Source organism: Argiope bruennichi, chromosome 10 (assembly GCF_947563725.1).
Source record: "Argiope bruennichi chromosome 10, qqArgBrue1.1, whole genome shotgun sequence".
NCBI lineage: Eukaryota > Metazoa > Arthropoda > Arachnida > Araneae > Araneidae > Argiope > Argiope bruennichi.
In genome coordinates, this window is record NC_079160.1 from 112149006 (window position 1) to 112266150 (window position 117145).

Below are 117145 nucleotides of genomic sequence, written 5' to 3' on the forward strand. Positions count from 1 at the left end.
AGTGAAATTTTAAATAAATATACTTCACATTAATAATTAAAAAATCAAATTAAGTTAACCACAAGCTTAATGAGTATATTTATAAGAAACCAATAGTGAACCATTCAGAATAATATCCAGCTTAAAGAGGAATATGGGCGCCAAAAACGGCTACTCAATGATATTATTTTAATAATATTATTAATAATAGCAACGACATTATTTAATAATATCAACGATTTTATTACTTGTTATAACTTAGACGATAATTTTTTTAGAGTTTATAAAATAGTTTGGCATCCTTTTTTTTTTAAATATTCTTTTTCATATTTTTTTACACGATGAAAAAAAAACATATTATTTTACAGTAGTAGCGATTTTATAATATATTGTTATAGCTAAAATAATGTTTTTTATAGTTTAAATAATCGTTTGAAATCGTTTTCAAAATTCATTTAATTATTCACTTTTACGAACATATTTAAGCGAACAAAACATATTTAATGTAATTAAACAATAAATATTTATTGAATTTTTAACGAATGAAAATGCCATACATATTGAAACTCGCTCAGTTTAATGCCCAGTTCAGTAATGACGCCCTAACCCTATTAACTGAATATCTTAATGTAAAATATGCAAATTGCAGAAAAAACGGCCTTGAAGAAGTTGAAAATGCGGTCCATAATCGTCATAAGAGAGCAAGTGTTACAAGAGGGGAAATTCGATTAATTCGTGGCCTTGATCTGGATGATCAGCAAAAATAACAGATCAGAAAAGCAGAGATAAATAAGGATAAGTAGGGAAAAGTGTAATTAATCATTTAGAATAAGTTCGAATGCCACCAGCAGCCCCCCCCCCAAAAAAAAGCGGATGCCTCGAATTTCGTATGCAAATTAAAAGTTGAAAGAACAAATTTTTTAAAAGCATTTGAATCGCTATGAAAGAGAAAGAGATACATTTCTGACTCGAATTTCAACCGGAGTGTATTACAAATCTTGAGCTAAAGGAATCCAGGTCGTAATTGCTAAAAAAAGTGAAAATGTAACATTAAAATCAGTCTCGATTATCTGCAAGAATTATTACTATTACTTTCTTGGAATTCATAAGGTATTTAGTTTTTCGACTTTTTTTTTACGAACAGTCAAAATCGGAATGGGAACCGAAAGTGAAAATGTTCGACTAAAATAAAAGACACTGTTATTTGCTACAAAAAACTTTCATTACTATTTTCTTGGGATTCCCTGGGTATTTTGTTCGTCGAATTTCTTTTCGAACAATCCAGATTGGAATGGTTACCAAAGTGAATGTCCACTAAGCAAAAAGCTAATGTTCAATGTCACCAAATGTGAACGTTATTAACAGTGAATACCCAATGTCCAACTAAAATCAGACTCGATTATCTATTGCAAAATCTATGGTTGCGATTCAAAATAAAAAGAGCACAATTTTAGAATTTGCCTTGGGCGCTCTTTTATGTAATCACACATTAATTACACCGACCCACTCTGAGGCACACGGATAAATCGGAATGACCGTACTGCCACGACAACATTCATGGGAACTAAAGTTGAGCCCTAAAGGCCTTCACCGCAACCCTTCCCGTGGGAAGCACGTCCCGTCATTGGTAGGGGATATTCCACCCCACACCATTTCTGTACCCACCCAGGTGGCGAAAATCAACCATGGTGATTCTTGATTACTTATTTGTGTGAACGTGCTTTCTCAACTTGAAATTTCAAAACTATTTACAAAAACAAACTGAATGTGGAAAGTGACTTGAGGTTGAAGCCGTTCCATCAAGATATTGTTTTACTCCAGAAGTTTTATTCGGTTATTGACTATCTTTAGGGAATCACGCAATGTGGAAAATCCTATTCAGCTTTTTAATTTTGAATCCTAAACGTGTGTTTAAAAAAAAAATTAAATATTGTGACGACTAACTAATAAAAAAATAATTTTTTGGTTAATATACACTACATTTTAAATCTCTCTATAGTAAGCTTTATTGATTACTAACATAAAAAATATTCTGTACGTATATGTGTATACTCTACAGAGCCTACCATTTGATCCTATCTATTCTCAATTATATATATATATATATACCAACCTTGGTACTCTAAATGAACTAGTCTGGCCTATGAAGTGCCAAGACTCACAAATTTATTTTTTATATTAGTAGAGATAGAGATAGAGAAGTTTCCAACCGGTTTGACTTTAACTTCTTCGTTTAAAATTTTAAGAATGATTGGATTAAAACAATTTATTTTATCACTTTGTACATCCAAGCTTGAAATATCATTAAAAAAATAGCAGTATATCTTTCATTTTCCTCTCATGCTTTGGATTTACGTAAGCATAGTTATCAAACTGAACTTTTTAATATATTAATAATAATAATTTAAAAAAACTAGCTGCCTTTAGACTACCAGCTTGTTCACCCAGATTATTGACTTTTTAAACTTAAAACGATTATTATGGAAAGTATTTTTTTTTTTTTTTTCATTTCACCTTTTTATTAGATACGATTAAAAATATGAATTTAGTTGAATCAGTCTACATGAAATTACCACGTGCGCAAATTAAAAAGTGCATATATGCAACAAAATAAAAGCGAAGGGAAAATCCAACCTTGGAATTAATGATTAGCAAAAGAATAAGACTGAATCTTTTGAGGATGAATATGAATTCCATAGCAAGATTAAAAATATTGTAAGACAGTATATGAAATTAAATTTAAAAAATTTATTTAAAAAAAGATATATATTCTACAGAAATTAAACTGATACGGAAATTACTGATATAAAAAGAAAAAAATATATAATAGTTTCGAGAGAAGTAAACATTAATTTTAATAGGCAAATCGTAGTGATTACCTATCTGGCGTACCCCTGGGGCACCTCGAAACAAGGATGAGATTCTTTCGGCATGGTGGTTGGATCTCGCCACCCTGGTGAGTACACGAAAAAGTGGGGTCTGGTTCCTCCCATCGATGACGGGGCATACTTCCTTTCGGAAGGGTTGTACCGTGGCTGGGGATGGCCCTTAGTACTCAATCACAGTTCCTTCCAATGTTGCTGTTGCGGTGGCGCTGTCATTCAGTATTATTTATCAGTGTGCTTTCGTGTGAGTCGGTGATATGACTTACCTATTTGGCGTTCTTAAAGATCTTCTTCTCTGTCATCGGTTCTTTCCCATCTTCTTTCTTCTAACTGAATGAAATTTTCGGCTTTACGGCGAATCCTCTCCCAAGAATTTCTGATATATTTTTCAGCTGCATTAAGAGAAATTTTGAATGAAATGCAGCTGTAAAAGTATTCATTGAAGTAGTCAAGAAATCATGCTTTATTTTTTACATCTGACTATTGCCATTCCACAATAAGTAATAACAGCGATTTCTGTGCCACGTACATTACGCTTTATATGTTTACATATATATAGATATTAAAATGATTCATCGGTGTATATATTTCACTATCAATTCATTCAGATAGCTGAATTCTTTATTTTTTTTTACAACACTGCGAGTTTTATCATCCATGAAAATTCTTATGTTCGTTTTTGAGTAAGAGACAAAAATGTGGACGTAAAATGCAACGATATTTTACAAATTCTATTGTTTCAAGGTATCTGAACCATGTCGAAGCTATCAAAAAGTTAAGAAAGCGAGAAATAAATCAGAACTTCTGTTTTCCTGGTTTAAGATTTTGTAAAAGATCTAAAGTTGGAAATGGAACAGAATGGAGTTGAGTCACGGATACGTAATACACGTAAAGTGACGCCTCATAAATTAAAATTCGAAATATATTACGAGACAACTAGTTTGCTTCCGGAATTGAATACAAACTAACCGTTATTTTTTAGCTAGTTTTTCTTCCGCGCTAAAATTCTAATTCTTATCATTAAATATTAACTTTTTGGAGGGTTTTTTTAATCATTATTTTTTCTTACTACTACTATTACAAACTATCATAATCACCAAAAAGTTCAATCACTAGGTTTTGATAAATTTCCATTTCAAGCATACATCCTTGAATTCGAAAATTATATATTTTTCTTAGAATTATGTATTTGTCCGTCTGTGAACACAATAACTCGAAAATACTTTCAACTAATCGGAGGGAATTTTGTATTTGGTCTTTAAACTAAATCCACCGATTTCTTTTGAATTTTAAGCTAATTCCATTCAGAACAAGTGTGTCTATTTGACTTCCGATTATAAGTTGACACGATAACAACAAAACAAAGAGAGATGAAATTTGGACACAGGTTTAACCCTCCAGCTGCATATCCCGCGATTTCGGCGGGTTGGCATTTAGTCTATATTCTGTTGCATCCCGCGTTTTTCGCAGTTTAGAGTGTTTATTTTACGATTCAAGATTTTTATAATATAATATTATATTATTATCATGTAATATATAGTATCAGTTCGCTTTCTTTAACCCTTTCTAGGGCCTTGGAAAGTATGCTTCCCACCAAATTTATCAATCTTTGTATGAAATTATGTAGGTTGGCATAAGTTCTGACAAATTTTTTTAGAACGACAGAAACTTAGATGCTTCAGTTCTTTATCTCACACAAAATGATGTGTTTTGATTTGTTACTTCATTATTAATTAACCAAATTAATTAATTAATCAAATTAAATTCATCTAATAATCTAAATAAATCCCTTTTCTTATTCGAATTTCAAGTCTAAAAATATTTTAACATAGTATGACTAGAAAAAATTGGCCCTTTAAAGGGTTAAAAAGTATTTGAATTTATTTGCAAACATCACTTCTAAAATAGTGATTTTAAAGAATTATGCAGCCAGAGGCTTAATATCGATGAAATTTGTCAGATTTAGAAACAAATTCATCCAAAGGTTGACCTTCTGTTGGTCTGTAAATTTTTTTAGTAAATGTTATATTAAAAAAAACTTCAATGTATGAAATGTGACGTATGTGTAGTATGTGATTTTATGACTATAATTATAATTCTGAATCAAATTTTAATTTCGGCAGCGTAAAAAGAAAACATGTTAACTACAAAATGTAAGATGATGAAATTTAGTACACAGTTTTATAATCTAAATTATAATCTTAACAAATTTTGGATTTAAATGCAACGGGTTAACGGATCTGAACATTTGCAAGTCTGTCAAGGCGATAACTCAAAAACGCAACGATACAGATAAATGTAATTTGGTATGCGATCTTGCTATTAAAATTGTTATTCTCTCTCAGATCGATTGAAAAAAAAAGCCATACCGAATGCATATTTGGCTTTCCTTACGAATTACTATGTTTTTTATACCACAATGCACAAAACGTTCATATTGTAACATTCCCCGTTTCCCAGTACTGATAAGCCATTGTGTTGTACTGATTCATAGTGTCGTCGCTGTTGCTTACTAAACTCCTCGAGATAGCCAGAGGGTAGATCTTTTCACCTGGGTGGTCTCGCATCTGTTCCTTAGCGATTACAGTGAAAGACCACATGTGGGAATTTCTCGTCCAAGAGATATTGATAGTACCTTCAAAGAGAAAGGGGTGTCCAAACATCTGGATGCTAGATGTTTCTCTTTGTGAAAGGACCTTCCCACTACCCACTGAGAGAGTATATAGCTGAACCCCGATTGGAAGGAGAGCTCCAATGACCAATGTAAATTAAGAGGCGGAGACGGTTGCCGAAATAAAGCGCGGAGATTTTTTTTTTAGAGAGGAGAGAAGAAACGAATTGCAGGAACTGTTGGACTACGCCCACAAGTTCGGAGTCTGAGAAACTACCCCTGGAATGGTCGTGTTGACGAGATGAAGAACTGAGTTTCAAGAAAAACCTTCGATTTTGACTGTTGTATCTCCTACTACAGGTGTAAATAACTATTTATTTAACCAAGATTAGAACAAGTTGTTCTTTGTATATATAGGGCTGTAAAATAAAGAATTGTCTGCAAATTCTGATTCGTTATTTGATCAGTCTAGATCAGGACACTACAATATGCTTGATTCTGAAAATAAAATTCTGAAGACTATTTTCATTCATGGCTTTGCGAGGGTCTGCAATTCATGCTGGAAGAGTGCGGATAGTACATTTCTAAAAGAGTACGTGGAGAAGTTTCGGGAAGACCACTTACGCTTGTTTCAACTTAAACAATTCATCAAAAATTTGAACTCAATGTTTCAGCACAGTGTGAAATATGAGATGTCAATTGCAATCAGCGGGTTCAGTGTCAGTGTGTATAATCGAACGGGCAACTGCATGTTAGAATACTATTGCAATTAACGCTTGTCGGTTGGCGACAATGTTACAATAAGGCATTGTAACAATAACGAAATATGGATCAAACGATGAGCAAGATATTAAAAAAAAGAATTTTGGCAAATCCTGATAAACGTTGCAATATATTTTCAGGGTACCGTTAAATATTTATTGCAATTTAATTCTAACTTTCATGTTATATAAGGAATACAAAAGAAAAGTATTGTGTTCATCGAAAACTTTTTGATGATTTCGTCAACATTTAGAACGAATCTCAGCATTTAACATGTCCATGAGAGTTAAAAACAGATTTTTGGAATTGAATTCTGTCTGTTCTCATCAGAGAACACTGTAATCCATTTTTTAAAAATCTCTTTTTGGATAGAGGGAAGAAATTAGGCATATAGATTTTTACACCAGACTATAAAACTTTCAACGAAATTCATTCGTTCAGCCTGCCTGGCTGTCCTGTAAAACCGGACACAATAATTGCAAAATGTAAAGAGTTAAATAAAGAAAAAAATTCGTACACAAATATAATATCTTCAGAGTAGATCCGAATTAAATTTTAAACCAAATCTGCTAATGGGTTGACCACATGTTAGTCTGTACCTTTTCACTAATTACTTTTATCATTAGTAAAATGTTGCCCAAGAAGCTGTTGTACACAGAGTCCAATGTGTGGAGATGCTTCATCTTCCATAAAGATAATTGAATCAAGACATTGGCACTGTTGCATTTGGGTTACAGCAAAATTTTCGAGCATGTTTTGGTATCTGCTGCTCCTTTGCGTAATTTCTAAAGTCGACGAAACTCTCGAAGTGCAGCTGCAGCATTTCTTTTGTTTTCATAAAACAACTTCACAAGCAAAGCGCGAAGTTATCGCTGATAAGAATGACATTTCCCCAGCTTTATCCCTTTTTACGCTCAGAACAGTAGTAGCAAACCAAAGGTTTGCGCAAATTTTTGTGCTTACAATGCAAAATTGTAGTTACAATGACAGTTTCAATTTCTTCACTTTTTTTTTTTTTTTTTTTTTTTTTCATTTTAACTATAGAAACTAGAAAGGAAAAACTCCATGCCACATGTCTTTTTTTGTGATTATTTGCATTTTTTAGCATGTTTTCTGTTGTACAGCGCCATCTATCGGTGTTTCCGGATTTTTTTTTCGCATTATCCGTTTCCCCATGTATTGAATAGTATTTCTGGAGCCTTTACACTGAGTAGTTCGCTATATAGAGATCTCAGATTAGGGGTGTTTTAATTTTGATTACCTTGTATATATATATATATATATAATGGAAAAATGTATTCAGTAATTTCACGACGGTGCAATGGCAAAATATTCGAAAAACATTTGAAACCTGATTAGAGGAGTATTTATAGGTAGAGCGTTATAATATATAAGAAAAATGAAAAATATAAAAGAACACGTTGCTTAATTTTCGATTTATCACTTCACCACCTTCCACTAGTTGATATATCAGTTCCATTTCTTATATCATCAAAATCTCTATAAGATAAATGTTTAACACGTTTTTTGTTTGTTTGTTTGTTTGTTTTTTACGTATTTGTAGGAAACTAAAATCACCACTGCCACAATTACTATAACCTTCTAAATTATTGTTACAGTTATTCATACTTAGCACAAGATAAATTATTTTGTAATTATGTAGAAAGATAATAACGTATAAAATCGATTGCTGCACACTCAGCACGAATGATGCTAATATATAAAGCAAACTAGCACGACGTATGAACGAGCCTGAATCGTTACTATGCATTTTGGCTCCACTAACACATCACGAGTGCAGCTCATTTTTCTGCGCGAATGGGATAATAGCTTCAATCAGTTGAGAGTATTTGGTGCAAGTATCGTTAACAACCGACAGATCTTTTACACCTACCGAACTAAATCCTAGCTATGATGTGTTTTACTATTGTTTAAAAATTTAATGTTGTTACAAATCTGTGGTGTTGCTTCCCAGCACGGTTAGTTCAACCACTGGAAAGAACGTTTTAAGATCAACTCTGTTGATTGTTGATCGGATGTCCGATCAATGATTTCAAGGCTTGGTGGCCATTTGGCGATTTGGCGACAAAATAGTTAATACTAAAATCTTCAAGAATTTTAGTGATACAGCCAATAGAAGCAGAGATATGCTTGATTGTTTCAAAATTTTCTCTGCCCTGCTTCGGGAACTATAAAAGGCCAGTAATCCAAGCCGAAGACAGTCGTTTATAGGGTCATCGAGAGGTTTAGAGCTGTACAGAGGAACAGTTGGATCATTCCAGCGAAGCGCAAGCGGAGTGGTGCTCAAGCGATTGCTGAATTAAGCTGTGTGCCGAATCCTGAAGTTTATTATAAAAGCAACATTACGTCGTGTGAAGAGTTGCCAGTAGTGTAGTAGTGAATCGGCAGTTCGAGGTGAAAGTGAGGAGACAGTGGAGAATTGCAGACGTTTGGAGAAATCCTAGAGAGTAGCTACGTAGATTCTTTCCTCCTGCTGAGTTCTGTTTGGCCTCTTTATGTACAATCATTGTTGTTAGCTACCTATTACTACTTGCAGGCTGCTGTTTGTACTAAATGTGCTGCTGTCTATTGCGTGTGTACGTCTCGGCTGTGTATTCGTGTCTCCGCGTTAATAAAAGTCGTCGTTTGTTACCGAGGCCTGTTGACTGTGTTACACCATACACCCACTATAAGCGAACCCGTTAACATTACGGACTTAGTGGAGGAAATTCTGAAACAATGTATTGAAAGTAAAACAGATTATATCAAATGCCTTTCATTACTGCTCGATTATTCTTTGTTGTTTTTTGATCCCAAACTCTTCTTCTTTTTTTTTCCCTGAGGTGCCTCAATGTGAACATGTCAGATTTTTGGAAACCTCGTTGTGATATTTTTGATTGCTCGTTCTGAAGGATTAAAATGAATATAAGAGAGGAGTGTTGCTTTAAAAAAATAAAGAACTCTGATTTATGCATGCATGAGGATTTAATTGAATATTTATATTTTTGTTGTCGACAAAATACATTCTATCTCTCTTTCTTTCACGCTTTTCTTTCCTGGTTTATTTATTTTTCTAATTTTAGCCATTATTTCTTTGATTTTTCTTTCAATTAGAAAGAAAAATCTGTTTTAATTGAACATTAAACTTCCAGCTTTTAACATCAAAATAAAAAAAATGCACGTGGAAAAAAGCTTAACTTTTTTTTTTTATTTGAGAGAAAAGGCCAACTTAATGCATTTGCCGTGGACCAAATCAACTCGCTTGATAGTGCATCAGGTTATTTATTTATTTTCCTTCCTAATAGATGGCAGCAGAGGTCAGTTCGTTGCAACTGATGAAAATCTTGTGAAATAACCAAATGAGAAAAAAGTAAGGCGCTACAGAGATGTTAATAATCTGCTTAATATTTCACCATCACTGCTTCTGTAATACACGCATTCTAACAATGAAGTATTTCGATTAAGAAAATTGTTTGACTTCAAAATCCGTTTGAGTTCCTATGCCAGCGAACGTTTTTCTCACTTGAGTGAAAATGGGACATTATGAAAAAGTCGAAAATTTAGCTATACAGCACTTTAAATCTTCTGAGCCACCGAGTAAAATGTTTAGGAGCGAGTTGGAAAAGGTTTAACCAATTTTGAGTTTGTATGAATTAAGATCAGGAATTCAGCTCAGACCTTCTTAAATTAGTAAGGTTTGTGGGGAAGGTACCATTTAGCACAAGCGCATGGATATGCGTAGATCCCTTCATTTATATATTGAATGTCAGTTAATGACTGGATTAACCTTTACACTCCGATGGTGACTTGGGATGACGAATATTTTACGAGCGGTTATTACGTAACCAATATCAAAAAGTCACAAATACAAGTGATCAATACTTTTCAAAGAGGGTGTGATTCAAATCCTTGATACGATCTTACTGGTGATATTTCGATTACAGGTTTTGGATCAAGATAGAAAGTAACAATCGATACGATATCACTGAAATTTACCGGAGCGGTGACTTCGCTGGAAAGTAACAATCGATACGATCTGTCCAATGGAAGCTCTCGAACATAACAGAAAAGGAGAAATCTGTGAACGGATTGAAAAGTGAATGGACCGGTTATTGGAATCATCGTATCACTGAATTGCATATCACTGAAATTTATCGGAGCGGTGACTTCACTGGAAAGTGTGAAGTCGCCGCTCCACTTCATGAGAGAAACCGGTCTTACTGGTATTCGTATGTGTTGATGCATTGTTCCATACAAATCGTTCTTAATTGCTTGTGATTTGACTTTGCATATATTCCCTTTACTGCTGACGCCATCTATTGGTAGAATATAGAACTAAAGTAAACAATTTAAGGAAATGACATTTATATTTAATTCAAATTTTTCAGAAAATGGTTTACTCCAATACAAAAATTAAATAAATAGTTTTGAAAAAAATCACATTTAAGAAGTAAGCTGAAATAGATAAATTAATTCAATCACACGTTACTTAAATTAGTAAATTAAGAATTAATTACAATTAATAAATTTTATATTTAATATTAAATAATAATTTTAAATTAATAATATGATTGAAATAACAGATATTTGGAACAAATATTTAAAAATAACAATAGCAAAATTATTTGTTATTCAAAAAATCGTGGATTATGCATCTCTAATGGTGACTGTCCCTCACCATTTCAAAACGTTGCATCATTTTGACGTTTTATTTATTTATTTTTCAATTTTAATTGTTAAAAATGCCTACAGAATGGTAAAGAGATGTAGATTAATTTTCCCAAGAAGTTCGACTTAAAGCAATTACGTGTATTAATTTTTCAGAGCAATAAACATATCTTTGTATTAGGTGAATAATTATGCATCGATTTACTTCTCCGAATGGAAATGGTTAAAAGATTATCAGTCAGGAATACTTCCCCCCTGCCTCCAATAGAGGAGTATTAGAAGGAAAATTTTTCATTCCCATAAGTTCAGATTAAATGAAAACACTGTTGACGTCACGGCCAGATTATTAATTAGACAAAGTAGATCTCACTATTTAAACAATATTAGAAATCCTCGAATTCTTAAGATTCGTGTGCGTATCTCTTACAAAATCTTTAAATAAAATCAACTTTATATAAAAGTTGTCTATGGATGTTCGTAATGCTGTTTTGGCACTCGGTTTTATTCTGAGAATAATGAATACGAAAGTGAATAATAATTAGTTTTTACTACGCATGCCTGCCTTTTAACCCGAACAGAATCCGAAAATGTTTATAAATGTTCATATGGATAGCGTTGAGTTATTTCCTTCTTTTTTATTCAGGTTTTTTTTTTGTGTGTGTGTGTGTGTGTGTATTTAGCAATGCATTTTTTTCTCCTGTTTGCAGGTCATCTTTTGTTTCAATCTGATTTTATTGATTAATTTTATGTGTTCGTGAACGCTATGTAAGTATGACATCGCAAGTTTCACATTCAACTTACACTTTTTTATGCAAGACTGTAGCAAAGATTAATAAATTGTGGTCTGCTGATTCATAATATTCTCATTTAAATTACTGACAGTATTTTATTTCGATGTTATTTTTATTTTGTTCTAGTCGCCTTTGGTGATCAGCTGGTTCGCTAGGAATATTATTTATATTTGATTTCATTTAAATTACTTGAACATAATTTTATGGCCATGATTCCGTCACATTTTCAGGCTTTAAAGCTGTGTTATTTTAATTCTCTTGCATATGATCTGTTTATATCGTACATGGACTGTTCTAATCAAGACCAGTTCTATGATATCATAACGTTGTTAAAAGCACGAAAGTTCGATTCTACTATCTTCTAAATTCCGCGGTGATGCAATTTCACTTTTTTTATTCATCCTGTTAACTATGCAGATATTAAGCTGAATCCTTCTTTTTAGCATTAAACAATGAAAGAGAATCATGCTTTCATATATTTGATAAAACAATGAAAACTGCTTTAATTTTAGGGCTATAATGTAATGAAATATTGTTGGTTAAGTCAAAAATATTTTTTAAATACTGCCAAAATTTAGGGGAAAAATTTGTACGCCTATAAAATGGGTATCATTAAAAAGAAATTTCGACACTGCGTAAAATTTATATTTGCACAATAATATTTTTGTATGTTATCTTAGAAAAAAAAAAGCCAACATTCAGATTAATTTTTAATTAATTAAAATTTTTGGCCGAAACTATGATTTTAGCATTTTTTACGATTGAATTTTATCATTATTTAGAATTATTAATTTACTTTTATGTAATATTTCTGCAATATTTTTAGCATCTTAGCTTTTTGTATAAATTTATTCCTTTTACTGATATTTTAATAATAATTATGTTACTTCTCTGTGTTAGTGTTTGACAGAATTTATTATTTTATGAAATTCAGCTTTTTTTCTTCCAGGCCTGCGCCATGTCTGATTTCTTTCAGTTAGTGGATCACTATTTGTTTAAAATCTTTTACAAATAATTAGTTTTGATTGGAATGTTCGTGAACAATACGAGCACAGAAAATCCCATCGTAAGAGAATAAAGCTTTTAATGTTACAATGATGATGATGTCGTATCCGCGTTACCACGAAAAGGGGGTGCAGTAGCTTCTGAGGGTAAAGACCCCTGAGCACCCGAGGGCAGAAGTCTGACTTCTAGCTCACATGAAGATGAAACTCTCACATTCGCTTGCACAACCCCTTTTTACAGGGGGGCACATTCACACACCTCACAGATAGAACACAGATAAAGAACAATCATGCCCGAACCGGGATTCGAACCCGGGACGCACAGATCATGGGGAAGATGCGCTACCCCTATGCAAGGACGCCGCCTAATGTTACAATATATTTATATTTAAAATCTACAAACGATATATATATTTTTTTTTATTTCCTAAATACTCTGCCAATGTGAATGAGATTTTCCATTATAACTTTCGTTAATTAATATACGGCGATCATATTGTTAACAGGACAATAGACTGTCTAGGGAGGCATATCCCTAATTTAATTATGAAGGCTGTGGAATCGAACTTATTCAAATTAAAATCAAGTTTTTTTTTAATGAATTTTGGAACATTATTCAAATAACATTGCACATATTATTTGTAAGTTTTATAATATATTATTTTATAATTCTGACAAAATGTGTTGATTTATAATTTTTTTAATATAAGGTTCGATCCTCTTTTTAAATACCATTTAAATTGTTTTTTAAAGTTGTTTTTTTTCTTTTACTACTACTGTGTTCAAAATTACTTTTACATTTCAGTTGTGCACTTTTTTAAATGATTTACTGAAACCTACTTTTTATGAAGTCATCCACATTTAAACGTTTTCTTGCTTCAATCTGTCAAAATTTGCTGTTTAAAACTACTTATATAAAGATTAAATTAAAATCGATTAAAAAAAATATTTGATTTAGAAAGTTTGGAGAGTAAACAGAGCCGAAATCTAGTATATATAAACTTGCATTACCTAAAGGCCCTTAGAAGGTACAGTTCGGCATTTTGTAATATCATTCAATCCGAAACCAGAAGTAGTGATTTCCTCAACATTTTCTAGCACACTTTCTAGTAAAGGTGCAATCCCAGAGAACGGACGTACAATAATTGCGAAATATTAATCTTTTGTTTGAATTCATTCATTTTAGTGAATCTATCGTGTGATCCTTAGACAGTTTTTCGCCGATTAATCCCTAGCATGCGGTTAATAGTATCCTCTTAATGTAAACTAAAGAAGGAACAATATCACCTTTTAAAAATACTAATAAAAGTATTCAGTCAATGCTTATTATTATTTTAAGCATAACAATTTTAAAAAAAATACATATATAATTATTTTAGTTTCATACTGCACGATATTTTTATTTTTCAGTCACATTGATACAAATCTATACAGAGATTGCAAGCAAGAAATACAAAAAAAAAAAAAAAAAAAAAAAATTGTTTCAAATGTGAATTTTAAATTAATACTAATTTAAAATTTATGTTTGTCCATTTAAAATCGAAAAACACGAAACAATTTGTTTAAAGTCTATATAAATATCCAAGATGAATCGATTAACAACTAAAATGATCATATAAAAATAGTTAGCGTTTTACTTTTGTGGCTGAACAAATTGCCTCTTTTTTTGTCTTTTCTACCAAGTGAATTTGCATTCCCAAATTCCTACACAGTTTTCAACTGATACATACACCCATTCATCACTTTCGAAATTCAATTTTTATCTTTTTGCAATTTTTATTTATTATTCTGTTTCCCTCCTCTGACTTATTTTTGGAGCAATGCAATGCAAAGAAATCAAAAGTAACTTAATTTTTGATACTTCCAACATATTTTAAAGTATTGCTATAAAGAATTTTTCCAATTACTTTCTATTAGTCTTTATATATTTATTTTTTCCCCTTTTATAAAAGCTAAAATAATTTGGAAAGAGCGTTAACATTTAATTCATAATTATCTTAATCTTTTTGTGTCATTAACACAGAAAAAAAATGTAACACAAATGTCTGTCTAAAATTTATTTGAACATTAGCTTAATAATTAAAAAGGATAAAAAATTTAACCAAAGCAAATATGCATCAGGCATGAATTAAAATATAAAGCATTCCTACGATTACATCACAAGAATGTTGTGTTTGCGCATCATGTTTTTATAACCACACCAGAATTTCAGTGCGTTACTTTATAAACCAATGCTTTTTTGGGCTGAAAATAGTATAACTAACAAAGGTCTCACTACCATAGACGCTAATGGCAACTTTTTAAACATAGCGCTTCCCATAGACAGTAGCGCCACCAACTCCCCGCAAATGAACTAACCGGAATACGTCATCGCGGCGTCATAATCGCGCGAGAGAGGACGTCTGTCGCCATGACAACAATGTAAAAAGTTTTTGCAATTGCTATTTCCTAAATTTGTATCGTGTTTCAAATATTATGAAATTTAAGAGCAACCGTGATTTTTTTTTATGCATTGTTAATTTAGAATTACTATGTAGTCATCAATGTAAGGAGTCTTGCTGCTTTTTTTCAACAGATTGGAATATATTTCGTTATTTATTTTTAGATATCGACGGATTGAAATCTTAAGCTAGTTTTGCTCCTCATGCATCGATGTGATTTATCCATAAAAAAAACTAACATTTTTATTTCATTGAACATGTATTACGGAACAAGGGCCAAAAGTAATTTAAGTTTCCAGTCTATCAGACTCAAAATCTATTTCAGTCTCTTGAAAAAAGTAGGGGGGGGGTGGAAGACTCTTAGTTTTGAAAGAAATATAAATTATTTAAAGTCATGGCACGAGATTATTTGAAAGTAATGAAATATTTAAAGTTGTTTGAACAAGTAATTAATGGCAGAGAATATTTCAATTAATTTTTTGTATGTTACCTGTTCAACTGTCAAATTAAATTGTAGGCTTTAACAGGAAATCTTGCTATTCAAAAAGGAAAATAAAATTATTATCAAAAAATTCCAATCCTACATCCTTTCCTCACCATTTTGAGCTTCACTTTTTGTAGAGAACTAATAATTTAAAGCATGTGAAAACTTCATTTAAAAAGTATTAAGTTTATTTTAAATAAAATCATGTTTTTTAAAAATTAATTAATAGCCCTTTTGTAGACTATCAGTGGCATAACCCATACTGAATGAATCAGAGTAAGAAATGAGTATGTAATTCATGCCCATATTAGAACCCTGCAATATTAACAGAAAATATTTTGTACTGTTGCATATATAATCACAACATTCAGCATGAATTACAATGTACTTGACAAAAAATATTTAAGATTTAAAATAAGGGGGAGGGGATGACTGCCATAAAACTGAGTCTTCAAATGGGAAAATCTGGCGACTTCTGAAAAAAATAAATATGACACATCCAAAATTTTAATTTTTTCTTAATAATATCAAAATAAATAACTTAATAAATTATTTTAACAAATGAGTTACATAGAATATAACTGCAATTCTAAAGTATTTTCAACAAAATAGCATTATTCTAATAAATGAATACCCATAGTATTTTTATACAAAGCACACAGACGTTTGGCATTATTTTATAACTTTAAATGAGCACTTCTTGTATGTACTCATTTATTTATTTCTTGTATCTCAGAAACTGCTCTAACGATTTGGATCAAATTTTATATTTTGATAAGGTTTTGCTTTTTAAATTTATATATATAGGCGTCTCTCCTGAAAAAATGCGAATTGACACACACAAATGTAAGAATTGCAATAAATATGTTCAATTTCTACTTCAAAGTGTGGGCAGTACAGTATGGTGGTTAGAACTGTATTGTGGTCAGTTCAAGTCACACTTTTTGCTTTATTTTTTTACTTATGTATTTATATTTAATATTATTACTTTTTAAGTTTATCTATATAGATGTCTTCCTGAAGAGGGGGGGGGGAATGCAATTTGACATAAAACATTTTTTATAACTAATTACTGGAGCCTTCTATCTCCTGTCATGCTTATAGTGGCATCTTGGGCCCTATTTCATCATGGTAAAACTGAGTGTAAGTTGAAAATTATAAATAAGGATAGATAAACTGTCAAGTGAATACTGTAATGTAGCAGATTGTTTCAAATAACATGTTAAATTAAGTGCATTATGATTTTTTTTATTTAAAAGACCAGTTCATATGTAGGTAAGATTAAAAAATATTCATATGTAATTAGTATGTGATCTATTATCAGTACGTGATTCATATCTAAATATTTTCGCCAAAAGAAAAAAAAAAAAAAAAATCATGGGGGAGGGGGAGGAACTGTGGGGCAAAGCTTGTTCTCCCAGGTATTTTCTGTAATAATAGGAGCATTTCACAAAGAACCACAATGAAATACAGAGAGCCTTTTAGAAGAAAATAAAATCTTTATTTTCAATACTTCTGTACAAATACATTGCTTTTATTTATAGTTGACATCATGAGGGTTACCACAGGAAATACAAACATAAAATGCACTTCGTTATGAGCAGTACTGTTGCCCCCCTCTTTGCCTTCCCATGACAGGTCCTGTAAATAAATAGTACTCATCATTTATAAAACAAACTGATCCATGGTCTGAAGAGAGAAAAATCTTACAATCTGTACCAGGAAAACCAAATTAAAATACTGTTAACTTGAAACAAATAGAAATCCCATTCTCTCAAATAAATAAGTAAACTTTGGTTTAAAAAAATTAAATATTACTTTCATTCACAAAAGTTATATATCTCAATTAAAAACAGTATTTAAAAATATTTATATTTCAAATATTATTAAACATAGAATATTATCTTCTAATAAAATATTAATATTCATTTACAATGTTATTTTAGTTCATGATCATGCCAGTAAATAAAAATGGGCAGTTGAAAATAATCATTAAAAATTCATTCAGATATACAATATATAATTTAACTAAGAACTGTCAATGATTAATAAATTTTAAAGGGCTTTGGTTTTTAGCAATTGTTTTCCTCACTGCAAAATATCTTTTTAATTTATTTAAAGATTAAAGCTTTAATGATATCAGGAAAACTGTCTGAGGAAGATCTTTGTTCAACAGTGAAAGTTAAAAACAAGTGAATATTAATAAAATCACATGAAAAAATAGTATAATCTTTCTTGTAAATGGAATGATGAAGAAAGATCTCAGATTTATTCATTGTAAATTTACACCAGTCACTGACCTCAAGAACTGTTTCAACAACTGAGTGCAAGTCACACTTAGTCACAAACTTTTTACAGAAATTACATAAAGTACATTATTGGAGCTCAAACTTAGTAAAGCACTTGCTGAAATTTTGATTTAAATTTAAATATAAAAAATCAAGCTTATTCAATTAATTTAAATGAGCCAAAAATTGTACAAAAAATAAAGATAATAATTAATAGTTCCAAGAAATATAATACTTATAACAAAAAAAATCATTAAAAAATATACAAACTCATCAAACTGTACTTAAAGAATTTTGTATTTATTACAAAAATTCAAAAATCATTTTTTAACTTTAAAAATTAAACATATAAAAGATAGCCTCTGTTAATATACAGAAAGATGACAAAAATATAAAAACGTAAAATTATTATAAAAAATTATCATATCATGCATTAATTAATTTGACACAAATAAAAGAAAATTTAGAACATCAGTCACTAAAATGCTTGAACTAAAAGAGAATTAAAATTTATATACAATTAAAGTTTATTTAAAATCTCTCATTTTTTTTAACAATGCTCATTTTTAGAATTAACTACATTCTACAATATAAACAGGAATTGAAGTGAAAGGGCTTTAAAAGCAATGTAAAAATAGTAGAATTTAAAATTTGCAAACTTTAGCTTAGAAGATTATTTTAAAAATACAACATGTAACCAAATGAGCAATATATTGTAAGAGCTTGCAGTACATCAGCCCATGAAAAACCTTTAAAGTATTAATTCCTTAATGTGGAATCCCATGAAAACATCACTTCTCTTACAAAATATGAAAAAATAAATTCTTTCATCTGAACAAACATATGTCTGGAAATGCAGTCATCATAAGTACCATATTAGTGAAGGGAAGGGCCATCATGATGTTTAATAATCAGGCTTGAATATGTACAAGTGTGGGAAATTAGGAACAAAATTACAAAATATTTATCATCACATTTTCCCCAAAACAAAACCTTTATGCACACTGGTACACTGGACAGTTAACTTGATTATTATAAAATCAAGTATGGACATTCAAATGCACTTTCTCTGCCTCCTCCCCGATATGCAAAGAAAACTCTAGGAATGAGGTTTCGGACCCAGAGCTGCATTCAAGATTTCATTGAATGAAGATTCGAAGCATTCCTTTAACTCAGCATAACTCACAACCAGAACATTTTGCTCATCCCTGGCCATCAAACAGACCTTCTCCGAGGAGCCTGCATCCAGCTAAACAGAAACAATTAAGTTAATTTCAGAAGTAAAACACTATATGTAAATAACACTGTCTTTTCTCATAAGAATTTATAATTGACTTCTTGCTCACATTCATCAAATAGAATTAATGGCATCACATTCCTTTATTTCATAGTTCTTTGCTAAATTTTGCCAACTTCTCTTTTAGCAAAATGGGCACTAAAAAGTGATTTTTTTTAAGTGAAAGAGCAGTATATAGGGAAAGCTAATAAAAATTTTTCACTTAAAAAAATATTGTCTGTGCTTCTTGATAGAAATAAATCAGTCCACAATAATATAATTAAAATTAAATAAGCAATGTCACAACCTATTCTATATGCAAATGAAAAGTTTCAAATTAATTTAAAAAAAATTTGTGAATGAAAGAAATAAAAATGAACAAAAACCCGATTATCAACAGTTGTTAAATAGTTAGTGCAAAACAAATATTTTTTTAAAAATAGCTTTATTTACCTAGAAAGTATTAAATTACAAAAATTAAATACTTTGTAATACTTCTATGAATACTTAATTGCTTTGTATTGAACTGATATAATTTCTTGAATAAAAAAAAATCATTTCAGAATTATTTCCTATTATTATGCTCAATATTTAATTTAATGGTAAGCCAGTTTGGTTTTACTGTTTCACCCTTAAAAGAAATTACACCAAAATTTTATTTAATATTTAAACTTTAATTTTTAAAAAAGTCATTAAGATCCTAAAATGTACAAGTTGATTATTACATGAATGCAAATGCAATTAATTAGACAAGTAATTTAGTTGCACAACTGTTAAAAACAAAACAAAAAAAAAATAACAGAGAATGATTATATATGTTTATTAACTATTAACTTCTCTTTTGTACAGAAATCACTATTTATGTCTAAAAAAATGTATATCAGTATGTCAAGTAGCTGTACATAATATGAACTTCGTCAGAAGTTTTGGGCAAAATAGATATCAAAGCATCAGCGTTTCCTTTCTCAATATTATATTAGAAACTATGATAAACCAAAGCTTCAATAAAAAAGAAAATCAAGATTAAGAGCCACATCACTGATTAAAATGCAAACAAATATTTTTTTAATCAACTTATTATTAATCATTATAATTAAATACCTTGTTCAAGCATGCTACAACATGAGCAGTGTCTACCCATGGACGCCCATCTTCAGTAATCTGATGGAACAAATAGTCCCGAAATAATTTTAACAAATACCGATCACCAGTTTCAGCCCAAGATTGATCCATGTTGAATCTGCAATAAAAAGTTCCTCTCATTGAAAACACATTCAGATGCAGGCATATTATTTACAATACAAATATCCATAAAATCTCTCATATAACACAATATAAAAGTAGAAATATCAATTTATATATATCCTAAAACAAAAATTAAATGTTAAAATTATTTTTATAACTGAATGTACTTATTAAATATTATAAAACAACTAAAAGGGAGGGAAAGATGGAAAATTACAAATAAAAATATACTCTCTTCGATCATCGTATTGAAAGTTAGAAAACTTAAAACTTCCAGTCATGAACAATGAAAAACTTCTAGATTTTAAAATAATACTAAAAACACAAATAAATTTAAATTTGTTGTTTAATGCAGTATAGAAACATATATCTCTAACAGAAAATATTCATTTTCCCAAAAAAGAAAAAAAACTGAAATGTTTTTTATAGCTTTTGATATATTCAGTCAATTACCACAAAATTTAAAAAACGTGCAATTTCAATTAATGTGAGGAAGAAGCATGTATTATATAATCCTAATGTTCAAAAACATTTTTAAAAATAAAAGAAAGCACCAATAATTAAACACAGCAAAAGCACAGTTACTTTTTAAGAATAAACAACAAATTTATATGCTACAAGATAATAAATATAACATATTTAGACATAGGAAAAAAAATGACTCAGAAATATGAATTTTAAAAAAAGTTGCAGTCCAAATATCCAAGATTCCTTGTTACTTTTACTTTCTGTAAGCATAAAAGCAATAATATTTTTTAAGAACTTTTCAAAATGAGGAATAAAATGAATTACCATACATTGTTATTTATCTACAATTAAAAAAATATTAAAATAAAAATGCAAATATAAAAATAAGCATTGCAAAAAAAAAAAAAAAAAAAGAAGAAGAAGGAGGAAGAAAGAAAGAAAAAAGAAACAGCAATTTTAATCACCAGAAACACAAAATCAAATCGAAGGAAAATTTAGCAAGATTAAAAAACTTACTCTGCTCTTTCAGTTATGGTACCAAGCTTGACTAACAACCTAAATAACCTTCCATTCTGGACTTCCTAAAGGTTTTTAGTCACATTTTAGAACTTATAAATAAAAAACAGATATGATAAGAAAACTTATTAATTTGTAGCAGACTTTTTTTTTTCTTTCAATAATCATTTTTAAAAACACAAAGGCACTTATATTACCTTAGCTAGTTCATTCTCAATCACATCACTTCTCATCTGAGCAGCATCTAACTGGGTATAAAAACGAGCACCTATCATGGGCATAATATCATTGATGCTGCGAGGACGAGTTTGATTATGTAAAAGATACCTAAAATAGAAAAGATTCATTTCTTATATTTTTCATGAGATTACATACATTTATGATTTCACACGAATATCATAAATTTTAATTATTAACATTATTTTGAAACGAATTATATTCCCAAAATGAGCCAAATACAAATATATATATATATATAAGTGATTATACATAACATGATGTTGTACTGTAAAACCCCATCTTAAAGTTATAAAATAATAAATAATTTACTAACATTAATTTAAAAAATGAATGAAAATAGAGAGAAAAAATTAAAACGTTCACACACATTCATTAAAAAAAACCAGAAAGAAAATACTTATAAATCTAAATTTGTTACTTCTGGTTGATACTATTATATACCTGCAGTATAAAAAAAGAGAATTCTGATTAGTCTAAATTGTCTAACTAATTTAAATTGTCTTATCATTAATCCTCTGAGTCGCTGAATCAAATATTATAATTTTTCATGTTCAATTAGAAAGGAAATAATTTCTATTAACATTTCTTAAACATCAAATAATAAAGTGTTTTAGATATATGATTAATACAAAAGAATTAGTTCATTGTTTCAAAAAAACTTTTTTTTTAATCTTGAAAGCTATGTGAACAAAATAATTGGATATACTAAAAGGGCTAAATGACCAATGCAAGAAATCTCATTCAACCAAAATATTTTAAAAGAGAAAGATGGATGAGGCATGCAAAACAATGTAAAGAAAGATGTTAAACGAATAGGACTTGTAAAATATTTTTAAAATTTGGAAAGTTTCAAAATAAGTTTAAATGCATACATGGCTTGAAAAGAAATCACTTTTAAGATTGACTCCCATGAAGAACTTACAATTTTCTTGAAAAATTGTTAAACTGAAGAATTTCAGATGCAAATATTTACATTTGGATTAAAATGATAAAAGAATATATTCTTTTATTACACTCAGCATAGATACTTTAATATTGATTTCCTCAGACATTTCTTCAGACAAAGTTAAAAAGATAATTAATATTTGATTGATTCAACAATTCCAAAGAATTAAGAGAAATTACTTCAATAAGATCAACGCGTGAACAACATTCTACCTTGTGTACTACACAATAAAAATAAATAAATCTCCATAATAATTAAATAGGGTAGACAGGCTTTACAGATGTAAGAATCTTATAGTGCTATGGTTGAAACACAAATAAGCCAGGGAAGTCAAAGTTTTTCTCACTAAAAGGTTTATAAAATAGATTTTAAAGAGAGGGTGAGAGGAAGGTAGTTTTAAAACAGATTTTAAAGAGAGAGTGAGGTTATTTTGAAGGTAGGGAGACAAATGCTTACTGCAACAATTTTTGGATAAATGTTTATACTTTTAAATGTATTTGCAATGTCATGATCACAACTACTTTGTTATAGCTTAGCTATTCATAAATTCATAATATGCATTAAAAAAAAAAAGGGCATTCAACATTTTAGTTGATTTTGTTGCAAAAAATAAATAAACAAATAAAAAATAACAGGCTACTGCAATTTGCTCCAGATGTGGGGTAAGTTATAACAATGAGAAAAAAACATACTTAACATTATTTTTTTAAACATTCTTTTTAGAAATTACTATCACTTACCATCATAATAAATGATATATGATTTACAATAAAATAAAGATAAAATTGTTTAACCAATCAATACAGAAGGCAGTCTGTATAAGAATTGCAATGAACACAAGCAAATAGTAAACTGCTCCCTATTGTACACATTTTGTACCCACACTTTTCAAAATAAGTATTGAACCTATTTCTTTTCATCAGAATTGGGAAGTCGCTATTGGTAATGCCTTGGATTTAGATTTTTGGGATGCTCCTGGTTTGAAATATAATTTCACAGAACTCCTGTGCAAAGCAGATTTGGTGCATGCTCAATCTGTCGGATCTGCTTCTTTCTCCTCGATGTGACACAGGAGAGAAAACATGCCAACTAAAATGATAATACTGTTGACTGATCCATGTTCAAAATTACATAATCTATCTCATTGCCAGAGATACTGATGCATCTTCTCAAGCAAGAGAAAACCATGCCTCTTTATAATGTATGTTAGTTCAAAATTGTCTCCCTCATTTTTTTTCTTCCCCCTTTATTTTCTTTTATATTTTTTCCCTTTCACATAGCCTTCTCTCTCTCTCTTTTCCCCCCTTGCTTTCATTTCTAACAATGTAATCATTTTTTCCCCACTGCTTCACGATCCAGTGGTTAAATTACAATATAATTTTATTTTTTAAATTAGAGCTTTTGTTAGACTCTTGTAGTGGTGAATACTTAATAAAGAGATCTGATCTTTGAGGATGCATGATAATATTTAAATCTAATATGCAGAAAATCTACATATATGTATGAAACATATATGAATTAAAATATTGCAAGTTTTTGTCAATTAAAATTTGCACAGAGGTTATGTTATTATTTGTCCTACTGCATAGTTTCAGACATTTTTGTTGATTTATAAAAAAATATTTTAACTGAGAAAAAAAAACTAATGCAGTTTTTTAAAACTTAATATAAAAACAAAGTAAATAAGCAAAAACATTTTTTAACGTAATAAACTAACTTATCAATCAAAGTTTATAAAATATTTTTTTTTCTCCATTTATTGGTTAAAATGGAGCATATGTTCACAACTTTTAACTGACAGTTTCAACTGGACACTGATTGTGCTGACATAACATGTATAATAACAACAGGTGAAACATGAGAAAAAACCCACAATAATTAAACATGACAGCATTATCTGACACAACTACATAGACTTAAATGTTAAACTAATCTTCATACAATATGAACATTTTTATAAATTGAAATGTCACTAAAAGGAGAAAACCCTGTGATGTATTTAATGTATATGTAAAATTAGTAAAAAAAAAAAAAAAAAAAAAACTTACAATATTAAATTTCTGAGATCAGCAGAATAATTCCTAGAAACTAATTCAAGAGAACTAGTCATATTGCTTCTTTTAACAGCAGTGAGAGTATTACAAGCCAATGCTAGAACAATTTTTCCAAAAGCCATTAAATCTTCTTGCTACAAAATAAAAGAAATAGCATATAACCTTTCCAACAAGATGCACTGGAGTAGACAATACTTATAACACAAAATTTATTAGAATAGTACATACCTGAAAATGAGACATTACTTGTTTGGAATTGTGCTGATTTGGATCATACGTGAGAACATCAAATATGCCACAACAATTCAATCTCAACCTAAAATTATGTATCATTCTATAGTAAAAGTATTTTTGGAAAAAGGAATAAGATTTGGGAAAGGATATGTGATGAGAGCAAATTAAAGCAAATAAACAGAAAAATGGATAAGTAATCAATAGGGTATAAAATCAAATAGGTATACGATGGATATAAAAAAGTACTAATATAAAGATAATTAGAATGTGGACTGCCAAAGTAAACTGAATATTTCTAGTCTAGAAAGCAATTATATAAGTCATGATTTTAAGCATAGCTCAAGTAAACAAAACAGAACAAAAATGACTTGTGACTAAATTCGTAGTTAGTCTCTGAACTAGAAAATTCCAGTACAGACTTCCTTTCAAAAGCTCTTTAGAGAAATCGAAACAAATCTACTTTTGATACTACAATGTTTTGGCAAGTCACTCTATAGCATCAATATAATGACAATAATGCAGAGGTGGAGTACATTGCATTTGCCAAGCCGAATTTATGCCAAAATTATAAAACAACCACAAAAGTACTTACTAGCTCCACCTGATTTGCAAAGAAAAGTTCTTACTGTTAAAAATTGCTTTAGAAAAAAAGAATGCTGAATTTTTCATTTCTATGTTGGCTTTTTTCAGTTTATTAATTAATTTTCTATTTACGTATGGCAGCTTTGATTTTTATTTCTGTTCTTAGGAACCACTTACATTAAAACTTGCAAGCAAACATTTTCTCTGAGTTAAATTTAGTTCCACAAATAAAGTTTCATTGCAATTAACAAATAAAGTTTCTTGCGAATAATTCATAGCCAAAGATCTGTGTAAGACTTCCAACTATGAATAATCTCATGGTTGCCAGTCAATGTGCATATCAGGCCAAAAAGAAAACTTGTTTGCTTATTTATTTTTAAAATTAAAGCTCTAAAAACAACTACAATTAAGAAGGAAATGTTTTTGTTACATTTTTTGGAAATCAAATATAGCCTGAATTCTCAATAAAAATCTAATGCCAGTAAGTCTTTTAAATATAGATGCAGTTCAGGTTGAAAGTTATTACAAAAATTTATACTATACTATAAAAAATGAACATATAAACTCTTACCGAGATTTTCCAGTCACAAGAATTTTTGAAGGATCAAAGGCTCGGCATGCTAGTCCTGCGGCGTGTATTGTCCTGAGAACAGAGCTTAATTGAACAATATAGCCCCAAATTAAACTTTCTGGAAGCAGGCCAGCATGCTGTCGCAAACTGTTTAAGCCTAAACATTAAATATGGACAAATGAAAAGAAAAATTTTCATATAAAATTAGTTACTGATAAAGATTCAGAACAAGATATATATTTCAGTGCATAATTATATAACAAAGGGGGGGGGGGTCTTTTTTTTAAAACTAATATCCAACGAAACTAAATCTTAAAAACTGCTACAGATAAAAATTTTTATATAAGAGCTGTTTACGATTCATGTAGGATTTTTCTTCCTCTCTTTTTTTAATGTTGTAAAATAAATTTTTGATATGAAACTTAAAAGAACAATTTAAAAGATTCTGCTAGAAAATTGGTATAGGTACAAATTTATTTTATGAAAAATAAAAAATAAAATAATTTTAAAAAATCTTATCAGAAAACTAAATATGTATAAAAAAAATCTTTTTTGAGAAAACTTATAATAAGCAATTTATAACTAAAAAAATACTTCTTAACCTAAAATTAGCACATGCTTTATTACTGTTGCCTTTTTTAAATAAAAATAATCCCACTTTGTAATGTATTAAGTGTGTCTAGATGATTAAGAAGTAATTAAGGAAAAAATAAAACAATTATCATATTTTAAATGATTTTTTTTTTTTTTTTGCAAATATATGTCAGAAATTAAGATGAATGAGTTAATAAATCCATAATTTTTGCATCAGCAGCTTTGTAGACAGGGGGAAAGTGCAATCTGAAACTTCTGCACTTCTGAAAAAGACATTGTCTTGTCATGTACTTCACATTTCAATGATATTAAAGGTATTTTAATAATGATAACAACTAATGAATTAAAAATTCATCATGAAAGATAATGGCACACATAATAATTCTCTTCATTATTATAAGCAAGGAAATTTATAATGGTTGATTAGAATCTAAATACAGTTTCTGGTTTAATGAAGTGGAAAAATAGGCTAGAATGTGCAAAGGCTTATACACCCTACTCTATTCATACCATTAAAAGTACTTATTTTGTAACAAAATCTCATCTCTTAGTATAGTCAGGACTTTATAAATATTGTAGAAGAAAGTTACTCAGAGGTTTGCCAAATTATAAAAATGTTTGTTGTTTCAGTTTCCAGGCTGTCCAAAATTGCTATCATATATAACTAATTATACTACTTCTTCAGTATATCTTAATAATTAGAGGAGAGAAAGATAAAGCAGTGCACCAGTTTTCGGTGGCATGCCAGCTGTTGTTAAGCCATCAATATCGGGACAATATCCAGGCAAATAGCCATTCATTGCTGGCGAAGATGGCTGATTAAAATAGAGATTCATCAAAGTATCAGCTCCTGGGTGATAGTCATGGACGAATACCATAGCTGTAAAATAAAACCATTATCAACTAAACAAAGTATTGTAATATTTTTATATACATAATAAATTATATGCTATATAATATTTTATATAGCAAAAATATCAATTGTTCTATATCAATGAATGAAATATTGCTAAATTACCCAATTCAATTATTTAGAAATTTCAAGACAAAGTAAAAATCTCATACTTTTTCAAAAATTGATAGCAATATTTTAAATTTAAAAATAAGAATATCGTTTTAAATAGCAATAATGCTCGAACCAGTGCAGTCCTTCATGCTTAAAAATAATTTAAAACAAAATTTTCTTATCTCCTACACTATACCACTATTATAAAAATAAAAATAACAAATTTTATTTTGAATACATATAAAAAATATACGTTATGGATCACATATTTTTAAAATAAACAGAAAAAGTATCAAAGAAATAAGAAATAATGCACTACTTACAATTATCCCCAAATGCCTTAGTGGTGAAAACTTCTCTTAGATTAACCAAATTAGAATGTTGCAACTTCTTCCAGGTATCAATTACAGATATAAATTTCGTATTAGATATTCTGAAACCTAACAAAAAAAAAATCCATTGAAATTACTTTAATATAGCAAAAAAAAAAAAAGTCATATAAACCAATTATGTTCATAACCATAATATATATTAATCTACAAATATAATGACAAGAAAATCTTAGAGTTGTACACTCTGGATACCAGTCTGGAAAGAACCACAAAGAAAAAAAAAACATTTAAACAATTTCTTCATTTTTAAAAAATTGAGGTGAGAGGGAGAGCAGGTAAAAAAAAAAAAAAAAAAAAAAAAAATATTAATAAGTCACAGACAGCATTTACCCTTGATGAAACTTTGCTCATTTCAGATACGAATTATTGACTGGGTTCCTAGTAAGGTCATGATTCCCGATAATGAACAAGCTGTTGTGTTACTAAAGCAGATTCCAGTAATTTGTACTGCTGCTTCTATATAGAAACTTAAAAATATTTATAACTCATCACATCCATTCTTTAGAGCAATAATCATGAAATCTGGAAAATATTCATTCCATCACAGCTCCAAAATTTGAAATTTATTTACTTTCATATGGCAAAGATTTTTTTTTTTTTTTTTTATGAGAAGCACTTGGGTTTTAACGTGCCATAGTGATTTTATAGTTGCTCATATTTTTAACTGAATGTCTGATATCTTAATTTTATCATGTGACCTATTTTAATTCATTATCTCTAAACAAGCAGAAACCAGTGACAGAAGTCCCTTCATGTCTTTTTTAAATTCTTAAAAGTCATGGATTTTTATCAGTCCATACAAATCTCATTTTTTTTTTAAAACCCTCTTTGTAAACTTGTGTTTCATATTTATATATTAGGCATTTTTATTATTAGTGGTAATTCTTCAAGAATTATTTTCTTCTAACATAGTTCTTTCAATCCATATGTTTGGCTAGTATAATCATATTTGGCCCTCTCTCACTATTAAATCCAAAGAAATTATCCAATCTTGCATAACATATCTTTTCTAAAATGTACAAATGAAAATGCATCACTCTGCTTCAAGCAACAGTAGTAACACATTTATTTACGTATATTTATTTTCTTTGATTACTATAATTAATATTTATTTTCTGATATCAGAAAAAAAATACAATCAACAGCTTCTGCTATTGAAATAAATTTGGTATGCAGTTTGGAGAAAGAATGCAAATTAATTTTTCTCGATAGATTATGGTTAGATTTGTATTTAATTATTGCAATTAAATACATAAAAATTTTTTAAACAATTTCATTTTAAACCAGTCTCCAACCACACATACACTTCTTATTTTTTATTTGCAAATTAGTTAAAGTTTTAAGTATAAAATATCATTTTAATTTATATGCCATAGAAAATTTGGAATGAAGAAGCATTCACAATTCTGTATTTGCTGGAGAAGCAAAATTTGTTCCCACAATCTTTTAAATCATAAAAATATCTATAAAAAATTGCTGTACTTAAACCACAATTTTAAAAATATATTTCTATGTTCTAAAGGGAAGTTTCCATACATTCGTTCTGCATTTATCTGAACCCAAAGTGTTTTGTTTTCATGATCAGTTTTTTTAGATAATGAAAACTACATGAAAAATACTGAATGTGAAAAAACAGTTTTTCAGTTAAAGATAATCTATTTGTGAAATGTATGTTGCATATCAGAATTTGGAAGTAATTACTAAAATTTTTATCTGCCAAATAAAAAAATAAAAAATACCATGAATTCTTCTTAAGCAGTAATATACGCCAGTTTTTATATTGGCTGCTTTGTAAACAGAAGTGACATATCCAAAGGTTGAGGATTTCAGAGGGTTATCTCCAGGAGCAGGTTCAAGTGGACATAGCTTATGATAATTATCAACTTCATTTGGAAGATCTAAATAAACATGAATTACAAAAATTAATTTCTAAAAAATAACTAAAAAAAGAAAATTACGTAAATTTTTTTTTTCAATTAGTTACAAAATGAACATAAAAATATTACTTAGTACATTATAAAAAATTCAAGTATTTTCAAAACCCAAAATTTTTCCAAGAAATAAATTAAAAAAAATATTCATATATTATTTCCTTACAATTTAGCCATTTTCTGTTTGATTAGCAAGGAAAATTTCATTTACATAAAATTATAAAATCATAAAGAAAATATAATTAAAAAATAACTAAAAAAAGAAAATTACGTTAAAATTTTTTTTAATTAGTTACAAAATGAACATAAAAATATTACTTAGTACATTATAAAAAATTCAAGTATTTTCAAAACCCAAAATTTTTCCAAGAAATAAATTAAAAAAAATATTCATATATTATTTCCTTACAATTTAACCCTTTTCTGTTTGATTAGCAAGGAAAATTTCATTTACATAAAATTATAAAATCATAAAGAAAATATTTTAAATATAAAAAAAACTTTGAAAAAATCCCAAATTCATTCATTTTCTCCCTCCCTTAAGAGAAACTTTAATTTACAAAATTTTAAATATAAAAAAATTCTGCAATTTTAAAACAAACCGTTAAGCTATCTAATATTTATACTACTTGATAATAAATTCAGTCACATTATTTAAAACATTAACTAGATAAAAAAAATGTTATAAAACTATTTAAGTAATGAAAGATTAAAGAGAAAGCTGTTGACAAAATAAACTAAAAAAATTTATTAAAAAAAAAACTGTTACAAATTTTGGAACCCATGTATTTAAAAAATAAAAGGAAATTAACAGTAGTAACTCTATTAGTGTTATTAAAAGTAATAATTTAAAATGTTAAATTAATTTTAAAAAATACATTTAGCTTGACAATTACTGTTTTTGTTGTTTCAATATTATCAACTTAATATAAATTTTATTGCATTTTCTAAAAATTAAACATTTATTTGTATCTTATTTTTTTATACTCATATAATGAACTATATAGTGAAATGGCAAATAAGTTCATCAAGCGAATATTTTTATATTTTTTTAAGAGTTAACACTGCAAAAAATTTAATTTAGGAGTGATCAGCATTTAAAAACGTGTATAACAATCTTAAACAGGATTTAAAAGGAAAAAAATATACCAATTCAAAAGTTTATATACAAAATAACATATAAAATCCCTTGAAGAAAGATAGAAATATTATTAATCATAAATGTCTAAATCAAATACACTTACAAATCCATTAAGACTTTTTCAATGCCACAAAAATGAAGGACAAAATTTTTTGATACAGAGAGGCTGATTAAAGCATTAATCTAAAATAGTTAGAAACAAAGGTTCAAAGCAGAGCAAAGCCTCACAGATGTTTTGCAAAAGAAAAAATAAGGTTAATTGGCACACAAAGACAAAAAAAGAAGAAAAGGATCTGTCTTCAGATGAAACAAAAGTATATCGCCAAACCAAAACAAGACATGCCAAATAAAAGACCTGATTAAATTATAACTATGAAACCAAAAAAACCTGGATGTTGATCAGGATTGGCTTCAGCTAAAGTTAGGCTGTGTCTGTGCAAAATATCCTGAAAATCAAAGAAAATGAAATTAAAAGAACTCCTTTGCATTGAGAAGAGAGTTTTGTTTGAAAAAGCTTTGAGATTTTATGAATGTTACCATTCTAAGTTCATCAGGTAGGAAAAAAGAAGGGGCATTAGCTTTCAACGTCATATGCTCGATATAGGAAGGATTTCCTGGATACACACTCACATCAGGCAGAATTAGGGGAGATATTTCAGAAGGATTAGTATCTTCCTGAGAGTAAAAGTAAGTTGTTCCACCTACAGATTCCTGTAAATAAATTTTTCATAAATAATTTATGTACCAAAACTTTTCATAAAAGAACACATTAAATGATCCAGAAAGAAGAGAGTTACAAAATGAAAAATAACCAGTTTATAACAGATTTTTATCACAAGCTTTTCCACTGCACAAAATCTGTTATTTATAGATAAATTAAATGAAAGAATAAAAGCTTATCTTTTACATATATTCAGCATTCTCAAATCTATAAATAATATACAATTTTAAAAAACAACAACTAAAACTATAGTCAATTGCAATTATTTAGGCAACCAGTTAATTAGAACAATAATATAGAATGGAAACATGTCAATCAGGATCTTATTTGGTCCACCCATTAACTAGAAACACCATTTGTTTAAGCAAAACCTCAAAAAACATAATTTAAGTACTTAACAGATGGAACCCATTTGATAGGTTTTATAGTCGTTTTAAGCAAATAACATAAGAAAGATAAAACTCATGCTTTTGCTGTTTCTTGAGTGGTGTCAGTCTGTCATCAATGCATCATTACCATTAAAGAAACAAGGGTTAGTTACAATTAAGTAGTAGATATTTGTTTAATAATCTACTGTTATTACTATCTTGTTATATTTAGTTATTGTTACACTGCTTTGCACATGTAAGAATGAATGAACTCAATTTTTGCCAATTTTATTTAAAAATGTATAATACTTATTAAAATGGCCAGAAATGATTTCATATTCTCAAATAAAATTGCTATTATGTATAAAATTAAAAGGTCAGCTATTTAATGCAAGTCACTGTGCATCTCTTAATGAGGAAATCAACTGCGTGAGAAATAACATTACAGAGAGGACATACTCAAATAACCAAAAAAAAAGTATAGTGAAAAAGTATCTACAAATTTTTGCAATTAATAAAAGATGCATAAATATTTATGATTTTGAGATAAAGATGAAATCAAAGATTCCTAATAAACTAGAAAAGAATGATTTTAAAGAAAATGACTGGATGGTTCTTTAATTGAGAGTGAACACTAACACAAGATTTTTAGAAAGAGCACAGTAAAAAGGCACTGCAAAATTTGGTCCAGAATAATGATGAAATATAAAAATGTCTACTTTTTGAAAATGGCAGATGATAATCATAATTTTAAAAAAAAAGAGCTCTTAAGTATGAAAATGTTGTGGTTTATAAACACATTCAACTGTAGAAATATAAAAACAAAACTAGAGTATACACAGCACAGTACTTCTACAAACATTTTCATTTTGAATACCTCTTGCTGTCATATATCCCCCACTTCAACCATCTCACTGGCAAAAGAAATTTTTACTAGTAACAAAAACAGATTACTTTACAGAATTTAATTTGATTTGACACTCCATTTCATTTCATTATTTCCTTGTGTACAAAGTACAAAGAGATATTATTGCAATTGTCGAAAAATTAAAACTTGAGATTTTGACAAATCTTCACATATTACACCTCCCTGAATTTGAAAAACACATTGCCCACCATGTAAACCTGTCTGCTAATGTGCAACAATGATTACTCAATTACACTTATGGCTGAATGGGAGAAACTTAGTATAGTCTTGTATCAAATTTGTAGATTTTTGTAAAATTCTAAGCAAAATTCGTTCAAGAAATCTATATTTGGCTGCCTGAATATAAATTAAAATGACAACTGCAAAGCAAAAAGACAAGATGCATAAAATTAGGTATACAAATTTAGCATCAAAAGTATAGACACGAATACCTATCAAATTCAATACCAAAATCTATCAAGGTTTGACTTTTTGTTGCTTTGTACTTTCATAAACATATTAAGGCAATAACACAAAAAAGCAATGACTCAAATATTTGAAATTAGGTATGCGATTTTATGACTACAATTTTAGTTCTATGTCAAATTTAGGTTTTTAAATGGCTAGAAAAAAATATATCTTAAACACAAATTCTATGTCCAGGTTCTATTAACCACATGCCAGGGGCACATACTGACAATGTAGAGAAATTCATAACAATAATCTTTTTTATAATTTTAATTGTGCAACATTTAAAAATTGACAGATATCATTAAAACAATCCATATTATCAATATCAAGCATAAATAAAAAATGCTCATAAAATCATTCATTAAAATTCTGTGTTTATATATATTAATATAAATAAACATGGACATTTGATTAGAAATGTTGGCAATAAATCTGTAGATGATGTTTCTTTCAATACTTCTATTTCTTTCAATTAAATCAACTAAAAGATATTCTCATCTACACACATTCAAAAAAAAAAAAAAAAAATACTACAACAAATTTAATTTACAGATATAATTCTGATATGAGCTGAACTGTCATTTAGATAAAATGTTACCCCCAATGCTTTGAAGGGGGGAAAAATGATGGTGGAATTCATTTGAAAATACCTTAAAGCTTGTTTGACTATTGGCAATTCTATACAACAACTCACAGAAAAAAGATAACCAGTTCACACACCCAGAATCTTATCTGAAGTTACAATTGCCCTTTTACAAGTTAGGCCAATAAAGGACCCCCCCCCCCCTAAAGTCAAAAGTTAATGGTTGTGCATTGCAGTGAAAGAGTGGAGATACAAATATGCACAATATGGGTAAAAAACAAAACTACAATGAAATGAGTGTAAAAAAAGGTGTGCTTGATGGACTTGCATACTTTATAAGTAGGATATAGTTGTAAAGCTAAACTTTCCATCCTTTCAAACATAAATTCTTTATTTGATAAAATTAATTAAGTTTCAGCTGACTTTATATCTGTGCTTGAATACACAAATGCATTTTTCATTCTTTTATTCATTATTACTATTTTGCATTTTTGTCAATGCATACATAATGTTTAATCAGAAATGACCAATGTTTCCAATTGAATTTATCATAAAAAACAATAAATAATCTTTTCATTTGTTAATGAATCATATAATTAAACTAAATTAATAGGAGGTGAATTAAAAAAAAACTTGGATCAGTATTCAGTCTTACAATTTAGACAAAATGTCCTAATCTTAATTATCTTAAATGCAATTGATTGATACATTTTTTTACATAAACACTGCTAGTAAATGCTGGATAAAAATTGAGAATAATTTTAACCTGTATCAGTCCACTAGGAGGTAAGTACTGTTCATGCGATGGGCTGGGTGTTGAATAATCCTTGGGACCAGGGGAACAAGTTCTTTTACCCAGGAGGGGAGATTGTTGAGGTGAGCATCTTGACATCCGGCTGTTAACATCTATAAATTATAAAAGTCTAATTAATTTAATACAGCAACAAGGTTTTGAAAAGAGCATAAATGAATTAAATTGGCTCATAATTTGTTTTTTAAGTTATATGTTCAGTAAATTACAAAAATAAAAGTCATTTAGTGTATCCATAAGGTTGAAAGATTGCTGAAGTAGTTTATCATTTTCATTTTAGAATAGTTAAGGAATTCAAGCTTCACATAATAGCTGGCATTGCATGCTAACTGTGAAGAGTGAAAAATCCAACATTCGTAAAATAAAGAACAAAGAAAATTATATTGTTAAGACTACAAATTATATATATATATATAGATATAGATAGATAGATAAAAACAAATTAAATATATATACTTAATACAACTAAATATACATACTTAAATACAAATTAAGGCCACATAATAATTTTACATATCTATAGAAATTTATAGTTCTATATACATTAGCAGTGGCTTAAATGTAAAAGCTTACAACTAAACATTATGTATACTAAAATTTAAAAAAAAAATGGAAATATTTTAAATTTAAATATTCTATTAAGGAGTGTTCAGTACTGATCAAAATTTAAAAGAATGTGGACTTTTCATTTTAATTTTCTAAATGACATACTAATATAATTCAAGTAAGCTCGTAGAATAATCAGAGATCACACTCAGTTCTTTAAGCATCACTTAGAAAACATAAAACACATGCAGTGGCATTAACAAAGAACCATAACTATTTAACAAATGATAATCAATTGAAAATCTCACTAGGACAATAGTTTAAATCAATCAAGAATCAATAAAAGAAATAATTTCTATAAAAAGACATGGAAAATTAAAAGTGATGCAATGCACAAAAAAGACATTGACCAATTTGCAAAATCTTATTTGGAATAAATTATAGATTTTTACTGCCATTAAGAGATAAAGAAAAACAAATTGATATTAAATGAATAATGGGGGCAACAACTGTGAACAGAATTTTAACAATTGAAAGAACTATGCTATTTTTACACTTATTTATCAAAATAATGATAAGATTAAAATTATAAAAAATAGTAGCTATATCAGTTGGTTATTATAGTGCAACATGAATTTTTATGTTCTTAGCTTTCTAAAGGAATAAATTGTGTAGGCTGTTACTTCTTAAACAACAAAAAAAAAAAAAGAGGGGGGGGGCATGTTTTATCAATTTTTCAAAGTTAAAAAAAAGGGGGGGAATACAGTAATATAAACAGCGAGTGAAAAAATGGATGATACTGTTTGTCCGGAAAATGTGTACATTGAACATGCTTTGGTCAGTTATCTATAATAAATGACATTTTGGTGCAGACAATTGATATAAAATTCAAGCAAACAGGAATTCATAATTTCCAAGTATATAAAAAAAAATCTAAAGATTACTTTTCTTTAAAATTATGTTTGAGAACTCACAATACAAGAAATTCTGCAATCAGGTGAATTTTAAACTGTGGGGGAAGAGCACGAAAAGAATAGCAAGAAACTAAATTTTTTTTAACCCTTACATTAAGAAAAGTAAAGTTTTTCTTCTTCTTCTTCTTTTTTTTTCTTTCTTAAAGTAATATCAATATAGAGGTTGAGACATTGTCCCATATGACTCTTGGGGGGGGGGGGGGGAATCAATAAGGAAAACATATAACTAATGTAAGTAAAAGCATACCAGACACTTCCAAGATCAAACTATATTTTAGAATAGGCAGTGTTTTGTTATAGATCTTTTTACCACAAAGAACAATAATTAAGTTAGCCTTCTATTGCGAGATTTGTGGACAGTTAAAGGGAAAGGTGACTGGAATTATTTCTTTAAGCAAATAACTATTTTCAAAAAAGGGAATATATATATTCTTGCTACTCTGGTGTAGAAATGGTGTAAGGCTTGACTACCCCAAAGGATGAAGAGATGTGCCTCCTATGGTAATATGGGTTGTACCACAGCCAGCAATGAGTTTTACGATTGAACCATAGTTCCCATCTATGCTATCAAAACATTCTAATTATTCAATTTATTGAATGTCGATGAAAGGAATGGAGAAGCCACTGTATGGTTATATATCACAAGCATGAAAATTCTTAATTTACTTAACGATTAAATGCAAATATTTATAAATATAATAAAAATATACTGTACTCTGTGTATGTCAAACATTGTTTGATTTCACATAAAATATGAATGAAAATTTTAAGACATATGTATCATTGTAAAAGTTTTGAAAAATCAACAAACAATATATCAACACAAAACATAGTCATAATGATTAAGATTTTTAATAAACTATTATTTTTACCGAGACCAAAATGACCAAATGGAGTGCTGACTAACTGAGAGGGCTGTACAGAATACTGAGTGAAGGAAGGCGAGCTTAGACTATGAGTCATACGGCCCATTAGAGAATTGCCATATTGCCCCACATCTGAATTTACAGTCTAAAACAAAAGAAAATTCTTAATAAAGTAATCAGAGAAGAAATAATGGCAATAATTATGAAACAATTACAAATAGGAAAACTAGTGAAATTATTTTCTACAACTTCTAAACCATTTACAAAATACAAAATTCTCATATCACAAGGGAAAGCTTGCAATATTTTCTTTAAGTCAATATTTAATATTTGCAATGAATAAATAAAAGTATTTTTTTTTTTTAACACAACAGTAATAATTTCCTGAACATTTGCCTCTTAACAAACAAAATAAAGGTATTCAGAGGGACAACAAATCAACTTTTATTGTATTATTGAAAGTTGGAATTTTAGTGCAATATTCACAAATAATATGTCAGTTGTTGAAGTACCGAAGAATTTGAGAATTATATTTAAAAAATATTCTATAAATTTTTTTTAAAATATTCACAAATTAATATAAAATCACTTTTTTTTATTTGTAAATGTTATTAAAAATCCCAGATAAATAAGAATGTTATATTTATTTCCTCAAATCTTCCCTTCTGAACTTCAAAGTAATAATGAAGCTGCATAAAACTTTCTAACAATCAAAACATCTAATAGTGTATTTGTCTAAATAACATCTGCAATAAAACATCTAAAAGCTTAAGTAAATTTGTTTATAACAATATATCCATACGTCAATGAAAACAGAAATCTAGAAAAAGTCTCTGTTTAATAAAATGGATACAATGCAATGTACTATTATATACATTTTTTATCATTTACTTTGCATTCACAGCTATAGAATTTTTTTTTAAATTTATATTCACAAACCATGGTTCTTTTATCAATCAAAGATTTCTTTACAGTGATTTTTGAAGCAAAATAAAATGAAGATAAAATCTATTTTCTTTTTAACCTAGTTGTAAATAAATTTGCAGAAACAAGTTTGTAAATTATAACTAAAAATCTAAGCTAAAGTTTTATTGATGGCATAAATCAAATAATCACTATTTTGTGCATGAACAATTAATTGCTACTTAACAATTAAAACATTAAAGTTCTATAGTTATTAGCCTAAAAGATTTAAAAAATGCTACAGCTATTATGAACTATTACACTTCTCCATAATTCATTCAGTCTAAAAAAGATTTTAACAAAACACTTGCAATATTTTTTTTAAAAAAATCATTAAAATGTTAATAGGTGTTGCATATAAACGAATATTTCAAGAATATTTTTAAATTATATAAATAGATTCTTTATAGCAAACTAGAATAACTTTTTTAAAAAATGAAACATTGTAGTTTAAATATTTAAATTAAAGATAAAAAAATCATAATAGCTTATATATTTTTTAATTATTAATACATAAGTAATAGTTAAGAAGAATAGTTTAAATCTTGGTGAGTTTTTATATAATAGAAGATGTGGACTTAAAAAAAAGGAGGGAGGGTTACATTATAAATGCTTTTTAGTAAGATGTTGTATTAGGATAATATTAAACATCTTAAATGTTTCCATTATTCCTTATGGTTTATCTAATTATATGTATATAAGCTTAATATCAAAAATGTTGGCACACCTTTCCAGTTAGATCAACAGATAAAGAAGAAAGTACATTAGGTTCATTGCCGGCCATTGATGAATCAGAATAATAACTGCCGTCTTCAACCGCATTTTGCTGCATAGACTGTAAAAAACAACCAAAGTCAGTAAAAGAGCATTTTAGTTTTATTAAACATGTATTCATTTTATGTGTTCTAATGAATATAATGCGATAATATTTGTTCTTATTTCTAAAAAAATATTTTGCCATTAACTAACTCACAGGTAAAAAAAATGCCAAATCTCGGAAACATCTTCAACAAATTATTTATATAAATATTAAGAATAAAGAAACTGAGCCAATATTCAAGCTTCCATCGTGCTTTAAAGCACTTTAAATCCTTTAACTGAATTGATTAATAGAATTTTTTTTAAATTATTCAAGCTTCATGGCAACTGGGAAAAAAAAAAGAGAAAAATATCCTCAAATATTTTTATATACTTTTAATGATTTGTTCTATGAAAGCAAATTCATTCAAAAGACTAGATACTTTTGTATTAAACATGGGAATCTGCTTATAAAAATTAATATTTCAGTAAGTTTTTATAAAAAATAGTTTTTAAATGAAAATGCAGATTTATTGTAATAAAATTTATTAAAGAATTCCCATTCAAAGAATTTTCTTTTTCTAAAAGATAATTAGAGTGTTTTATAAAACAAATAGTTAAATTTTAATATTTTATAACAATATATATGATTTTATAAATTCAAAAGATTAAGTTATGGAATAAAATGAAACTTCATACATTCAAGTATGTCTGAAGTTTAGATTCAGGAGGCACAGTGGAAGCTGATGAAAATGCTTGAAACATATGATCCATTTCAGCATTGATTTAACTATATATATATAAAAAAAAACATTATTAAATTTGATAAAGTGTTAACAACACATTTTTAATTAATTCAAATCATAAATAATAAACATCTACCTGGCAGTTTGGAGCTTTCAGTTTCTTAAAATGCAGAGCTAATTAAATGGAGGACATCACTACCATATATACAAATTTCTAAAATGGAATAAAATGTGGAAAATTACAATATTTTTAATGCGAAATTCATTAATGCTGTAACACTATAACAGCTATTTATTGAAATATTAGCTGACAAAATTTCGTAAATTTTTTTAAAGTAATCTTTACTTGTCATTAATGCACCAATCAAAAAAACATTAACTGACTAACCAGATAATCTTTACTTGTCATGAAACATATCTAGAGTACTCAAAAATTATGCCCAAGTCATACATTATTTTTCATCTGATTTTCATTATTTGTAAGCATAAAATTACTGATTTAAAGTAAACAAGAGGATAGTTATCCCCTGCGGCCAAGATGGTCAGTCAACCACAGGAGTGTCATCAATAATCAGGATGAATTATAGTTCTTGAACTGTAAAGATAAAATATGTAAATAAATTTATCCACAGTTTTCAAAAATTCAGATTAGTTTAAAATGATGTGATTAAAAGTAAAATTATAAATACCTTTGAAATAAAAATAACTTCATTCTTTAATGTTTGTTAAGAGGTAACACAATTCTTAATGCCATCAATCTAAAAATATACATATATATCATTTCAAATTTTTCTTTTTTTTTTCAGATAAAACATAAAAATAAAATTTATAATATACATTTAAAAATTATATTTAAAAGAAGAAACCAAAGAACACAATCATGTCACTATGTCAAGGAAAGACAACCCTAAGAGTGTGAAAAATCAAGCAATTATTGAAAGGCTTAAAACAAACAATGCATAAGAAAATGAAGCACAAGCTTACTTTAATGTCATCTAGAGAACTTTTTCTTAAACATTCATTCTATTCTTTTCAATTTTATAAGCAAACGACCTTTAATATTTTTAATTATAACAGTGTATAAAAACATCGATAAACAGTTAAAGAAGTAATCATAATTTTTTTTTAATTCCATACATTAAAAAAATAGATTATGCTTAAAAGATCTACAGTAATTGGGTATAAAAACAGCAAGCAAACTATATATATATTGTTCTACAAATAATTTATTTCACAACATTCTTCAAATCTTCAACAAAACAATTGTGCGAAGCTGACATGATGATCGTTGCCATTTCAAGATTATTAATTGAAGTATGCTTACACATTGTTACGTAATTGAATAGTTATCATACTATATATTAATTCTTATTCTTTTTGTTTGAAATCAAGTTCAAAGTAAAGTACTTCTTATCAATAAATGAGAAAAAAATTATTTGGCTTGGTTTTTTTACTATTTATTTAGTTGATTTCTTGTAATAATTATTTTAAAAACCACAAATTTATCTGAAGTGATATTAGTTTGAAACAAAAAGAGCCTAATGCTAGAAAGGAAAGAACTATATTATAATATTATTTTTTATATTATTAGAGTCATAGATACAGAAATAAATCATGACTATCTTCCAAGTCACTACAAGAAAAAAAAATGGATATTTATCAGAAATATTTTAAAATCGAATATGGCAATAATTTTCTCTATTTGTTGTTTATTTTCGTCCGATGTGCATCCAAATTTGTTTTTGAAAGCACGTTGTTGAATTCAGAATTTTTGCAATCGTATTATATGTTAAAGTATATAAATACATTGTATAAATTTATATTTAATAAATAATTTTTTAAAAAGTGATCATGGACAAAATAAAAGTCAATAATCAAGTATGTTTCTCTGTTTCAGAAAATTTGCTATATGAATATATAAATATTTCCCTACGTTTTAAATTTTGTTTGGTTATAAAGTTACTGTTTGAAAACTTAGAATTTTACTTCTGAGATATCAATTCATTTATTTGTACTATCAATGTATTCATTTTATTTCTGATATTCATGATTATCATAAATGTTTGATATATATATATATATATAGTATAACCTCTTTGGACCCAAAATTATAATAACAATATAAATACTTTTTTATGGCTTTTATATACATATTACTAAACACAAATAATTATTGCTTTTTATGCTTGAGTTACATACTGTTGATCGGCATTTGGAATTTTTTTTTATTTTTCTATAAATATTGGCAAAGGCCCTACTACATCTTGTCACACTTCTGTTGTTAGTCGGTTCACTTTAAATCTGTACTTCATTGACACATATTTATTGTTTCCTCTTTTGTTTGTGATTTTATTTCATTTTTAATCTAAGAGACCAAAAGCAACTATCACGTCATATTCCAACAGTGACATATTTCTGGATCATTTTTCAGCTTTTCGTTTGCTGCTTAGATTTTTCTGCTCCGTTGCTGCTTATAAAATAAATTCAATTTTTTTTTCATTATGATACAAAATATTGCAATAAATACAAATATAAAATGCACTTTTTAATGAGAAAGAGAAAGCATATATATATGAGAGTATATTTTTGTATTTAAATTTTCTATCTGCCGCTTGTAGTGATCTCAGATATGAAGATCAATCATTTGTATTGGTCAAAATAATATGAAATGGATCTTGTAGGTCTAAATGCTATGAAATCTGCCAGCTTTAGTGATTAACAAATTTGCTTGTAGTAATCAGTTTCGATTGGCAGATGAGAAAGTGAGTATTAAGGTTACAGGAAAAAAAAGACAAAAATTTTTGTTCGCAGTGTTCTACCCTTCCATTCAGTAAGGTAATGGCTGTGACCAAAGAATAGTTTAGGAATGAACGAATGTCATAATGCATGGAAGAAAAATGCAGTTTTTTAAAAGAATATGATCAACTTCCCAGACTAAGTCAGCAGTAGGCTACGAATACATTGAAAAATTCCTGATTGTTTCTTAATTTATTGAGGAAAATGCAGAAATGATACTGAATTTGTACTTTCGAAGTATGACAAGTTGATGCATAAACAAAATGTGTGATGATTGGAGAGATTTATCAAAATGTTTTCAGTTTATGTATTATTTATTGAGTGTTAAATACTCACTGAAAGAGGAATTTATCAAAGTGAGAGAAAAGTATCGACATTCAAATGGATCATTGCTTGAAAAGAAATCTGAAGACATTAAGGTCATTCAAATGGCATGCTTGATTTTTTTTTTTTTTTTTTTTCTGATGAACATTATTCTTGTGAATAATTTATCAAATGAATGTTTGATAACTAAAAATAAAAAATGTTAATCTCAATAACTTTTGCATAAAAAGCTTAAAAAATTAAGTATGTATGACTTTTTTTTCAAATCTGTACATTTAATAAATTGTTTCTAATTAAAATAAATTGTGTGACTTTTTTTTTTCTACATTTTGAATGTACTAATCATTTGTATGTATCATCATATCTTTGACTTGGATTCAAAGTGATATTATAAGCAGTGTCTATTGTATATACATATTTGCAAACTTATAAATATTTCTAAAATATATTAAAGTTATATGAAAAGTTTTAAATGAGAAAGAATGGCAGATTATAATAAGAAGTGTAAGAAAATCTAATAATAAAATACTCAACACAAACATCTAATTAGATTCATTTTTTTTATACTCCATCATTATGTAATATAATGTAAATCTCATTTTTTGCGAGAAATAAATAAATGCTTTTTAAGTACAATAAATATGCAATTAAAGACTTGAAAATATTCCTAAAATAAATAAAAGTTATAGAAATACATTTAAAAAACTAATGGCCAATTATGATTTTAAAAATTTTGATTTTTACTATTGCTATTCTTTTACCTTGTTTAGAGTTGAGCACATAAATTGCTATAGTAATACTAATATAACACAGTTAAAATTTTATTGGTTCTAAATAACTTAATAATCTACAATGCCACAAATTTTACTGCTGTAAAATGTTTTATTATTTAAATGATTATGAGTATTAGTTTTTTTTTTTTTTTTTTCCAATCATGCAGTCTTAAAGCCATTTTGCAAAATTAGATAAAATCACTATTTGATGTATAAATAAATTCAATATTGTGCTGCCAACCATTGATATCTTTTTAAATTTACATATTTTAACTTTTTAAAAGTGAAAAGAAATAAAAACATTGAGCAATCACGATTTATGAAGTTGAAAACAGAAATCCATATTTATGAATCTGGGGACTGAAAAGTTAAAACTGAATATCAGACATGATATTCAAAATTTTCTGCAATAAACTTTATAGTAGATATATAATATAAATATAAAGTAATGCATTGTTTCAACTAAATAATTTTATAATGAAAAAATACTTTGGGACAAGTATTTTAATAATAAGGTATTTTCCCCCTCCATTAATTATCAGTGCTTAATCAATAATTCAAAAATTCTTTTTTTTTAAATATTGTATTAATATATATAGATTGGATTTAATATTTGTTTACTTTAAAAGAATATTACTTTCATGCTATTCTTTGCAAAAATCATATTCATTAAATTTATTACTGAATCATTGAAATTTATGCTTATTTATTTATTTTAGAAATTGTTGATATGTTAGCATTCTTTTTAAAAATAGCTGTATTTGTCTGTTTAGCTTTAAACTGATTCAAGCAAATCAAGAAAACTAAAATATCTGAATAACTAAATCGGTGTTTAAAAGCAATATTCATAATAAAGTTTTAAAAAAGGCATAATTAATAAATTAAAAGTCTCCATTAAGACTTTATGTACATTTTAATATGTGGATATTAATCAAGATCCATTAAAATTATATATTATCTGATAAATAAATTTGAAAATTTTATATGTATTAGTATTTTAAAATTAACATAAATTAGAGTGTCAAAATCATTCTTGTGACTGCTTTTAAAAAAAGTAATTAATATGTAAAATGTTTTCCAGGTGGTGTCAATGCGGAAGTTTGTCAAGCAAGCTAAAATTCATGCAATAAATAAATGTACAAAACAAATAAAGTTTTTAGAAAATCGAAAGTAAGTATTATTCATTTATTAAATATTGATCATTGTATTTGTTTATAACATAAATTTGCATGCAATATATGCTATAATTTTACAAAGAAAAATTATCTCAGATAAATTCATTATACTGCTTAAAATGACAGTTCAGTAACAATTTCCAAACATTGACATTAATTCCTTGATCTATTTCTAAAATTATTGCCTGCTCATGTTTGAAAAAAGAATATAATTTTTCTTCCCATTTCTGTTATATGTATTTAATTCAGAATTTTATATTTATTTTATGACTGAAATTAAAACTAAGAGAGGGAAATTCGAAATTATATAACTTCATATTAGCATAAATTGATTAGTTGTATAGTGTCTTAAATTTTTCCCAAATGATAAGTAAAAGAATCAAACTTGCAATATCATGCATTGAAAAATCAGCATTCCAAATGCTTTGTGTACTTTGTTATTCTAGCAAAGTAAGAAGCTGTATCATATTCATAGAATATTTTACAAACATGGTCTTATGACTCTAAATAGAGTTATATCAGCTTAAAGTTATATGAAGAAAATTTGTTGAAAATAATTTTGATATGAAGACTAAAATTTTTTATAATGTAGTAAATAAATTGATAGCATCTATAATTTTTTTACCATATTTAATTTTGTTTCTATTTGTTTGAATTTTTCAGATTTTATTTATAAGAAAAAATAAATGTAAAACTTCATTCATTCTAATAATGTGTTGATTTATGATCATCACTAAGATTTTTTTAATATTCATTTTTTTATTAAAAGTATTACTTGAAACTAAAGGTTATTTAAATATGTGACATTATATACCATATTGAAATCTATATTTGTATTAAATATTTATGTTTAAAGTCAGTTATTATATATCAAAACACAGAAATTAAAAATTTCCTCATACATTGAGAAGAAATTAAAATTGAGATATGATGAATTAATTTTGTGATATTATTATTTTTTTTATCCATTTTGATCCTTTAGTAATATAAAATATCTGAAAAAAATTTATAAGTAAGTCGGAACATCACAAGCAACTTTGGCCAAATAAATGCTTGAAATTCTGATATGTAAAGTTACCCAAAAGCGTAATTCAGACTATGTTGTAATCTGATCAAATTTACCATCATATTACTTGCTTTAAACAGTTTGCTGCCACTTATCCTTTTATAGCATCAGTTCATAAGGTGTTTTTTTTTTTTTTTTTTTTTTAAGAATAGCAAATACTGAAGGAAATAATTTGACAAAATCACCTCCATTCTTTAAAATTGTTAATTTATACAAAGATTGTCATACATTGTATAGATACTTAAAGCCAGTTTTGATTGACTTGTATAAAAACAACATTGAATATTTAATGAAATTTCATTTTGTCTTATTTATGCATCATAATAAATTAACTGTAATTTCTGTTTGTCATATTTTTAGAGGCAACGAAGAGCAAATAGCTAAAACAAAAAGAAAACTTCAAAGACTATTAGAAGAAGTTAATATTCTCAAAGTTAGTATTTCTGATTATTTAATTATTTTTTTTTTCTATGCTTATACATTTGTTTTTTAGGGACTTAATTTCTTGTATATTTTAATATCATATAACTCTGCCTTAACCAAAGACTGTTGCCTTTGTGTATTTTGTTATTAATAAGTATTGCATTATCTGAAAATTGTACAATAAATATTTACTCTTATAAGATGAATTTATTTCAAAAACTATTTTATTTTCAACTGTAGTAGAAAAAGTGAAGCTTTGTCATAATTTCACAGTAACTGAAATATACAATAATAAGTTAAACAAAGTTTGGTATTTTTTTTAAAGAAATGTCTTAATTTGGTGACAACTGCAGATGACCTAATGAAGTAAACCCTGAATGAATTGTTAAATGCATTATGTTAATTTTCAGCTATGAATACCTATATTTTCATTAATTGAACCAATAAATTAGCTTAAGAAATAATTCTTAGTTTTGCTTTAAAGTAAATTATTATAATTGTTCTCAACATTATTGTTTGTTTCACCATGAACTATAAAAAGTAATATACTTGAATGATCAAGAAACTTTACATCAGAATCACATTGACTTTTTCCTAATGTAATGAAATCCTTGAGCACTAAGTTTCATAACCTCTAACTGTTGCTATGACAAAAAAATTAAATAGCACAAATTTCAATCAACTTATAAATTCAAAATTCGCCATATTGAATTGTAAGGATATCAGTTTCCAAGAAGAGTTTACTATACATATTGTTTTAAGAAAATAAATTATTGTGTTACATTAAATCTGTTTCTATATTTTAAAAATTAATTTATTTATTTTTTAAACATTTTTTCTCATTTAGTTGGGAAAACGGTTGATTCAGTTAATTTTCAAATAATATTTTTTAAATTTCTTTCTCATTTCAGTAAAATCATATTATCTAAAAATATTTTTTATTCTGATGTAATAAAAGTAACTTAAAACAACTAAAAATCAGCTGTACTTTATATGTGTGAGAATATTTATAGTAGATACATATAATTTAATAAGTGATAAAATTTTGTTTCAAAATATCTGCTTTTCCATTATTAGTATTTTACAACAGAAAGACCAGATTTTTTTTTTATTTTTTACTTTTATTAATAAATTTTTGTTTTAAAATACTGATTAAAACCAAGTAATGAAATATTTATTTTATTGTTTCCATTTAGAAAATCAAGCCAGATTCAGTTAGTAAATTAGCATTGTCAAAAGCAAAAGACTGGAAAGCTGTTTTAGCAGAGGTAAGAATGTAATGAAGCTTAGCAATTCTCAATTCTGTATCTTCTTATTTGATAATTTCTTCTGTATTATATTTTAATACCTATTATTACATAGATATTTTTGCTTTTTTCTCAATATTTTTAAGCTGCCTTTTAAAATTATATCAGAGTACTCTGTAAAAGGTGTTTTAATGTCAGGAGTGTCAGAACTGATTTTTTTCAAACTTTTGATTAATTTAAAAAAATAAGTTGAATTTGGATACTTTTCCCTAATAACTTTTTAAAATATTATTGCACAAAATAAATTTCAAAATCTAAAATAATCGTCTTTTTAATTATGCTAATTTAATAGTCACACAAACTTTACCTAAATTCTAATATATACCTATTTTCCAACAAAATATTAATTACATTGTTACCTTGAAATTCAAATCATTTTCATTGTTTCAATAAATATTTAATCACATGGTTTTCTTACATAATTTAATGCTGATGAAGAATTCTGTTTAATATCTATGGTATTTATGAATGAATGAATGAATAAATGATGAATAAAAAGCTAAAACTCAGTGTCGTATAATTTAAAAGATTGATGAGCTAGATATAGCGCTGTGATGTTATGGGACTAGTCTCTATTAAAAAGGTTCATGTGCATAATAAGCAGAATGTAAATAAGAGAATTAAAATAACATGGCTTTAATGTCTGACTATTTGACAGAATCAAGAATATGGTTGTATCTTAATGATTTATGTATAATTATAATCAATTTTCTTGATGAATTAGTTAGTCACCATAGGCAATTAGTAATCTAATAAAAATGAAATGCTCAGTTAGTTTTTAGACCTTAGAATTCAAAATTACTGGGTTTTTTTTTTTTTTTTTTTTTTTTGCGAATTTCTCTTTTAAATACTGTAATATATATATATATATATATATCAAAATGAGATACAAAAACAATTTTGGATTCTAGAAGTTCAGACCAGTAAGTAATGGAGTTCTGATTTGATAACTACCCTAAGGCCACTAAATTAAAAGGGGCCACAGGAAGAACAATTTAAAAACTTTATTTACTTAGGTTACAAATAAATAAATCTATCAAGAATACACATTTTTTGAATTATTAAATATTAGGACATTGTTAGCAGGTTATCAAATGTAATTGGTCAGGTTCTTATGTTTCATTATGCTCACAAATCTATTACATATCTTATCCTAATGTTCATTATTCTAATAAACATCAGTATTTGTTTCAATAATATTGCATAAAATTCTGGATGCCAGACAATCTTTAATTATAATAAATAAATATAAATTTTCAAAGTTAAAATGTATGTTGAAATATAAAACTAAATTTGCCAGTTTATCAAAAAAAGAAGCCTCTTAATATGCACTTCTTAGGATTACATAGTATTTAAATCCACCTCTGATCAAAATGGTGAATGAATATGTATGTGTTGAACTAAAAACAGAAACATCTTTCTATAACAAAATCGTTTAGCTCGGTTGCTAATGCACCCAACATTGAGTTTATAAGATTGGACTGATATTTTTCTTCTTCAAAGAAAAAAATTTCAAAACAATAGCTAATACTTTTAACTTCTAATGGCTTAAATATCCTTTTAATTTTGCTCTTAAATATTATAAAGCATAAAAAAGATTTTATGAAATTAGTTAAATAGTTTATCATTTTCCAAATTAATAAATTTGTTGGGATGCATTTTGAATTAGGTTTACTATTTTTCAATAAAGAACTTGTCATATACTTTCAATTTAAGAATTTAACTCTTTTCAGTATAAGTCATTAAAGATTTTTTTACAAATAATTTTCTGATTCTGTTTATTGTTTGGAGTTTTATATTGTATATTACTTTTTAATTGGTTCAATTCTAGTTTAACAGCAACCAAAAAGTGCCAAGAAAAATTTTTGCCAAATTATAAAAATATACTCAATTGTATTGTAAATATATTCAAGTACAGAATATGAATATTATAAAAATATACTAAATTATAAAAGTTTTTGCCAAATTGGCAAACAATTTTCTTGGCACTTTTGGTTACAACCAACAAGTACTTTTTAATTTTGTTAATATGTTTTTAATGTTTATTCTGAAAAAAGTGTTGCTAAAAGTATTCAGATTCTCTTTATAAAAGTTTCCATATTTTTATTAGTTAATTCTTTACTGATTTAATTTTTTAAAAAAAATTAGAGCTGCTGAGAGGATTTTGTGCATTGTAATATTTTATGTAAAAATAATTTGTACCCTAAAGACATATAGGCATATTTATCAGTTGGCCAGGTTTATCAGTTAATTCTAAATATTAAAAAAGAGGCATGCAAGCTTTATAAAATTTTTGATCTGTGAACAGTATTGATTTGTGAAATTTTAATCTGTGAAAACATTAAAGAATATAAATACTTTTTTTTCCCCTAGAAAAACATACCACTAGAAGAGAGATGTTTTGCAATGTTAGCTAATCATCCACCAGTTCAAAAATGTGTGGAAAAATTTCACAATGATAATAGTGAGTTAATTCCTAAAATACCTGAACTTGTCAAACAATGGGAGGAAAAAAAATCTAAGCGCTCACAAATGTTAAAACAGAAACAAAAAGTCAAACAAAATGATGTCAAGAATCCAAATACTGTACCCATTGGAAATAAAAATAATTTTCACAAATCTAGCGAAATTCAAACTGAGTGTCAAAATTCTGAATCTTTGGAAAGTTTGCCAGATAGTTCAGATATTAAAAATTTTCAGAAAGATACATCACAACAAAATTTGAAAAACGAGAAAGCAGTCAGAAGGAAAGTGTCTTTGAATAATGCATCTGATAATTTAGTTTCTGTAAGTATTCCAAACTGTCGAGATGAAAAGAAATTACTAACAATTGATGATGCTGAAAGTGATGATGAATCAGATGCTTCTCTTTCTAATAGTTCAGACTTTTCTAATCATTTGAGCAATCAAGTTAAAGAAAAAACAAATAATGATAAATCCTACAAGCATTCAAAGAAGTCTGAAACAAGTGTTTTAGATCCTGAAACTAATTTAGCTCAGGAAAAAGTACTGCTTAAAAGTAATAGCAAAGAACCAATAATAAAATCAGATAAAGAAGGAAATTCAGAAAAAATGCAAGGCATAAGATCTAAATTATTAGAAATTTCAATGTCAAAAACAAAGGTGCAAAATAAACCAAGAAGCAAATCTTCAACTATTTTTCAGCAGTCTAATGCAGGAGAAAAAAGTGACGATGAAAGTTCAGTAGAGAAATACAAAATGGCAGATAAAAATGCTAATATCAGTAATACAAAGGCCAAGCCTTCACTTCCTATAAACCTAGAAGTAAAAAATAAAATAAAAGCCATAACAATGCTAGATCTGAATGAATTGCAAGATGTTGATGAAATTCCTATTGAGAAATCTGATAGTGATATTGAAGATGAAAATAGTGAAGATTCGGGAAAGCAAAAGAAAGATCCTTTTTTCCTACGTGATGGTGAACCAGTTTCTGAAAGTGATGAAGATGAGACTGTCGAAAGAGAAACTATGAGGAAGCGGGACTTTCCCTCTTTTAAAAAGAAACAATATGGTGCTTTTAATAAAAGAGAGCAAAGAGATCATTCATTTCCGAAAAGCAAATTCGAGAAGCATTCTATGAATGGAAGAAATTCAAGTTTCAGAGAAAATAGCTTTATGAAAAATAAAAAAGAATCAACTTTTAAAGGCAATAAAAGAAATTTCAAACAAACTTTTGATGACAATTCTGAATATAGACAAAATAAGAATTTTAAGTTTGCATCTAAAGATAAATTTAATAAAAGAAATGGTTTAAATAATTTTGCAAAGAATCATGAAGAAAAAACTTTCAGGTAATTAATATTTTTTTTTTAATTTTATGTATTAATATATATGACTCAGTTATTAAATTATCTTTTAATTTTTTTATATGAAATGTGTTAAATGCTTTATAAGTACCTGCTTAATAATGTAAATGTATACATATCATATATTTCAGGCTACTTTGTTTGACTATGTCAAAAATTTAAACAATTATTTACCTATTTATTCACAATGATTACTTCAATCTTTAAAGCATAAGGTGCCTAGTGGGTAGAGAATAAAAAGTAGCGTCCAAAACTAAGTTACTTAAAATCAGACATTTTTATTATGTTTTGTTATTGAACAGTTCTTTATGTTTCCTATATTCGTAATAGTTTTGTTTAAATAGAATAAATTTAAGCACCACTATAAAGTTTTCTGTATTTGATAGCACAGTAAAATAATAACTGTTCTGTCAAATATATTAATTTTAGAAGTGAAAATGGTATTTTTGATTCATTAGAATTACATTCAACCTTGTCTAAGTGACTGATAATTACTTTATATTTATCTGTGTATTAATTCATTTTAATAACCTCAATGTTCATTCAAATGATACTTCCCACATTTCAATATAAAAATATTAGCCCCTTAGAAAGCTTCAACAGTTATATTAAAAATTTTATAGTATTAATTTTCATGGCCATTAATTAGCCCTATTAAATGGAATTTTTTGCACTATTTTAAAACACTCAACTGTATTTGAATAATTGAACTATCCTGTGTAAATCCTTATTTATTTTTGTACAAGGAAACTTATTTAAACAAGAAAACATTAATATTCAGAGATGCACATTTTACTTCGTGATATCTTATATTTTAATTGTGGCAACCAATCTGTCCTCTGTTATTGATATTAGAAATTCTTTTACTGAGAAATCCATTCAATTTAAATGTATTTCTAGTTACAAACTTTTGACATTCACTGGAGAACAGCTGAATGATCTTATTAGTATGATCTTTGCTCTCTTTTGTCTTTCTATATTATAAATATTTTATATCTCATCTCTTTTGAGAGTGCTGTTATTCTTAGAAATTATTTTAATCACATTTTCACTACAACTGGCCTGCAATCTTATCTCCAGAACTCCCATATTCTATAAAAGATCCATTATTTTCATGACACTTTAAATTCCTGGAACACTAAATTTGTTGAAGATCAAACATCCTTGCATTAAAATAATATAGAGGTTTAAGAAGGAAGCTTGATATTCTTCTCACCTGATTACTATGAATTATAAATAAAGCCAGTAAATAATAAGTAAAATTTTGCTTACAAAGTAATAGTTTTATTTAAATAGCCATTATGTAAATCTATGAAGTAAATTAATTAGCCATTCAATTCTCTACTAAATCCATATACTGTTCTACATTGCCTGTTCTATTTTATTGTTTTATTCTGAAAATCTGGTTTGCTACTATCAACTCTATCTTGAGATGGATCATTTATTAAATGAGTGTGTTACAAAACTATTTCTAATCGAAAACTGAGTCTTTTAATTTTTTTCTTAGTCTGTTTAAAATCTAAATAAATATTATTATGAAAATTTCTGTCTAATTTATTATTTTGAAATTCTGAAAGAAAGTGCATAAAAATCGGTAAGTTTCATATTAATAATAGATGTTTTGCTATACTTGTTTTATTGACATCTATTATTATTAATTTCCTTAACACATTCGTTGCCGCTGGCGCGGCGCAGATAATATATAATTGTACCAAGCCATCTATATTATTAGATGACACCTTCTCTGCTGCAGTTAAAAGATAGCAAAGAAGGGATCATCTAATTAGACAGAAGGCCCGAATATCAGGCTTGAACCGTGGCAGTGAATGTGTTAAAAAATAATAGAATGAAGTTCAATAATATTATTTTCATGAGTTTGTGATTAGTAATTATTAAAGAAACTTTTTTTTTATTCCTTTTTTTTTTTTTTTTTTTATCCTGTGTTTGTCTCCACATCTTTCTACGTTATTAAATAATAATTTTTTTTAAGTCTGCAAATTTAATTTCTTTTATGACTTTATTAAAAGTAAAGCATTGTTATGGTTATTTCCAGTACATTAGTGTTGGATGTTTTTTTAAATAAAATTGCCTTAAATATTCTTGTATTGATAGATATTAGGTAGTGATGATTAGGTTAGTATTAGGTTGATTTTAGCATTTTCATGCAATAATTTTTTTTGTATGTGTATTTGTTGCTTGTTGCCATGCATTTAAATGAGTAAGATTTTTATATATTTTATTTTATTTATTATTCCCCCACCCATATTCAGCCAAAACCACAGCAGGGATTCAAAATGGAGTAGCCATTCTTCAAAGCCTAATTTGAGTAATTCTCCTCAGAAAAGTGAGTGATATTTTTAATTATATACAGATATATATAAAATTGTTATTATTAAAAATTCAACATAAGCCTTATTTAATAGCATTTTGCACATTTTTCTTCATTGAAAAATTATTGCTTCAATAAATATAAGAGTTGCAAAAATTAAAAGAGTAAACTTTCAGTTGTTTGGTATGATGGCATTTCTTTTTTCCATGTGCTTATTTTATAAATTTAAGGAATAAAGAAGATGAAATTTGAAAAAACAATGTATGAGAGAAAAAGTCTTAAATTTTACTCTTTAATTGGTAAGATCTCTAAGTTACTGTAAAATGTTAAGATTAAAACTTGTAAACACTTTCTCGATTGTAATACTGTTTAATAAAAGTTTCCCTTGTCTTATTATATGTGAAGGTATAAATAGATATTCAAAGCTTCAATATTAATCTGCCTTTTAGGTCTATTTTATTTCCACATTGTTAGCTTTTTCTTCGACTCCTTTTATTAGCTGTTCCAGATTTGCTTTGTAATCAATCTGAGCTTAATAAAACTTAGTTCTCAATGCTGTTCTATAAAACTAGATGGTTGGTATTGTTACATAATATTAAGCAAGATAGAATTTGCTTTAGACATTGTACAATTACTATTGGAGAAAATAATTATTCAGAATGTTGATTTTATATAATGTATTCAGTATTCATTTGTTTTTTTATTATTATTTTTCTTCTTCTTCTTGAAAAAAGGGAATAGCATAAATTTATATTATTTTAAAACTGCAAATCAAGAGAATAAAACATATTGTGAAGTATCTAACTCAGCCTCTGAAATTATAAGAAATTACATGGATCACCTCAAAATATTATATTTATAGGATTGTCATATTAATGTGGTGTCTTAATTTTTTTCACTCTGTTTATGCGAATGCTTAAGCCTTTGGCAATTATTATATGTGAATGTATTTTAAAAATTAAAAACATGATTTATACAAATATGTCACAATTTTGTACCATATTTATTGAAATCAATTGCATATTTTATTATACTATATTCGTATAATTCAGATTAAAGTATTTTTAATTATTTGCATTAGAATACAATTTTATTATGAATAACAGTTTTTATCATTGCAGATAAACCTGATGATAAGCCCTTACACCCCTCATGGGAAGCCAAAAGAAAATTAAAAGAAGCTGCAACTTTGAAATTTCAAGGAAAAAGAATGGTGTTTAATGATTAGATTTGTTATTTTGCATTAATTTTGTTAATGCATTTTGTTGTTTTAAAACACTGTTTACAATAAAGTTATTTTTTATATCATTTTAATGACAAAAAAAATCTTTATTTTGTTTTTGTTATTTATTAAATTATTTCTTTGTATATTTTTATGTTCACTACATTAGTAAGCAATATATTTCATTTTATTTTTATATTGATAATTATTTCAAATTTTATTCTTTGTATCATTAATACTTCTATGAAATGGGACTTTTATATTGATTCCCATAATCCTGATTATTGTTAAAAAGGAATGTTTAGCATCTGTTATTCAAGAGTTCATTAATATGTAAATATTTTTCCATGTCCTAGTTAATATATTAGTGAAATAAAGTAAGTAACTCACGAATTTTATTCAATAATGAAGCAAAACAATATATTTAAATGGAAATATCCTTTGAATAAAGTATTTTTATTAAGAATAAAATTATTTTTACTTATTATCAAAGAGTAATACAGGGTGTTTCATAAATGATGGGGGTAACTTTAAGGGGTGATAGTACACATCAAGACGAGTAATAGTAAATAGGAAACCAAGTGTCCCAAACGTCTTCCGAAGGAGATAGGCGCCATCAAAGTTTAGGGCCCTAAATTTCAAATGATGATAAAAAACGGAAAAATGGATCGATTCATTTACGGTTTTCGCTAAAATCATTCTTTAAATTAGTATTTTCTTTTAAAAAATTTTTAAAGACAAAGTTTAAAAAATACCGATAGAGGGCGCTCTAGACTTTGGAGTACCGAACAACTACTTTTTACCAGTATTTTTTTTAAAATTTTGTTAAATGTTTACTAAAGTTTAGACTTTAACTTAAATTTCGAGCGCAAAATTGAAACCATCGGGAGCGGTTAAGTGGCGCAAATTCAACCGCGTTCAGGGGGTTAAATTTTAAACGCTTGTATTTAATGAGCAAAATAATAAATGATGAAGCAAACTTTAATAGGTGATAGTAAAACACCAAAACAATCAACTTGCATTAGAAAATGCATGATTTGAATTCAAATGCAAACGTGTTAGAACATCTTCAAATTTTATCCATGCAAGCGTTATAGCTGCAAGTTTCTGGAAGAACATGAAATTGTGATATGGGGAAGAAGAAGAACGCATATGCAAATTGTTATTAAGATAAAAGCCACTGACCCGAGTGTGCAAGTGTAAATCACGGTAGAAACGTAACGAAAGATGTTGTCCTTCACTAATCAAGAAAAGGCTGATATGCACTTCATCTACGGAACTGCAAATGGGAATAGTGCAGAGGCGCGACGATTGTACGGAGAAAAGTTTCCCAACAGGCGGTTGCCCAATGATAAAACATTTGTGCGCTTGCACAGACTGTTGCGTGAGACAGGATCCTTTTTTTGGTGCACGTTCAAATGCAGGCTGTGCGAAGTCTAACAGAACGGTTGCTGTGGAAGAAAAAATTCTGGATATGGTGGCTGATCATCCAAATACAAGCACGCGAGCAGTGGCTAGTCAAATTGAAATATCACCCTCCATGACATGGCGAGTACTAAAGGATGAAAGAATGCATCCTTTTCAAGTCCAACGAGTCCAGGAACTGACTCAAAAGGATTTTCCTCATCGAATGGATTTTGCTCGCTGGTATCTGCTGAAGAACACCCTAAATCCCGATTTTGGTGCAACTGTGCTTTTTACAGATGAATGTACATTTACACGTGAGAGCGAACACCCACAATTCCCACCAATGGGCAGATGTAAATCCACATGCATATCAGCGACGATTTTCCATAAATGTTTGGGCAAGAATAATTGGTGACCATCTACTTGGACCTTATCTTCTGCCAGAACGCCTGGATGGAAAAAAATATCTTATCTTTCTGCAACAGTGTTGCTGCCAGAAATGATGACAGATGTTCCCCCTCGTATCCGGCGAGTAATGTAGTTCCAGCACCTCTGGCGCATAATGAGCTGGAGCACCAGCTCATTATGCGCCAGAGGTGCGAAATTATCTAAACGCAACCTTTCCAAATCAATGGATTGGGCGAGGTTGTCCTGTCCCTTGGCCAGCGCAATCGCCCGATCTTTCATACCTGGATTTCTTTTTGTGGGGGCACCTGAAGAGTATGAGACTCCTATCGAATCTGCAGAAGAACTCGTCACCAGACTTTCGGCCGCTGCAGGGGAGGTGCGCGATACTCCTGGCGTGTTTCAGAAGGTTCGTGAATCCCTTCGCCGTTGTACCGCATGCATCACCTCTAATGGTCAGTGTTTCGAACAGCTATTGTAATCATTTATAATTAAACTTTTTTTTATAACGTAAATGCTCTTTGTTTTCTTTTTTGTCTCTTAAAACGAAATCTTTCAGCGCCCTCTATCACCTTCGAGTTAAAATTACGACTATGGTTTCTTTGATGAATGTTGTTTGTTCTAGTGTTTTACTATCAACTATTAAAGTTTGCTTCATCATTTATTATTTTGCTCATTAGATACAAGCGTTTAAAATTTAACCCCCTGAACGCGGTTGAATTTGCGCCACTTAACCGCTCCCGATGGTTTCAATTTTGCGCTCGAAATTTAAGTTAAAGTCTAAGCTTTAGTAAACATTTAACAAAATAAAAAAAATACTGGTTAAAAGTAGTTGTTCGGTACTCCAAAGTCTAGAGCGCCCTCTATCGGCATTTTTTAAACTTTGTCTTTAAAAATCTTTTTAAAGAAAATACTAATTTAAAGAATGATTTTATCGAAAACCGTAAATGAATCGATCCATTTTTCCGTTTTTTATCATCATTTGAAATTTAGGGTCCTAAACTTTGATGGCGCCTATCTCCTTCGGAAGACGTTTGGGACACTTGGTTTCCTATTTACTATTACTCGTCTTGATGTGTACTATCACCCCTTAAAGTTACTCCCATCATTTATGAAACACCCTGTATAATAACAGACTTCATTGTTTGTATTTTTGTAATCTTAAAATCTTTGTACCAGATTCTCTTTGAGGCCAGAAACTTAGAATAAGAAATGGAACATGATTTGGATATCATATTGATGTTCATAATATCCCGAACAGTACTTTTCAAATTATCAGATGCATCTAGTATATATGTAAATTAATATAATATAGCTGAACATAAAAAAATAAACCTCATCACAATCAATTCACTACTTTTTTCCCTCTCATTTAGGCCCAAGAATTCCTCCATTCCTTGTAAGAAGAGTAAATAATAAAATTTTACTGAATAAAGTAATATTTGATATTTTTCCTGATTTTAATAGTATTTTTAATAATGTAAATAAAATAATTTTATGCTTAATATACATTAAATACTTAAATTTATAAAAATCTCATGAATTGAGATTTTTTAAAAATATATTATAAGTATTAAGTGTGCAGGTGAATTAAAGATCTCAAAAAGTTATTCATTCATGATCACTGACATGGCAAAATACAGACATTAACTAAAATAAACAATAGAGGAACATATAGAAAATGAATTTACTATTTCTATTCTCGATTTTGAGCTGAATAAAACAAATTGGAAATACAGACAATATTCCAACATATTAGGGAATTCAATGCACTGGAAAGTGAAATTTCAAAAACTTTATTTAAAAAGGTTGAATTAACAAAGTTCTACTGCCATAATAATTCTTCAAAGCAGTTTTAATGTGGAAATCATTTCCTGATTCATAGTATTCTTTTTCAGTGACACACTAATTTCAGGATTTAATAAAAGGAATGCTGCATTTTTTCTGTCCCACTATCTAATATCAGTAATAGATCAAAAGGTTTCTTTAATCAAAATTTAAAATGATATAAAAAATGTCAAATGCATTTCCCTTGTCAATAATCTGGTAGGATCAGTCTACTTCCAACCTCTTTTTCACAGGTCTTGCAATACAAAGGCATCATCAAATTATAGGATTCCTGTTGTTAAAGGTTTCCAGGATAGGATTATTTTCAGTCTTTCTGAATATAATATCAATGTTTTGAATGTTCAATAAATACTGACATTTCACTTGAAAAAAAAAAAAAAAAACTGACATTCTGGTCTAGGGGCAGAATCTGTCTTCCTCGTGATCTGGGTGTCCCGTGTTCGAATCCTGATTCGGGCATGATTGTTCTCTTCCCTGTGTTCTATCAATGAGGTGTGTGAAAGTGAGTGTGTAAGCGTAATCTTCCTATGAGCTAGGAGTCAGACTTGCCCTCGGGTGCTTTAATCCCCAAGCTACTGCACTAACTCAGCTTAAATCTTTGACTTCGTCATCTTGAGACTGAGGATATTTTAATGCTTAAATATAGCTCACTCAACTTTACTGCTTATCAATTTCTTTGAAAATTAAAATAAATAAAGATATGAGAAAATTTTTAGAATAAAAATTTGAAAAGAAAGAATTAACTTTTAGATAATTATAACATGTTAAGGTGTAAAGTTTTTGTTATACATTACTTTGATAAATGTTAGTAACTAAAGCAAATATTCACTTTTAATATATTTTTTAATATTTACTTTTTTTATATTGAAGTAAGAATTGTAACTGTATTGTGCAATGAATGCATATGGTTTTATGTCAAATTAATAAAGTTTTCTTTAATAATTTATTTTAGGAATATATATTATGATAAAAATTAATATAGGAAATGAAATTTATATTAAAAAATGTTTCGTAATCTCTCAAAATCTTCTTCATTCAATGAGTTTTATATCAGGAGAAATTAAATAGTTGCATATTTCTTTTATGCCAATTAAAGCAATTTAAGAATAATTCAAAATCGTATTTATTGAACTGTTCATGTATTTTTTAAAATCTTTCTTAAATTGCATTTCCAGTAAAAAATGGTAAACATCAATATATTTCTATACATCAAATTTCCATCAAATTTTTCTATATCTGAATATTTAAAGAAAATTTAGCAATTATTTCATTTTAAATCATCTGAAACAAAAATGTAATGGTTTATGCCAATAAAGAACAAATCCTTTATTAATAAAATTTTTACCTTAAAAAAACGTTTAAATTTCGTTTAGAATTTTTTATTTTCAAAAATTGCTATTATCAAACGAAATTGCGGTACTTACAATGAAGAAAAGAAAATTCTGAGAATTCTTTCTCTCCTAAAAGCAACATACTTTGTTAAAGCAACCCCGCTATTTATATTGTTGGAACAGATAACATTTGCTATTTGTTTACTGTATGGAAAATAAGAAAAGTAAAATGGATTTAATTGATCTGCAAAAAAATAAAAATATAGAAAAATCAGAAAAATATTAAAATGCATAGAAAAATAAAAAAAACAAATGTTCTGAAATTGAAACTACACTTGATCTTAATTTGAATAATTTCAACTTCACTTAAAGAATTAGTGTTGGGTTGTTTTGAAAGAAATTTATCCAATCGACTAAAGACTATTCTGGTAGAGAATACGAAAACATACAAGCATGTAAAAAAATAATTAAGATTTCATCTTGTTTTTAAGATTTTATGTCATTACTTTCCATAGAATAATTAAATTATCTGAAACTAATTAAGTGAGAGAAGATAAAAATATGCTGTTTTGAAATCATTCGCATCTAAATTCCATTGCAGCTTTAATCACAATTAAAATAAACTTTTAATCAATTTTCATTGTTTGTTGCTGGTTGAATAGAAAGTTGGAATTTTCGTGAAACGCCCTCTAAGTAAATATTTTATATATACACTCCCACGCTTTTCCTGGCCTTAGTTTAAATAGTTTAGCTTGTTGGATATTTTAAATTGAATAAGTTTCTTTGTAGTCTTAATTTAAAATACCCTACGAATATAAGTACATCGAACCTTAGCTAACCTAAAGCAATTTAGATTTTTTTTTGAAATTTATTAACTTTTATATTTTAATAAAGATTCAAAACTGGGAAATTTCTTAGATTCTTAAATAGCCTAAGTACTCATCTCACTTGTGCTCAGATTCTGTCGAAAATTTGTTGCGTACATGCATATGTATAGCAATTCATGAAATTTGTCGAAAATCCGATAAGGTCACATTATTAGATTATGAGAGAAGATGAAGTGGTGTTCACCTTAGGATTTTCTCTTCCTAAGCTTTATTTCATAAAGTATATTCAGAAACGCAATAGTTACAAAATTTAAAATACTCGATGAATTTCCCATGTATCACGTGACTCTTCTTAGTTCTAGTATGACATTAGAGAAAGAAAGAGTATGTTAAGTGTCAAGCCGCTTTGTCGTTCACTGAAGTTTTAAAATATCCATTACGACTCTGGCATTGGTGTATGATGGAATACATTTGTTATTTTTTATAATCAAATATTGAAATCATTCATTCAAACTTCTGTTGGTTTATAAACATCGATGCAGGAATCGTAAGTTTTTGTAATTTTTAAAAATTGGTATTTTTTGTAAGGTCAATAAATGGTTTATTTACTATTTCTGTATTTCAGCGAAATAAAATTTTTATTTCTAATATTATCTTTTTACCGTGAATTTTTTATCTCTTTTTTTATTAAATTATATTTTTTTCCTAAAGATCAGGTTAGAGTATTTGTATGCTTCATTAAACGTTTCTTTAGAATCTAATTTGTTACTGCTATTCCGTAATAAAAAAGTTTACGCTTAGTATAAAAAAAAAAATGAAAGGTCGTGTCAGGTGAAGGTGTAGAACATTTTTACATGATGCCGCTTTTTATTTAATTTTTTCCTATGATTTTTTGTTTAATATTCGCTTTCACACACATTCCGATTCAGTTTTATGAATGTTGAAATTCATTACTATCTATAAAATTCAAACATTTTTATGCATAAAATGTATTTAATTTTTTTTTATCATAGCTTATAAAAACATGAATATTTCTGCTAATCTGATTTCTTTTATGATAAATATTAATCTCAGCGACGGACACAAAAACATCGATTGGATTGTTATTAATGCAATTTATAAGTATGCAAAAAAAAAACGTAAATTAAATAAATTAACATTTTATTAAAAGATTAGATCAAGAAGGAAAAAATTATACTCATCATTTTTAAAAATTTTAATTTTAATCATCATTAAAAAAAAAAAAAAAAACACCAAGTTATCCTGTAAAAAAATTTGTCACATTGTTTATTGACTGGTTTAATCATTTGTTAAAGATCAAATACTTTTTATATTTAGTTTTAAACAATTGCATATTTGCTTAAAAAATAGAATTTCATGTGGGATTATTTGGTATTGGGCTTTTAATGAATAAAACAGCCATGTGAAATTTTATTAAAAACCCTCTGTAATTTTGTTATTATTTTTATATAGATTTACAGTGTATAAAGTTAAAAAGTATAAAAAGATGATAAATTCCATAAATACTACTTAAATTTGATGCTTAATATATTAAAATTAGTGCCTCAAATATTTTATAAAAATTATGAACATGTGTCAGTTATTAATCAGATTTTTGAAAGAAGAGAAGAGAGAAAAATATTAAATTAACGTGAAAATATGGAAGAAAATTATTCTGAATCTTTTCTTCTAGTGCCTTGAGTTGTTAATTATATTTCCATCATATAAATTCCAAAGTGGTTTGTGTATAAATTATATAGCTGAATGTGGAAATGGATAATCAAGGGGAACTCCTAGACTTGATCCATGTGTAATTAATATGTTTTTCTTTTTTAATGTTTTTTTTATATAAATTGATTGTTTTTAATTATTAACATAAGCTTAATTTACTTAAATAACTATTAAAATTGTGATTAGTTAATTTTTTTCTGATTCTTCAAAACATGCTCATTATTCAAGACTGTATCATCGATTATTTCATTGAAATAAGTCATAGGAAGCCCATACTTACACATTTTTAATCCTTTCTTTAGGAATAAGTGCCTACTGAAACCCATATTTATTTTGCTGCTGTTTGTGAGTAAGTCATATAAATATAAAAATATAGTATTTGAAATAGTAAATACTAATATAGTTTTTATATAGTAAAAAATTTTATAGTCATATAAAAATATTTAAAAATTTTAATATTTTGTATTTAATACAAAATATTAAAATTGCAAAAGGTTGTAATTTATTATATAATATGTGTAATCCAACTAAGATATATTATAAATTTAATTTTTCTGTTAAGTGCATAGTAAGCTCGCCATATTTTAAAAATTAAACTATCTGTTTTATAGGATAAAAATAATAAAATTAGTAATTTAAATCTCTTTGAAATATATATTACATTTCACAATATTATTGGTTATCGTATCGAATTTCAAAATGATTTTTATAGTGAATTATCGTCAAGCCAGAATATTTTTTAAATGCCTGTCTGCAATTAGATAATTTTACTTATAATTGTATTTTATTATGTAATATAATTTACAACATTTATATCCTCTTCTACTTAATAATATAATGTATGTATTTAAAAATCAGCTGTAAAGCTTTTGTTCCTTTTTATCTTTTCTTAATCTTACTATATAAAATTCAAAAAAATTAAATATGAATTATTTTTCATCATTGTATCTACTTTAAAAAAGTAAATTTCTGATTTTCCTTACTTGTTCTTATTTTCTGAATTTCTTTATATTTGTTGCAATTTACTCAACAGTGATTTGTTTCTTTAACAGTTCTCTATTTTATGTATCCAGACAATTATGTGAGAAATTGAAAATATAGAATAAAAATGAATGATCACTTACTATTTTTATGGAAATGGAAATATTGTTTCATACTATTATGACAGATCCAAGTGAGTATTATTGCACTATTATGGCATTATAGATTTTCAGTACTTACACATTTACTGCATGCCATTAGTAAACTTTAGTATTCACTGCATGCTTTTAAGCAAATATAGATAAATTTTAGTTATCAAAGGATTTATTATTGTATGACAATTAATTGTTAGTTCATAAACATTTCATTATCTAAAGTATATTTCTTTCTCATCTAATTGAGCCTTTTTATTAATTAGAAAATAATATTGAGTTGCAATATAATCAGCTACAAATTTTTATGTTATTTTCATACAATATTTGTAAAAATAAAATTAGAAGCATTTATTTTTGTATACCATTGTGTCAGTCGAGAATAGTAATTTCTTTATTTTTGCATTTAGTATATTTAAATGTTACTGTTACAAGAATATTACCCTATCTTCCCAATACAGTATCTCATGTATTATATTAAAGACTATGTCAAAGTTTAAGCAAAATTCCATATTTGAAGAATTTTAAGATATATATTAAAAATCTTCTATACTTTCATTGTTTTAATTCATTTGTAATATTTTTCTTTTTTTCAAAAAATAAGCACAATAGTATTTTTTTAAAATTTTTTATTTATTTATTTATTTGCATCATCTACATTTATGAGTCATTCACAATATAAGGAATTGAAATTAAGATATTTGTTGGATATTCTATTCTTAGGACTGCTCGTGAGTGTGGATGTCATGAAGATAATCCAAACTTTATAATTATATCACAGCAGCTAAATGCCCAACTTGGCATGTCATTTTCTTTATAATGAGTTAAGATATTTATTTTGAACTTTATAATCACAATTATCTTAGCGAAGCATTTTAGCTTTTTCAAGACTGCCTTAATACAAGCTACTAATTATTGTTATTATATAGTTACAATTTATTTTATTCTCAACTTCATATTTTCTGTAATATTACATTATTTTTATTTGTCTATCAGATTATATATATATAATGTACTGTATCCTGAGAATACTTCTTTCATATGTTATATCATTAAAATTTGTTGTTTTTTTCCTTAGGCTTAGATTAAGACTTTAGTTCAGAATAATATAATATTTATTTGAACAGTCAGTGAAGAATTTCTTTGTAAAACATTACTGTTAATATTGTTAGCATCTATTTAATATATCAGCATGTTGTGGGGAATGTGTGTGCATATTAATACAGCTCATCATAAATTAGAAGGTAAATGACATTTTCCTTATTAAACATGTTGCAATAAGAATATTTTCCCTCCTCCTCTTATTAATAATTAGAATAATTTGATTTTTCCCCCTCCTCTTATCTGTGCAATATAAAGTTACTTTATGTGATGTTGTGATTTCCATGTTAATGGGAAAATGACATTTCACATCAACTTTTACTTATCTACAACTGCTATTAAAACAGTGAAAAATTATCAAAAGTTTTAAATGTATATACTTTTATCTTTATTTACTAAGATTATATTTGCGCAAAGGAATTTAGTTCAATAAATCTCATGCTTTAAAGTGACATGGAGAGTATTTCAGAAGTGACTTTTGTCAGATAACAAATATGAGTTTTGAGCTAAAACTTCAAAATTCTATTCCATACTAATTTAAACTCATTTGATCTTACTCAGATTTAAAGTGCAATAGGTCTGTATACACAACAGATCTTCCACAGAATCAAATCTTCATACTTCTTACCATAGTCTTGCTTGAATAAAATAAAGTTATGGAAATAAATGTTAATCTATAGTTAAGTAGGTATGTGCTGTCATCTGAAATTGATCACAGAACTCCTGGTGACAGAAATTTGAGAATTATCATAAAAATTATGAATGAATAGGCAGTAGCAAAAATACAGAATATAACCAATTTAAAATAAATTGTCTCTCGACATACACTATTTATTTAAGCTAAATGCTAACATGAAATAATTCATCTAATTTTATGTTGTTTTTTTCTTTTTCATGGCATTCTGTTAATGAGTGAGTTTTTTTTTTTTTTTTTTTCATTAAATGTTAGTTTTTAAAAAATTATTTATATCTGTACTAAAAGTCATATTACTTTTCGTAATTTCATGACATAAATTTGATTATACATTTCAAAGCTTTTAAATTATTAATACACGTAGAAAATCTTTTTATATTGAATTGGTTATGTCTATTTTTGCTGTTGCCTTTCTTTCACTGTCTGTTATTGTTTTTGAGTTAAACTTGTAATTGTTAAAATCGATCATTCAGGGAATTGTTATCCATCCAGCCAATTAACTGAGATTAGACATTATTTCCATAGCTGTAGCTTCCTTTGCTTCGGCCTGTATCTAAGTTCTCTGTATAAAGATAAAGCTATATACTCTCTATATAACTTATTGGATTTATTTGTATCATGCCTTTTAAAATTTTGCAATTAATTAGTTTGCTATTGTGGTATTTTCCCTTTAGCCGGGCTCGTTAGTCTTTTTTTTTTTTCTAAATTTTTGTAAAAGATTATTATTATTATTATTATTATTTTTTTTTTACTTATAGAAGGATCAAAAAGTAATATTGCTGCTAGGTTCCAAAATGCTCTTAATCTGCATGTTCTACCACCCATTGGAGTATTTTGGGACATTGAAAACTGTCAAGTACCTAAAGGAAAATCAGCCATTGCTCTTGTACAAAATATCCGAGAAAAATTTTTTAAAGATCATAGGGAAGCTGAATTCATGTGTGTTTGTGATATAAATAAAGAAAGTAAAGTTGTTATTCAAGAATTACTATTTGCACAGGTAAAATATATATTTATTTAATGCTTTAGTAGTTTAATGCATTTTTTTTTTTTTTTTCATTATTGTATTAATGACAAATAATTTATCGTTCTATTTTAAAATCTGGTAAATGAGCTGTCTTTTTTTTTATTTTTAATTTAACAAACAATGGTAACAAATAAAAATTCAGGAGTTTTTCTATTCCAATTTTTTTTTTCTGTCCTGTTTATTTTAAGGAAGAAATATATTTATTTTTATGTGCCTCTATATTTCAATTATGAATTGAAAATGCGGAAAATTTAGATTTATTATATGTAACATATTCAAGTAGTATTATGTGCTGCTGTTGATTTCTGGATTTCATATTTTTTTTTTCAGGTTACTGTTGTTCACATTAGTGCAACTAGTAAAAATGCTGCAGATGATAAATTAAAGCAATGCATGAAACGATTTGTAGATACTCATGGTACCCCAGCCACATTACTTCTCATTTCTGGTACTATTCATTAAAATTCTATTTTAAAAAATTATCTAGTGTTGTATTTTTATATATAGGATTTGAATGTATGTGAGTGCTCTAATCTATCAAAATAATACAGATGATAAACCTTTTTATTTTACTACTCAACTTACTCAAACCTTATTTGCAACTTAATAATTTTATTAGCTTTGCATATTTGTTATATGTCTCTATTTTATGTTTGTATGTTATCTTTGTTTGTTTTTATTATTACTAATTTATTTATTTGCTTCCATTTTTCCTGTTTTATTATATATATTTTTATTTTTCAATTAAATTTTTGAAGTCTAGAAATATTTAGAAGTCATTCAGTTAGTTTTTTTGTTAAATGCTTTTTTTCAACCTTCATGTTACTTTTCTCATATTTAATATGGAACCATTACATTGTTTCAATGTGCAGTCTTTACAATTGGTGATATAATGTCATTTTTGCAATATCATATACTTTTCTTTAAATCATTGGAAAATGGCAATGATTTCTGTCTGTCAAAAGATACATCGACGATTTAATACAGAATTTTTTAAAAATATCATTAAAATTTTTAATGCATTAAATTTTTAACTAATAGTTAAACTGTTTTAGATTTTTGTGGGTAATTTTATTCTTCTAACCTTACAGTGTGATTAGTTTAAGCAGAAAAATGAAAAAGTGAGTTCATGTAATAAGAAATAATTGCAATTTCTAATATTTTAAAGAGAAGACAAAATCCTTATAAACTAGCATTGGTGTTTTCCCCCTTACATTTTTGTACACTAAAACACCATGAAGTATTTTATTTCATGCTGTAATGAAGAAAACTGAGTATGTGTTTTGCATGCTTTTCTTTTGGGTTAAATATATTGTTTATATAAATTAGTTTTGTGATGAGTCAGCATGCTAAGTACATTTAGTTTGCTATGTTTTTAAATTATTATGTTCAATTACTCAAAATTTACTGGCAGGCATATTGCTGATCTTATTAATATATTTAATAAAACATTTAAAATAGATCTGAAAGTATGATGATAAAACCATGCACTAAATTTCAATCATCTGTTTTGTGTAGTTTTTAAGATATTGCTTGCTTACCCACAAATAAGAAAATAGATAGACTCACATTAGCAGAGTTCATTCATCTAATCATTACATTTTTGAGTTATCTTTTGCTAGTTGACAGACCAACACACAAACCAAAAATGGTTATTTTTTAAATTCATGGAATTTGATCATAGAGATTCATTGAAATCTCAAGATTCAATTTTTTTATGATCACAATGTTTTGTCTTTCTATGTTTTATGTATAAAAAAATATAAAAAAAACATATATATATTTTTTTAAATGTCTGTAAAGAGAAACTAATGGGCAGTAAGAGGGAAATTAATAAAGATCTTCCTTCTAATTATATATTATGGGACTAGTCTTTTTTTTTTTCAGATTTCTTGTCGGTTAAAATAAAATCTTAGATTCACAGTTGTTAGAAATAGATGTACTTCCTGCTATAAAGTATTATATATATAAATGTATAGTGAAGATATTGTTATAATAAGCATCAGATAGGAAAAGAAATTCAGAAAATATTTTATAACTGTCAGAGATTGGTTTTCTTTTATTATTTTAAAATATATTTTTTTAAAAATGTTTTTATTATGGAGCCTTTTTATCTTTGTTCTACATTTAGTACGTTTCTAGTTCTTAATTGAGTGAATAAAAAATATTTTGTAATAAAAAGGATATCTTGCAGATTCAGTATCAAAAGTAAAAGAATAGGGAATTTTGTTCTTATCGTATTAAATCATGTTTAATTCTACAAGTATGCTATACTTTCATACTGCCTTTATACATTAGTTTGTTGAAATAATTGTTTGCATCTGCACCAATATTAATTTTAAAAATGTCTTTTATTTTTGTCTTAATTTTTCTTTTTACCTGAGGGATCTGCATATTATATATATATATATATATATATACTTTTTACTTTACAGATGATGTAAATTTTGCATCCGATTTATCTGATTTTCGTCATCGTCATAACATTAGGATCGTTTTAATTCATCGAGGTCATGCTCATCCATCACTTCTTACCTGTGCTCATGAACATTATACATTTTCCACCATAACTCAAGATTTGCCTGTTAGAAGTCCTGTAAAAGTAAGGAATTCTTATGACACCCTTTTTGTCCTTGTTTGTGAAATCAACTTTATTATATTAATGTGACATTGCTTTTGAATTTCATTATTCTGAACCCTCCAAGAAGTTTCAACAAACATTTTAGAAAAAAGATTTATCTGCCTTTTATATCCTTTTTCTACTTATAATTTAATTTTATCTCTTCATTTTAAAAACGCATCTCCCTCTCTGCTGCCATTTAGCATTTACAAAATTTCTAAATTCTGTGAATATAGGAGGAAGTATATTTGACATTTATAATAACTTAGATATTCTTTTAAGTAATGCATTAATAATACATTATAATTTATCATGGAATTCATGCTTTTAAAATCTATCAGTAAAGTATGAAAATATCATAAATTTTTATTAGAAATATTGACCTGTTAGTCTTTTTTTTTTTTTTTTTTTTTTTTTTTAGTGTGTTGAGTAAATAAGAAAACAGCATTTATTAAATGAGATGGGAAATTGTAAACTGCAGGCAACTCAAAATATACTTCATTTATATTTTCTTAAATGGAATTCTCTAGTTAAATAATCAAATGATTAATTCATAACCAGACATGATTTAATGAAAATTTTTTAGTTTTTGTTTCTGTTTATCCTTCTTATAATTTAATTTTATCTCTTCATTTTAAAAACGCATCTCCCTCTCTGCTGCCATTTAGCATTTACAAAATTTCTAAATTCTGTGAATATAGGAGGAAGTATATTTGACATTTAATATAACTTAGATATTCTTTTAAGTAATGCATTAATAATACATTATAATTTATCATGGAATTCGTGCTTTTAAAATCTATCAGTAAAGTATGAAAATATCATAAATTTTTATTAGATATATTGACCTGTTAGTCTTTTTTTTTTTTTTTTTTTTTTTTTAGTGTGTTGAGTAAATAAGAAAACAGCATTTATTAAATGAGATGGGAAATTGTAAACTGCAGGCAACTCAAAATATACTTCATTTATATTTTCTTAAATGGAATTCTCTAGTTAAATAATCAAATGATTAATTCATAACCAGACATGATTTAATGAAAATTTTTTAGTTTTTGTTTCTGTTTATCCTTCTTATAATTTAATTTTATCTCTTCATTTTAAAAACGCATCTCCCTCTCTGCTGCCATTTAGCATTTACAAAATTATAAGATTACAAATTTTATTATTACAAATTTTAAGATTTTATGTTTTTAAAAATTAGAGCTAAGTTTTAATAAATATTGAGGATATTTTATTTTTGAGTAATGTATGATATTTGTTGTAATAAATGTTGATTTATTTATTCCCCCCCTTATTCCCTAGTCTGTAGATAGTCGTCCATGTGAATTGATAGTATCAGATTTACCTGTTAACAGAAAAGAAGGTCTTATAAAAAACAGATTACTCAAATTATCTAACAACTGTGGAGGAAAAGTTGTATCTGTAAATGGAAGTAAAGCTATTGTTAGATTTGCAAATGCTGATTCTGCTGCAAGGTGAGTTAAATGCTTAAAATATTATAATTTCCTTTTAAATCTTTATATATATATATATATATATATATATATATATATATATATATATATATATATATATATATATATATATATATATATATATTTTATGAACATAATCTTATCTTCTAATTTTTAGGCTTTTTCCTTCTAAACCATAATATGCAGATTTAAATGAATTAATTTTTATTATATTTTGCGATCTCTTTTTTTTTTTTTTTTGTTTTTCATAATGTATGTTGTTAGAAATCAATGCTACTATGTTTTTTTTTTAAAAATGTGGGGTAGCGCTGTCCCAGCTTTGCTAGTTCATTTTTAGATTTTTATATTTACCAAATATGAAAATGCATTGATTAAATTTAATTCTTATCTAATCAGCTGATCTTATATAAATTCAACATCTGTTTTAAGCAACGAATGTAACTTTAATCTGTTGGTTGTTGTAAGAGTACTCTAGAATTGAAATTAAAAGTTGTTTCTGAGGGCACGCAAATTTTATTTCCTAAAAATATTTAATTAATATTGCTGTCTTTTTGAGGGCAAGAGTTGGAGAGGGAAAAAAAATATTAATATAGGGAAATAAAAGATAACATTTTGCTGCTAACCTTATACTATTAAAATGCAAATATAAAAGTAAATATATTTTAAAACTTTAAAAATCAATTCTAAATATCACCCATTTTGATGTTTTCAATAAAATGAAGAGAATCTCTTGAAGTCAACTTTTAGACCTTTTAGTCATAAAAATTCTTTTAAAATAGATTTACCATTTTTTAAAATAGAATTGAGATTTTTAAATAAAATTGAGATTAAATAGAATTTGAAAATATAATTTGAATTTTTTTAAATAGAAGCGAGATTTTTGTTTTATGAAATTTGTGCAGAATTTCAATTTATTTTAAAAAGACTTTTTTCCTACAATTTCTCATTAATGCATTTAAATATTTTCTGCATTATGAATAAAAATGTTTGAAATTTCTAATGGGGGAAAAAAATCAAAAGGATATATATATTTTCCTCACATTTTTAAAAATCATGTACTAAACCCACTCAATTGATAGGGTGACATATGATCGAAGTAGCTTAAACGCAAAAGCATTAATAAAATGTGTAAAGTGCTGAGTGAGATATTTGAAAATTAATAATTAAAATGTTGAAATTAGACTAATATTAACTTGTTACATTCTAAATTGGAGAGTGTTCTGTTTTGATCCATTTTATATGCTTTTATTATCACTAATAACTGTATTTTTTGATCACTCAATGGCTGTTAAAGCTGTATTTCAAAGAAGGGAAAGTCTATTACCTATTATTTTTTTCTGGAAATTTTCAGCAAAAAATATTCATTTCAGGGAGGAGGAAATGTTCTTTAGCAATCATGTCGAGATAAGCTGCATTCATATGTAGAGGTTAACATTAAGGTTATCTTACTCTTTCCAGTATTTGAATGAGATTAAAATATCACAGTTTATCACAGAAGTGACAAAATGCATGTGTTGTATAAAATATGGCACTTCAGTGAGCAATTAACAAAATACAAGTGAGAAAAGGAGGGTACAAATTTCTTTTTCATATTTGTAAAAAAATGATGCCTCAGAAGTAGTATTTTGATTGCATTAGAAATGCTAAGCTTTGTTGTATGCTGCCTACATAAGTGGCATTAATTACTGTCTGATGTTATACATAATGCAATATATAGCTGTTGGGGTGAACTAAATGATATCATATGAGAAAGTAATTTTATAAAATTTTTATTCATTTGCCTTCTACTGTTCCTCTACTTTATTTCATATCCTTTGTTATAATTTGAATGCAGATATTTTTTTTAAAATTTTGCTTAAAGGATGTAAAACAAAATTTTCTTTAAGCATTATAAAATTAAATTAAATAGTTAATTAAAAAATTTTGGAAGTATTTTTTTAGGATTATTTGTACTTTTTTGAAAATCAATTTGATAACTATTTAGTTGAAAAAGGAAATAATAATAATTTTTGCAGTAATGTCAAAAAGAAAACATTTAACTAAAATTACTGGATTTGAAATAATGTGAAAGGAGGAAAATCATTCTTAGGCTTAGTTTTAGTTTTACAAAATGGTTTGTAATGGCTGTTCAATAAGGAAAGATCATAATTTTTTCAAGGTAATTCAAAAGTTGAAAACAAACAAGCAATGTAAAATTAAATGTGTAAAAAAAAAATAAAAAAAATAAAGACATCAGAAGTTTTATGTTTCTGAATCAATGCTATGATCTTGGCAACCCACAAATATGTATTGTTCACTTCCACTTACTTCAAAAATAAATGTGGTATGTGAGCTATATGCTCTCAAAATTTTTATTTTTTTGGCTGAAAAAATAAAGTGTTGAAGCATATATGATATTACAGAAAGTTTATAGACAGTTTGTCTTAATCTGTATCACAGCTAGAACATGGTTTAACAGGAGGGGAGAATTGTTTTTCAAGGAAAGTGGGCCTGGTATTCCAGCGACTGCTCTAACATAAGTAAACATCAACACCACTACTGTACTGCGAGGAAAGCTTGTTGTATTACATTAAGAGACCTAAAATAAAGTACAAATATTTCATTATGTGACTATTTGTACATTGTTCGTATAAAAACTGCCACAACATAGATTTACACACTGTGGGTGCTGAGACTATTCATTCCCAAACAAATAGATTTAAAGCTGAATTCAAGGCTATGAAATAATCTTTTTTTTTTTTTTTTCCAAAAATTATTACTGTTAATGTTAATTACTTCTTTATTGTGATCTTCATTGCAAGCATCAAAATTCTGTTAAAAGTGTTCATCATTAATACTGAAGGCAAGAGTAGTTGCTTTAAAAAATATGGTTGTATCATTTTTTGATATTCAAGAAAAGCATGTTGTATCACCACATACAATTGCAACTGGAGCATGCTATAGCAATCCATTTAGAGTCCTCCAAGGTCATTTTTTTAAAACAAAAAGTTGGATATTATACATTATGATAATGTGAAATTCCATACTGTCAGAACTGCTATCAAGTATTTTTCAAAATTATATATCAGTTTGATTTCCCATCTTCCTTATTACCCAATTTTTGCTACATGTGAATATTTTTGCCTTGAATTTGAAATAGCACCTTTGGGAAAAGTTTTTCTGTCATCAGGAGAGCTGTAGAGATTATTTTTAAAGACCTGACAAAAGAAAATTGCTTCCAGCATGTATTTGAAGGATGGAAAATCCATTGTATGCAATGGAGTGTATTTTGTGAAAGACCATCAATGATAAGAAAATTTATATCTATGATTATTTTTATTAATTTATTATCATTCTTTATTGAACAGCCTACATACATTGACATTTTTTCCCCCCTTTCTTTCTTGAAATACAAATTTATCTGTCACGAGCTGTTTTACCGCTATTAAATTTTGTATCTAAAAAGCTTTCTTTTTTGACTTTAACAAAAATGATAAATTCAGTTTTTACCCAATTTCTTTATGCATTAAAAAAATAAAGCCTGTAAAATAATTACTTAAAATATGCTATGTTAACAGATTTCTAAGAAATAACAGTTTGTGGAGAGTAGAAAATATTCTTCATAAGTCAACACTTTTCCTTGTGGGTGGTAGAATTACTACTAATAGATATTTTCCCCCTCTACCAAAGGTAAATGTTCTGTCTCCGAAGCAATAGGATTTAATTTCTTTCCTTCTATCTGGATTTTTTTTTTTTTAAATTATAGAAGTCTGACTAAGTTAAACATTCAAGTGCAATATTCAAGCATGGACAAAAAAAAATCATGATTATATTGGAAACTTTCACTTGGATTTCATTGCATTGAGACCTGATATTTATACAAAATTTAACTTTTATTATTAAAAATTTTCAGCAAAATATAATTTTTTTCTTATTAGTACTTTTATAGATGCAGAAAATTTTTTTATGTGCCATGATTTTTTAAAAAAAAGTGGCTCATTTTTAATGCATTTTTTATCAATAAAAGATTAATATTTTATATAAATATTTAACTTTATTACTAAGTACAATGCCTTCAATTTATAATACTTTGATATAAAAAGTATATAATTAACTCACATTGCTTGAAATGTGGGTTCAATCCCTTTTCTGTCATAAATGGAAAGATATGTTAAAATGGATGTCTTTCTCATAGATATAAATTTTTAAAATTTGCCAGTATTGAACTAAATTAATTAATGATTTTATTATTGTGAAAGTCTCCTTTTGAGCTTTATAAAGTATTAAAAAAATTTTGAAACTCTGGAAAGTAAAATGTTTTCTCCCTAAATATCTTAAGACAAGGATTTTTACAGAAAATAAACATAAAAATGACTTTAATATATATATCAGACATTAAAAAAACATTTATAAGATAGTATTAAGTATAAAAAAGAGTGAAAAAATATTCTAATCATTTTTAATTTAAACTCTGTTTTACTCCTAAAAAATTTCTTAATTCTTTAATCAACATGATTGCTTAGAAGCAGTGTGTTTTTTATTGGCTCTTATGGGAGATATTTTACTTCAAATGTTTTACATCATGGATATTGTAAGCATGCTTATGTACACAAATGTCTGTGCAATAAATAAATAAACTAACATAAATTTTTAAGAAATAATTAATAAAAGAATTTAAATGAATACTTAATCTTATACCTATCCCACTTCCTTAATATGTGCAACCAAAGCATTTTTTTTTTTTCTCTTTTTACTACAACTTTTTATTGTTCAACAATTAAAGGTTTAAAAACAAAAAACTCTCAAATATTGTGATTTCTTCTCATTTAACTATGTTGTTAATTTTAAATTTTTTCTCCATGTCTGTTGCTTTTCTCTGTTTCTATATAAGGGTAATTTTTTTTTCTCTTAAATTTGAAATTTTTTTTCTTTAATTTAGATATAAGTTGGATGAAATATTTAATGTCTAATACAATACAAAATTTAGAACTAATTTATGTAAAATTTTGGCATTTTTTTTTTCGGGATAATTTCCCCAAATATTACAGTAGAAAAATGATTTTTACATCTTAAAATTTAAAAAAAAAAAGTATTTTCATTGATTTAAAACTCCTAATTTATGTAAAATTTTGGCATTTTTTTTCGGGATAATTTCCCAAAATATTACAGTAGAAAAATTATTTTTACATCTTAAAATTAAAAAAAAAAAAAAAAGTATTTTAATTGATACCAAACCTTTTTGCCTTATAATTTCTCTTTCTATTTTTAAAATTTTAAAAATATTTTAAGCATTATTTACAAGAATATATTTCATCTTGACTTTCTTTTAATTGTTGTGACTAATTGTTCTGAAGATTCAGCTTATTTTTTCTAATGAGTAGGTTTCAGTATGACACATGCTTTTAATAAATTTTTTGATAATTTTTTTGTATTCAAAATTAAGGTTTTAATTCAGAACCAAGAAGTATTGCAAAACAAATTTTAAAGCCTCCATTTTTAAATATTATTGCTTTTTCCTGTGATATAATTGGTTATATAAAGATGTAGCCAGAAAATTAGGGAAATATAAAGCACAATTAACAGAATGGTGCAAAGTTTTTGAAATAATGTAAATTATATATTTATATAATATTTGAAATGTAAAAATTTTCGGAGGAAAAATTTGAAATTTTTAGCAGATATTAATCCCAGCAAACCAACTGACCATAAAAGGTGCCTAGCTAGTTATCAGTAACTAGGCTGCTAATTATTTAAAGTAAAAATTAATGTAAAGGAAAATTTGGAAAAAAAAAAAAAAAAAAATCTCATTTTCTGATTTTTTTAAAATAATTGGGAACATCAAAGAATCTGTCTCAAGCACCAGGTGCCGGTCTGATTTCACCAATTTTTTAAGCCATTTGAAAGTTTTTGAAAGAAAACACCATTTGAAAGCTGATATTTCTTAGATATGTTTGCAGCTTCCCTTTTCTTTCCATTTTCAAGAGAAATCTCAAGGGCCATTTCAATGTACATGGGAGGGGGACTACGACAGATTTTCACATCCATTCAACCAATATCATCAATTCTTAGTTCATTTGAAAGCTCATGATATTTGCATGTGCTATCAGTGTTCGCCAGCTGCATTTCGTTTTTGAGATATATCGATATGGACTAATTTAGCCATTTTGTGTGCATAGATAACCAATCTGAATGTTCTATGCTTGTTGTGCAATATAATTTATTATTAAGTGTGTATTAAGATGTCCATTAAAGTTGATAGTGAAGTTATAAAAGTATTGCTGTTAATATGGCTGCCAAACAGCTGATCGTTAAAGGCAGTTAGTAATAATTTAGTTTGCATGTACATGTGCTGTCAATATCATTGCATTTCTAAATCTTTTGAAAGTCTTGACCTAAATTTTTGATACAAAAGCATTTTCTTTCTTATTAATTATTAGGACATTATATTTAATTTTATGACTATATGAATCTTCTGAGATTTTTAATCTTATTAACATAGTCTTCCTGGATTATGTTTTGGATAGCTTTTAAAAAAAGCCGTGGAATCAGAACTTCAGCATCTGTTTCAAATTATTAACTCCCCCCCCCTCCCCTTCTTTCTTCTCTCAACTAACTAGAACTTTTCTTGCTGTTTGCACAGAACCAAAAATAGCAAAAAATATTTTTTTTTCCTTTTTTATATTGATTCCCAATTTATTTAAATTAATTTACATTGGAAATTATATGGTGTAAGAAGGATTTTTCAGTATAGAATTAATTAATTTTTTAGTATTTCTTACTCAGCTTTTTCGCTTTTAGGAATGAAATAAATGATAAAATAAGGTTCAGTTTTAAAATTTTTTTTATTTAAATGAAAACAATGTTTAAGGATGCATTCTAGTAATCCCATGCAACTTTACTCATGGCTGAGTTTGTTGAAATGTGTCGATAATTTTGATGCACACATGCAAATATATATATATATATATATATAATCTCATCTCACGGTGTTTGTGTTCGAACTCCTCCGAAACGGCTCAATCGATTTTCATGAAATTTTGTATGTGTATTTGGTAGGTATGAGAATAGCAGGGGTGTTTGTGCTCCGGGGAAACCCCGGAATTCCGGGGATTTTGAACTTCGATACCCGGAAATTCCGGGGATCGTCATTCAAAAGGAAGTAGGAATAATAATGAATTATTTATTTTGATCTGGGTAATTTTGTTTGCTTTGAAAGCAGAAAACGCAAGGTCAGTGTGTGTGGTGAAAACTTTTCCTTTCTTTCTCCAAAGTCAGTGATAATGCGTGAGAAGGGGGGAAAAACTTCTTTTTTGTTCTTTTCTTATTGCGAGTTATGACTCATTCCCCCGGTTCTCGGACATTCTCTTCTGGATTCTTTTCGGCAAGTAGGCGCGGCAGAAAAAAAAGGGAGAGACTTCGTTCGACCAGATGTGCGATCACGTGACCTGGGTTCAAAGGTCTTAATTTTGCAAAATTAATGGTTATTAATTTTGCAAAAAAAGTAATTCGTTGAACTTTTATAATTAGGTCATTCAATACTTCATAATTGTAATTTTTCATTTCCCCCCCCCTTCTCGAAACTCCAAAATGTCGGTAGTAAGTCCGTAAAAGTTTCAGGGGATTTTTTGGGGTCCCACAAACACCCCTGGAATAGGTCGTAAAGTATATTTCACAACGCTAGGTAATTAGGGTGTTCCTATCCACGTTCACCGTACACTGAGGAGATCAGTGCTTGCTTGAAATCATCGCCACTGTGACGTAATGTTGAAAAAGTCCAGCTAAAAATGAACACGCGCGTCCAAATGCTACAAGATCCATCTGCTGACACATTCTCGGATCAATTGTTAGATATCGGTGATGGAAAAGTTGCTGTCTATGAAAATACTGAATGCATAAAATTGCCCACTAATTTCTGCACTATCGTTGATTCCCAAAATGCTCTCATTGACCATATATTTCCCGATGCACGTACATAATTCATGCGTGGCTGGCAGAAAGAGCCATTTTGGCAGGAAAAATTTGAACGTCGATGATTTAAACTTCAAGATACAGCAGTCGTTGCCAGGCGACTTGGTATCATACAAATTGATCGATACAGTTTGCGATGCTAACGGAGCTGTAAATTATCCAACAGATTTTTGAACTCACTGGATTTGCCAGGCATGTCACCACACCTTCTACGACTGAAAGTTGGATCTCCGGTTATTTTACTTCGAAATTTGAACCTACCATGGCTGTGCAATGACACGCGATTGGTCATCAAAAAATGGATGAAAAACGTTATCGAAGCCACCATTTTGAATGGTAAATTCCGAGCCGAAAATGTTTTGCTGCCACGAATTCCAATGATTCTCACAGATGTACCAATCGAATTCAAACGCGTTCAATTTCCTATCAGATTCGCATTCGCAGTGACAATCAATAAGTCGCAAGCCCAAACGATGTCTGTTTGCGGCTTAGATTTGGGCACACCATGTTTTTCACACGTAGCATGTTCTCGCGTGGGCAAACTATCGAGCTTATTTGTGTTGGCTAAAGACGGACTGAGAAAAAATATCGTACACTCAATTGCTCTTCGAAATGAATATTGATTTTCTTTATTTCATTTTTATACTTTAGAACAAAAAATATATTACTTTTTTCACTTTAAGTTTAACTTTTAAGAGATCAAACAATGTATATATTCGTTACGTTAATGAAATACATTGTATTGAGAAAATGAATGGTTGGTGTTTTTTAGTTTTATCGGCGATCATCATCTATAGTGCTCCATTCTTCTTTCTGTCATAGATCCCATCCCTACACACTTACAATACATTCGTTAACATCCAAAATATTCAATAGAAATAATTTATAAGGCAGAACAACGTTTGCCGGATCAGCTAGTATATATATATTTCTGCGCTTTGGACGGGTAGTTTTCGTGGTGTGTAACGTTTTGTATGTTAGGAGGTTTTTATCTTCCTCATAAATAAAATAAGTATGTGGCGGTTTGTCATATCTGATACTGTTTTACTAATCCAAGGAATTCCTTTACTGTTGGACAATTAGTTTAAACCAGCGGGAGTAGTCTCCCCCAAACTTTCTCGTATGCTCTGTAATAAAGGTGTTATCCCAGAGAACGTCCTACATAGCATTGGCGTACAATAATTACGAAATATTAAAATTTGGTGTGAATTCAGCATTTTTACTGAATCTATCGTGTCACCGCTGGCGAATTAATCCTTGGGATAAGGACAAAAGTATCCAAAAATTGAATTTATTTTTCTGTCGCCTTCTTCCCAATCAATTGAAACATAAATTTGACACAAAATTACATTTATAGTCACATATGAAATTTGATATATTTAAGTCATTGTATCTTTGAGCTATCACGTTTACATGTTTTGATAGACGGATAGACGCTGAACCCCTTGTTGGAATTGGTTCAAAATTTGACAGATGTCTACACTATAAATGTTAAATCTGTGTACGTAATTTTATCTATCTACTGTGTTTCGTTTTGTAGTTATCGTGTTAAATTATATTCGAATAGCTGGAAAGACAGACTTCCTCGGAATGGATTTTACGCAAAATTTGATAGAAATCTATAAATTCGACAGAAAGACCGTTTACCAAATTTCGTCCCTCTAGGTCAGAGCTTGTTTGAATTATCTTCGTCACAGACAGGCATTTTCCCAAAATGTGTTTTTCGAACTCAAGGTGATTTAAAACTTGAAGATTCGTCAAAATCTCGAGTTCTAATTTTTTGACTATTACTATACTTTCGCGATACTAAATATAGGAGAAAATAAAAATGAGTGTAAGTAGATACTTTTGAGTTTACATTTAGCTCTTAGGTGAAATCTAGAACTGAGACGTTTTCTTAATCTTCATCTGTGAATAGAATTATTGAATGATTATCATACAGTAATTTTCCTTCACCATCAATTAACCCCAAATCTGGGTGCAAACGTTAATCATTATTTTTCATTAAAAGAAAAATGAAAGGAAAGCATTTCTTGTTTTTGTTATTGAAAAATCGTGAGTTCGAGAACCGATACCCCTGAAAGTCTGCGGTGATGGACATCGAACTTGTAACAAAGAATCGAATATTCTCCAGGTAGTATGGTGAAGAAATAGAAAATATAATGACTACTCAGACCTTTCTCTTTATATGGTCGGTTCAAATTCTCGTTTAGTTTCAAAATAATAGGTTGGTCAAGTGCTGAACTTAACTCAACTGAACGAATGTCTAGAATTCAGATGATTAAAAAAATGCTGATTTGGAACGAGTAATGCCTTGAAAATTAAGTTTTAAAGTGTTTTAAGACAAAAGGCAATTGGAAACAAATGATGTTGCAATCGCTTTTTGGGGGGGGGTAGTAAGACCTCGTTCATTATGAATTGTTTAAATTCCTGCAATAATTTATTTGGGCCCTAATAAGTGAATTGCTGTTTCAAAACATTTTTAAAAATTTGATACAATGATTAATGATTAGTTTTTGATTACGTTAATTTCAGTTTCAGTTCTTGCTTTCGTAAATAGAATTAAATTCCAAACCAAGGAGATAAGAATCTTCAAGGTTCACCAGTGCTGCTGAAACCATGAAATGTCTTTTTAAAATTACGGCTGCGGAAACTTTTAAATTAAAGTACATATATTTTTCTTCTTTCATTTTTTTATGTAATGGCATAAATTAGTTCCCAGAGACATTATTTAAAGTTGAAGGCCAATGAGACATTTTCAGTATCTGAATATTTAGTGGTTCCATTGTAACTGGCTGATTTAATTTAATTTTCTACTCAGGATAAAATTTCAGTTTTGATATTCTTCGTGAACCTTTTGCTATCATGTTTTTGTCTTTGTGCATCATATGCCTTTACGTTGGATCTAGAAGCTTGGATATGTCAGCCAAGTGTCAATCTTGTTGTCGAATCTTGGCACAAACGCAGCCTTGTGTTTCGTAATCTTCCTGAAATAGACCATTGATCTGATGGATGAAACAGTGAATCATATTTTTACTTGAAATTGCATTTATTGCGAGTTACATTCTCTAAATATAATATATAATAGTTTGTTGTGGAAAAAGGCTGCCTATATGATATTATTACGAAAAGTTTATCTGAAAATGAGATCTATTGCAGTGGATATAAGGTGAAATAGTCGAAGGCTTAATAACAAATAATAATGTTTTATTTTACCTGAACATTTACTCAATACTTTACTCAATTTACTTTACATACTCAACAAAAAAATAAATAGTTGAAGCACATACGAAACAGCATTTGCATTAAACAGCAGCGCAGATCGAGTAAATAGGTGATAAACAACCGTAACAACACAAAGTGATCAGAGAGAACTCGAAGGAGACTTCGCACGACTATTCATGCCTCTCGAATCGTCTGCTACTTCCAGCTGACGACGCACTACTCGGCTCAGTACTGATAGACTCCTACCTTTATTATTCGACTTTTTATAGTTTCCGAGTCGGGCACAGGAACTTCTAGAAGGATATCGCAACTCCCGTCTTAATAAAACTATCGCTTAGATTCTTGCTGTTTCTGGAATCTTCGAGTTTGTCACCGAATAATCGCCAAGCCCGGGAATCATTTATCCTGCATCTATTCATCATCCGTTAGAACTAACTGTAAAACTATTTTTCTTACCATGAAAGTGATTGCACATGGAGGCAGTATTACAATTTCTTAACATTATACACTTGGCTATTAAATACTATTAGAAATTTGGGGTTATTTCCTTTTATATATATATATAAAAGGGAAAGTTTTAAAAACACCGTTATAATAGGTATCATAAATAAAAATTTATCTAGAATTAATTTCATTCGAATCGATCGGCGTTTTTCTCCATGAATAGAGATAATTTAGTATGCCACTGTCCGACTGCAGCACAGATCGCTGTTTAAAAGATTCAGTGAAAAAGATGGTTAGTCTTTTTGTATGATACAGTTCGGATAATTGAGATAAATTTAAGCTTGTATTGTTTTATTAGGCGCGATGGTTCATAATCTTGTTGATATAATCAGTTCCGTCAGCTTCGATGTGTTCTGTTTGCAGTATTTAACATTGCCTCCCCTCCTCTTAATTTGTGAATTTCAGAGGTAATTTTCCAACATTTTACATTATAGTCAAAACCATAATAGAATTTGGACCGCATTGGCCTGGTAATAAGGTGTCGATTTGGGGGCCAGAAGGTTCTAGGTTCAAATCCAATTTCATCAAAATTCTATTGTGTATGCGGGTCTAACACACTTTAAATCTGGCATCAGGGGGCAAAAATCCTCCTATTGGTGCGGTGCGGAAATTTGGAGAAGGCGATGCCAGTTGCCCTACTCATCCAATCGCAGTAAAATATTATGCCATCTCAAAATAGCTCTAGTGTTGCTTTTATAACCATATGATAATATAACTAAATTGAACCAAACTTGATAATTCTTGTTCTGAAACTTGACAATTGAACAAGACAATTCTTGTACTGAAACTTGACAATTGAACAAGACAATTCTTGTACTGAAACTTGACAATTGAACAAGACAATTCTTGTTCTGAAACTTGACAATTGAACAAGACAATTCTTGTTCTGAAACTTGACAATCGAACAAGACAATTCTTGTTCTGAAAACATTAAATAGTTTGAAGGTTTTTCAAGAATTGCTGAATATTCGATGTCTTAATACTGCTCAGTGCAAATTAGTTTCGCATCAGAAAATATTTTTCTGCTAACTTTTTGCTTTCTCATATACGAAGTATATAGAAAGTCTTGTAATCGTCAAAAAAAAATCAAACTCCAGATTTTGACAAAGTTCCTCGTTTTAGACTTCCCTGAGTTCGAAAAAGCATATTTTTGGAAAATGTTTGTCTTATCTGTTTGTGACAAAGATAATTCAAAAACATTTTGAGCTAGATAGAGGGAATTTGGTATCCGATTTTTATACCAAATTTGCAGATTTCTATTAAATGTTGAGCAAAATACGCTCAGAAGAAGTCTCTCCTTTTTTTCGATTATAAGTTAATCACAAAACGAAGAAAGCTAGATAAATAAAATTCGGTACACACATTTAACATCTATAATGTAGATGCCAATTAACCCTTTCGCCGTCCTCTTCTGTCCGCAAAAATTGCTCCCCAGCGGTCCTCTGTTTTTCGCCGTTATGTACTGTTGTTTTCTCTGTACAGATAAGAACAAATAAAAATAACAAGTAACATTTACAAAGTGTTTTAAACGCTTAAAATTTTTAAAATATAGAAGAAAACTTGAAGCCCTTTACGGCTGCCCTGCAGACGTTACACTTGAACGCGCCAGACGCGTTATGGACGACGAAGAGGTTAAAGTTTGAGCAAAATCCAAGAAGGGATTGGCCGTCTGTCAGTCTATATTTTCAAAAACATGTAAACGCGATAATTCAAAAACGCAAAGACTTAAATATATCGAATTTAATATGGGATTTTGGAATTAAAATTGTAGTTCTGTATCAGGTTTTTGATTGTTGGATAGAAAAATGAGTCTAAAACACAAATACGATTTTTATATACTGTTAACTGAATACCAGAGATAAGCTGCCAAAAAACTGGCCAAGGACCACACGATAAATTCAGTTAAAATGCTAAGCTCACGTTAGATATCACGTTAGTCCATATGCTTTGGCAGAAAAAACAACAACTTATTACCAGTTAATGATAATAGGAGGAGATCGATTAGCATTTTTTAATTTAATGGTGAAAAACAAGCCACGATATTAAAAATTGATTTGAACCTATTAGTAGAATTGTAAACATGTTACAAAAGATAGTAGCTAATCTTATTTAGAATATCTTATCAGATCATGTATTATTTTCATGACGTTAAAGGTTTAGAACTTCTTATTTCGATTCTCAGAACTTCAAAATGGAAGTCAACAGCAATTAACTTTATTTATTTATGTATTTATTTATTTTTCTGCGAAGAATAATTTTACATACTTTTGTTTCAGGCATATTTTCACAATTTTAGAATTAAATATTTTTTTACAGTCGAATATAGAAATACCATTAATAAATTCAACGTTTAAAGGAATTATAAAATGATCTCACTTCCGAAATCTATTGAAGCGTAAACGATTTTTGTTGTTGTTGTTCTTTTGTTCTCGTTTAGAAAAAAGAAAATATATGAACTCGAGATTTTGATGGATCATCTCATTTTAGGATCCTTAAAGTTTGGATATAGGAGCCAGTCTAAAATAATATTCTATTATCACAAAATAATGTATCAATGTCTGGAAGATATCGTAACTATGTTATTCGGCATTTTATGTTGATAGGATAGCATTAATTTTTTTTCTCCATACCACAAACAGTATTACAATACTTTTTGTGGTATGTTAATTTCTGAAAAACAAAGGAAATTTGACTTAATATGATAAATAATACTGTTAGCTCTTTCTTGTCTGTCCCTCCGTGTGTGTCAATAATTCACAAAGATGAGTTTGATAATTGAAATAATAGTAAAATTATAGATCTGTGCTAAATTTTGAATCGAATTCTTAATCAAGAAGTTTGTTTGCCCGTCAGTATATGTGTGAATACTTTATCTCAAAATGCAACGTTTGATGCACAACATTCTGTTCTCTCATTTAAGTTGTAGATCTGCATCTTATTTTCGAAGAAATCCTTTCACAAGTTGAATGCCTGAAATGTAATCTGTTTTTGGCTATGTGAGCGCTTTAACTCGGAAAATGCAGTAAGCTAAATGGATAAATTTTAATATATGTTATATATGGGGATCGGTAAGGTAATTTTAATCTTTTTAAATTCAAAACTACAGCTCACATTAAGACAGGGAAATAACTGGGCCTATCGTAAAGTGACTGTGGTGAACTTATTGAGACAGGTTATAGCACCCCCAGCAAAGAAGTTACAAAAATGATTTTAAAAAAATGGAAGTCCACCAAAAAGTTCATTTAGAAAAATGTACGCCATACCATAATAATAAAAATAAAATTGGGACAGGTTTTTTAGAATTATCTGTAAAATAGGCGAAGATAATTTTGATTTAACCCTTTCTAGGGCCGTGGGAAGTATGCTTCCCGCCAAATTTATCAATCTTTGTATGAAATTATGTAGGCTGGCATCAGTTCTGACAAATTTTTTTAGAAAGACAGAAATTTAGATGCTTCAGTTCTTTATCTTATATAAAATGATGTGTCTTGATTTGTTACTTAATTATTAATTAATCAAATTAAATTTATCTAATAAGCTAAATGAATCCCTTTTCGTATTCTAATTTCAAACATAAAAATATTTAAACATAATATGACTAGAAAAAAATGACCCTTTAAAGGGTTAATTTATGAATATTTTGAAAAAAGGTTCGAAAAAAAATTGAAAGATGTGTTCTCCGATGTTATTATACAGTTTTTCGGAGTTAAGCAACGGTAAAATGAAATGTAAACGAAAACAACGAAAAAGTTAACATTAGTAATAATAATAAATCTGAAAGATGTACTTGAAGGGGGGGGGATCTGATAATACATTTTTTAAACCAGTTTTAAGACGAACCCTTTTTTAAGTCACGGTAACTTCCTAATTTTAATTTTCAATATCTCCGCCGCCAATTTTACAGATAACTTATTAAATCTTTTCCTTTGACTCTATTATGGCATAGCATATTGAAAAATTTGGCCGATCTCCTTTTTTTTTAAAGGGTGCAGGTATTTTTTTTGTAATTTCCTTATATCTTTACTAGGGATATGGTAATCTGTCTTAATGAATTTATCATAATCACTTTACTATAAATACATGTTACTCCTCTTGCTATATAAGACGCCATTTTGAATTTAAAGGGTTTAGAAAGACTGTTCGATTACCTTGTGTGTGTGGGCGTGCGTGTGTTAGCAGTTTCGTGGCCGAATCGAAGAAGCTATTTTGAAGATTTTAAAACTTCGCTTTACTTCATTCCGGGAGGCATGATCTATGTACAAGAATAAGTGGCGAGAAATACGTCAGTCAACATCGTGATGCAAGAGCAAAAGAGAAGCCGAAATTTTCCTTTCCATGGCTTTTTACAATGTGATCCTGATAGGGATTTCTTTGACACGTGTCGATTTAGGATATGGAAATTTAGGTATCTTTAAAAAAATGGTGCAAACATTAAGGATTTTTATCCCTTTTCTTGGAGCGTGAGAACCCGCTGATTTCAGCAGTTTTATAAAGCACAAGTAGGATTAATTAAATAAAAAAAAGTAGGAATTGGATCAGGAAATAAGAGACCATTTTAGAAGAAAGTTAATATGGTATAAATTAAGATAAAATTTAACGACTTATTAAATATAATAAGTCGCCGTATTTAATGAATAATAGCGATTTAATATTGTAACATCTTTGAATATTAATTTCGGATACATAGATGTGAGGGTCATTTGTAATCAGTAATAGTTGTAGTGTTGAAATAGGTTCAATTTGGATAGGATATTTGAAGATTCGTAGAGCAAAGTGTAGTTTTGAGAGATACTAAGAAATATGAAAATAAAAAGCATGTCCAGCTTGTTCCAGATAGTCGAGAACTCTGCTTTGATAAATAAACCTTTCTTCCTCAATATCTGGACTGGCATGTTGAAAAATCACTTTAGTAAAATGAATAATGTTTTAATTTTAGACGAAAACATTGCTGCATCCTTGTAATTTGCATCTAATTTCATAGGCCGTGAAATAAACTGGTTCGAAATACCGGAAATTATTATGTATTACCAACTCCAATTTTTCAACATTTTGATTTCAGGTTTCATCTCTTGCAATTTTAAAGCTGATTCACGTAATCGTAAAACTAAAGTGAATCATGCGTCCTTGTAATCGCGTGCAGGTGTGTGTGAGTGATGCATTTAACTATAATTGAACGAAATTTTCAATTTAAAAAAATAACTTCTGAGAGTCTGGTCTTAAGCATCTAAATATTCAAGATTCAAAGACGTCTTAAAGATAATTTCGATCAACTTTAAAAGACAGTATACTATTTTTGAAAAAAATAGCTGTTGGCGTTTTCTGGTGCAAATTTGCAGTTAGTTGAGAATTAAATCTCAGTAATTTCTTTAAACTGTAAGTCCTGTTTTCTTATCTTGGTAGGTTTTGATGGTAAGCATTTTTCTTTAAAATAAGTAGATATAAATCCAAAACAAAGTTTTAACGTTGAAGTTACAGTTATAAATGGTGTTAAATTGAAACTAATAATAAATCATTTTATGTAAAACATTTCAATGTGCATTCACTCTTTTATTTTGTAAATACGTTTGGTTTCTGTGAACGTTAATTTGTAGATGATTATGCAGATAAATTTTTTAGGTATGATTGTATTATTTATAAAAGTGATTGCATTCAAAAAGTGCTTGCAAGCATTCTTTATTTGGCGACTTTTGAATATCGCCATCTTAAAGTTACTTCAATAATAATAGCAATTACGTAGGACTTCGGTTTGAACTTAAACTCTTTTATGTGGAGCTACAATATATAATTGCACCTTAGAAAAAGGCCAACGACGGTATATCATTACGCATGCAATGGTACCTTACTTTTCAATAATTGAAATAAAATTTGGCATTAATTTGTTCTCTTTTTATTTCGTAATATATTTCTTTGGATTCTGTAAACACCATTCTTGTTTTGTTTTTTATGATTTTTTTTTAAGTCTGACATTGCACATAGCGAGAGGCAACTGCATTTTTTTAAAAGCTTTAATGGAAAGTTCCATTATTTCTTTAAAGAAAAGATTTGAAATTTTCCCCGAACATGATACATACATTTTTTCTTCTTTATTTTAATATAATTTGGACAATATTCACAGACTGACGGTAGAAAATATTGAATTATTTCAAAAACTTAACTACGGCTTTGCAACATAATATGATCGTATTTATTTATTTAATAGAATGAAATATTGTCATCGAGTATTGCTTTCCTGTTTCACAATATTACAAAATTTATTTAAAAATAATTTTATTGAATTGCACCAAAATTTCTTAACGACTCTGAAAATTATATTGGCATTACCAGTTATTGGTCACATTTATTGAAAATCTTTATTAACTTTGAAAATGACAATTAAAATAACTTCTGATCTTACCTTCTTAGACCTTTCATCTCTCGGATCCGAATTTGTGATAAAGCGTATCAGAAGATGAAACGAAAATCATATTTTGTAACCTTTCTAGTAATTTTCTTATAAAGTTATAAAATAGTAGTTAAAAATTTATGATGCAATTATTTTTTTATTTATGTATTCGCTTTTATATCCTCGTACATGTAGCATACGAAATATGTGAAAAGAAAGTATTCTGTTTATTAAAAAATCTGAGATATTGACTAATCCCCACATTTTAGATCTCCTCTAATGCATAAAATATGTTTTTGGAATCTCCAATTTGGATTTTGAACTTATCTCCACGTTTTAGATCTCGTTGAGTCCGAAAAATATGTTTTTTTTGATTTTGTCTAATCTTAACGTTTCTGCGCACAAATACTTTATAAATCAATCGCCGTTGTTGTGGTCTTTCATAGCTTTCTACGTTATGTCAGCTTGATCTGTCCCTAACTTAAGTTGGCGAAAATAGTATCGACTTACTTTCTCCTGCATAACTTTGAATTATTCAGCTCAGAAACGCTTTGGGCTAACGGGTGAAATTTGGTATACGGTCTTTATACTAAATTTATAGAATTCCATCAAATTTCTCAGAAGTATGTCTGACTGGCTGTCCTAGGAATAGGCGAATTTGATAACCACAGAACGTAAAGAGTAAGATTGTTAATATTTGTTTCACAGATTTAGCATCTAAAGTGTAGATCCATATCAAATTTGGATCCAAAACCAAAAAGAAGTTGACCGCCTGTCGGTCTGTTCTTTCTCATGCGTGCTAATGCGACTCAAAAACGTAACGATTTTGGCATGTGGTCTTGGTACTAAAACTGGGGTTATGCATCAAATTTTAGTTTCATATAGTCTGAAAAAACATCTGAAATGCATATGCAGTTTTCCTCACTATACTACGAAGCACATAATTGATTTTGTGCAAGACTTTGAAAATAAAAAAATAATAATAAAAAAGACTTGAACCTCTTTGCTTAAGGCCCAAAATTTTATTTAGAGGAACAGGGGAATTACATTTTTATAAGGAAGTATACGAGAGAGTTCCGGGGAGATTTTTCTGCTGATTTTTATGATTAAAACGTAATTTTATTTTAAGAAAGCGTCTTATTATTTTTCTGTTTCTTAAATCTTTGTTACATCAATTTGTGCGATGTTAACAAGTATCAAAATTCTTTACAATTACTATTATGCTGTTGGAAATTATCGCAAATGAACTTCGAATTCTGAATATGATTCGAAGTATATAAAATATTGTATTTAATTCCACCATTAGTATTCGATATTCGGTGTTTTGAAACTTTTATTTTAAGGGAAAGCTTCTTAATTTTATTATACTTTTTGTCCATTTGATGCGTGCAAATACTTTGTAAATCATGCGCCGGTGATGATCGTTCATACCTTTCTACGGAATGTCAACTTGATCTGTCCCTAGCTGCAGTTGGCGAGCGTAGGATTGGATTCTGAATTTTATCATGCCTTTTCTTTAGTCGTATGTTGCGTACAAATACTTCATAAATCATTCGCCGGCCATGGTCATTCATAGGGTAATTTCTACGTAATGCCAATTTGATCGGTCACTAACTTATGTTGGCGAGCATAGGGTTGGCTTCTTTTGTTTAAGCCAATCAAATTTACCTTAGAAGAATTTGCATAAATCCTCAATCACTATAGGCAGGTTCTGCTACCGTGGAAGTTTTGTGTGACTGTTTACTTTTGGAATTAACCAGTCAAATCGTGTCGTTCCTAACTAAATGAATTTTATCTTATGCAGTGAATGAAAGCATATGAGTATAGTTTTTGTTTTTAAAGAAGCAAATATTCTCTATAATCTTAGCTGTTTTGGAGAATGTTTGCTGTGCTTTAAAGGGTGTTCAGTGTTTATTTTACTAATGTATCATCAACTAACACAGGCGCTGTGCCTTTCTTTTTCTCAAGCAGCTGGAGCTGTTATTGTCGATCTCGGTACTATTTTCTTAATAATTCGAAAGTATTTGCCTCTGAAAATATATTTATAGTTTCTTTAGCCCATAAATTGATTTTTATGTACATATTTATTTGATATATAAAAATCGGAAAAATATTTTACTGTTTTTGTTTTTATAATTGAATTTCATGTTTATGTGTTATAAGTTTTAAGTTATCGTACTTTTGTTTATATAGAAACCATTCTAGGATTTGTAAAATATAATCGCTTTGTAATTTTAATTGAAGAGGAAAAATATTGATGTTAGGATTTTTTTTTCCTCTGTATTCGACATTAAACATTTAGTTAAAATTTATTTTGCTGCAGAAAGAAATGCATATATTGTAGGACTCTAAATAAATTGAGTGCTCTGCCTTATAGTTACGAACGATTTCTTTTACTGATTGCTTTTCATAAGCTTTTTCATGATTATTTTAAATTCAAATATTAAAAATGTACATGTAAAAATGTTTTTAGGAAATTGAAAATTTATCTTGTGCCTATATTTTTACCTGAATTATTGAAAGACATTTTTTTTTTAATCGATGACATCATATACATTTTTATGTATAAAAGTAAATTACCAAAAATATTATTATTCTTTTATTTATAACATTTTTAATGTCTGTATTTTTTTTATTTTCAATTTTAGGGCTAAAAAGCGCATGGATAAAGAAATAGTATTTGGAAATAAAATTTGTGTAAATTTTAGAACTCGTTGTGATAATGAATATAGTTATTCTCCACCAAGAGATCATGCCAAAGATTATGACTCAAGTGAGGAATCTTATATAACTAGCAGCAGTCGTGATTCCTCTCTTTCTCCTAGGTCAAATGATATTGAAAAAAATGCAAGTATTGTGTGTAATAATTCTACTACAAAGAAATTTGATTTCCCTCCACCTCCAGTAATAAATGAACAAAACTCCCCATCTCTACTTAAGGAAAAAAACTTCAAAAAGAACCCAGTGGTTAAAAACTTAATAGACAATTCCAAACTATTTGTAAATACTAATAACTCTGAGAGTGTGAAAGAGCGAAAACTTCCTACAATGGATTGGAATAATATGAAATCAGTGTGTCACACCAGTGATAAATTTCAAGAAATTTCTGCTTTTTCTCCTTTCAAGAAAGACCAGGATTATAATTTTAAAAAATATTCCCAAAGAAATGTTGGTAGAGTGTCACCATTTTTTATGCAAGATTCTGATTTAAAATCAGCAAAAAACATAATGCATTTAAGTGAATCGTTGGCTAATCGACGGAATCATGCTGCAAACTCCTTCCAAATGTATTCTAGTCATGGATTTCATGGGCTTTCTCAAAATATTTCTATGCCATTAAATGAAATTCAAAGGATAAGTGACCCAATTCCATTTTGCGCACAATGGCCTGGACCTTCATCACTGTCTATTGAATCTGCACAATCCATTTCTAATGGCAGTGTTGTTTCTTCTGACGTATCATCTTATGTGGAACTGTATGTATCAAATTTAGATCCTACATTTGAAGTGAATGAAATGAAGAAAATCTTATTATCAGTTTTTAGTGAACATGTTATGGTAAGTACTGCTTATTATATTTTAAATAGTCATACACATGCATAATAAATATTTCTCACTGAACTGTTTATTTTTTAATTGTTTTAACCAAAAGTTTTCACTTTATTTGAATTCAGCGAAAGCCAAAATGCCAAATGGGCAACTTAGGCTTAATATTGCTTTCTTTTAAAATGGAGGCTGTTTTTTTATTCTTAATAATGCCAGACTTTTTGGTTATACCCACCTTTAAGGGAACACTCCAATTATCTGAGTACCTAAATACAATACTCTTGATTATCTGGTTTATTGAATAACAATTCTCTGTATTATATGGCAAATTATTTGTTGGTAAATATTATTTTATTTATAGATATTTATGAGAAATGTATTTGCATATGTAAAATTCATTTGTAGAAATTAAGCCTTCATTTTTTGGTGAATGTTTTATTTCAAAGTATCACACCTATCTATAGGTGTGACTAGGATTAATCAACAGGATAATAGGTGTGATTAGGATCTCTTCCATATAAATGATTCGGTTTGCCACAATTCTCACCGATTTTAGAGAGCATTCATACCATGAGTATGGCTGCATATATAGGTTTTATCCCCTATCTGCGAGTGGTAAAGCTATTAAAACAGATCTTGCAAACAAATAGCAATATCTGTATCAGGTGTGCAGTTTCTTGGTCTAAAAATTATCATTCCAGTTTGAAATAAATTTTACTGGAAAACAAATTTGAAATTTATTTGAACTCTTAAAGTTATAGGTATTAAGCATGTACCAAGTCATATTTATATTTTAAATTTTTGTTTAAGCATTTTAACAATTCTGTTATGCTTCACTCCAGTTATTTTGTACTATCAATATTGATGTTATACTATCAGAAAAGTATATCTTGCCAATATATTTATACATATATTAAATTTGTGAAAAGATAGATTATTTTGATACTCAGTGAATTAATATGTCTGTGATTTCCATGCTTTGTTTTGAACTTAATTGTAAAATTTTCGTCTACACATAATTTAATTTTTTATAAAACATCAATGTATATTGTCTATTGAGCTTCAGAGTTATACCTCCTAATATTATTTTAAATGTTTTTCTTTTATTCGTATTTAAATTTTTTCTAAACTGAGTGTTTGATAAATAATGAAAATGCTAATAAAAAGAAAAGAACACTTAGAAAGATCAAGTCGAAAATGCACAAGCCTAGGGTTGTACTCCATTTTACTTTCAAAAGCATCAAAACTTATTGTGCATGATTAAGTTCATAAAGCAAATGGCTACTTATCTCCTTTCTGTTCATAAAAAAATCACTAAAAATTTTTTGAAGTGTGACTTTTGTCTTTGGCCTACTGTTCCCTTACATCATCCAAGACTAATCTTTACGCTTTTATTTTTTCACTTTTTCTCATTCTTTGTGTTATGGAATCTGATTTCATATTTCTCCAACAGAATATTTTTCTATTTTCTTTTCTGATCAAAAAATAGATGCAACAGTTATTGTTCTTAAACAAATCTTAGATGATATCATTAAAAAAAAAAAAAAATTGAGTTAAAGTTTTTTTTTTTTTTTTTTTTTTTTTGAAAGAAAAAGAAATTTTTAATTATTGTAGCATTATTCTTTCTGTGGTGAAAATTAAGAAATGAAGATACTTTTAGCATAACTCTAGTATGATGTTCAATTTTTAATCTTTAGGATATTTTTTCTCTGATAAAAGTTTGGTACTTGTATCTTATGACAGCCCTTAGACTTTATCACCAAACAACCAAGATATATCATTATGCATAGTAGAGTTTAGTAATATTTTATTATAATAGCTAACTTGAAAATAGCTAAATAAACCTGGGATGTTATAAAATGAAAAGACTCATTTATATAACTGTAAAAAGCATTTAAGCCATTGATTCAAATGAAATTTGGTAAAAACATTGTTTAGTGTGCCCCTTGCTGCGCCAAGGATACTAAGTTGCCAATAAAGATGGCAGACAAAATAAACACTTCTGCAAAGCAATTACGATTACTACTTTCTGGATTAAAATTATGGTTGTTTCTGAAAAGTATTGTTTTATCTGAGTTTTTTTCTTTTTTTTAAACCTTTGAGATTACTATTACTGCTTATCTTAACAATTTTTAAATAGAAAAGTTTTTCAAACTGGCTGCGTATTAGGAGTGGGATCCTAGTAGCTTCGCTAGCTCATTGAACATAAGGACTATGTGGATAACAGGAACAGTACATAATCAAAGAAAAAATGAGGAAAGAAACAATCAAAGCATTCTCCATACAAATTTTCTAGCAAGTATCTTATTTCCAACTTCATAAAATCAGCAAAAAATATATATTTTTATATATATATTTCACTCAATTGTCATCCATTCTGCAGGTTCAAAATGCTTCCTGCCATCCCATTCACCACACATCTGTTCTTAAACAATTAGCAATATAACAAATTATCAAAGAAACTGTCTGATCAGAAAAAGAATTACGAAAAATGCAAGGAATATCATTGCAGACAATTTATTAAAATAATTCAGATGATGTATGCATACCAACACTTAAGTATTGCAAAATAAAATATTTTTTGTTCGTATTCATTGTAAAAATAACATTACAGTGTCTTATTAGCAATAAAAAAACTTATAATTATAATACAAGACTAAATTAAAATCTTTAATTGATATTTTTTATTTAACATTTTTCTTAAAATAGTTGTTCATGTACATGAACTACAATTATGAGAGTACAACTAGAGCATGAGTACTGAACTCAACCGCTGTAAAGTAGTAAACAAAACAGCATTAGGGTTGCTATTAAATGGGTTTGGTGGGTTACCATATTGGCGACAAACTCGAGGACACACTAAACTACACTTCAACCTGAAATTTTCATTTTTTTACATGAATTGAATTTTTTAAAAAGAGAAGATAATGTCTTTCATATTCTTACTCTTTATATTTTCTATATATATTCTGTTGTAACAGAAATATTTAATAATAAATAATGAATATTTCAAACGAATTCAACATTTTATAATACATTCTGTTTAACTATATGATTTGAGAAAATATGCGATACCTATAAAGGTTTCTTCAAATGTTCTTTATTGTTCTTCTAGGTTATTCACATATCAATGTCTTTGCAACCAGATGGTAGTGCGAAAGCAACAGTGAAAGTTCCCTCACTTCAGGATGCTCAATATGCTATATCCCGTTTACATCGACGGAAAATTGGTCACAAAAGAATACTTATTTCTCATGCATCATCTGAGAAAAGTCCACCATTCCATGTTTTAAAGTAAAAATTCTGTGTGTTTTTTTTTTGTGTGTGTGTGTGCGTGCGTGTGTGTGTGTGTGTGTGAAGTTTTAAGCAATTTTAATTTGAAGCACATTTGTTGGTACTTTTATGTTTATTTAATAGCTATATAATGTTTATCCTACTTTAAATGATTTTTAGCCTTATGCTGCAATATTTGCAGTTTTTTTACTAACTCTGCAGCAGGATGTTCCACACTATTGGGTTGCTATCATTTTAAAGGGATAGTGATATTTTATGCAAACAATTATGCTAGCTAATAAATATGGGTATTATGATGTAGAATTTTTTGAATCTTTTATATCTAAATTTAAGTTTGATTTAATCACTTCACCTTTCCATGTATTGAATTATCATATTTTGAAGTTTAATTTATTTGTAGATATTCTTAATACGAAAATAATTTACATATCATAAGCACTTTATATATTGTGTAGTCTATTAGTTAAAAATAACAACATAATCTTCAAATGCAATGTATCATCTAATTAAATATCAAATTGGCTAAATGGTTAAAAGAATGTTTAAACAATATTTTTTTTTTTTAATGTGAGCACATTTCTATTATTTTTTTCAGGTCTGAAACTATTGCTCTTTTAAATGATATACCTGCCAAAAATTTACCTTTGATTAAATTCAGAGAATTGTATGAAAAAAGGTGAGTAAACTTATTAAATTATAAACTTGGGCTCTTGGATAAAAAAAAAAGTATTAATTATATGATTCTTTAAAATTATACACAGACTCATCTAAAATTAAGAAATAATTATCCTTTGTAATATTAGTAGAAATGCTGTTTTTTGTGTGAAATAAAGTCATTAAAATATACAATTTTCATAAATGGATTTCCAGAATATTAACTTATATTCAGATATGTAGTAGTAGTTTGCAATGTAAAATTCTAGATTCGCAATTTTGCTTTAATTGCTGTATTTCTCACTTTGTTAATAAATTTGTTGCTGATAAATGTGCGTAAACAGGAATAATTTTTGAAATTGATTTGTTTTTGATGTCGGTAATTATGAAGCTTAATGAAAACCAGTCCAGGCATTGTTGTAAATGACCAACAGTTTCCTTTGGAGTAAATATTGAAGCTTGATTACGCCAAAGCCATTCACATTATAATATTTTTTAAAAAAATTATCCAAACATTCAAATTAACAAAAGCTGAGTTTAAAAATAAGTAAAGCATGAGAAAGCAATAATTCTTATCTGGTTGTGAAAATAAGGATGCATTTAAAAAAAAAAAAAATTACTGAATCATTTTTAATACAGTTCATAGAAATTGAATACAATCTTAAACAATAGTTATAAAACATGAATCTTTTTTTAATGTGTGTAATTTGCATTTAAAAAAAATTAAATATGTTGCATGTTGTTGAAGCCCCTAAGTGAGTTAAGGACCTTGGAATTGACTCGTTTATGAAACAATTCGGAAATAAAAGTATTTTTACAATCAAATTTAACATCTGAAATCCTTATTGTATTTATTTTTATTCTATATTTAGATGCATAAGAACAATTTTAACTTTTGAATAGTATATAAAAATCATTTCTATATTGCATTTATTTGTTATTATCAGATATCATAGACCTATTGCTGTTTCTGAACTTTATAAAATGAGAGATGCTGTTACAATTCAAGGTGATTCAGGTAGTCGTATGGTGTATTTGAATTCGGATTATTGTAAAACTCCATCGCTACCTGATTCTGAAGATTCTCAAGTAAGTTTTTTCTGTTTTTACATTTATTTCATTTTATATGCTAAATCTAGTTAAAAGTGGAATAAATAGTTGATAGAATTTTTATTATTTATTTTCTGGTATGTCAGTTTTGACATATTTGTATTCTTGTACTGATTTATTTTGCTGTATGGGTAAAGTTTCTCATAAGTCAGTAGTTGTGTACTTGCATTGCTATTTTAATACTTTCAAAAGATTTTAATTAATAGATTAATATAATTTTAACTTCATAATATAAGTGTCACTATATAATGAATTTGAGGAGATTTCATAGTATTTATAATGATAAGTCATAAATTTAAACACTAAAAATTAAAAAATAATGAAAGTGAAAGGAAATTTTGTTTTTATAACACCAATAAAAAAAGTGCATTTAAAAATTATTTTTATTCAATTTATATTAAACTAGCCGCCTTTGGTGACCAGCCGGTTCGCCAGTATTACCGCTCGCTACAATTTTCAATTAAATATTTTAAGTATTTGGTCTCTTAATAGATTCTCAAACAAAACATTTTTAATCTTCAAATTTTGATAGTCATACCAAACTTATACTGTTTAGATTGTTTCGTTTAATTTATTATATATATTTTCCTAATGTGTTGTCATTTCCGATAAAGCTTCAACTTTAATTTAAAGTGGAAATGCTAAAATTACAATTAGTATAAAGACATTTTTTAATGAAACCAAGCTTTTTATTTTATTTATCATTTTTATTGTTATTTATTTATTATTATTATTATTGAATATGAGTATTGCAAACAGAATCGCTTGGTATTTAAGTCTTATGTGAACTACAAAATATTTTTCATAATTTATGTAATATCTCAAACAATAATTCAACAAAAATTTCTGATTCAGCATAAAATTCAGTTTTTAGTTTTGCTTTCAAAAGGATTGAAATGAAATCAATAAAAATATTTTGTTCCACCCTGTAAATATATTTCAAAAATTATGAAGTCTAAATTTAATGCAGTAAGGTATCAGATTCTGAGAAATATTCTGGACACACCAAATTTTAAATAAAGGAATGAATGTTTCGATTTTCCACGATCAACTAAGATTTATTTATGAAGTTTTGAATGTTAAAAGTTTTGAAAAACTCAACTTTTTCATAATCTTAGGCCAATTAATCTTGAAACCTGCACACTGATTGGCATATTTTCTTTGATACGATCAATGGAAAATCTAAAATTATCCTTTTTTTATTGAATAGTGATATTCAAATTTTTATAAATCAGTCAGTTTAAGTGATTGATTTAGTTGATTGGAAATTAACTCTTTTTATTTAAAACATTAGTGTTTCAAGAATTTCATTTGTTATTCATTATGTTTGTTGTTCATGTTATTATTTTTTTAATTTTGTTATTCGTGATTTCCACAGCAGAAGCTTTATGTAAAATTATCAAATTCGTTATTTATTAGAGCATTTATTGAATCAAGTTACATAAAATATAACCATTTTCCATTTAGACCATTTTAGTAGATCTGTGTCTTACTAAAGGTTTACAAATTAGCTGTGTGGCCCTGATTTGAATGGATATCCTGTTCATATTAAGCAAAACTTGCCTTAAAATAAAACTGATTTATTGGATTAATAATATAGAGTGTAAAAGTTCATAAAATAATTTTTCTTCAATTTTTTAATATTTCATATTTGTTTCATTTCCTAGAGACACGTACCGAAAATTATATTTTTGCAGATTTCATTTCCAAAAAGATTTAATTTATTTTTAGTTGGAGCTTTAATCAATGTGATGGCAACACTTTGAAAAAAAGCTAATTTTTTCCCATGAATGCGAAATGTGCTAGTGCAGCTTAAATCTTATTTTTATTTTATATGAAAAAAATTGTTGAAAAATATAGCTCAAATATTTATTTAAAAATGCATTAAAAATAGAAATTTAATTTTAAGGTTAAAACATTGGTATCATTTAAAAGATAAATTTTTGATCTTTAACTTCATGTAAAAATCTTTTTTGTGTGGTAATATTTTCGGAAGTTATAGCAGAAACACGCCAAAATTTGGCTTAATTTTAAATAAATAAAATTCTAATTAAAAATTCGAAAAAATAACCCCCAGGTGCACATTTCCGGCCTTCAAGTTATACATGTGCCAAATTTGGTAACTGTAGGTTGAATGGTCTGGCATGTAGAGAGCCAACACACACACACATTGAGCTTTATTATAAGTATAGATAAGGCTGGAAATGTATCCAAACTTAATTTGAGTTGTTAAATTATATATGAATTTTTATGACTTATAATTTTGGGTCATTTTTCGTCAATTAGGTCAAATTGCTTTCAATGAAATGATATTATTAGATAAATTCTAGTCTTGTTGTTACAAAACCTAGTTTTTTAATTATATTCAAGGAAGTTTCGAATGATAATATGAACTTTAAATTCAATGATTTACTATCATTAAGAAATGTTTAATTTATTTTTGCAGGAATTTACAATTCTAGAGCGTCCATATTGTGAACGTCATTTCCAGGTATCTGATTCCCAAGGTTGGGCTGAACAATACAGTATTTGTCCATTACCATTAGTTTATATATCCCTTAAAACATTATCACCTGCAGTTCATAGGCTATTGGACACTCACCAAGGATCACTTCCATTGATTAGGTAATCTATTTTCCTTTTTCTTATTAAAAAAAGTTGTAATTTTTTTCCTCCCTTTTTGCATTTTTAGTCTTTGAATTACACACTGAATGTGGATATGATATAACTGAAATTGTCAACTTTTAAAAAAAATCAAATCAAACTTTTAAAATCAAATCTTCTTTTAAATACTTCTTAGCTTTTGTGATTGCTATGAAGCTGAAATTGGACCGTTACCAGTTGTTGGTAATGTTGACAACTCAGTGAAAGATGATGATTCAGATTCTGAACCAGTTGGAAATGAAAGCTGTGTTGCCAAAAAAGGAGTACCATTAGAGCATTTGATTGCCTGTGTTACTGGTGTTGAAGTGGCAAAATCTGTTCTTTGCATCAAGAAAGTTCAGTGGCTTGAAAATAAAATGCTAGATAATCCAAGTAATTCTTTTGACTTTCTTTCTTTAGTTCTTTTCATTGCATATATGTAATGATCTGTTGATTTTCAAATCACTACATTTGTTTCGTATTCATATTTAAATAAGATTCTTTTTCCTGTCCATTTTAGTTTTTCAAAATTTTAGTCCTGCTTTAGCTGGACAGTTAACTCTTTTTGGAAGAGAAGTTATGGATCTTCTGAAAAATCAGCCACAATGTTTAGTTGCATTCAACAAATTTATTCCTACATATCATCATCATTTTGGAAGACAATGTCGTGTTGCTGATTATGGTTTCACTAAATTAATTGATCTTCTAGAAGCTATACCTCATATTGTTCAGGTAATTTGAATTGTCATAGTATTCTTTTCAAAATAAAAAGGTTCCTTTTGTAGAAACAAATAATTATTGATGCTTATTTATGTTAATTCTTTAAAATTTTCAAAAAAAAAAAAAAAATCCGAACAGTTAGCAACAGTATTTATCAGCTTATAATTGTATATTTAATAATTATTTATTGAATTGCTTTTGTTTAATTTGCTTAATGTTATTTTTAAAAATATTAATAGTATTTAACCTCGCATGATAAAAAAAATTAATTAGTGAAGGAGAGTGTATCATTAAATAACATTTTAATTTTAGTAACAAAATAACTACTTCAAATAAATAATTGAATAAAATTGTTAAATTTTTTTTAAGTTGATAAAAGTCTGTTGATTTTTTTAAGTCCACTAAATGAAGTCTTTGATTTTTAAATCCTTTAAATACTGTTTTGATAATCTTTAATCTAATTGCTGCAATGGCATTGGTGATTTATGTTTCTGAAATTTTGCTTTTGAAAATTATATTATTACAAGTGAAACATTTAGTTGATTTGGTATTGGTTTTTAAAAAGTTGGTCCAAATGACATTGGAATGTAACATTAAGATATTCAGTATAAATAGTTTTTTTTTTTTTTTTTTTTAAATCTTTCAGAAAACTTTAGTCTAGAGATAATTATCATCAAATAGAACTAATTTTCATTATGGTTATTAAAATATGTTGTATTGGAGAGAAAGATTCATTTCTTTAAGAAATAAGTTTTATTTATAATTGACAAAAATATTCAGATTTCTGAATTACCGAATTATAATTTACAGGTGTTGGGGGAAGGCCAAAATCGTCAAGTTACCCTTACACATCGCACTCAAGTAAAGCGATTTGCTGCAGAACTCCTAAGGATTTTAAAATCTCGAGCTAGTAAGCAAATATCTGTATCTGAATTTCCTCATGCTTATGAGCAAGTGATTGAAAAACCATTTGAAATTACAAGTTATGGAGTCTGTGACATTCAAGATATGCTTGATGAAGTTCCAGAAAATGTAATTGTTGTAAGTTTTTAAATAATTTTGTTTGTGTTTTTAAATTTAATTTGAAGTGGCACATAAGTCAGTGATTCAAATAAAGTTTATCGTTTTTATTTTATGAATTTAAAATTACAAGCATTGATACAAAAAAAGAATGTCCTTTTAGAAATTGTTTCATAATGCATGTTATTCTGAAATACAATTTTTTTAAAAATGGCTTTTTTTAAGAGCTAAAAAAAATGAACTATAAAATACATGAAGCATATATGTTAGCTAAATGTTCAAAGTTAAAACTGTTAAACAAAGCTCTAAATGGAGATTACTTTTCATCGAAATATTATGATATTTTGACATGTGTAAATTTCCAGATTGCTACAATTTGTTTTGTATTGTTAATTTTTTTATTAAGTGTTAGGTTTCTGCATACTTTGGAACTTTTTACATTGCATCAATTTCCAATGCATGTGTTTTTCTTTAAATGTCAGTAAGATTTTAAAGTACATATTCTTTAAAGATTTCTGGTTCTATCTGGTACATTTTATGATTTTCAGTGCTGGTTTCTAAAACATTATATATGAAAACATATTTTTAAAAATGAAATTTATCAATTAGAAACGGCCTTATGCATATGGTAAATTGATGCTTCCTTTTTCATCTTCTTTTTTCCTGGTTACAGAACAGGTGATTATACATTTTCCCCTTGTATGCATGTTATGAGCTAAAAACTGAAAACTTATCTTTATTTTTCTTTTCTCATTTAAATTTTTAAGACATTGTTTATCTGATTTCTGATTTTTATGAATTTGAATTTCTGTCCTATTATGCATTAATTCACTTCATTTTTAACCATTTGCATGGCTTTAAAAAATCAGATTGCTATTCTGTAGTTTTGGTTTTCTTATAGTAAGAATGACTTTTCATAAATTGATGTATTGATTTTTTTTAATGAATTGAAATACTTTTAATGAGAAATGCTTGAATAAAATTGCATGTTTGCTTGCATGTTTTCATACTTTTCATTTATGAAAATTTATCAAGTGTTATATGTCTTGCAAAAGAACAGACTAGGATTTTATTTTTAAGTAAATAAATTAGGTATTATAGTATTTTATTTCACATGATATTTCAAATTAATTTGGCATATATTTTAATTTGGCATATATTTTTTCATTTACAATGCATAACAAATCGCATATCTAATCTTTTGTTCTTAACTTTATCATTTTGTAAGTGTGTTAAAAATATTTTTTTTCAGTGACTCTGATTATAGATTAATCAATATTGAATCAGAGTAATTTAGGGGGTTAAGAATTTAGAAATAACATGAATTTTAAGGTTATGCTATTCTTTTTATATCCCTCTTTTGATTTTAATACTCTCTATTTTAGAATACAGTGTTTTAAACATTTTGAAATAAAATTTTGGTTAAAAGACTGAAATAGTGCCTGAAGTAAATTGGAAACAAATCTAAAAGCTGATAACATTGCCTGCATGATGGGAAAATTCATCTATCTTGTTGGGCAGGATTTGAAAGTTATTAATGAAAATCTATGTAATCTGTTAATCTTACTAAACAAAATAACTGATATTTGATGAATCTGTAGAAATGAATGAGCCAATCACTACTATAGAAAAAACTGTTATCTCAGACCCATAATTGTCAGAAAAGCAAATAAGAATTGCAAGTTTTGACTAAAAGTTTATTAAAAAAAAAAAAAAAACTCCAACCTTTGGAGATGATCTGTAGGGAAGGTTGCATTCCAACTCTCATTCAAAAAACAAAGCAATAAAAAAACTATTTCCTGGGCATAAAGAAATTGTATATAGAGAGGAAAAAGACCATTGAATCCCTTGGTGTATTTGTCAATTTTTTTGAAGTCATAACTGTTGAAATAAATCCATTTTATGTAACACTTTTATTTTGATATTTATTAATTTGTACTTACATGTACAAAGACAACATCCTTTACAATGAACTTTTCATTTAAAAAGCTTTATTTCTCATCGTTTCATGTAATTGTAATTTTCACTTATTTGTCTGCAAAACAAGACCATATACAGCATGTACATTTTTTATTGCTCTTGTCTATTGTGTAATTTTGAAATATTATTGTATTTAAATTCTCAAAATAACTGATTTTTTAAAAATAAAAATAAGGTTTTGAGTTCAAATGAACCTTTCTTTTTTTAGTCTGTAATTGGAATTTCACAATTTGAAAAAGAAAATATTTTTAACTTTTGAAATTTTAAGAATATTTTCTCTTGAAAATTTTGAAGAAAAAATATGCAAAGAAATTTCACCCCCCCCCCCTTTTCATAAGGTTTCATTTCCTTTAAAATCTTTAGAAAAGAAAATTATTTCCAACATTTTTCAATTATTTCCCATAATGAACTAGAGAATTCTAAAATATACAAATTAAATAAAAATTTGAGAGGCAAACCCAAAATGAATTCATAGTTTTTAAGTCATGTTATTCTTATATTTAGTGTTATGCGAAAAGTGCTGCTTAAAAAAATAGAATTTGTAGAATAATTTTAAAATTTCTGTCTGGTTTTCTTTTCAGATTTGCAAATCAGGTACTGAAACTGTTATTGGCATTCCCAAAAGAGGTTAGTTTCTTTAATTTTAAAAATATTTTATTATTTAATTTGTTTATTTTAATATTTTAAAGAGTATGTCAATGAATTATTTTATTACTAACAATAAGATGATTAAATGTAGTTGCCTTTTCTTTATCTCTTGTAATGATTCAGGTTACCTTTTATTCTTATATAATTATTTTCAAAAAAATTTGTAATTATTTTAATGGATCATTTAATTTTAAAATAAACATTTGTGTTTTCTAAATTAGGTGCAAGTAAGAATTTCAGTGTCCTTTTAAAATACAAAAATTTCATAAAATTTCCACATTTTCTGTTACTTCTAACTTCAATAAACCTTTTAAATTCAACTTTTTTAGAACAAACAGCTGAAGAAATTGAACGTACCAAACAGTTTGCTTCTGAAGTTGTGGAATTAATGAAGCATACACCTTATTGTACAATGCCTTTTAATAAATTTATACCATCATATCATCATCATTTTGGTAAACAGTGCAGAGTTGCAGATTATGGTTTTACAAAGCTCATAGAATTATTTGAAGCTATTCCAGATGTTTTAGAGGTAAATAATATGTACTTTTATTTTATATTTCTAGAAAAGCTTAAGTAAAATTCATTTAATTTATTTTTTTTTATTATTATTATTATACAGCTAGTATAATTATTATACTAATGCTTTTTTCATTGGTCATAAGTTTTGTTTTTCTATTGCAAGTTTCATATCCCTTAAACTTCCAAATTAGTTTTTTAAATCTCCGTAGTAAGAACTGTAGTGTTAGTCTTGCCGCCTCTGAGTTATTGTTTTCTAATGCACTGTACATGCATAAATAGAAGAATATTTTAATATTAATCATGAGTTGATGTGTATCTGTAAAATTAATACTTATTATTATGTGTATTAAAAGAGTTAAATAATTCTTGTGCAGGTTGTAATGGTTAACATTTTAAATATTGAAATAAAAGAAATAGCATAGTAATCAAATTGTTCTCATTTATATGGCACAAGGATAATTTTCTTTACGACTTAGGATTTTGAACATTATCATACAAAAGTGTCATTTTTAATAAATTATGTTTAACCTGGAAAGATTAAATATAAATATATGTTAAGGTACTTCTTAGTAGACCATTTATGTAATGAATTCATTGTTTATTTAATGGTAAAGTTTCACTGAATAATAAAAAAATTTCAAATGAAAGTTATTTTAGTGATGCAAATTCCTCATATCCATAAAAAATAAATAAATAAAAATACAAATTGTTTTAATGAATTTGGTAGGTTATTCTTCATATTTTTTGTATAACTATTAAAATAAAAAGTGTAATTTTGTATTTTCAGAAACTTTCATTTAAATTAAATACACTTTAAAAACTCATATTTTTTGTCTGTTGTTTACTATTGCTGAACAATAATTCTGAAATTTTCTCTTAACTTTGAAAAAAGAAATGAATCTAGAGTATCATGAATTTCACTCCCAAACTGTATTGAAAGTATTCTAATTCATATACAAGATTTTAAAAAATATATTTGTTTCCATCTTGCTTAAACAGTTCCAAAAAGTTTCTACAGACTTTTTAAACAGCATACATTTTTTGCAGTAATAATTTATTTTATTAACATAATAGATGATTGGGTGCTCAAGCAGTTCCTAGTGAATAGAGAGTGGTGTTACTAATTTTCCCAAAGGATAACTGATATCCCTATTGTATTGAGTTAGTTTTGTTTGTAGTCAAATAGTATAATAATCTAAGTGAAATCTATATTCTATCCACCTCTTATGCTCACATAATTAATACTTTCATTAAAATATATTAAAAGGATTTTTCCTTTCTAGGTATCTGGTACTGGTGAGGATAAAGTTCTTAAATTAGTGGAAAAAGAACAACATAAAATACTTTCTGATCGTCTTGTAGCCATTTTAAAGATGCAACCAAATGAAGTTATAGACATCAGTCAAATTAGTTCAGCCTATGCAATAATGCACGGACATGCTTTGCGACCAGTGGATTTTGGTTTTTCTGATTTTCATGAAATGCTTGAAAAACTGGATTCAGCATTAAGAGTAAATAATTTATAGTCTTGTCTTATTTTATCAATTTAAAAATATTTTAAATGTTTGATATGGTTTGAAATCTATAATAAGAAAAAAATTTAATCTTTCTGTAGGAAATTAATTGCAGTATTGCATTTAATGCTTTAGTTATAAATGTTTATATAATCAGTATTATAAAAAGTTAAATTATTTGTGCTTACAGAAAATTCATAATTGTAGTTAAACACATTAGATTAAATAAAAGGTGAAAAATGCAAGTAGTATGAAATGCACTCAAATAACATGAATCAATTTGAAATCTCTGTAAATGTATTTAATTAAATTAAGCATATGTTAATAAGCCTAAAATATAAATTAAATGAAAGAGTTTCGATTTCACATTAAAATTTATTTTGCATATTGGCATGGATCTTATTGTGTTAAATTAGTATTTAAGTAGGCAAAAATGAACTGACAGTGACTAAGGGAAAATGATAATATCAATCATTTAGTTATAATTAAAATTTGTTATCAAATCTGAAGATTAAGATTTGATCTGTTTTGAAACAGATAGTCATTGGATATGGACGCACTTATATAACCCTAGTGGACCAAGGAGTTGTTCATCAAATATCATTTAATGTCCGTCTGTTGTTAATGGAAACTCATGAATGTAAAATGTCTATAAAAGACGTTTGTAAAATCTACCAGTCACGCTTTCGCCAAAAGATTAACCTCTCATTGCATCTCCGAGACATGGCTAATATAATTCAGGTACATACTTTAATTCTTTCACATTTGGTTTATAAGTTTTTTTAGTTGAAATCTTTACTGTTGCAAATCCTTGCAAAATAGTTGGGTGAAATTTACATTGTGATACTACAGGTGAAATTCACATTGAATACACACAAATTTTTAAAAATATTGTGACATGTGATGTTTTATGCTGTCTTTAGATGAAATTTATATTTGGAGGGATAGGAAGTTATGCTATCATTTGTATTCTACACTTCACATCTATTAATGATTTTGCATCCACTTGAGCATGGGAACCTTGAATTAAAAGAAAATGGAGCAGAACAGTATTCCTCACTAACTGTTTGAGCCTGGCTAGTGTGAGAAATGTGGATTAATTTTTTACACAAAAAATAGAATTATGCCTTCTATATGAGCAGGTAGTTGCAACATAACTAAACTTCAGTTGTGCATCTCTTAACTTCCAATTCAAGACGATTTGAGGCGAATCCAGGTTTGTAGGATTAACCCTCCTAAATATGTGACCTGTAAGATACCTATTTCCCTTTATGAATCCAGTATTCTTACATTCCTGCCGTTCTTGAATTTTTTCCATTTTAAGTGTTAGTTTAAGTTATGATGGGAATTTTTAAAAAATGTTATTATAGAAAGATCAGACGGAGATTGATTTAATCTACACTTTTCACTATATTAGAGAACATAATTTGTTTCTTGAACAAACAATCATGCCTTTGTCTACTAAAGGCGAAGGCTGAAAGAGTATATGCTTTTCATTGGCTTTTTTTAAAAAAACTATTGATATGAATTGATCTTAAAGTGGGTTTAGTTTAGTTCTATTAACATCCCGTTTTAAAGCAACACTGGGGTTATTTTGGGACAGACCTGGTAATTTTGAACTGCGATTCAATGACAAGGACGACACCAGAGTTGGCATCCCTCTCTCCAAACTTCTACACCACTGGGTGGGCGTTTGGCCACGACAAATTTAAAGTGTTCCAAACCCACTTAACGAAGATTCTTTGGTGGAATTGGCCTGAATCACTGAAAATATTGAAATGTCTCCCCATTGTTAGTTTAGTCATTCCTGATGAGTACAGAAGTAGCCACTGTTAAGTACTATGAATTTCAAGAAAGCATAAGAAATAAATACGAATATTCAAAATTTTATTCATTGTAAAGCTGGAACTTTTTAAATCTTCTTATGTCTACATTGGTACTCAGTTTCATTTACCAATAAATTATATGAAAAAATTATGCCATCTGTAATCATATGATGAACATGATTAAACTGGTTTAGTTTTTGCAAGCATTACATAGCTCACTTACTATTTTAATTTTATTGTTATACATAATTGTTAATAGTTGGTTGTAATTGTTTTTTAAAACATTTAAGCTTTTAAATTGTCAAAATTCTTTTGGTAGATTTCAATATACGATATATTGAACCTCATAAATTTATAGAGTGGTAAACTACGTATTAATTTAGTTTAAATAAATAATGCACAATCTTATTCTCTACTGTTCGTATTCTGAATTAAATCTGAAAGCCTTAATAAGTAAAGTTATTAATGATTAGACTATGGTTATTTTTTGGAGAAAAAAATTTTGTTCAACATATGGAAATAATTCGATTTTTTAAAAAAATTAAAATTAAATGTTTCACTTTTTTAAGACGCATATTTTCTATGCAATAATGGAGTAAAAACAATATATGTAGTAATTTTAAGTGGTGTCCTAGGAACAATGTTTTTTCTGCTTCCATTTGTCATAAATTATTTAACAAATGGTGCTTTAGTGCCAAAACTTGGAACATAGTATAATTGGTCCAATATTATGAAAGAGTACTATTTCCCTTTCATAATACTAATTTTTAAAGATGTGTTGCCATTACACAGGTGTTTTTTTTTTTTTTTTTTTTTTTTTTCTTTTCCTTTCCTCTATAACACCCAAAGCAAATATGTCCCCTTTCCCTATTTCTACATCTTTATTTTTGTGCCTTTAAAATCCTAGCAATTTTTATACAATTTGTTTTTGTAGTCTATCGAGATTTTGGTATAAGGATTTATTTTCTGCTTGGCTTATTTTCTTTTTCCTTTTCTTAGGTAGTTGATGATATTGTGCAGTTAACACCCTTGCACAAGCTTGCAAGGGACATGGTATTACTGTTGCAAGATCATGGAGGTCAAGTTCCATTTTCTACTTTTGGTAGCTTATTTCAACAAAAATTCGGAGAATCAATTTGCACAGCTCATTATGGATTCCCTAATCTATATGTCATGCTTGAAAACTTATCAGATTATTTCTCTATTAAAGGAAAGAGGCAAAAGCGAATGGTTTGTTTAAACTCCCAATCCATAGGCAAGTATATCATTCCACTTTATCCATACATTTAAATATTGTTCTCATCACTTAAGTTTTAAGCTTAAATACTTTTACTGTAATCTCTGAGTCATGCAGACTTTATCCTACATCTTTCAAAATATAAATGCTATAAAACTTTAATTATCTGTCATTTATTTGCTGCATTATATGAACATCAAAAATTTTAAAGAAGTGTTGGTTTTGATCTTTTTTTAGAAAAATGTATTTAAAATTCATGAAACCCTAGAATATGTTCTTATACTTTTCTGCTTTAAATACTTTAACAATAACAAATGTTGCAGCATTAAAATTAATCATGGATGGACAACCTATATTCTCTACTGAAAGCTTAAAATTAATTTTGCATCCATTTTAAATAATATAGCTAATTTGCCTTAATGAAAGTGAATATTTTACAATTACATTTCCATCAAAATGTTTGCAATTGAACTCGTATTTTTCATATTTTTACCAGGAACCTTCAGTTTTCATTAGAATAACATTTAATATTGAACAAAGTTTCTATGTATCTAAGATCTTTCACTTAATTTGTTATATATTATTAATGTAGTCAGAAATTACCCATAGATTTTGCTCATAAGAATGGATTTTTTTAAAAAGCTTTCACTGATTCTTTCTGTGAGTCTAAAATCTGTTTACAAAAGACATTACACTTGCATATTGTAGATGGACATATATATTTTAGTATATTATAAATAAATTTGTAAATTTACCTATATATCTGTATTTTTATTCTTTTTTTTTTAATATATAATCATGCATAAGTAATATGTTTTTTAGTAAGAACATTTCAAGCAGATCTATCTGTATATCAAATATTTTTCCAGTAACTTTCAAGTTTAATATATATAAAGATTTGATTTTGTTATATATTTGCTTTGTTAAATAAAATTCTTGTAATATCTTCAAATAAAACTGAGTTAAATATCTACATAAAGTTTCCTTTATTTCATATTCAATCTTTTATTTTTAATTATTTTCTTAGGACAATTACCTGATTTCACCTCTCATAAAGCTAATTTGGATGCTTCATATCTAAAAGAAAAATCAGGTATTGTAAATAAATATTTTTAAACTTATGTTGTAAAAATTATGTTTTAAAAGTTTCTAAAATATAGACATTCTTTTTTTTTTTTTTTTTTTTTTAATAGATATCCTGAGTGACCCAATTCCTAGTTGCATACCCTCACCGAGTTTGAAACCTGATGTGAATGAAGCTACAAATGATTTTATGGGTTTTGAAACACCTGTCCCATGTAAATATTCAAATCTAATTATTTTATGATTATTGTATAGTTACTGTTTTGCTTTTCAGCATGTTCCTTTTAATTTATTGGCTATAAAATCTTTACAAATAAAAATATATCATTAATAATTTTACACTAAAGAAATTTTTTGCAGTTTTTCTTCAAATTTTACTGTTAAATATTGTGAAGGTTTCATGGCAATTAAGTAAATTCTTGCACAAAAAAAAAAAAAAAATAGATATCAATACACAGGAAAGATTATTATGCTGTCATTCCTTTGAATGAAAATATTAGATATTTTAAATCTTTTTTTTCTCCTAAAGTTGTCATTTGTAATGTTTCACTAAATTATTATCCTTAAAAAAAATCATTAATAGCTCATGGGAAAAAAAAATTAGTTTTCATTTGCTTTTAATCATATGATTGTTACATTGGATAATTTTTTGAAAACTACAAATTTTTAAAATTGTTTGTTTTAATGCATTTGTCATTTTATTTCATTATAAAGTTACATATGCTAGGCAAACTTAATTTAATTTTCGCTATATATAAAAACATTTTTGCATTAACATCTTATCATAATTTTATAAGAAATTATTTGTGCATTTCATTGAGTACTATTATCAATACAATAAATAATTTATCAGGCAAATATTAATACAAATGTTAATGTAGCATTATTTATACTGAGTAAAATATTAATACATTTTCTTACAATGAATACTTATATTACTTAGTAACATGTGTGACTTATAGCAGTATTGAAGATTTTTTTTTTCTTTTCCAGGCTTATAAGGGTACCTTTATTTAGTAATTTAAAGGCAGATCGATAAAATCAATTCATTTAAAATATTGCCATAAGATGTCAAAAATCTTAGATGTGACAATTCAAATATTAAATTCATGTATATTGTTGAAAGAACACTCTGTGTAAACAAAGAGATTTATCACAAATATAATTTTTTAGCTATTTATCCTTAATCAGCTTTTGGAGGCAAAATAACTAAATTTCAAAAAGCACAAGTATTTAAGAGATTTTGAAATAGGATGGACTAAAATTGGAATTTTGTTCTAAATTATATTAAAAATATTTTAAATCATTTACTTACTTGCTTTTTTTTTTTTTTTTTTTTTTTTTTTCAGTTCCTGGTGTTGTATTGCATGAGGAGTCTTCTCTGTATGGCAAAGAAGTTTCAAAGGAAGATTCTGTGCATAACACTGACGATAATGCTACTTGTACTGTATTACCTCATCAAATTACCATTGAAGGCAGCTCTTCATATACTTCATCAACAGTCATATCGCCTGCTGTAACACATTTTAATCCTCGGTTATATGAATCATTAAGTGCTCAGACCTCAATTCTTTCATCCAAAGAGTCTATTTATGTACAAAGTTCTCCTGTGATAGCAAATTGTAAAGAGTATGTTACTCCAATAATAACACATTTGAGTGTTGGGCCATGTAAAATTTCAATGGGCAGTGAAAATCAATTGCCTCATTCTTCATGTACAGAAGAAAAATCTTATTCTAAAAGCAATATTCGGAAATCAAAAGAATCTGAATCATGTGAAGATCTAACAAAATATACTGATGGTGCAAAAGAAAAAATTATTCAGAGTTCAAAAAGCACTCCAACGAAAACAATTAGGCAGCCAAATAGGCGGACGAGAATTGCTGCTCAATTTTCTATGCCTATTGAATAATTATTTTTTACCAGCTGAGGCACTATTTTAGTGTTTCAAGGTGGGTGAAATGAGCAATAATTTTAGTAGATGTTTTTGTAGCTTTTACTGTTGTTTCATTGTTAAACTATTTATTTATGCTAAATTTGTATATGTCCTGTGTTATAAACGAGAGTAATGGAATTGTGAAAGAAACACTTATTTTGTTATTTCAGTCTTTCAACTATTTTATTTATTGTTATTATTTTTAAAAAATGGCACACAAAGCTTTTAACCAACTTACTCTTCTAAGTATTTAATAAGTTTTGGTTGATAACAAAGAAATGGAATTGTGTGTTTGCTTCTATGAAAGCAAGACAATTGTTTTTTATTTCCCACCAGTGAGAATGTGATTTTCTTTCTTTCTTATACATTTTAAAGCAATGGCTGGTAGCAGCAAGATATTTTCAGTCCTATATGATACTTTTTAGCTCTTTTAATAATGTGATGGTTCGATGAGAAACCTGGTATGTACGTGAAAGAGGTTACACCCAGTTGTTTTGACTGAGGAATATCAAAGCCATGCATGTTTGATGCATATGAGGCAGATAATCTTTTCATTTGCATGCAATATAATTTCTTGCATTGCAGTTGAAAATTTCATGCAATTTATTGTTCTTTCATTATAATTATGTAAAGGGAAATTTTGTTTTTAATTGTTCCAATACATCATTGAATTCATGCAATTACACTTTCCTTGTGTAGAATGAATGTAAACTAAGTGAATTTATATATACTTGCATTGCAAGTAAAATGGCTATTGGAAATGTTTGTTTTCTAAAATTAATTTTTTTCGTTAATAATGGGGTTTTTTCATGTAACTCAAATTTTGATGTAAGTAAATTTCAGTATTGTTTTGGGTATTCATTTTTACCTCGTAAAATTTAATGTTCAAACTGAAAATGTTTTTCCTTTACACTTTTATTAAAATCCCACTGCATGTTATGTATTTCTAAATTTATTTTAATTAATAATATTTTTCTTAGGTTCTTGTTTACCATTTAATGTTAATGCTTATATTTATAAGTTTGATTTTTTTTTTTTTACAAGGAAAATAAAATTCCGAATGCAATTTACTTTTGTGTGATTTCTGATATTAATAAGAGTACAACCAAATGTGATAAATTGAACAATAATTATTAACAGTACAGTCAAATGTATTAATTGCAAAATAATTTGTGAATCATTCCATGAAATGTTGAACACGCTTTCTGTGTTTAATGAAACTGTTTCTAGCATCCTTAAGGATTTTAGTATAAGTGAAATTTGTGTCTCAGTGAAACATATGATTTGCTCTTTTCTTTTATAAAAAGAAATTAAAAGCTATCAATATATAAAACAGATTGTAAAATGAATTTAATTTTGTATCTGCCTTAATACATGTTCTGATCTATTAAAATTTGTTACAAGCATTTTATGTTTGTTTAAAATTGCATAAACAATGCATTTTCTTAATACAAAATCATTTAAGTGGGGAAAATACTACAGAAATATGTATTTTTACACAAATACTGTGACATGAATAGTATAATGATAGTTCTTTTATGGTTTCTTTTTGGTTAATTGGTTAACATTGGTTAATTTTAATTAAATTAGCTTTCTTTTAATTTTGTTTATTAATGTGCAAATATTGAGAATTTTACTATTAACTTCACCTTATCTTTAATAAAAAAATTATTAAATACCAAATTCTGAGATATAACTTTAACATAATTTAAACATAACTTTAAATATAATAAATAATAAAATATAATAATAAGAAGAAGAAATAATAATAATAATAAATAATAAGAAAATTAAATAAAGTAAAAGAAGGATTAATTCTAAATTTAGACACAATCTATATCAAAGTATAAAATCAATATACTTAAGAGAAAGTATTGCATTATTTATCGAAAAATTTAAGCATGAGAATTTGGAGAATCGTAATTCAGGTCACTCAGATTCTGAAAAGTAAATTTGTGGAATTATGTGTGTCTGTGGACATAACTTAAAAATACTTGGGGATAAATGGATGAAATGTAATTATTACACTTATCTAATTCTATCAAATTTTGAGTAAAATTCTTGTATGAAATCTGACTATCCTAGAGTAAATGAACAAAACAAGCTAAATGGATAATAATTTGGTTCACATATTTAACAACTAAAGTTAAATCTGTATAATATTTTGAAACAAATACATCAAAAGCTTGAACGTCAGCCTGTATTTTTGCATATAAATAAATTTGATAACTCAAAACTGCAACAGTATATATAAAGGAAATTTGGCATTTGATCCTGTTACTAAAATTGTACTTTTGTACTAAATATTAATTTCAATTGGTAACAAAAAAGCGTCCAAAATTGTTTTTATTATACTACAAAACTCTCGTATGTGGTTTTCTGGAAATAAAAATCTGAGCACTTGTGGCATTTACAGCCTCTTTTACCCAAGATCCTCAATTTTATAGTGGGAGAGAAGAGATAACATTCTTATTAATATGCCTGAAAGTTTTAGGGGAAACCACCTTATTGCTTTAAGTAATTTTCACAAATATAAAACTTATTTGTATTTTTTTTTCACCTTCAAAATATTATTTTGTTTCTATGTTAAAGATGAAAGTTGATTAATACTTACTAATTATATATATTAGATTATTATTACTTTCTCGTACGCATAATATACAGAAAGTTTAGTAATCATCGAAAAATTCCAACTTGAAATTTTGATAAATCTTCACGTTTTAGACCTCCCTAAGTTCGAAAAACACATTTAGGAAAAATATTTGTCTGTCTGTGACAAATATAACTCAAAAGTACTTAGAGCTAGAAGGTTGAAATTTGGTATATGGTCTTTGCAACAAATTTGCAGATTTCTATCGGATTTTGAGTAAAATCTCTTCAGATGAAGTCCCGTTGTTCGAATACAGATTAATACGATAATTACTGAACAAAGAGAACTAGATAAATAACATTCGGTACAGATTTAACATTTATAGTATAAACATCTAGCAAATTTTGTGTCAAATCTAATGGGATGACTGTATGCCCTTTCGGAAAAATGTAAATGAGATAGTTAAAAAATGCAATGGCTTAAATGTATCTAATTTGATATGGAATTTTGTGACTATAAGTGCAGTTTTGCATCAAATTTTTGTTTCAATCGGTTGAGAAAAATGTGTTTAAAATACAAATTCGATTTTTGGATGCTGTCAACACGTGCCAGGGTTTTTTCGCCAAATAACTCCCAAAGATCACATGATAAATTCAGTAAAAATGTTACATTCACACCAAAAGTTAGTATTTCGTACGCCAGTGCCATGCAAGGTGTTGACCAGAATTAAAACTTTATTAAAGGAATGCGAGAAAGTTTTTGGGGACCACGCCCCTAGTATATAATATGTGTGCAACATAGTTTTGCAGATGAGTGCTCGAGAAGCAGACAAATTTGGAATTAAGTTCAATTTATGTTTACACGGGAGAACATGGGACGGACATGCATACGAAGAGAAGCGATAAAACCCTCGCCCTTTTACTTCGGAACTCACGTGGAAAATGAGAAAATGTTTCCCTTTAGTGCTCTTAAGGGTATTTTTTCCCCTTTGCTTGTAGTGTGAGAAATAAGTATCAGCAACTTTTTAGAGCGCCTATTAGAAATGAAATAAAAAAAAAGTGGATTTTGATAAGGATATCAGAAGAAACTAACATGGGCTAATATAAGATTAAAAAATAATCATGGTATGAAATTATTTTAAGATGTATCATATTTGGCTTACAATTTTTGATTGACGGTTAAGTCGGGATTGACATTTTTATCTGTCCAATCTGTGTTAAAAGCGGATTTTGACCGGCTCATTGTTTAAAAATTTCTCTAAATTACTCTGAATAAACTCAGTTTTTCAAATAATAAAAAAAAAACCTTTCAATAACTCGTGTGAGCGACTACCCCTCCCCCCCCCCCGATGCTTCCACAGATTGAATATTGCTATTCCCATCAAAGAAATGTATTCTATTTTCACGTAATTTTAGCAATCTAGTGCATGCTCATTAGTTGCGATTCAGGAATCAAATGAAAAAAGAACTGTCGCTAAAAACGAAATTGGACTGATCGATACAAAAAAAAAGAGATCCAGAGACTACACAATCGGGAATACTGTCTTGAAACTATTGGTTGCGATATTTTATTCTTACAATGTTTAGAGATCGACATTTATTAAGGAATTAAGAAACTTAAAATAATCAGTACTTTCCTAGTTCTTTCAAACTTCTGTTTTTTAGATGATTTATAAATTCCCTGTATTTTCTCGGTGCTAAACACTAGTTATAGGCTTTAAAAAACCTGGACAAAATAAGGTGTCAATCTTTAAAATAGCTTAATTAAGTCAGAAATAAACTAAAAAAAAGTGTGTGATTTTTTTTTTTTAAATTTAAGAATTTTTTTGCAATTCCACTTAAGTATGAGTTACTCATAGAAAAACACGTGATAAAAATTCGGTAACTGCATTATTTTTCTATTTTCATTTGACGATCAAGCGCGCGAGCACAGTTTTCTATTTAACACTTCGTAGTTATGTCGAATCTAATTCAGCATTCTAAAAGATACATCGCTTTCACATTCTTGTAAGATAGTTAGTTAGTTGGTTTTTATGGCGCAAGGACCAGATTTGATCATTC

At 27.7% G+C, this 117145-nt stretch overlaps 3 protein-coding genes across 11 annotated transcripts; 2 read left to right on the forward strand and 1 right to left on the reverse strand.

The window, feature by feature from the left end:
• Positions 1 to 17104: 17104 nt before the first annotated feature.
• Positions 17105 to 41143, reverse strand: LOC129988004 (PAN2-PAN3 deadenylation complex subunit pan3-like). Of its 3 annotated transcripts, none has more exons than XM_056096072.1 (19): positions 40848 to 41143; positions 40553 to 40621; positions 40000 to 40077; positions 39817 to 39907; positions 39047 to 39154; positions 37363 to 37501; positions 34926 to 35065; positions 31647 to 31820; positions 31498 to 31555; positions 29777 to 29935; positions 27969 to 28085; positions 27367 to 27519; positions 26046 to 26202; positions 24887 to 24974; positions 24653 to 24792; positions 21616 to 21745; positions 21419 to 21483; positions 20291 to 20429; positions 17105 to 19162 (listed from the first exon to the last, which is right to left on the reverse strand). In XM_056096072.1, exons 4-19 carry the CDS (start codon positions 39889 to 39891, stop codon positions 19013 to 19015), a joined length of 1992 nt encoding a protein of 663 aa, XP_055952047.1. In that variant the 5' UTR covers positions 39892 to 39907; positions 40000 to 40077; positions 40553 to 40621; positions 40848 to 41143; the 3' UTR covers positions 17105 to 19012. The 3 variants fall into 3 exon arrangements, with proteins under 3 accessions (XP_055952047.1, XP_055952046.1, XP_055952048.1); XM_056096071.1 differs by having other exon boundaries at positions 40000 to 40458; XM_056096073.1 differs by having other exon boundaries at positions 40252 to 40621.
• Positions 41144 to 41571: 428 nt separating this feature from the next.
• Positions 41572 to 55197, forward strand: LOC129989288 (serum response factor-binding protein 1-like). The gene is made up of 7 exons (XM_056097724.1): positions 41572 to 41741; positions 44838 to 44926; positions 46358 to 46430; positions 47617 to 47688; positions 50101 to 51539; positions 53825 to 53898; positions 55005 to 55197. The coding sequence occupies exons 1-7, from the start codon at positions 41715 to 41717 to the stop codon at positions 55109 to 55111; spliced, it is 1881 nt and encodes a 626-aa protein (XP_055953699.1). The 5' UTR covers positions 41572 to 41714; the 3' UTR covers positions 55112 to 55197.
• A 6144-nt stretch (positions 55198 to 61341) lies between these two features.
• Positions 61342 to 113870, forward strand: LOC129988124 (meiosis regulator and mRNA stability factor 1-like). Of its 7 annotated transcripts, none has more exons than XM_056096258.1 (24): positions 61381 to 61470; positions 62957 to 63003; positions 63707 to 63828; positions 66341 to 66582; positions 66940 to 67057; positions 69045 to 69211; positions 70532 to 70704; positions 91411 to 92320; positions 95424 to 95602; positions 96198 to 96278; positions 97204 to 97345; positions 99813 to 99991; positions 100167 to 100402; positions 100530 to 100741; positions 101540 to 101770; positions 102359 to 102427; positions 104311 to 104356; positions 104707 to 104909; positions 106183 to 106410; positions 106951 to 107154; positions 109239 to 109494; positions 110504 to 110569; positions 110670 to 110774; positions 111909 to 113870. In XM_056096258.1, exons 3-24 carry the CDS (start codon positions 63786 to 63788, stop codon positions 112469 to 112471), a joined length of 4653 nt encoding a protein of 1550 aa, XP_055952233.1. In that variant the 5' UTR covers positions 61381 to 61470; positions 62957 to 63003; positions 63707 to 63785; the 3' UTR covers positions 112472 to 113870. The 7 variants fall into 7 exon arrangements, with proteins under 7 accessions (XP_055952234.1, XP_055952233.1, XP_055952235.1 ...); XM_056096260.1 differs by having other exon boundaries at positions 101540 to 101761; XM_056096259.1 differs by lacking the exon at positions 62957 to 63003 and having other exon boundaries at positions 61342 to 61470.
• The last annotated feature ends 3275 nt before the right edge of the window (positions 113871 to 117145 follow it).

What these genes read in the sequence shown, in the direction of transcription:
- LOC129988004 (XM_056096072.1), bottom strand. Translation starts at nt 39,891, where the DNA reads ATGGATCATATGTTTCAAGCATTTTCATCAGCTTCCACTGTGCCTCCT. An exon ending in CTGTTGATCTAACTGGAAAG is followed by an intron (nt 37,502 to 39,046) that starts GTGTGCCAACAT and finishes CTTTTGTTTTAG; the next exon opens with ACTGTAAATTCAGATGTGGG. An exon ending in TACCTGATGAACTTAGAATG is followed by an intron (nt 31,556 to 31,646) that starts GTAACATTCATA and finishes TTTGATTTTCAG; the next exon opens with GATATTTTGCACAGACACAG.
- LOC129989288 (XM_056097724.1), top strand. Translation starts at nt 41,715, where the DNA reads ATGGACAAAATAAAAGTCAATAATCAA. An exon ending in AAGTTTTTAGAAAATCGAAA is followed by an intron (nt 44,927 to 46,357) that starts GTAAGTATTATT and finishes TCATATTTTTAG; the next exon opens with AGGCAACGAAGAGCAAATAG. An exon ending in GGAAAGCTGTTTTAGCAGAG is followed by an intron (nt 47,689 to 50,100) that starts GTAAGAATGTAA and finishes TTTTTCCCCTAG; the next exon opens with AAAAACATACCACTAGAAGA.
- LOC129988124 (XM_056096259.1), top strand. Translation starts at nt 63,786, where the DNA reads ATGGAAATGGAAATATTGTTTCATACTATTATGACAGATCCAA. An exon ending in CCACCATTCCATGTTTTAAA is followed by an intron (nt 95,603 to 96,197) that starts GTAAAAATTCTG and finishes TATTTTTTTCAG; the next exon opens with GTCTGAAACTATTGCTCTTT. An exon ending in TTCCAGAAAATGTAATTGTT is followed by an intron (nt 101,771 to 102,358) that starts GTAAGTTTTTAA and finishes TTTATCAATTAG; the next exon opens with AAACGGCCTTATGCATATGG.